Source organism: Rhinichthys klamathensis, unplaced genomic scaffold (genome assembly GCF_029890125.1).
Source record: "Rhinichthys klamathensis goyatoka isolate OS25496 unplaced genomic scaffold, OSU_Roscu_1.1 h1tg000323l_1, whole genome shotgun sequence".
NCBI lineage: Eukaryota > Metazoa > Chordata > Actinopteri > Cypriniformes > Leuciscidae > Rhinichthys > Rhinichthys klamathensis.
Genome location: NW_026606839.1, coordinates 791,556 through 935,734, shown reverse-complemented (window position 1 = coordinate 935,734; position 144,179 = coordinate 791,556). Strand labels below are relative to the sequence as shown.

At 38.6% G+C, this 144,179-nt stretch overlaps 2 protein-coding genes across 3 annotated transcripts; both read left to right on the top strand.

The window, feature by feature from the left end:
- The first annotated feature begins 42,688 nt into the window (after nt 1-42,688).
- gna11b (guanine nucleotide binding protein (G protein), alpha 11b (Gq class)) lies at nt 42,689-102,923 on the top strand. The gene is made up of 7 exons (XM_056271647.1): nt 42,689-43,642; nt 83,305-83,489; nt 90,105-90,259; nt 95,424-95,552; nt 99,573-99,702; nt 99,839-99,992; nt 102,259-102,923. Exons 1-7 carry the CDS (start codon nt 43,507-43,509, stop codon nt 102,447-102,449), a joined length of 1,080 nt encoding a protein of 359 aa, XP_056127622.1. The 5' UTR covers nt 42,689-43,506; the 3' UTR covers nt 102,450-102,923.
- A 6,707-nt stretch (nt 102,924-109,630) lies between these two features.
- On the top strand, nt 109,631-129,653 carry chico. Of its 2 annotated transcripts, none has more exons than XM_056271666.1 (7): nt 109,631-110,255; nt 121,141-121,238; nt 125,220-125,283; nt 125,992-126,036; nt 127,356-127,418; nt 127,602-127,676; nt 129,248-129,653. In XM_056271666.1, exons 1-7 carry the CDS (start codon nt 110,229-110,231, stop codon nt 129,473-129,475), a joined length of 600 nt encoding a protein of 199 aa, XP_056127641.1. In that variant the 5' UTR covers nt 109,631-110,228; the 3' UTR covers nt 129,476-129,653. The 2 variants fall into 2 exon arrangements, with proteins under 2 accessions (XP_056127641.1, XP_056127642.1); XM_056271667.1 differs by having other exon boundaries at nt 109,632-110,255; nt 129,251-129,653.
- The last annotated feature ends 14,526 nt before the right edge of the window (nt 129,654-144,179 follow it).

The following is a 144,179-nucleotide window of genomic DNA, read 5'->3' as shown; positions in this document are numbered from 1 at the left end:
AGTCAGGCTATTTAAAGATATGCAAGTAATTGAAATCTACAGACACAAATAATAAATGTGTATTTTGGATGTTTTCTTTCCAGTAGTCCAAAAAAGCCCCAAAAAACAATGGTTTGTCTGTAGAGACGTGCCTGAAGTGGCGGTTATTATTCGCCCTGGCTGTTGGTCTCTGGAGGGATATTAAGTGTGTTTTCCAGGTTCAATGGAGTGTTATAATTACACTTGGCATCAAGAGGCTTTTCGATCCGTTAGCTTCTTGCTAACGGCACTCAGCATCAAACAGAGGAATGTGACCCTTCACTCATGACCACTATAAATAATCATCCCCTTTTAACTAGGAGATATCTGCCTCAAAATTGCAACTTTTGTGAGGGTGTTTATTCTGAACAAAATATTGAAAATTACACAAACTGTCACAAGATTAAAGCTAATCTTGCCATTATTTTGATCATTGCAATGCTAAAAAGCAACAATGTTTTTAAAAAAAACGTTTACAACAAAAAACAAAATAAGATTTTTTTTCAGATTTGAAAATTATTTTAAATTAAAACAAAATACCAAATGTACTTTCTCATACTGTATACTATTGTTGGGAACAGGGCAATGGAAGCGGTAAATGGGAACTTTTGCCTGATACTACATGAATGAATCATGCAAATGGCCATTTCATGTTTTTGTGTATAATTTGCACTGGTGTAGATGCATTTATTCTCCTTGACTTGCACGTCATGTGTTGATTCACAAAGAATATTTGAAGAATGTTGAGGACCAAACAACATTGAACCCCATTGACTCATGTGTATGGGCAAATATATATATATATTGGCTATATACAGTATATATATTTTTTAATCTAAAATCTGTTAACATTGCTCACGTAACATCTTATAAAGTTTTATTCTTAGAGCAAGAAACAAATACCAGAATACACATGCCTAAAGCTCTGGTGTACATAGACAGATAGATAGATGGACAGATGGATGGATGGATGATAGACAGACAGGTGGATAGATAGATAGATAGATAGATAGATAGATAGATAGATAGATAGATAGATAGATGGATAGATGGATAGATGGATAGATAGATAGATAGATAGATAGATAGATAGATAGATAGATAGATAGATAGATAGATAGACGCTAGATAGACAGACAGGCAGATAGATAGATAGATAGATAGATAGATAGATAGATAGATAGATAGATAGATAGATAGATAGATAGATAGATAGATAGATAGATAGATAGATAGACGCTAGATAGACAGACAGGCAGATAGATAGATAGATAGATAGATAGATAGATAGATAGATAGATAGATAGATAGATAGATAGATAGATAGATAGATAGATAGATAGATAGACGCTAGATAGACAGATAGATAGATAGATAGATAGATAGATAGATAGATAGATAGATAGATAGATAGATAGATAGATAGATAGATAGACGCTAGACAGATAGATAGATAGATAGATAGATAGATAGATAGATAGATAGATAGATAGATAGATAGATAGATAGATAGATAGATAGATAGATGCTAGATAGACAGACAGACAGACAGACAGACAGACAGACAGGCAGATAGATAGACAGACATTCTACAGGTGAACAATTAGCATTTATTATAGAGAGAAAAAATGCATTTGTTGATTTTAGTTAAACTGACGTACTTTGAAACAATGTTCTTGTTGCTATGACGATAGGATGGGAGCCATATTATTTTCCATTTCAGCTAACTATCTAATTAGCTGTTGAGTGCTGTTGGTACAAGTTAACTGCATGAAAACAATAATAACCTTCACAATTAAAATACTTTATTTACTCTAAATCTGGATGGCTGATGACTTTGAAGACAACAACATTCACTGTTTGGACATGTTATAGCAGTTTGTAGAAGCTTAAAATCAACATTACATATGTATTTCCATTAACATTTATTCATTATCCATTGGACTTACAAACAAGTCAATATTCACAACTCATTTATTTCTGTAACCTATTCGGTATTTCTAACTAATTTCTAACATGACGTTCAGGTAGGGTTGCTTCTGATTTGCAAAAAAATCAGTTTTAGTATTGACTAAAAAAAGAGCAAAAAAAGAAGTAGCCTACAGGCTGGTTAAGCTGGTTATTGCTGCAGCCCAGTAGACTTACCAGCAAGAAAGTGCCTTATATTGAATCCAGCAATATAACTGGATACAATATATAACTGGTGACCAGCTCAAGCGGTTTAAATTTGGTCTTTTAGCAGAGCAGGGCAATATCGCAAGCCATAAGTAAGGCCAACATACAGTATACCCACTGACTTAAACTGACTAAAACATCATTTGCAGATTGACCAGAATTACCGCAGTATGAATCAAAAGTGAAGAAACAGTCCGGGGTGAAGTGGCTAATCAAACGCGTGGGGCTCTGAAACCACCAGCCCTCGGCAGAAGGCTAACGCTATTAAAAGATCTCAGTGAGTCAGAAGAGAGCCGCGCTGCTGAAGGGTGTTTATGATGGAGCTCCAGTATTTATAGTCATCCATCACGGAAAATCTGCTGGGGCCTCAGCGCTAGATGATCGGACACACGCCTGCCAGATCAGAGCACTTCTAAACCATTCTGCATAATGGTTTATTGCATTACGGGTGGAAACATGTGGCAATTTTTATACTTTGTTTTGTTATTTTCATTTGCATGCGGCGGGACAACCTGTCACTCACATGAGATTGAACAATAATGTAGTAAATTCCTCATGGAGATAATCAAACCCCACCTTTCTTTCTTGTTCTAGCTGTTTCACTCTGATATACGTCACAATAGAAAAGAAAAGACTATCGCAACTTCTGTTTCATGCCGGCTATAACAAAGGTCCACTGGAGGAGTATTACTGAACCCAAGTGCAGTTTCTTTATTACCATAAACGTGACCTAAACTTGATCAAAAACCATGCAATAAGAAACTCATCAACAGCAGGTTACATTGACAAAGATAGACAAGATACAATGGAAACATTAGGGCTTTTTAGACAACAAGACTATTGAGTAACAAGAAACACCTGCGAACAATAAAGACGAACAACCAATCATAACATGACACATAAGACAAGGGAAGCACAAGACATGATCACGTGAGGGCAAGGAAGTCACATGACTGAGAATTTACAAATAAAAGACATGAAACATAAATGTGAACCAAAACCCAAAACCAAACGTGACACCAGCTTTAATAATATACATTTCAAAATTTGATGCTTTAATTGTTTGAATTGTTTTATTATTTTATGGATTCTGTTTCTGTATTTTATTTTAGTTAAAGTTCTAGTAACTTAATTTAGTTGTGTTTGTCATTTTCATTACATTATTATAAGTTTACGTTTTTATATATATATTCCAATTAATGTTTATTTTTTCTCAATTGACCGTTCGCATGGAGCTTGATTGACAGGTGTTCTGACCAATCATACTTCGCCATCCGCCATTTTGTCCGACAAAGCAGTCAGGAGAGTTAGTAGATTAACATGTGAGGATTTGAACTCGAAAAACTGAATATACTGACGCCTTTCCGCGGTTAAAACAACATTCCTTCTTATGTTCATTCATGTTTATTTGATGCTATAAATGAACTAGAAGGAAAAGATGATCGGTTCACGAGCAGCTTTAACAGATGCTCTAGCGATCTGTCACGACACATTAAAGAGCCACAAAACGGTATTTATTGTTTAAATTTCTTTCAAAAAATGACCATATTTGAAAGGTGAGACTTTGTTTAATATGTTTAATATCAAAAGTAACCGAAAAGTAACCTGGTCTGTTCTGTCTGTCAGCGTGTTGTCAGTCTCCTCTCTGCTCCGCGATGTATTTTTCACTGCGTGAGAACATGGTGTGTGCGTGAGAGCGGCGTAGCTTGTCGGACATAGCGACAGTAACTAAGGGGGGCGGATCTTTGCGAAGGGTCAATTGATAAAATGTTTTATGGTTGTAGTTTTAGTTAACGATATTAACTCCTTATATTTACTTGTAATAACTAGTTAAAGCAGCTCATATCATTGAATTGGGTGCAGATGGCACAGTTTGTGTGTGTTTTTTACACGCAGAGATCTGTCTGGTAAGTTTCTGACCTGTAGACCTGCGGGTTAACGCCTCTCAGATGAAAGCTGTCTCGCTGTCTCACTCTGCAGAAGGTTCGGTCCGCAGGGAGACCTGTCCTCCACACTAACAGCTGTTCCTGAGGGGACGTCCACTGGGGAGGATACTTCTGTATTTGTAATAACCTACACTGGATGCCAGAGGTGCGGCACATATGCTGTAAGAACACGACACATGCCTACGGTGGGATGTGCAGCAAGGAAACAGGTAAACATTCAAAAATGTGAAAAATTCACAAACAGCTCAATATCACAAGTGGGAGTTTCTTCAACTATGTGCACTTTTGAATTTAACCTTGCCTAAAGCACACTTTCACATTCTTACTAGTTTCATTGGTAACACTTTATTTTAAAGTGACGTAGTTACACTTTACTACTTGTTCAAATGCAGGGTTGTTTTAACCCAAAGTTGGGTCAAATATGGACTAACCCAATTGTTGGGCTAAAAAAATTCATTTAAAAATGTTACCCAATGGCTGGACCCAAATTTTGGTTGAAACAACCCAGCATTTTTTTAGAGTAGTAATAACAGTAAATTATGCATAATAACTAGTAACTAACCCTAACCGTAACTCTATAGTAAGTACATGTAGTTAATTCATATTAGTCAGTATCTATTTGAGCAAGTACAATGTAACAACATCACTTTAAAAAAAGTGTAACTGTTTTATTTGTTTAATAATTAATAACTGTTATACGATACCAAAAGTTCAGTAGTTGGTATAATACCCCAAATTTACAGTTCTTTGTACCAATTTCGTTAATATAAAAAAACACTATTGTAACTTACAATAGTGTTTACTGTTTTATTTTAATAGTTTTTTTAACGATTGTTAAATTATTTGAAAATTCAAAATATGAAATAAATGTGGCCTTCAGATATCGTTCATTTAAGCAAATATTATATTAAAAGGATCAAATGAACAGTTAGTAATAAAAAAAGAAGAAACAAACGTACACTGCACAACTTAATCAAAGAGTATAGAAGAAGAGGCGAAACTCTGATGCTTTTTTGGTAGTCTCGCGTAGCCAGACCTTCAGACTGACGGCTGAAGGTCTGGAACTCATAGCAGCTTTCTTTGGCCAAAGCCCGCCCATAAGGCCGTTTGACCGACATGTCAAACAACCAATTACAGTTCGTTTTGTTCAGCGTCACGTTTTGGGGCGTGGAAATGTCCCCACAACAACAGACCGGCGTGCAACAAGTCAGTCAGCATAGAAAATCAAAGAAGGAGAAGAAAACCGAACACAATACTGAATCGGCCAGCTGCGATGTCAGCGTCTGTTGTTTCATGTTTGCCCGCAAACGCGGCTGATAGGCCTACCTTCACAGTTAGGTACTTCACTTGATCTTCCATAATAGATCCTAGCTGTCAACATTGAACATTGAATATAAGGGAGATTTCCCGGAATCCATCCCCAAAATATTGGGATTCTTACCCACCACAAACTTTAAAAATAAAGCACTAATCATTAAAAGTCTAAAGAGTTTATAACTACAAATGAGTGAGAGAGAAAGAGACAGTGTGTGTGTGTATGAGAGAAAGTGTGTCATTTTTTAAACATTTTTTATCAGAGAATGTTTAAATACTAATATCAGCTTACGAGGGAAACGGTACGTGGTGCTTCGGGGGCTGCTGGAGATGATTAGGGAGAGGTCTGTGCTCCTTTACCGATCAAAGCGCGCGCTGACACGGAGTATAATTGTTTATACTTGACGCGTCCGCACGAGTTGGATGCGCAAGACCGGCAAGACCCCATTTCGCTTGGCTGTGTGCACAGCTTTTTTTGTAACAGCGCGCGCGGCGCCGCATCCGACGATGAACGACTTCAAGCCGAATCTGCCCGAGCATGTACGTCTCACACAATCAGAGCGTAAAAATACGGTATATTTTACGGGAAAATAATAAAACGGGAAGACAGCGGGAAAAGAGCTTAAATACGTGAGAAACCCGGAAAAAACGGGAGGGTTGACAGCTATGTAATAGATAGGAGGGGACACACAACTAGTAAAGTTGGATCTGCTGGGAATCCTTATAAATGCTGACAAAGGGTCGGCCAGGCTTGGAAAATAATACTCTTCCCAAATCCCGTCGGCAAACAGGCTAAAATATCTCTTTTTGTCTCCACTAAGTGCCTCAAACAAAACTCCTGGACATCTCTTAAAGAGTCTACGCCGTGAACCTCGCATACTTTTGAGAATCCTACGTTTAGCTGATCTTGATAAATGCTCATTGTCACTCATGTAAACACAACAGTTTTTCTTCCGCAATCACACGTCTGCGCTTTGTTTCCCGGCAGACCGAAAATAAACGCGACACTCGCGCCCCCCGGAAATCCGATACAATTCAACCAATCAGATGACGACTTCGACATTCCTGAAGTGTTTCCAGTTAAGTGTACCATATGCATCAGACGTTTAGCCAACGTTCCGTGGGCGTGACGTCTGAGGCTGAGACTACTTTTTTGGTAACAGCCACTAGGTGGCGCTTCGGTAGCGCGGCCGCCATTTTGGGGTGAAAATTCCAACTGGAGTTACTGGACAACAGCACAGATAACAGTTTTTTGAGGTAGTTTTTTCTTGCATTAGTGAGTATTTCCATTTTATGCAACTTTACACATTTACTACTATTATTAGTTACCAACTCCACTAAGCCTGAAATATATTTTGTACGTTTTAATCCCCTGGATCATGTTACAAACATGATGATCTGAACATGATGCATTGCTCAGTGTCCATTATCATATAATTGCCACTTTGGACAGTGGCTGTGTTTTTTTGTTTACATAGGCTTGCTTTAACGGTCATTAATATAAGATATTACTGCAAAAAAAAACAGTTTACTGTAAAGCTATTCTATTGCTGTTATATATTTATTGTCCAACATTTACATTTTAGTACAATTACATTTATTTGATGAATTCATTTATTTCATTGATAACTTATTTTTGTATGTAAGGTTATGTGTACCTCCTGGGAAACGGTCTAACGTTATAACTTTATGAACTTACATCACTTTATTCTTACCTGTCACATTTAATGTAGAGAGTAATTAATTAAATCCTTGAACTTCCCTGTCTCAATTTATGTGGGGGAAAAGCCTAGTAGCAACTTCTTTTTAACTGCTGTGAGTTAAAATAATCACCTAATTATTTCAACCTAAAAACGACCTCTGCACTGGACTAAATATATGTATAATATTTGACTGCCGAGTCGCTTTCACCCCAAAATGGCGGACGCGTAGGGCTGCTGCTGGGCGCTGGTGTTGCAATGGAACGTTCTATTGGCTTTTACTTCTTGTCAATATACGTTCTTTGACTTAATGCACAAATCTATTTTAGCATATCAGAATGTTTTGTCCCGTCCGTTACCGTGGTTATAACAATGTCAAATTAAAATTGCAATTTTAGATCAGTCCCATTGTCACTTCTGGTACTTTGCAGTGTGTACTTAACACCATGAAAAATAAAACTTTATTCAAATTAGAAATGGTTTACATACAAAAAGCAAGTGAAATTATGTAAAGAAAGCAACAACTGAAGCTTCAGTGTTGTGTGTGGACAACTAAGCAGTCAACGCTTTGAAATACATAGTGATCTACTTTAGTCATATTATTATTTGGCAATAAATAGCTGCAGCTTTATTGATAATCACTTCATGAACAATTTCAGGCCGTTTTCCATAATCCCCTTTTGCAACTGTTTGAAATTAATTTTATCCATGAGCTGCCGGCTGACCCAGAGACTTGAAAAGGCAAAACAATCTACATCATACCACAGTATAAATAACAACAACATGAATATTGATAAATAATATTAACTGCTTGATACCAAGAGCTTGATACAGTATTAATCAATTGCACAAGGTCAGTCAGTTGTTATATCTGAACAGTGGAGTAAACTTTCCTTGTTCTATTGGCAGGAAACAATATTTGTATCCTGAGGCTGAAGGTCAGAGGTCACCTGAACCCTGCGGTGTGTGGGTGAGGTCAAACGCTTTCTATTCTTGCCGCTTTGGTATTTGTGCTGGATATTTTACAAGCATCTTTCATTTTAGAGTTTATCGTTCTGACAGAGAAGCTACAGTGGCTTCAGTGAGTTTCTAGTTGATGCAAAACCAACTCAAAAGTGCATCTTAAAAATAAAGGGGTAACACTTTATTTCGATAGTCCACTTTAGACATTCTACTAACTGTACGTAACTTTGCAACTACATATCAACTAACTCTCATTAGATTATTAGTCGACTGCATGCTTGATATCTGCTAACACTTTATTTTGATGCCCCCCAACAGATATTCTACTGACTATAAGTAACTTGGCAACTACAAGTCTCTAACCCGAACCATAACACCTAACCATAACCTAACAGTCTACTGACAGTCTACTAGTACTCTAATGAGAGTTAGTTGACATGTAGTTGCAAAGTTACTTATAGTTAGTAGAATGTCTAAAGTGGACTATCGAAATAAAGTGTAACCAATAAAGGTTCCAAAAATGTTCACAGCGAGAAGAACCATTATTGGTTCCCCAAAGTATCTTTCAGTCAATGGCTCTAAAAATAGAGAACATTTTAATAATCTAAAGAACTTTTTTTCAATACAAAGAGCCTTTTGTGCAATGGAAAGGTACCATGGATCTTAAGGGTTCTTTATGGAACCATTGATGCAAATAAAGAACCTTTATTTTTAAGAGTGATACTGGTTTGTTTAATGATTTGCTTCATATGTCAGTTTTTCTCAGTCAATTGCTATAGAACAATTAGCCTGGGAAAACCCAGACAACTTCCGGCAAATTTAGATTTGCTCTGAAAGTTAGTCTGGCAAAGAGCTCATTCAAGCCCATTTCCAATCCGTCGAAATCGCGGCACCAATTAGAAACGTTGGGGCGGGCTTTACACGATGACGACAGCGCTGGGATTTTGAAGCAGATTTTGTAGCCTACATTACAAAGATGGATGCCGCCGTCGAACATCACTCGTTCGAATCAGCTATCGCGTCTGTTTTAAGCGATTTGAACGTTTCCTTTTTAGTTAAAAACCGAGCAAAGAACAACACTCGGAGATGTGTCTCCGCCGCTCTGCATACGTCATCTCCTTCATCGCTCTGATTGGGTTTAGGTCTATCCGCGACGTCCGTTGGTGACGCCCCTCTGGAAATGATTTGTCTATGACGCTTTGCCAGACCATAACTCAGTTACAACTGAGAATGGTCTGGTTTTAACCAGGCTAATAGAACAATACAAAATCTACACAAAGTTTTCATCCTGATAGATAAAAAAAAAAATGTTTTGTTTAAAGTGCTTTCAGATGAGAGGATCAGTCTTTCTTGTATATTTCTACTTGTTGCCACTTTGTATTTAAAGGGACAGTGACTGGGAGAAAAATGAATGCTTTCAGTTTAGAAGCAAAGAAGCATAAATTCACCCAATAAAACTACAATTGTCATTTTACTTGCCCTCATGTTGTTCCAAACCCATATGACATTCTTTCTGCCAACACAAAGGGTATTATTAAGAATATTAACAATATTCTTTCCCATACAACAAATGCATATAGTGGCAATTAAACTGTGGAATAGTCGAAGATGAACTTAAAACATGTAAATCCATAGGTAGCTTTAAAAAATTATAAAAAAACCCTAACAATTCTGTCATACACTAAAAGGACCAAAATCCCCATAAAGTGATTTAGTCCAAATGATTTGTGTTCTAAGTCTTCTGAAGCTGTACGATGCTTTTGTGCGAGGAACAAACTGAAATTTATATAATTCACTGACAGTCTCATTTGCATGCATGTGCATTTTCAACGCTATCTCACGACCTCACTCGTACGAATTTGTACGATTTGTCTAAACCCACGTGATGGGAAGGTTTAGGGGCGGGGTCAGGGAGGTCATTCGTACGAATTCATACGAATTTGGTAACTCGTAAAATATGTATGAATTAGCAAAAATCGTACGAATTTGTACGAGTGAGGTCGTGTGAATTAGTACGAATTAGCCACCTCGTAAAATTCGTACGAATTGCCGTGAAATCGGGCTGGCATTTTTGAATTTGGCAAATGACATCATAGACAAATGCAATTATTTATAATACATGTGCTAACTGCTAAACTGTGGTTCTGGCAAAAGTGGAAGAACCAGGAGAAACCAAAACTTAAATGTCTTAATTGGTTCAATTGAACTGTTGCATGTTGGGTATCAATCCACTTTTCATCACGTTTGAAGGTCCAGAAGTTTTAGGAGATTTTGCTGAGAATCACTCAGTTTAATCATACAAATACACAGTTCTCATGAAGTCTAAAATGACCATTTCGAGTTAAGCGTGAGAGAACAGGATGTCTTATTAATGTGTCCTAATAATGAAGTGTTTACCTTACTTGCAAGCATCAGGATCTTCCGTTCTAGGCAATGAAAGCACACACACAGCATGTGAAAATAACCTAACACTAACAAATGTTTTGTACAGACAAATATGTCTCTCACGATGTTTTTTGGGTTCGTTGGATTTGTTAGTGAGCTAGAAAAGAGGCTAATGAGAATGCATTTACCTGTGGCTTCGAGCCTAATGAGTCAAGATGTGCTGCCAAGAGGGAAACTTGAACATTAGGATGCAGGCTGGTCAGGACGATGTTCCAGCTCTATAAACAGCTGAAGCATTAATATTACATTAGAATGCTAGTGGTGCGATCAATGGTGTCGAATCATTTTTGTTAACTACTTAATTCTTCCCCCCATTGCCAGAAATTTCCATCATTTATTTATGACACAACGCCATTACATAGATATTGCATAGATAGGGGGGCTATTACAGAAACGAGCGATAGAAGCATTGCTTATGCACATGTAAAATAATGCGATCATCAAACATTAAACAGCATTTCAAAACTGCCTAACGTTACCAATTGAAATGTCGACCCATGAAGAGGTACAGGACTGTGAAGCTTTGGGGAGCCTTTACTTTCATACAAGGTTAATTTTATATTAGATATTTAATATAATAGCCTATATGTCACGCTGGTTGATGAAGCAGACAGACGAATGTAGATTCCAACGATATACAAGTTTAATGCAACAAGCAGGTGAACAGAACGTAACAGCGTGTAAACAGACAAAATGATTCATTTTGTCATCATTTGCTATATCCAGCAAAGTAAACCATCAGATTAAAGAGGGATTCTCACAAAACTGTATTTTCTGCAAGATTTTGTCTAGGTAAATTTAGCTGTCTTTCCAAAATAAAGGACACTTGGAAACTCCAAATTAACCAAATAATATAAGGAGTCCATATAATTCCTAAATGTATGCACACCAAAGCACCCATGAAAACCATTGCAGAAAAAAAACATTTCAGAAAGAGCTTGTTTACATTTTAGACAAGTCGAGTTGTGATACCGAACAGGAACGCATATTTGCGCATCAATATAACGGGCTCACGCATGCTTACTGTACAACTCTTACCTTGATTGTAATCCTCATCCATTAAAACTTTACTAGCAAGACGCTGGTTTGATTTATCCAGCCAAGAAACGTAGTTTGCATATCATCTGGCCATACTTGGGATGTTTTGACATTCTGTTCAGTCTTTATTTCATAAAGAGTTTGAATAGATATTTCTGCCTACCAGTGTTACAAGGCCTTGCTCCATTGTAGATGCTGTCAACTTCTAAGATCACATGCATAACTGCGCGACTTAAATTACGTTAATGGCACAATTTTGCATATTTATTTCTATTAAATTATTTAAATGCGTTGAGGATCTTGAATTAGTCGTTAACATTGACAGCTCTAATAATAAGTATTATTATATTTTAATAATAATAATAATTTTCCACAAATTGTTGAGTTTATATTTATTGTTTTGATCGAAGTCTAATGGTAAATGGGTAATCTCCACATTTTTAAATTGAGAATGGATGGATATTTAAAAAAAAAAATTACATTAAATAAGTTAGTCTGTGAATGTTGTTGTTTGGGGGCTTATATTTAGAGACGTACCAAATGATGCCATTTTTTCATAGACCCGATATTAAAGGAACAACCACAACAATGACTTATTGTTTAGTAAGGTAAGAATATCGTAAAAAATTATTAGTCAAATCGATTATCATTCTTTAGTTGTCACAGCAAAAACTTGGCATTTTTGTTTCTGCTTTACCAAAAATCGTCTTTATTCGTGAAAACTGCCAGGTGTAGTGTGTGTGTGTGTGTGGCCTGTGATGGTGGGTTTGGTTCTCTGCTGCTAATTGCATTCGGAACAAGGAGAAGCCTGTCAATTATGCTCTGTTTCAGGCAGCTTGACCAGCCGTGCCACGTCTCAGAACAGAGGAACAGAACTGTGAAACATCTGCACATCTGACAAGCTGTGCAGAAAGGAAGAGGGCAGGCGGACGTGAAGATCAAAGAGAAAGATCGAGAGAAAGAAATGCAGATTGGAGGTAAAAGAGAAAGTAGAGAGTGAGGAGGGTAGACCTGGGAGTGCACAGACTGGGCCTGTCCAAAGCGAGCAGGCTTTAATGTTTGCTGGTCTGGGTCCAATTAAGAAGGCACAGCGATCGCTCACCATGCCCAATGGAGAGGAAGAAGTGACTTCTTTCTAACGCAGGGAAAGTGAACTCAATCGCAGGTCAAATCAGCCATTAAACAGAGTGTCACCATCAGCTGATATCAGACGCAGAGCTGGTGACTGTCCTCACACCCTTCCTCATATTCACTGCTCATTCACCTCCATAGAATAATTGGAGGAAATGTCTATCATCGGAAGCCCTTTTCTCATATTCCACAGCTTACTGAATGCAGCTTATGGAGAAAGATGCTCTTACGGAGTGCTGTGACCACCTGATGTGATCGCTTGAGCGTGTTATGAAATTATGGGATACTGACACTGATGCTTTGTTGATTTGGAGATGAGTTCCATAAAATAAATGAAAACAGCTGGGCAAAATGATATGCTTTAGCATAGATGCACTCTAAATGCAGGTGCATGACATTTTTAAAATTGTTTTCTTTTTTCTTTATAAAAATACATTGGTAATACTTTAACACAATGTTTTACATTTAATCAAAAACCATTTAGGCTGTTTTTAGTGTAACATATAGTATTTAACTCGTGTATTTTTTTTTTTTTTTTTTTTTTTTTTTTTGCCTGTGGTTAATCCCAACTGCATAGATTTTGAATTTTGAATTTTAATATTTCACCTCCATTTCCTTTCATGAATTTATTTTACACTGTCTTAGTCTGGTCTAAGCAACCGGCCACCCAATACCATACTAACCCCATAGATTTGCCCTTGCAACACAGAACACACATCTTGGTGGCGAGGTTTGCATGGGTAAGACCACCATTTTTTTTCATAAAATGTAAAAATATAGATAAGAAATGAACTGAATAATCAGGAAATCCCCTGGAGCTTGAAGGTGTGAGTGGGATTTCTGAGTTTTCAGTCTGCTGGCCACGCTCTGGCGCCACACGATTCTGATTCAAAAGTCTAGGGATTTGAGCGTTTTCGTAGAGAGGAGGGGGACATGATCGCGTGAAAAACAGCCCTATTATCAGCGTAATTAAGGAACGACACCCCCTTACACGCCACAAGTGACTGCTCACTGAGCTGGAGGATTTCAGAGAGAGATGATGATATCCTAATTCTCCATTCTGGGAATCGCTCCTCTTGTCATCGAGGTGACAGCGTGAGCACTCAAAAGACCACTTCAGCTTACCAGAGCATTTATGCTGGTTTTCCTGGTTTTCTGTTTTCTTATAAAGGAAGATGAGGCAGTGTCATTTGCAGTTCAACTAGATAAATTAGACTGACAAACTTTACCTGCAAAGGTTAATTTAGCACTTTCCATTACTTTGGAGAGATTTCTGTCAGGACCACTTTCGTCAAATACGATTGACAATTAGCATACAGTTTGGATTGGTGGTATGGTTCACTCTCAGAAAAAAAAGGTACGAAAGCTGTCACTGGGGCTGTACTTTTTCAAAAGGTACACTTTTGTACCTAAAGGGTCCATATTGGTACCTTAATGGTACATATTAGCACCTAAAATGTACATATTAGTACCTAAAAGGGACAAAAGTGTACCGGTATGGTTCCGTTCTGGGCCAGAACTCCCTGTGCATCCATGCAGCCTAGCATGGATAAGAGCAGGGAGAGCATTAAATACCCCCCTTTAGGGTAAACAGAAGAGGACCAACATGAATGTATGCAGATATCATTGATTCAAGATTTTAAAGTACAACATAATTCGAGAATTTATTCTGATTCAAGGGGAATCAGAATGCCAAACCCTGACTGGCGAGAGGAGGAGCTGGGGGTGGAGGAGGGTAATTAGCTCCTGAGAGACGCGATAGCTGTTGATAATACTGAAGGAGGTTATACTGTATGTATACAGTGATAGGCGTCGCAATGTTGCTGAATGACAGCATATTGCTGATACCTGATAAGCTTAGCACAGCATGTGATAATGACACCACTAATTATTCAGAGGCCCAAACTGAGAATTGAAAAATATGGCCAAACAGTAAGATGAAATTCTGATGCTTGTAATCCAAGTCAGGCCATCCTTAAAAATATTTTGGTTTGCAGTAACAGCAAAAAAAAAAAAAAAAAAAGGGTCGGTAGGTAGGTCTATATTTTTTTTTTTCAAGATTCAATGTAAAAAAAAAAGGATAATTTTGGTCATGGTGATTAGGTCGGTATGAATTTAAACAAATTTGCATATCGTGACGTCACTGACTGGGTCTTCAACCCCCATGCCTTCGGGCGCACCATTGCGAACCTCATTCTGATACAGGTTATAGACCACAAACAATTTGAAATCTTTGTAAAAAAAAAAACATATTTATTGCATTAATTCCAGCTGCATTCATTTGGAAAAAAATAGGCAGAATCAAAAGAAAAAAAGGAGCCACTAGATTTCAATGAAAGGGGATTTTCAGAGGGAAACAAATAAATTAAAATGACTAATCTCACCAGCGCCGCGCCGACCAATAAAACAGCGCGTTTGGCACCATTCGTTTACATTTGACCCTTACTGTTACAAGCCCCCTTTCTGGTCTAGGGGCAGGAAAGGAGGGTAACAAAAAGTTGCAGGGAGAGAGTGAGAGATTTGACCCATAAACATCTGCTATTATTAACGGAAATCAGTGTGGTCAAATAGCTAGGCGCATTGTAGGAAACTATAGGCTGATTAAGTAGTCCTGACATATTATGGAATGGTCGATTTTCTTTTGTGCAATTTAGTACATTTCGGTATGGGATGTGCTGTTTTATTGGTCAGCGCGGCGCTGGTGAGATTAATTCGCGCCGCTCTGACCATTGGCTGGCGCAAGCAAACACTTCTCCTGCGCTGTCGAGTCTGTCGCGCTCGCGCGTCTCGGTCCATTGAGCCACGCAGATTACAAGTCAGCGCAGCGCGAACTCTGTAACACACCGCGCCGTTTCGTCCCCCTTTCGGTGTGTTTGGCTTCCCACACTTATGTGTGTTTGTTTGTCAGAGCCTGCAGTTGCTGTGTGACGCGCGTTCGCGGTGGGCATGTCATGACGAGCTGGACAGGCTCCGAGAAAAGGCCGTTAACATCGATTCCCTATTTGACCATTAAGAATTTCGAATAATGAGCGACTAAATGTAGGCTCATACAGACGTATTTCACAAGCAGCCGCGCCGCAGCCATCATCACCGAGCGCGAACCATTGACAGTGAATGAAACGAAGCGAACGCACAGGCCATAGTGTGACATGCGTAAACCAATGGTGTAAACATAATCATAATAGATGACGCCACGGGTTTTTATTTAAAAGAAAGAACGTAGCCTACGCAATTTATATTCACAATACTTACTATAATAAATGTATATTATTTTATTGCATTTGTATTAGTTGTTTGAAGAGTAAAAAAAAAATCGGTCGGTCTTAATGCAAGATTTTAGAACCGGCAAGTCGGTCGGACTAAAAGGGGAAAAAAATAAATAATTGGGTCGGTCCTAATTTGACAGGGTCGGTCGGGTTACGGCAAACAAGAATATTTTTAAGCATGGCCTCAATCAGATCTTCTCACAGTATAGCAGACTGCTGACATAAAATGCATTTAAATATCAGTTGTCACTCTATATTTCAGAATAATATGTCTTAGTAAGATTATATTTTATAATCCTTCGGATGAGACGTTAAACCGAGGCCCTGACTCTCTGTGGTCATTAAAAATCCCATGGCACTTCTCGTAAAGAGTAGGGGTGTAACCCCGGTGTCCTGGCCACATTCCACCCATTGGCCCCTGCCAATCATGGCCTCCTAATAATCCCCATCCAATGAATTGGCTCTATCACTCTCTCTCCTCTCCAACTATAGCTGGTGTGTGGTGAGCGCACTGGCGCCATTGTTCTGTGGCTGCCGTCGCATCATCCAAGTGGATGCTGCACACTGGTGCTGGTTGAGGAGAGACCCCCTGATATGATTGTAAAGCGCTTTGGGTGTACAGTAGTACATATGAAAGCGCTATATAAATGTCTCATTCATTCATTCATTCATTCATATTTAACTGTTCAGTTTTATCTACAAAGCTCTGTAGTTTTTGGCTTGTCTGAAGTATAAAATCATTGGTTACCCGTAAGCCAATCACATAACGCAATCACCTCTCTCTCCAACTTAAACATCACCTCCATTAAAAATGTTTAACAAACACTCTTCTTGTTCGGGCTTCAGTTTGCAAATGCCTGGAATATTCTCCACAACAGAGCAAATTGCATCCCGTGACTCCATATCCGCGGTCGTTTTCGATTTCCCTGACCTAAAATACAATCTTAAACTCGGCGCTTAGCGTCTACGTCACGGCTCTCAGCCCGCCCTCTGTTCGTTGATTGGCCGGCTGTTTTCAGGCCGGAGGAAAACTGAGAGCTAGGTCGCAATCTCAGACTGAGTACAGAAGCGAACTGAAATTGAGCGGAAGTACGAAGTCTGACGTAGTCAGGCTAACACAGAAGGCTTTAAAGGCCCACTAGGGACTAACATTGAGAATTAGCCTCGGCTAAAATGTTGTAGTATGGAACATGAGCTTATGTAACATACTTGTCCCTATTCAAATAAATAAAACAAATAAAAAAGTCTTTTTTTTTTTTTTTCAAGGGTTAAACTTTGGTGCATAACTCATTCATCATGTTCTTCTCAAGTCATGCGGCTTGTAGATTGATGTGATTTCAATGGTTTTAATTGGATATTTATTTGCAACCAAACCAAGTTTGTGTACCTTTTTCTCTCGCCCTTGATGGTCAGTGGTTTTATTTATTGTGGTGTTGTTATGATAAAGACAGATGGGGTTTTATAGACACTCCTCCCAAACACATTTGCTGTCATCAGTGTGGAAAAAATAGATCTTGTAGGCATTAAAGATGATGAATCGCGTTCGCCCACACGCATCGCATGTTTCACATGTTCTTGTTCTCTATCCCTTTTCTGTTTCTCTCACTTTCTCTCTTTCTCCATTCTGTTTATTTTCTTACTGTACAGTTCTTTTGTCTTGTATGGCACATAGTTTTTGCCTAAATGTGATAGTTATGAAAATTTCTGGTGCTCAGTGTGAGCAATAAAAGTGATGATTGCTTCATCAAGCACTACAATTTGACTAGACACCCAAAGAAAACCATCCGTTTGGATTCGTTTTGAAATGCAACCTCTCGGAAAAGGTGAAATAGTCTGATACTTTCTTCTAAGAAATTATCATCCCAACCAGACAGCAAAACCCCAGGAACTCAAGAGATATTGTTGGAGAGGTGGTATTTTTTTATAATGGCAGATTAATGGAAACATGCGTGCCTGTGAAAACGTGAGCAATGACTTGAAACGACCTGCTCAATATCACCAGACCTTCTCGTACTGCCATTATAACTCTCTCTCTCTCTCTCTCTCTCTCTCTCTCTCTCTCTCTCTCTCTCTCTCTCTCTCTCTCTCTCTCTCTCTCTCTCTCTCTCTCTCTCTCTCTCTCTCTCTCTCTCTCTCTCTCTCTCTCTCTCTCTCTCTCTCTCTCTCTTGAAGTCACAGGTATTAAAAAGAGCAAAAAGGCCTTTCAGCTTTAATGAGATATCACAGCCACTTATGGGAGTTGAGCAACTTTTTCTAGGGATAAAAATTCTTTTTAAATGAACATGACTTTATGATCTCCGTCTGCTGTCAGACATCTGAGCTGGGACATAAATGAATGTGTGAGAAATCAAAATCCTAATGCAACTTGTGAACTCGGCAATTACTGTGAGAATGCATTACTGCACCAATGAGCATTACAAAACTAGAACTCAGGATGTGATTTGTCAAATATATTCAAAATAAAAAAGGGCATGGGAGTCAATGCCAAATGACTCCATACTGAATTAGTTGTTTGCTTGTGTGTGGGATTACTTTAGCTTACCATTGAAAATGATTAAACACATTGCAAATTCATTCGTGTGATTGCAATTGTTACTTTAGCATTATTTGGTCATGATATCTCACAATTACAGTGTTGTAGTTGTAGCAAATCAGCTCTAAATAAATATTAATAATCAATCATAACTTGTTATACTTGATTATGAATATTTGTATTGGTTAATATAATTAACTTAAAGTCCCTGTAAAGTCAAAATTAAGTATGTGTTCTGAGTTTGTCACACCACAGAAAAATGTGTTATTAGCCACCCAGCCAAATTTGAATGATAAAAAAAGCCGGCAAGTACATAAGATAAGCTTTCAAAATCTTGAAAAAATGAGCATTATTCTCTGCTCTCAAACGCTGGGGGCGTGTCCGCTGGCTGCGCTGAAACCACGCCCACTCGCAGGAAAGCAGCCGACGGTGATATTAGGTGATCCTGCTTTCGCGAGGCCGAGGCGGGAGATAGTCGGTTCGGCTCCATTCACCAGTAACAGCGGATTATCAGTGAATCCCAGTTGCCTCAGACGAAAGTTTATAAAACCACCCCGTGTAAAATGATCACTACAGAGGCGGGTGTTGGTGGTGAGCCAACCGTGATTCCATCAAGGTTGGCTCTTCACAAAATGAATCCACCTTGATGTGTGGATGTGATGTGATCTTTTTTAGGAAATTTAAATAAAGACACCGGTCTGTTTTGTACATGATCGCATCCAGGTAGTAGCCTACGCATTTCCGTGTCGAAGGCATAGCTAGCTAGCAAACTGTAGGCCGTAGTCACTAATAGTACTGACAGTAACTCGAGATTGAGCAGCGAACTGATGCGAATGTGCTCTATTGTTAGGGGAGGAGCCAGCCTCAGTGCGTCATCAAGTAGGGGCGTGTCCAGGAGCTCAGGGGCTCCAGTGCACCATCGAGCCCCGTTTTAGCCCCGCCCAAAAAATCCGTAAAATAGCAATGGTGAATACCTGTTTAACGGTCTAACTCCACAATTCAGTACTTCACAGTTGACAGTCTTTGTAATATGTTTTAGCAATACATTTCTAACATTTATAATGTGTTTAGAATTTTTTTTTTTGAATTGCCTTTACAGGGACTTTAATGTAGTAAAATTAATATTACAATCAATCCACCTGTTCGTCCCGTGAACACTAAGAGCTACTGTACTAAGAGTACTAAGAGCCTGTAGTCAAAATCTAAATTGGATGAAGAAGATATGATGAACTTGCATGGTTAGTTCGACTCTGTTCCCATGGCTGGAGTGCGGATTGTGGCCTGCCAGCCCTGGGCCAGAGAGGACACGCAGAGCAAACAGGAGAAGGGAGGAAGTCGGAAGAGTTGATGATGGGAGTTGCGATGGACTTCTTCTGCATTGAATGAAGCCAAGATTGTGCCAAACTCCTGAGTTTGTCCTTGATTCTGTTGTGGTTGAGAGAGTCCTCTCTCTCCTGAATGAGCACATGACTGGTTGTGAGTCAAGGCCTGCTGCCCTGGAGCCTGGGTCCTGGTGCGGCCCCGCAGGACAGCAACCCGAACGTACAAGAGAAGGCCAAGAGAGGGAAGGGCTTGTGTAGAGACCATTTAAAGCCCGAGAAAGGTCCCACCTCTCGGGGTTTGCTTGACCAATGAGAAGGGTGGAATTTCCAAGCGGACAAATTCCTTTGTTGTTGATTTATGGGTCTTTGTTTTAAGCGTGTTCATTTGCATGTGCAGCTGGATTGATTGCTGATGAAGAGACTCTGAAAGATTCTTGTAAGACTAATTTGTTGCGCGGCTATCGACATATCATGTACACAATGATTTCGATCTTCAAAGTACTAATTAATAGAGACCAAACATGGTATAGGTGAGGTTACATTGCCCGTTGGTTCTATCATAAAATACACAGTATCAAAAATAAAAATAATAGAATTAAAAGACACTACACAAGACAGTAAATCATTCACACAATGTTCTGGGATGCCTGTTCATTTATAGATCAGTTCGTCTATGATCAATGCAGAAAAGTCTTTTAAAGGGCTGTTTCTGTTTTTTCTATGGCCTCTTCCTTGACCACATGGCCACATTTTTTACAGCAATAAAACCAACTTATCTGATCGTAGTCATGGTAACCAAGACCCTTCTTGTCCTTGTTGGGGGGATGGGACAGATCCCAGAGTGAATTTTAAAGATTATTTGTTATTATAACAAATAATTGTGTCTGATTTGTCTCAGTCGTTACATAGTTTTGACTAAACATTTCTACTTCATATTAAGGGGTGTCAAACAGGCTTCTATACTTCATGTTGTCCAGTAGATGGGCAGTAAATACGAACATTTCAAACAATTACAATAAATACAGTATATAGTAATGTGTATAGTACCTATAGTACCTTATCCAAAATCCAGTTTCAACAGAGGGTGACCTCACCAAGCGTCGAGAAATGCCACCACCCCCAATTCACAAGACAATCCATCCATCAGGGGGCAAGGTTAGTGTCTAGTAATTATAATTTGCCTTATTAAATCAATACGTCTTCTTTTAGATCGAGAGGCAGATGTGTGCGTGCTTCAATTGCTCAGACAGGTGTGAAACAGACACCAGCTGTGATGTGGAAGTGAAACAGAAAGAGGTGTCGGGGTGCAGAAACAGCAGTCAGACCCACTGAGACAATAACTCTGCATCCACACGCTTCCCTTCAATCAAATTAATGTTTTCTTAAAGTTAATTGTAGTTTTAAGTCATTGATTTTAGTGTTACATTTGAAATCGTGCCCCTGTCGCCCAATGTATGGTGCACAATGTTGTTTGAAGCAGAAATCACACGATAACAAGACACATACTGATAGTAAGAAGCGGTTTTACAATATCGGTGATGCAAGTAATTAAGAAAGATAAAATTACAGCTATCTCACAATTACATTTTCTTTCTGTGTATTCTTTGTCAGTCTCTTTGCTACCAAAACATTCGCCATGGTTACACAGAAATCCCTATGGTAACCATAGTTTCTGCCAAAGTGCCATAGTTACTATCCGTCTTATTTTCAATATGGAAGAAAGGTGTTTTCTGTGAAAGTGTGAGACTTCCGATTTATTAGCCGCTACAGGGAAAAAACGAGAAGAATATATCAAAGTGCAGTAAACTGTAAAATGCTACAAACAAGCGTGTTTGTTTATAATTAAGACACTACATTAAAATAATATGGTAAGAAATACTAGTTTGCAATATCAAGCAGCATAACGAGCTGTTTTGTACAGCTAAAAATAACTGGAAGGGAATGACACCGGAAGCCAGACACATTAAAATTACAAATGGCCGCACCCGCGCTTACGTGAAAAATAAAGTGGATGGTTTTATATACTGAAAAGACCAGTCTTATGTGGTTTAAGATGGTTTAGTTGGTCTTAAAACCTCTCTAAATCATCAAACTAGACCAATCTGAGATGGTCAGGGAAAACCAGCAAACAACTAAGGCTGGTTAAATGTTTTACTATTGAAAAAATCTGCACATCATAACTTTTTTTAACATCTTTTCCTTAAAGATATACGCAACTTTTGACCCTCTAGACTAGAGGTTAAAGAACAAAACTGCATGCATTTTGCGGAAGAACGTTGTTTTGGTTGTGCTTTGGCTCTGCGTGACTGTGCGGATGAGTTTCCCACTGCTCATAAAACATTCACTGACAGGCTTAAGAGATATGACCAGTTTCGACGGAAAGGATCTCAAGCTGACTAGCTAAAGACGTTACTGTAGCTTTACCCATTAATAGACACAGTACTTCCTTGAAGATAAATTCCAGCACAGCGCTACTACAACCATAATGAGACAATGCTTTACAATGAACTCTTTTAGAGAGAGCGACATATGGCAATTTATCTGTTGAATAACATACCTTACTCACCTGTTGAGTAATAAAACACCCTCTCCATCACTTTTACAACATTTCAAATCCCTCAGTTCTCACCATCTTCGAAAAGCCAAGCCAATGTTGATTCTTGTTTTATTACGAGATCTGTATTGTTCTCTTTTCGCCAGCAGACTCTCTTCTGTTTAGCGTTTCTTTAAACGGGTGATTCTCCGGAAGTTGGCGATTTAGCGGCTCCATTTCAACCTTTCTTACTAGTTGTGACAACCAACCTCTGACCTCCCACACCAGACACACACACACACACAGGGCCGGCCCGTGGCATAGGCGGTATAGGCAAATGCTAAGGGCGCCACCACTCAATAGGGGCGCCAAAATGAGTGAACGAGTGAATTTTTTTTTTTTTACTAATACTATTTTAAAACCATTAATTCGAAATACTACAAAATAAAGCAAAACAACTCCACAAAAACTTAACTAAGTCCCCGGTCCAGCGCATCAATCTTCCCCCGCCCAGCGAGTGCTTGAAGTGCATCAGAAACAGAGCGTGCGCGATCAGTTTACTGTTGGTCATTTGTTGTGTAGCGTCGCCCCTCGCCGCATCCAATGTAGACAGCATTGCTTTCATTTGAGGGCGCTAAACACACTCAAGCACTGCCCGGGCCTGGCAGCTCGCGCCAGGTCTAGACACGGTGAAAGTTTCCTCATTGTGACGGATGGCCGAATTTTCATGACACATTTAAATTAGCATTATAGCCTGCGATAGATACAGTGCCAAAGAGAAGAGGCTACAAGAGTATAAAGACAGAGGTAAAGTGATGTAATGAATGAACAGTTTATTACCTTAGTGCATAGTAGTAAGATACTATAATTTAATGGCAGTTATTTTTACCTTATAACTTTATGCTAACAGTAGTCCTGAGTTCTTCAGAGCCCCCAGACAATGCGATTTGTAACAATCATGTCAGTCTTTTTTAGACGCATTTACTATCACTTTTATTAATTAATGTTTTACTATACAGTTGTGCAGTTTTAAGGGGTATATATGGCATTTTTTCAAATTTATTTGCCAAAATTATTAACGATATTTATAGGCTACAGGTTTATTATGTTTTATGTAAAATTCACATTAAAGAAGACATTTTGCAGTTTCATTCATGTTGAAAACATGAACCGTGCCATAATTTAGTGGAAGATTGCTGCCATCAACTCCCAAACAAACACTTTTGCTAGTGCTCAATGAATAGTTTGTGCATAAATGACATTTGGACGATGACATCACTGTTTTATCCAGAGCAAGCTATATATAAATTAGATAAATTAATATTTTTTTACAACAAAATAAACCATCACTGAACATACTTAAGCTTGATTATGACACTATTTTCTTCTAGATCTGCTGTACAGGAGAAGCAAACTTTGTTGCATTATTTTCCTGTTATCACTGTAAAGCTGCCTTGAAATAATCTGTATTGTAGGCTAAAAAGCGCCATATAAAAATAAAGGGGACTTGACTTGAATGCTAGATGTAATGCTCTTGCTATATATATATAGGCCTATATATATGACTAAATAATCACCAACACAATCATGGGGTGAAATGGGCTGTAATGCATGGGGCACCAGGTAAAATCTTGCCTAGGGCGGCAAATTGGTCAGGGCCGGCCCTGCACACACACTCAACTAACCTCTGCCACTCCCACACCAGACACGCGTCAAAGTAGCCGGAGCAAGTTTTCTCTATTTATGGATATTACAAGACACACACGGGCGAGTTACGTATGTACTTAATTTCCTGCGAAAAACATCTCTCTAGGTCTAAAATATAGACATTTATAACGAGCTTATAGTGAATCAGGGTTAAAAAAACATATTTTGGAGGAAGGATTGATGATGTATTGACTAACTTATTTTTTGTTAATATTGAACAAAACAAGTTACGGTCACACTTTAGATTAGGGTCCAATTCTCAGTATTAACTAATTATTAACTCCATCTTTTTCCTCAATAAACTCCTAATCACTGCTTATTAATAGTTAGTAAGGTAGTTGTTAAGTTTAGGTATTGGATAAGAATAAGGGATGTAGAATATGATCATGCAGAATAAGGCATTAATATGTGCTTTATAAGTATTAATAAACAGCCAATATCCCATGCAAGCTAATAAGCAACTAGTGAGAATTGGACCTTAAATTAAAGTGTTACAAATCCACCTTTAAGGATGGTGTAGGCTAACATCAAGTTTAGGCTAACGTCAACTTTTCTAAAAAGTAACTATTTTAAGTAAATATTTCATTTGTTATGTAAAAAGTAACAGAAATGCATGTCATTGTCTTGAAATGTAAGGATGTACGTCATCTATACTGAACATGCATTGATCATTGAAGCCTTTTCAATTCTGGCCCCCATCTAAACGGCTTAAATTCTCAATGCATTGCGTTATTTTAAAGAGAGTGAGTCACAGTCCTGGTTTAAATGGTCTTCGTTAGCCTTCTACATTCAGATGCATCATTAAACTTGTATATGTACATATGATGAAAGCATATCGGTGCAGAAAGCTAATCCCTTGCTTTCAAGACCCCTCTCTGGAGTTCAGATGTGTCGTTGCAATGTGTTCTTTTGGTTTTACGGCTGTTGCACCAGTGCATGCGAGCGCTACACACACGCCAAGAGGCTGTTCTCGGCGGGGGGCTCGTCTCTCCAGTCCATACCCGCTCTAATTGGCTACTGTTTGCATGTAGCCATATTTCTCAGCGCTGATAATGAAAATAGCTCAGATGCATCAATTAGTCAGGGTCTGATTAGTAGCAAAAAAAACAATAACCCATGCTATCATTAAGGGGAGATTACAATGTCCAGTCTTTACATTGTTAAAGTGTTACAGTGTTAAATAGTAGAGGGAATATTTCTGCTTATTATTTTACCTAATATCTTTCTTCTAAAATGCCTTTGAAGAAATAGAAACAAATGAGGCAATTGTTGACAATTGTTGCGGATAGCATTATATTATTTGGTGTGAAATATTTGAGTTCATATTGAGATCTCTGACCCTTATTTGCAAACTTGATATGTGTGAGCGCAGTTTGAGACAATGTTGAAACATCATCAGGAGGAATATCATTCAAACCTCAAACAAGTGAGATATTAAAGAGATCTCAATTCTTTCACTTGTTTTGCTGCCCATCTTTATTAGCTTGGCTTTTAAACATTTTTCTGATGTAATCATTTCCCGTGCCTTTTTCCTATTAATCTCAGATCATTTGGATGATCTGTTAATTAAAACATTTCCTAGATTACACTCTGACATGTACTGTACATATTACTAATGTTAACTTGTATCATTCTGATTTCCTTGTATCTGACATTGAGCCATTTTTATGATGACATGTAGCCCTTTTTGCAAATGTTGAAGTGGCACTTTACGCTGGTTTCATCATCACATAATGTCAGGAAGAACAGCGTGTTCCAAAGGTCAATAGATTATTATAAGAATTAGTATTACTCTATTATTTTATTTCCTCTTAAGATTTCCCTTTGGAAATCCAATTTTCCTCCTTGGTGGTGGCGAATTAAATGTGAAGTGTGTAATTTCTCGGCCATAAACTCACCAAATGGAATTGCAAAAGTAATTGCTGTGTTCCAATTCACAGGGTCCCTACACAGTGTTGACTGCCACGTCATCAAATGCACACAACACTTGAGGTGAGCAAATTAGGAGTTTTGAGTATGATGATATCTCTCATATTTAACAGACGTATGTTGGGTAACTGGGTTATGACCCACTGACTAATATACTGGCCATCTGACCTTCCACAGTTAAGGACCGTTCACACCAATGACGATATGGGTAACGATATAGTTCTAAAAGAGATAGTTGAAGCCCATTTTTAGCGTTTTTTGAGCACTTCCGTTCCTGACGCGCAGACTCAAACCGACTCAAACTAAGCTTGATGACGTGAGCAACCTGTCTGACAGACGTAAATCTTCTAGTAGCTGTGCGTGAAAATTGCCAACGTTAATCTTGCAGAGACGGGGAACTTGAGCAAAGAGTTCTTTGGCGTGAGTGAGCAGGAGTAAGTATTCCTTTGCTTTTATGGACTCATTATCTATGGGCTTCTCCCTTGACGGGACGTCCCCCCGATTGCCTGCGAGCTTCTCCTCCTGTCTGTACGGTCATTTCTGTACAGCGCGACAGAGAGTCGAGTGGTTATGATGCAATCGTTAGCCTGTTTTTACAAAAACTGTTTCTACGGGGCCATAATGTAACATAGAAGATAATGGAGCCCTTTATACATTGTCGTGTTTCTTTAGAAATATATAATGGACAAATGGAGTCTTTAAACGCCTCAGATGTAAAGTTATTCGCTGTCAAAGTGACGCCAAAATGAATGGGAGTCAATGGAAATGCTAACGCAAGTGAAGTTCTGCAACAAGATGGCGGCACCCGGCCGGCTTCAACTTCCGGTCGATGGATTACCCCCTTGGTGTGGATGGACCTTTATTTCTGTCAATTAATTGTAACATAATTTTTAAAGATGTGTTCATTTAGGTTTGTGTATATTTGTTTATATAATATTCTGTATGTGTGTCACACATATATATGTATGCATATATATATATATATATATATATATATATATATATATATTGCATTTAATTTAGGTGTGTTTGTATAGATATATATATATATACAAACACACCTAAATTAAATGCAAAAAAAGCATGCTTGCTACTGAAAATTTTATGATGTCGACTTCGCTTGGCTGATAGGAACATGTCTTTTTATAAAAAATTTTAACTCCCCTCATCTTCCATTATTCAATTAAACTGGGATATATGAAAGCATTTTAACATCTAAAACAAATCATATTCATAAAGTTTTATTGCACCTTCTGGCTGCATTTCATATTGGAGCAAACAAATGATTCTTCCTACTGTTTCGGTGTGACTTTCATGCCATCTGGAAATGGCTGTCAGCGCCCTTGATAAAGCCAAGAAATCTTAGCTTTTTGGCTCTAACAATATTTTTTAATGAGAATATTTGGCAGAAGTGTGAAAGGTCTTTAGAGCGAGTTGATTCAAAGTCCCGTTGATTCAGGCGCGCTCTCATTACCTTTCCTCCCACTTCTCTCTTTCAGCAATGAGCATTTCATGATCAAAGGATGCCTCCGCAGTTAACACACTCTTTCCACAAAGCTCGGATTAATGAACAGATTTACCCAACATCATCCCGGCCTGGTTCACCTAAACATCATCAGGAAACCCAACCAGCGGCGGTGCTGGAACATGTGGCGCGTGTGTACCGGCTCTCTACACGGGTGTCAGTGCACATGTTGCACATGATTAAAACCTCTGTGATGGATTTCTTCAGCTTATGGGACTCTCTTATATAATACCATCTCAATAATGTGGCTCTTTCTTTCACGCCCGACTTACAGAGGGATCAATCCATCTAAATGCCACCTCACAAAGGAATAGCACTAGTTAAAACCAATGAACTTGGGTCTGCGCGTAATCGATATTTCCTCTCCTTTGATAAGTTCTGGTTGGTCAATGGCGCATTGACTATCGAATACTGACCCCGGTACCGGAGACGGCAGGTGACGCTGCTCTCCAGCATTGAAGTCAATTACGGGAACAAAAGCCACTCTGAAATGCCATGACTGATTCACTCAGAGCGTACAGAGCACAGCTGTTGCGTTCCCATTTACAGGCGTACGCTCGAGGAGAGTCAACACCAGCGGTTTGAGCTGCAGAATCAGCCGCTGGGGAAACTTTCAATTTTACTGCTCAGTGTGTGAATGAATGGAAAATAACAAAATATATCACATTTCTCAAACTCGCACAGTACAATTTGCTCACGGAGTCATTTGCAGTAATGATTATTTACGACGGGAGGTGGCTGTAAAGTTTCTTTTCAGTCTCTCGATTCAGCCGGTGAAAAAAGCTGAACGTTTACCGGTTATTACCAGCCATAATGGTTGAATGCTGTTTCCTGCAAAAACATAAAAAATAGCTTCAGTTCCAGGCAGGCGCTGAGGCTTTTTTCCCCTAGATTTGGGATGGCAATGTGGAGGTGGAGAGCGTACGATAATGTGTTTTGGAGGTGCAGTCCTGAACGCCAAGGGCTTGATATGGCTCTCATCGCATCACCTTCAACATCTCACATGGTAGGTGAACTCCCACACTCCAGTCAACAACACCTACAGGAGCCAAAAAACACTTTCACTTTAATATCTCAACTGTAGAGCGAATGGAGACTTTTACCTAAAGCACCATGAAATTAAAATGGACAATTCTTGTTTTTGTTTGCTTATGGAATATTGGTAGCCTGGGTTTCCCCATACTGCCTTGCCGCAGCACGATTTTATTCACGCTGCTAGGCATTCTGGATACCATGGTCCAGATTTTCGCCTCATCTAGGGAACCAATCACAGGACGGGGAGGGAGCAGCAAGACGATGACGACGTCTATGCGACACATCGAAGCAGTTTGTTTATACCTATGGATCCAACATGGCAGCAGACGCAAAGTTACCTTTCGATGCAGCCTTACGGCCGTTTCACACATGGGTTTCACAACGCAAGCGTGAGTGGCACTTGAGCAGCGCGTCAGCGTAACTAACTTACATCGTCACTGCAGCTGCGAGAGTATTCACACCGGAAGCGTTTGTACAGTGTCACAGCAGAGGCTCCAAAGCCTCTGATTTAGGATTTAGGTAGCCTAAATCTTCTATAAATATTTTTGAGTCTTTATTTTCTTTTATTTGCCTACTCAAGTTCTTGTTAAAACTCACTAGACATGCTTATTCTGTGCATTTTGGGCACTTTTTGTGTGAATTCATACTTATTTTTGTCCATCAAAAGTGTGCTTTCACTTTAATTTAGCGTGAGCAGAGCAGCAAAAACAGATTCAACGCCGAAATCCCCGCTTCACTGCTGCTCACGCGCCGCTCCTGCTCGACGCTCACGCGCTGCTCCTGCTCCCGGTGTGAATGCACTCATTGATTAACATGCACGCCGAAAAAAATATGCGCCGCTCACACAAGCGGTGGCCGTTAGATACACGCCATCGTGTACACATAAATCTCTGACCCATCGTCTTCTTCCTCGTCTAATTTCTGTCGCTCTACATACGTCATCTGGTATAATTGAAACGATTGGCTATGAGTTACGTACAGGTGCATTTGATAGACATTCGTAGCACCCAATAAACGGCTCTGGGCATTCGTAAACCACGCCTCAAATATGAGAAAATTAACATGTGGTTCCCAGACCCAAGTCTCATTGACGTTAGCCAGGCTAGAATATATAAAAAATTGATCTGTGCACATCATTATTGTTTTAAATTCATGTGCCTCATAATTTTTAATCAAAATAACTTCCCCTCTTGCAGCTCTTCTCTTCTCTTCTCTGATCACGAGGGGGGGACAACCTGTCACTCACATGAGATCCACCAATAGCAAACCACAATCATCCAATCAATTCCTCATGGACAAAATCAAGCCCCGCCCCACATTCACTCGCATATACAGGGGAAAAGACTTCCGTTTCATGCTGACTTTAAATCTCCTTTAGATTGTTGTTGAAAAATACCCCAGTAATGCCACTAAAACTGTCTAGTTTCAGAAGAGATCTCAAATTGTGCTCAGATTTGTTCTCAGAGAAGTACTCATTTTAAAAATCAATAAACTATTGGCAGCTGTATTTCACCACAGTAACTTACATGTTTTGTAGCCTAATGTTTGTTTTTGTTGTTTTGAGATACAAATCTCTATGTACTTTATAAATTCATACAAATACCAAGTCTGCAATAAAACGTCTTGAGATCTCAGTATGAATTCAAATATTCTTATAAAATTTTCCCCAAACCAAATAATCTGAGCTGCTGTCTACATTAGTTTTATATGGATGTGTTGCCAATGGATTTTTTTATATGGACGTGTTGCCAGTGGTAATACCATGGTACATAAAATTAAACACAACTGAGGCATATTTGGACATTGTTTGTGAAAACAACCCGTACAGTTTCAGCAATTGTATTTGTTTTGCTTATTTATTCACAGAGAAACCATTGAGCATGGAAGAATCTCCAGGGAAAAAAAACATGGTGAAACTTATAGCATTTTAAAGGGAAGCATGATGGGTATTTGTTCTCTTTCTTTTGAGCAAGACATGTTTTTTAGTTCACTGTTTCTTTTATTCGCATTCTTTCTCCTGCTTTGCCCCGATATGTAATTATGGTGTTTCTATTTGCAGGTATGACTTATCTGTCTGGATAATCAACTCCATGGTGATGGTGACACACAACTTTGACATTACATCTCACATCCTGATTTCTAACATAACCGATTACGCTTGTTTGTTTGCTATGGCTAGCATCATTATTACTATTGCTTATACTTGGAGTCAGTGATTTGCCCCCTAAATATTTATTATGAACAAAAACACTGGAAGATCTGTCTTTCATTCAGACAGCGAGAATGACAAACCTCTTCCAGTTTAATGGTACATCGAGTCACAGGGAGACCAACGTATTCTCATTATCAGAATAAATGAACACAAGCTGAAGATGAGGTGAAGCGCAACTTTACTTTAACGTGTTGTGTTCGGGTCATTTTGACCCAGGGAGGATTTTCTTTTTCCCAAAAATGTTAATGTTATCGCATTGGACAAAAACTTACTGACTTCACTCACACAGTGTTTAAATACTTCCCAAAATGTTTTGGATCATTTTTGTACTTTTGGGGGATTTTTTTCCACGTTGTTACACATGTAAAAAAAAACAAAAAAAAATTTAAAATCTCTCTGTATGCTATATTATTATCAAATATTGGATTCAATCTTTTGTCAACTTGTTTTTTTTCTTCAATTAGAACAGGTTTTGTATTTATTTTTCAAACTGTCTGATAGTAGGCCTCATTGATCTGAGCTTATATTGGTTAAAAATGGTAAAAAAAAAAATCAACCAGCTATTGAAAAAATTGAAAGTAAGAGAAACATTTAGTGAACAGGAGCATGTTTATCATGTTCACATATTTACATGTGTGCTTGCAAAGATAAAGGCCTCAGACCTGTGCATGCACACACACACACACAGCTGTGTTTTTGTGATATATGAGGACATTCCATAGGCGTAATGACTTTTATACTGGACAAACTGTATATTCTATCCCCCTACACTGCCCCATCCCTAAACCTGCCCATCACAGGAGACATGCTGCATTTTTACATAAAAAAAATAATTGTTTTTTATGTTTTTTAAGCTATTTGAAATATAAGGAGGCATGCAATGTCCTCATATATCACGTGTAAGTTGTAATACCAGTGTAGTATGCATGTCATTATACACATTTGTGTCCTCATATATCACAAAAACAAAAGCACACACACACACGTTCATCTACACAAACAAACTATTTTGATTGCAGGCTTTCTTTGTCACAGAGATCAGTGAGGTCAAGATCAGTGAGGCCTATGATCAATCGGTTTAAAAAATAAATACAAAACCTGTCCTAATTGAAAGAAAAATGTTGACAAAAAGATTCAATCCAATATTTGGTGATAATATAACATAACGAGCGATTTACAAGCAAATTTTTTTTTTAAAAGACCAGTAATTTTTTTCACACAGCGTATAAGGTTTAAAGTCGGCATGAAACAGTATTTGCAATAGTATTTTATTCTCTTTTGTGACATATATCCGAGTGAAACAGCTTCTAGAAATAGAGAAAAAATGTTGGATGAGACTTGATTTTGTCCATGATGAATAAATTGAATGGTTGTGTTTTGCGATTGGTGGATCTGGTGTGAGTGACAGGTTGCCCCGCCCTCATCATCATTTCTCCATTTACTGTAACTTTTTCCACAATATTATGAATATAAAACGCTCAAAAAGAATAAAAATAGAATATTTCAGTGCAAGTATGAATATTGATGTGTCCAGTTTTATATAATAAATGCTTAGAGCACGTCATTATTTTCATGCAAATAATGAGGTATCAGTCAGTATTTACAAAAACAGAAGTGTTTTGTGATTCTAAAATAGCCTCCTTCCTTCAATAAGTATATTTATATTTTTGGAAGCTCCGGAGACTCATTTGCAGTATCAGCTTTGTGTTGGATGCTTCTCCTAATATTCATGGGCAGAATTAAAAATAGACACAAATGAGACAATAGTTGACACACATTAAAGAGTATAGAGATAAAGTTAATGTGGCATAGCTCAGAACATTTGTTCTTGGAAGAATTTGATGAGAAATGCTTGTGGTAAGGCTACAAGATTTTAGTCAAAAAGGAAGATTAAATAATTTTAGCCGACTGAATGGTTTTACGTGGTCGTCCTTTAAAGCTCTGATTCAAACTGTAACCTTTCAGCCTCCTGTTGCTGGACAATTATTTCCTTGATTTTTCATCCTCGCCGACGGCGAACCTGTTTCAGGACCGACCGCTGTGCCTTAGTTTGCAGCCGTTCCTATTTAAATTCCCTCCCTGGCAATTAATCACTCTCTTAATTGGATCTGTGCATCTTAATTGCAAAAGGCCTCTTGGTTAGTTTCAATTTGTGACTCTGATGTCGAAGGAAGGATGTTTTAATTAATGACTTGGGTTTGCAAAAGGCAAGATACCAGAGACAACACACTGTTTTCCTTCACCGCAGGACCCCGGCTACCCTGCGCTCTCTGTGATAGATAACTGGGAACTTGTCAAAAAGACGCAGTCAGGGATTTTTTGGAACCGTGTTTTGTAAGCGTGCGCTACCGACTGTTTTTCTGCAGAACTACAGGGATGAAAAGTTGTTTGGCAAGTGATTTATGCTATGAAAGTAGAGTAGAAGGGTTTGGATCTTTGTGCAGAGACTGTCCCTGATGTGGGAACCGTCTTAGTAATCCTGATTCGCATCGGAGTGTTTTAAAGGTTTAAGATGACCAAGCCATAACAATAAAGGCCTTTTAATCTTTCTAAAGAGAGTGCCTTGGAGTTTCCTGAATTTTTAGTAATCCTGATATCAGGAACAGAAGACGTTGAGCACTCTGGGTATTTGTGTGGCCATTTCATGCAGCGGCATTTGGGAATATTCCTATAATCCTGGTGAATGCTATGGTCTGGCAAAACACGGAGCTGCTATGCGTGCACTGCAATAGAAATACTCTTTATTATGCAACTAGTGCTCTTTTAATCTCCTATGCTCAGCAATAAAACAGCAATATTGAGAAATGTTATTGCAATAAATGTTTTCTATATGAAAATGTATTAAAATGTCATTTATTCCTGTGATCAAAGCTGAATTTTCAGCATCATAACTCCAGTCTTCAGTGTCACATGATCCTTCAGAAATAATTCTAATATGCTGATTTCATTCTCAAGAAACATTTCTGATTATTGACAATGTTGAAAACTGTTGTGCTGCTTCAATTTTTGGTGAAAACCATGATAAATTTTTTTTAGGATTTTTTTGTGAATAAAAAGGTTCAAAAGAACAGCATTTTTATTTTTTAAATAGAAATGAATAACTTTTGTAACATTATGAATGGTCACTTTTGATAATTTTTGATGATTTTAAAATTTGCAACAACATCACATAGATCCAGCCCAGGCTCATTAGAAAAACGTAAGATCATACACACAACAAAGTTTGCGAGACATATATATTCACTGGTAATGATGGTCTAAAACTCTCTTACACAGCAAGCCATCCTTATCGTTGAACCCTGCTGAAGTGTTTATGCTCATATATTCCAACAATCTCACATTTGTTGATCATGTACATGTGTTTTTATGCTGTGCAGCTTGAGCATTGTTGTTTTGCCAATTCTGTAGCCAAGGTAAATCTATCAAGCTGGCCGACATAGACGAGGTTTTGTTGTTTTTGTTGAAGTCTGACAGTCTTGGAGTCACGATTGATAAATGACTATGTTTTGCACCATAGGCTATGCTGTCAAAGAGTTACATTATAACTTTACATTTCCTGCTATTATTGGAAATAGAACATCAATTATTTTATGTTAAAGGAGAACTCCGGCGCAAAATGAACCTTTGGTCTAATAAAACATTGGTACCTAGTCAACCGTTCTCTGAGATTTGTTTTCATGATAATCGAATGTAAAGAGTTTTATCTCTAAAAACTGTTTAGCATGTAACGCTGGTAATGGGGGCATTTAATAAATAAAAAGAAATTGCTAGTTAATACCACTAACAAGGCTCAAAATAGCCCCACACTTATGTGTTCACACCGAACGCGAATAGAGCGTCAAATACGCGTCTATCGCGTCTACTTAGACGCTTGAACATTCGCTCGAGTTCAAATTTTTCAACTTGCGCGTCATTCGCGGCAAACGCGTCGCCCAATTCGCGTCATTCGCAACGCCCGGCGCGAATGATGCGTCTATTCGCGTCTTTGCGTTGAATTTGAATGTAATCCACTCGCGCGAATAATTAAATTCACGTTCGGTGTGAACACACCATAACACAGTAACATAATGAGGAACCATACCTTCACGAAGTGGACTGTCTTTAGAAAATATCTTCTTATTAAACTGTCTGTACACTTACAAAGTTCTCAATGCTTCGTTTTGCATGTAGGGACCCTCATTATGTTACTGTGTTCGTGTGGGGCTATTTTGAGCCTTGTTAGTGGTATTAACTAGCGATTTCTTTTTACTTATTAAATGCCCCCATTACTAGCGTTATACGCTAAACAGTTTTAAGAGATAAAACTCTTTACATTCGATTATCATGAAAACAAATCTCAGAGAACGGTTGACTAGGTACCAATGTTTTATTAGACCAAAGGTTCATTTTGCGCCGGAGTTCTCCTTTAAGTGCCTTTTCAGTGTTGATTAAAATATAGTTGCCGAAATATAGTTTTCTGACACTGTTGCTATTTATTTATGTTGGAGAGCCCAGTGGAAATGCAAAGAAATAACTTCTGGGCAAACAGAAAAAAAACAATCCTTATTGTTACTATAGCCCTGATTCCAATGGTGTACTCGATTAGCCGATATTAGACTAATTGCATTAATTGCAGGGAAAGTCCCTGGGGAAGAGCTGGGGTTAAGTGCCCTAATCAAGTGTACAATGGCTAGAAGGCAGGATTGACGTCCTAATAATACTTCAGTTTCATGGGTCACCCCTTTTCACAAATGATCCCGTGAGCTTTATAGCAGAAGCACTAATCCTAAACCATTATCGTATGCATCCACAGACGTACAGAGAGTGGAGCTTTCCAAATCATTGTCTTTGAGAGCTGGACGGTAGGGATCGTGGGGTTGACAATAGAGAGGACCAAGTGGTAAGGGGGAGAGACCAGATGGCAATAAATCACTGTGAGGTGAAGACAAGCCAAGGTTGTGGTGTTTGGCACAAATTACAAGATAAATCAACAAATTTGATCACCCTCTTGTTATTCCAAATGTTACTGTTGTTTTCTCTATGCAACACAACAGAAACCATTCAGAGTTTGTCGAGCTCCCAAAAGTACAGATAAACACCTGGAAATGAGGAATGCAGAATGAGATTTGAGAGCAGCAGCAGAGAGGAAGATTTTCAGCGAATCACAGCATAAATTTCACCCAGCAAATGCATTTTGCACGACTTGAGTGTGAGTAATGACAGAGATCTCCTGTCTGTGTACAGCAGGGTGTTGCCAGGTCTGTGTTATAAAACCAGCCCAAATGCCAGGGGTGTCCAATCCTGCTCCTGCAGGGCCACTAGCCGGCGTTTCCATTACAGATCTTCGCAAAACTTTTGCGATATTTCTAAATGTTGATAAAAAACTATTGCGAAATGACGGCGTTTCCATTAACCGATGTTATAGGCTATGACTAAAATGTAATTTATTCCTCTCGCGATAAGTCATTTAAAAAATCATGGCAACTTGTTGGTGGGTTTACGTATTTCGCAGCCACCGCATTATTTTTAATGGGAGGAAACGTAGGCGTGTATCCAAGCATTAATGGCAAGGAAAACCATAGATATCCATAATAAAGGCTAGATGCCTCGTCCGCGCTGCTGGCCAATGGAGGTCGACGTCCGCACCTGGCGGCCATCTTGTAACAGGCAGCTCGCTCACTCGTAACATTGTGTTTTAATGGTGCATGTACTTTTTAAATAACCATAACTTGCTAAATTTTCTACCGATTTTCAAACGGTTTGGTTTGTTATAAACGTCAGAGATGTAGTTATGACACTGCATACTTGTGAATAATAAGTGTATAAATAAATAATCATCCAGAATTATAGCCACGTTAATAACGTTTGTAAGAAACCAAACCGTTTGTAAATCCGTCAAGATTTCAATGAGATAAGAGTATTTGTGTTCGTGCTGATCACTCATCTTACATCAGGTACCACAGAGCCCGCCAGAAAGCTTGCCTGTGACAAGATGGCCGCCGGTGATGACGATAGAGACTCCGCCGTAAGACATCTAGCCTTTATTATGGATATCTATGAGGAAAACCCCTTATACTGGGAGCGGCTCGTTTGAGGTGTTTCTCCCTCATATCTGCTTCAAGCTCTTGATAAATTGTGGCATTTCTTTGTTGTTTAGAATCCAGTATTCCCAAATACTGATACCATATAAGGCATAGGCTACTAGAAACAAAGCCACTTGAAAGCAAGCCTGCAATGTTAGCAAAAAATAAAAAATGTAACGCTGTGGTAGGCTATACGCATTGAGGAGACCAGAGGCCGTTTTTTTTAATGGATGTCAGTGGAGGAGAGGCTTCATTACACTGAATAAACTGCTTTGGTGGGAAAACGGCTTAGGCCTATCATTTAATGAATTGACAGCCCATTGGCTAATCTTCAAGATGTTTGCTCTTAAATATTAGTTTTGGATTATTCTATTTTTAGAATTTACACTGAAAAAATGCTGCTTTCTTCAGTGGTAGAGCTAAAGATCCTCGTAAATTTGTATGCCCTTCACTCGCTAACTTCCCTTCGTCTCGTGGACTTGGATGTGCATAAGGTTTAAATGGACCACACTAAGCCCTTGATAACTTGGAATTCAATATGCTGAATTATTATTTAAACCCGCTTTTTTACACCATTATATATGCATATAAGTTGTTGGAGAAAATATATAAAATCCTATAGGTTTGAGCTGTTGGAGAAAATTAAAATTACACAAGCGAAAAAAAAAAACTATAAACTTTGACTGTGAACATAAGCAACAAGTATTATGCGATTCAATCTCAACATAATTAATATATTATACAATTATGCAATTCATTCTCAATATATCATAGTTCAGAGAGATCTGCTGTGATGTCACAATCAAGTTGAATTGTGGGATTTTGCTGCTTGAGATGTAGGCCTACATCAGAGACTCGCTCCATCGGTCAAAATCGAGGGGGTGATCTCTGTGAACCATTGAACAAGTATAGGTTTTACCTGACCTATGATCAGTTTTATACATTTGTAGATGTTTTAATTTGACATTAGTAATTAAAAGGATCTCTTATTGGCCTGTTTAGTTGAGGCAATCCATCGAACAAACAAAACAAGCCCTGAAAAAGTTTAAAAGAACAAATAGCCTATACAGACACTTGATATTTAATCTTATCAGATGATTAGTTAATTGCATTTGATAGATTTTACTTTCAATAAAACATTTGCAATGGGTTTGTAAAAGGTGTTTTTATTTGGCCTGAGTTTTTGTTGCATTTACACTGTTCTGACCAGCTCCCAGCTTTCGAACGCGTATTTAATCATTTTTGTTTAATCATTGCAATCATTCTGCAAAGCAATTGGTTCAATTGATTCAAAGCTTTGTTTCTCCCATTCAATGCTACTTCCAGGCAGGTGTGTTGAGGCAAACTGGAGCTAAACTGTGCTGGACAGTGTTTGGACACCCCTGCCAAAGGCCAATCAAAAATAGCCCCAATTAACCCAGTAGCCGTTTCCAAATATCAAAACTCAAATATGCCATACCTAAAATAGATATTTTACAGTCTGGCATTATACGCAATTTCAACTTAAAAATCACTATCTAGTTAGTCATTGTCACTTTTCATCAAGGAGCTCAAAGGCCCCGATCCCTCACAAAACTCATAGCACAGTTTTATCATTGGTATAATGGTAGCCTAGCCTATTTCAGACAAAAACTACTAATGCGATGTGCCCTTTTACACGCGGGAAAAAATTAACTACGTAGCCCAATTCAGCGGGAAAACCACAGATTTGGCAACCCTGGAGGTGTACAGAGAGTTCTGGCATTCGGAACGGTCCATGACTGGCCGGGTGGAGAGATCGCAAACACCCCGCGGTGATCAGATGACGAGATGACGAGAGAACGTTCTGCGTTCCACATGGAACTCTCTCGAGTGAGTCGCTGCGCTGAGCTGCACATATATGGTTGCCATTGGAAACAGACTTGGAGCTCTGGCGGGAATAAAGTGATCTCGGCCGCTCCCAGATCAGATCCAGTTTAAAGCACGTAAATCCAAGGCGAAACCTTCACTATCAAACATCAAAACAAAAATCAATAGGCCTACTGCATTTATTCTAAACGACTATATGAAAGGCCATTTTTCTGTGTTTATACGTTGCAGAGTTTGTGCTTATTGCAAATTGTGAAATTAAAAGAATTTCAAAGCCATCGAGAACTTTCATAGCCTACCATAAGTGTATCGTGCTGATGTTACTGACAGCTTGTCTGCGTGTTGGCAGCTATAGGCTTATGTCCATTTTGCAGCTTGATTGAAACGAGACAATATAAAGTTAGACTGGAAGAAACATTGACTTTGAAATTAGCAATGTGATCTAAGAAAACATGCAGATCATGACGTGTCACGAGTGTTTTTTAGTTCTTCATGAAAATAAACATGCACTATGAAGAAGGATAGCAGCTTAAGGCTAGGCTTAGCGCACGAGATTGTTCTCGAGGTTTATTAGGCTAATTATGATAACTTTTCCCCTTGAACTGGATCTGTGCACGGTTGAAATGAATAATGCACGGCTGAGAGCATTTGTAGTCGAACAGTGCTATCTTTCGTTTGAAGAAACAACAGGATCAGCGGATTGTTGATCACGGATATCTGCTGCCCTCTGCTGACATGATCTAATGCAGCTACTTTATTCTGCAAGCGACTGCAGTTGCTCAAAATAAGAACAGATTAGCATGAATATGTATTGTTTTTATGAATTGGTGAAATGGCAGACATTGCTACCACATCAAACTAAATCACAGTGAGGACACAGTTAGCATTACTGCCAAGTCAAGCATCACTATGCTCATAGAGTTATAGGGATTTAAAGGTTTAGTTCACCCAAAATTGAACATTTTGTCATTCATTTAGCCTTATCATCACCCTCATGTCGTTCCAAACCTGTAAGACTTTCGTTTATCTTCAGAACACAAATGAAGATCGTTTTGATGAAATCTGAGATACTTCTGTCCCTTCTGCAACTACCACATTGACGCTTCAAAAAATTCATAAAGAGATTCTAAAATGAATCCATAACCTCATTGGTTCTTGCAGAAGCTCAAACGTGCTCAGTGCCACGAGAATGAACCTCATTGGTTCTTGCAGAAGCTCAAACGTGCTGCGTAACACGAGAATTAACCTCATTGGTTCTTGCTGAGGCTCAAACGTGCTGCGTAACACGAGAATGAACCTCATTGGTTCATTCTCACTGCCCCTCCCAGACCAGAGCCAATGATTTTGTCTGAGCTATGAATTTAAAAATAATGATAATAAAATTCATATTTTCTTATTTTATTTGCCTTATCTTATGCTTTTAGTGTAGAATGAGTAAAGCTGTTTGTTGTTAGGATGACAAAAAGTTTTAAAAGTTACATTTTTAGGCTGCTCCGCCTCAGTGGTCTAAATGTGCTCGTCAATGTCCAAATGATCGAGATGACCAATCAAATCAGAGAAGGCGGGACTTGCTGTCTTTCTGTCACAACTCAACTAGAGTTCGTTTTTATCGTTTATAATACATTTTAATCTTTTATTTATTTAATAATGAATAATACATCTAGAATTTTCACTTCTGGGTGAACAATCCCTTAAAGAGAGAAAAGCATGTGACGTTCCCCATGTTTGTCATGTAGGCTACTCACTCATATTACATGAGCATTGACCAACAATTATCAATAACATAACAATATTTCCAGTCATGTTTGGAGATATCCTAAATCATATTACTATTTTCTACATTTTAAAATAATAGTAGCCTAGTCATTAAAACAATAAAATAACACAAATGGAGGTATGGGAATTTTGCAGTGATCTATAAAAATACTTTTGTTATAATTTGTTGATCGATTTACATTTATTTTATGCTGTTTTACACTTCGCTATGAATCTTAAAGCAAATGTTTAACATAAACGTTATCAAGACGTTATGACGTCAATTATTCAACATGTACTACCAGAAATGTCCACTAGATGTAGGCAGAGATCCACAATTGTGATGTTTAATTACAGCACCGTTAAATTAGTAACAGCCTACAGTAACAGCAACACATACTATATAATATAGCCTACATATATATTTATGTTGTTGATAACAGAGAATGAAATATATTATTTATATATATATATATATATTGATTTTTTGTATTTATATGGTACAAGATTATCCTATTCAAATCAATGATAAAAGTTATATTAGCCTATACATTTCATTTTCTGTTATCAACAACATGTAGTGCATTAAATATAACATTACGTCAGGATTTCCCAGACTGGGGTTCGTGAGTTTAATGAAAAGCTATAAATCATCAACATTTTTAAATTAAAATACATAATTTTAAAATAAAAACAATTCGAATGAAACATTCACTTAAAATATTTTTTTAATATTTGTTTACCTGCATGTCATGTGACCATTAGCCGACATCAGAAAACCATGAACTCAATTTTATTATTATTATTGACTTAATTTTATTATTGACCTAACTTATTGACTTCATAAGGGGGTACTTCAAGTAAATATATTAGGTCAAAGAGGTTCAGCTGACAAAAAACTTGGGGAATCCCTGCATTGCATATAAATATGAAACAATGTGAATTTGTACATTCTGTGTTTGAAAGACAAAACGCCCAAAGACAGTAATGCAAACTTAAATGACTCACTGAGTGATAATTCAAATAATAATGAATGTGTTCGGCAGGAGCTGACTATATGCAACGTTTAGAAAACTACATAAAACTGAAATGATTTCTGTTAATCCAGTGATCAAATGCTGTGTGGGTCTCAGTTTTCAGTGATAGTGCAACTCCACAAACCTGGAAGATCTTCTGAACATGTATATAAGCAGTAAGCAAAAAGAAATAGCTATAATCAATGAATTATTATTTACCGCTTGTGAGAATAACATGTAATCTATAGAAGATTAACTGTAGTCTCATTATAAGTATTTTAAAATGTAATATAATCTAATTACAAGTAGGCTACTTATTTTTTTAAATCTGTTTACGTAATCCAGATTACATGCTATTACATGTGTATATATATATATATATATATATATATATATATATATATATATATATATATATATATATGTATATATATATGTGTGTGTGTGTGTGTGTGTGTGTGTGTGTGTGTGTGTGTGTGTGTGTGTGTGTGTGTGTGTGTGTGTGTGTTCTCATAGAACAGAATGACCATAGGCAAGATTTTCATTTTTCATAACTTCCTTCTTCAATTTATGTCTTTATAATTAAAGAAGGTTAAATTATGTAACAATGTATCAAGAGATTTCCCATGCTATTTCAATCCACTTGGATGTTTGTCCAAGTCATTTCAGCTCAAATAACAATAAACTGATTTTAAAAATGTATTTGAATCTTATAGCCTAATACAAAATTTGAAAAATGTTTCATTTTCTATTTTGACTATAACTTCTATTTTGATGTGATTAAAAATACTCATCCCATAAGGGGAATAAGCAGATAGCGTAGTCTATTTACAATTTCCCTCATGGGATCATTAAAGTAGACTATATCTATTATAAGTGCAAAACTGTGAATGCCACTAATATCCTTTTTGTGTGTGTGTGTGTGTGTGTGTGTGTGTGTGTGTGTGTGCAGAAATCTGTTCTATAATGCGAGACTCCTGTGAAAGTAATAGCGCTCAGCCAAGTGCACACACTATTTCCTCAGAATAAGGGACACACCCCGCAGTGAGCGCTTTCAGATCAGAATGCCTGACTGACTTTGTGCCGTCGACCAAACTTGACAGTTCCTGTTATCCGCACGCGCACAGTTCCCGCCTCTCCTCTCCCTGTCAATCATCCGTGGAATCACACTAGTGTGCGCGCGCACGCAGCTCCGCTGATGTAGGAGGAGACGCTGCTGTCATCTGCAAAAAAAAAAGGTGGCATAATCCATTTTTAAAGGCACCGGGCTTTTTCCTTCCTTCTTCCAGGATTTTTTTTTTTTTTAAATTTTCTACAAGTGTTGTGACTGACTGAGAGCTTTCATTATATAAAAACGACACAAAACGGAATGTTTTTGACATTATTCATTGTAAAGCTCTGACGCTTCATTCACCCGAACTGACAGCAATTCCTCCTTTCCAGAGGAGGTTTTTTTTCCCTCCGTTTGAAGGGGTGGATACGGCTGGAGAGGTGGGGGGTGGATGGGGGGGGGGGGATAGCCAGGAAAAGTGGATGTCGCGACTGTGCGATCTGTCCCGTTTTCACCGGGACCCGTGTTGGTGGTGAGCCGCCGCGGAGCCGTTTGTGGGAGTGTCGCACGTACGCGAGGATAGTTTGTCCTGGATTTTTTCAATCATTTGCAAGATAAGGCTCCCGGACCTCCTTCTCCGCGTCGACTCTATCCTCCCTTCCTCATCCTCCCGGTTTGTCTTCCTCACGTACCTCCGTGATTTCACCGCGGTCCGTACGCGGGGTTGAGGCTCGCGTTCGCCGCGAGAGGACTGAACGCAGCGCGCGAGGCCCCCCGGCCCCCTCCCCCACTCTCAAACCCCCTTCAGATCATCTCCTCACCTCCCTCTCATTTCCCCCTTCTTCTTCTTAATATTTTACCTCAGAGAAGAAGAATAAAGGGGTTTTTCGCGCCTTTTTTCCAACGGCCACTCGAGCGAGGTGGTATTTTTGTATTTTTTTCTGGTTTCTGAAGCCCCAACGAGGCCAGTAAAGCTGTGGGGATGACTTTAGAGTCGATGATGGCCTGCTGCCTGAGCGAAGAGGCCAAGGAGTCGAAACGGATCAACGCCGAAATCGACAAGCAACTGCGTCGAGACAAAAAAGACTCGAGACGGGAGTTGAAGCTGCTTCTGCTCGGTACGGAGACCGCAGTTGCCGCCGCCGCCGTCTTTAAACTCACTCACACACATACACACACACATTCACAGTCAGTCGACAGGTTTCGCTGTGGTTTTCAGCTGTGACTTGTGGTGCTAAACACACCACCCCCCTTTTAGTGTGGTGGCGGGTTGAGGTGTTTGTGGTTAATGTTTTTTTTATTATTATTATTATTATTCAAGTGAACAGTACCAACGGTACGAAAAGTGCTAAGGCGTTAGCGCTTTAGCATATGTGGGCCGAATGCTGGACAGGGCCTGGCATGCAATGCAACAGCACACAAATCTCAGCATGCTCTCTGTTGTGTGCATGTACATGATAGTGCTTGTCATCATAGGTCCTCCTATATAATCGTACATTAGCTAGTTCATTTTTCTAGCTGTCACTTGTGTGTTATGAGTCAACCCAAGTGGTCTGCTGTGTAATATTGCATGCTGCTTGATAGACCTATAAGAATATGTGCAAATGTGCAATCAAAAATGAGTTTGTATGGCTGGTTTGCTCTAAAGGATGCTAGGTGTCAATAGGTGCAAATTATATGAGACTGTTTTGTGGTTTGTGTTACTGCATTACTAGTCCTGTCAGATTACACTATTCAAATTTTAGGGAAATTATGCTGAGGTTTGGGAGATTGTCAGCTGAACGTTTACAGCTTTAGTCTTTTGACGTATAGAAATGTGCGTAATTTTGGTTTGTTGATGGGGGGGGGGGGGGTTAAGGTGTGAACCATTTAGCGTGCGATTTAGTTGTTTATTTATTTTTGCTAAATAGTCTTTTGTGGTATCACCCACATGCAAAGTTGGTTGATAACATAACTGCAATAAAGTAATAGCCTACAGTTAACAATTACTTGTTTACATATGATAGGATATATAATGTATTTTATATTATTTAAGGACCGAAAACGTTTTCAGTTTGACTGAATTTTACTTAAAGAACTTATAATTTTCTTGGAATATCTGAAAACCATGTTTTTTTTTAATACCTGTCATTTAGCAGAAGACATTTTACACACTTGTTTAGACAATAATTCAAGAAGGTCCAGACTTTAAAGCTCTTGCACTTGGACATTATGACAAAGTAACATAGTTATTGTAATTGTTTAACTATGCCATTTGTTAAAATAAGAATATAATTAGGTAAGACCATTGGTGACGCTTCATTACCATGCTAAGGCCAATGTAAACGTATTTCTTATGCATTTGTTATGAAAAATAGCAGCCTACACATAGGAACTATATCTACAACATGCCACAGTTGTAATATAAATCTTTAGTGAAAAATCTATTTCCTTACCAGGTAATCTATTATAAATTCTACAATTTAGTCAAAATTTACCTCAATAGAACGTGATAAATTCTAGTAAAGGTGGTCATGAGAAGTTTAAAAAGCTTTCTAATTTATGTTGGTGCAGGATGATATTCTCGTCTTTTCATCAGTCTTTTTTTGTTTATGTGGCTGTTTTAGATCACTTTTTACTTTCTCCAGAGGGTTTTAGAGTAAATAGAATTTAAATGGGTCGCACATTTTATCATCAGTGTCGCGAAAGGAACGTCATGCTGGTGAACGTGCGCAGGCATGCACAATTAAATAAACCAAGCTTCAGACATATTTCTCAAATAATTGGTTCGTATGGGAACTTAGTGCTTAAAAAGCTCTGAATGCACGATGTATATAATTAATTAATAGCCTGATTCTTCTATGTTTCCATTAACTATGGTGTATATTGGGTGGTTATAACCCCCGCAAATTACGCCCCTGAGTAAAGACACTTTTCTGTAGCTTGCAAAGGATGTTTTTCCCTCGATAATCTTCAAATTAATGAGAAAAAACAATTAGTTTGTAGGTATCAGCCCTGAGCGCTAAATGTCAATCAATTTACCATGTCAGTCTGTGCCACCTGTCAAGTTTGGGTCGCTGTTGCACTTTTAACATTAATTCTAAGTGTCAAATTATCTCAAAATGGTGGACAGTTATTTCCTTATGAGGGCGTGCGTGAGTGCTCTGCACACTGGACTCTGGTTACTCCCAAGGAAGGAGAATTGGATGCTTTATCAAGCTGTGAAGTTTGGTTTCTGTTCTGTCATATATGACTCAGTGAATTGGTAAGCGGTGATATCTGACACGGACAACCGTCATTCATTTCCTATTAGTCAGGACTGTTTTTCCGCTTGAAACCACACAATGAGCTGCTAGTATGGATCATAAAATTGAAACTGAGCTGATGATAAAGACAGATAGGGATGGACAGAAGAGTTTTGGTGACATCATGTGTTGAAATGATGTCCAATTGACCCTTCGCGTAACTCCGCCCACTTTGGTTACGGTTGACAAGCTTTACACAACATTGGAATCGATGAACTTGAAATTTGCTTTTTCAGCAAAATATGCCACAATTTACTTTTCGTTATTATTCTTCCCCAAAAATCATCTGCCATATTATCAACCCATTGCTCTTTTTTGATGTTACAGGTCTACAGGCGTCCCAACGAGGATGAACACGTTTGATACCTGTAGAAACATTTAAGCGTTATGTTCAATTAAACTTAATATATCTGTTGATATCGTTTTCAAATGAGACTTAATGCATTTTTAGATTTTACTGTGTCGTTCATCAACGTGTTTGACTGAAAATGTTAACAGAAATTTCCAAGAGATTTCTGGGATGTTCTGTGAAGCTTGTAAGCTACAGTATCCAAGGGGGCGGAGCTTAGAAAAGGGCCAGTTGACTTGAAATTTGCATCTTTATTATATGGAGTCTACTTGATACATTGGCGAACCAGTATTCAAGATTGTAGTACCCTTTATTTGAAGTTGCCACCACTCAAGCTCATCTAGTCTAGCGAACTCTAGTTAGGCGAGAACAGGAGCAGTTCTGTAACAGTGAATGATTCTGAGGACACGGTGGCTCCTATGTGGCTCCGTGACCTCTGTGAAAATACAAGAGTTCGACCTTTACCGCTATGAGAGAATTAATAAGTAAAAGTTCTCTCCCTGTCTCACTCCCTATCCCTATCCCCATGCCACCAAAGGAAGTATATAAAAAAGCAGCTTGTTGGTGCTCAGTCATCCTATTAATGGCCCATCCTAAATAAGTTAAAACTGTCAGCCTAACTCTGGATAAGTCTTGGCTAGTCTGGATTAGCCAAGACCTTAATAGGCTTTGCGAACACATATTTGCTTCCATTGCTGATACCATAGCTGCTTTGTGTTAACCAGCTTCTCACTCTGTTAAAACAGCTTAGTCTAGTTAAGCTTTGACAAATTGTGGTTATTAGTAGGGCTGGTTGCTATTTCAGATATTCACAATGTATTTGTGATGATTTTGCTGCACTTTATTTGGTCACACATTTTGGCATCCTTGTCTTGCATCTTACATGTATTCGAGTATTATAAGTCTCTGTGTGACTGTGGCATTATTCATGTTTTGCCTAACACAGCCAAACCTTGGCACAAGATTTGTACTGTATTTTAGACATTTTTGCATTAAATATTGTACATTATACATCCAATTGGCTACAATGGCTCTTTGGGCAAAATGAGGTTGTCTCTGAAAAATAAATCTTTAAAGCCATTTTAAACCAAATACATGAATATAATAGTCTGGAATATATATCAAATGTTATATGTTTTTCTTTTTCTAATTAATTCCCTGGGAATCAAACCCATGACCTTGTAATTGCTAATGCTGTGATTTACTTTTTGAACTAAAGTAGAACATCTTCTTATATTCTCTCAGAAACCTTTACAATTATTTTATCATCATTTTATTCCAGAAAATAATCTTTCTCGTGCTTTTGGGCTGGGCTGTTTTGGCAACTTAATATGAAGATCTCATATAGTCACAAATTGAATGAATATGTAATCCTAATGCCTGTATTATTAAGATTATCTCTGTGTGGCTTTACAGTTTGTTTGGGCTCCAGGTAATGCAGAGTAGCTGTTCAATTTTGTGAAATGTAGAATTTGTCCTATTTTTGATTGACATTAATTGCACTTTCACGCTGAAACATACTGGGATGGTGTCCCGTTTTTACTGTGCCGCAAAATGGACAAGCAAGTGTATGTTTTTGTTCAAATGAACAGGATTTAACATTTATATTGATTTTTTTTTCTTATGAGGTGACTTTTAATATAATTCATTATATTAATGGCGTTGCACTACAACATTATTAGAAAATAATGCATTATTATTTTAAAATAATGTTTATGAATTTCCTGCTGAATATCTGCTGTATGTGCATAGCGCTGAAGTAATGTGCCATCCATGTATTGTTGTACAGATTTTTTGTCCTTTGAATGAGAGCTCAGAGAGTTATTGTGCAGCTGTCACATCTTGAACTGAAATCTGGATATGTTATGTCATTCATGAATTCGTTTTGAATTTGAACTGTAAACCTTATATTTTCTGTTTGACTTCTGAAACAAAGTATTGTTGTGTTTTAACCTAAAGTACAGGAGCTCAGTCCTGCTTCTACAGATGTAACTGTAAAATAGAATATGCAAAAGAAACAGGTTATTATTCCATGCTCTAGGGTTTCTGTTTTTTAAAAGTAAAAATAAATTGGAGGTGTTAAAAAAAAAAGCTTGTTTACTAGCGACACTCAATGCGATGACACTCGATGAGACACTAGCGACCCTCATTCATGCATCTTTTAAAAGTTGTATTTGTTGTGTTAGTCTGTTGTTAGGGTCCTCTGATCTGCTCAAAAGTAGAAGAAATACACAAAATTCATGTTTTCTTTTAGAAGAAAACATCTATGCATATATGTGCATTCACTCTCCCTCATTTGCGTGTGAGTGGGACATTAAGTGTGAAGTTAAATTTCCAAAAGCAGTGACTATTCCACGATGATTGCTCATTTAAGAAATTCCTTGAGATTCCTAATTATGCAATCAAGAAGCATTCACAAAATATGCTGTACCTTGCTGTCATCTTATGGGATCCAAGTATGAGATCTTCACCAAGTTGTAATCTCATGCATGCTCCCAATTAAGACGTTCTCCCTGATGATATAATTATACTCTTAATGTTAACAGCGTGTTTTATGGACCACAGAAATGCTTTCAGCCTTGCAACTTTTACATAAATTTAAAGGGTTAGTTCTACCAAAAATGAAAATTCTGTCATCATTTACTCACCCTTTGCAAACCCGTAAGACTTTCGTTCATCTTCGGAACACAAATGAAGATCTTTTTGATGAAATCTGAGAGATTTCTGTCCCGCCATTGAAAGCTACGCAACTACCATTTTGACTCTTTAAAAAGTTCATACAGAGATCGTAAAACTAATCCAAATGAATTGAGAGGTTTAGTCCAAATTTTCTGAAGAGAAAATTCTCGATCGCTTTATATGATGAACAGATTTAATTTAGTCTTTTATTCACATAAAAGCATTGACACGCGAGAACAACTGTCATTGGCTCTTGCAGAAGCTCAAACGTGCTGCGTAAAACGAGAATGAACCTCATTGGCTCTTGCAGGAGCTCAAACGTGCTACGTAAAACGAGAATGAACCTCATTGGCTCTTGCAGAAGCTCAAACGTGCTGCGTAACACGAGAATGAACCTCATTGGTTCTTGCAGAAGCTCAAACGTGCTGCGTAAAATGAGAATGAACCTCATTGGCTCTTGCAGAAGCTCAAACGTGCTGCGTAACACGAGAATGAACCTCATTGGTTCTTGCAGAAGCTCAAACGTGCTGCGTAACACGAGAATGAACCTCATTGGGTCTTGCAGAAGCTCAAATGTGCCGCATAACACGAGAATGAACCTCATTGGTTCTTGCTGAAGCTCAAATGTGACGCATAACACGAGAATGAACCTCATTGGTTCTTGCTGAAGCTCAAATGTGACGCATAACACGAGAATGAACCTCATTGGCTCTTGCTGAAGCTCAAATGTGCCGCATAACACGAGAATGAACCTCATTGGTTCTTGCAGAAGCTCAAACTTGCTGCGTAACACAAGAATGAACCTCATTGTTTCTTGCAGAAGCTCAAACGTGCTGCATAACACGAGAATGAACCTCATTGGTTCTCGCACTTCAAGCGAACATGCTTAAGTTTCCGTTTACCACAACTGATGTGCGAGTTGATGAATAGATTCAATTCAAGCTTTTATTCACATAAGCATTCATCATATAAAACGCTCAATTCATATGGATTAGTTTTTTTACGATCTCTTGAACTTTTTGAAGCGTCAAAATAGAGGTGGGCGATATATCGTTTAGACGATAATATCCAAATTGTTGTCTGGACGATATGCAAAATTGAGATATCGAATATTTCATAATTTTTACAATCCGACTAACCCCCCCCCCCCCCCCCCCCCCCCCCCCCCAAACATGAAAAGAGCTGAAGGAAGTTAAAGACAAAACAAATAACACACACTATAACCTTCTAAACTATTATATGTTGCGATTTTAATACTGTATGGGTTTGTTTGACTCTATTTTATGTGTTTTTACAAAATTACGATCGTTCCTCAATTGCACGAGAGTAAGCTGCTACTAATTTGCAATACAACTAAGTTCTTACCTGTGTGTTATGACGTTTCTATGGTTGAAGCAACAATCCAAAAACGTAAAGAATAAAGCCGATGTACGATTAATAAAATAGCTGATAGAAAAGGCAAAATATGCGGTGTTTGCAGAAAACTGAAGTCTGAAGTAAAAAAGTTTTTAAAAATTGCGTTGTATAATGATGAGTCCAAAAGATGGAATACATTTTCCCAAGAGATCCACCGTAATAGCCTCCGAACAGGGCTTCTTTTAACTTCTAGTAAATAGGTAGTCACATTGTTGTTAGTCTAATAGAAGTACTGTTTGCAAATAGGGGTGTTACGGTACACGTATTCGTATTGAACCGTTCGGTACGAGGCTTTCGGTTCGGTACGCATACAAACCGAACGATTCGTTGGACCATTTTTTCCTGCCGACCAAAATCCGCGTTGGCGCGACCACCATGACGTTGCACAACATCAAATGGCAAACGTAATAAAAGCGGAACGAAACTGTGCTATTATTTTGTGCTTCACGGACCGTTTCAGTTCGGACCATCAATGTCAGTGCAGCGCGCGCCGAACAGGGGCGCCGAATCGTGATGAAGCGACACTGTTATACACAGCGCTAAGAGATCCAGAGAAAACATTAGAATTCGCCACTGAAGTAACGTTACTAATAACATCACTGCGAGATCTAGTGAGAAGCATGCACATTTCTCTGTTATTAACGGATCAAACGTGGAAACCAGGAGAAACATTTTGCCATGAATGAACTAGTTATAGGCAAATTTACGTTCACAGATCAGCAACATTCACCATGGATTTAATATAGTAACACTAACTGTAACCATGGAAGTTTGGCAGAAATAGTCAAATGCTTTCAGGTAGGCCTACATCACACATCTTTTTCCAGCACTTCAAAACTCAAATATTATCATATTTAAAAGTTATTTTTAATGTGATGATGACCAAAACATTATTTGTTCATCCTTCAAATATGACCCCCATTTATAAAACTAAAGGTTTCAAGATGTAAAAAAAACCTCACACATATTTAAAAATATTTTTTCTTTTAATAAATAGGAAATTTATCTGTTATTTCTTTCTTTTTGCTGTATCGAAAACGTACATCACTGTATCGTATCGAACCAAACCGTGAATTTTCTGAACTGCCTATTTGCAAAGCACAAAGTAAATTTAATTCGTACATATATTGTACTGAAAAAGCACTGTTCTTGTATTACAATAAATATTTAGTACAGTAACTTGGTTCATGTTTAAATCAATTGTCTCATATCTTTATGTACTAGTAATTCTATACAATGATAGGTAAAATGGAGCAAGTCAAAAGACCAACTGGACCTTCTTTGCCAGTTTGCACACATTTCTTTGAAGGATTGCAAAAATATCGTCTGAATATCGATATCGAGATATTGGAAAAAAATATCGAGATATTCATTTTTGTCAATATCTCCCACCCCTACGTCAAAATGTTAGTTGCGTAGCTGTCAATGGAGGGACAGAAATCTCTCAGATATCATCAAAAAGATCTTCAGATTTGAGTTCCGAAAGTCTTACGGGTTTGCAACGAGATGAGGGTGAGTAATTAATGACAGAATTTCCATCTTTGGGTGAACTATCCCTTAACTTGCGTGTTGTAATGGGTTTAATGGACTGTTCATTTGTTTTGTATATTGCTATCCCATTAGAACATATGATGTTTTGCCCAGTTCAAATTCCATTCAGAAGTCTTAATGGTCATAGTCATTATATTTTAACTCATCGTACTTCTTCTTTAGCTGTTTGAACCCAACTCGGGTGTTTGAAATGGTAAAGAGTTAATTTTATCCAGCTTCTCGCTGGCTTAGTTTGACAGGGCCATGACTTCCTGCCAGTGCCATTCATTTTGCTGCTCGCTTCACTGATCTTCTCCACCCTTTCCCCCATCCATGCGGTTTGTGCTGCCCCTGGTCTGCCCTGAAGCCCTTATCAGGCTATGGAAGGGCCAGGCACACTGGGCCTGGTTGCTGTCTGTACTTGGTCAAAACAGATTAAAGCTAGAAATTGTCCCCCAAAATTAAGTGTCCTCTGTTGGAATGGACAGAATTGTGGAACTGATGCTGGGATGTTTTTTCTTGCACTGGGCTAAATTCTTGCTAGTCAATAGTTTCAGGTGAGTCGTTGTATAATCGTCCCTGTTGACGTAATAGCACTATTCTGGCTTCAACCTTGACAATTTTATATAAGGATGAGTTGAATGACCATTGCAGCAGTTTTTAAACATGATCCCCAACTCTAGACTTTAAGCATGCAACACAGCAACAGTGTTATTTTAGTATTATTCATGTATTTATTAAGATTTTAAATTAGCTTTAATTTGTATATGTTCAGCTGTGATTTTTATTTTTAATTCAGTTGTAGTTTTAGAAATTTTAGTACTTCAACTTATTTTATTTCAGTTAGTTGCCATGGTGCCAAGGCAACGTTTCTAATTTTCATTTACGTTTTGTATGTTTTTATAATACATATTTTATTTGAGCTTTTAGTTAACAATAATAGCACTACACAGCAAAAAATAGTATGTCACACTCTAGTAAATACATCACAAATAAATAATACATTTAAAATAAGAAAATATATAATCTCCACTTTTTTTGTAACAATGATTTGTATTTTTTACATTTTAGCTTTGTACTACAAGTTTGAGACTGAGCTTGAGGCTATTTAACTGTAATGAATAGGGGTGCTCCGATCAGGATTTTTGGGGCCGATCACCGATCGCCGATTACTGGAAGCTGTATCACCCGATACCGATACCGATCACCGATTACAGGGACTATTTGAAGACTTCTTTTTATCATGTAGCATTACTTATTAAACTATATTTAACAACAATGTACATTAAGTATTACATTTAAGAGAAGACAATACATAATGAATTGACACCTGTGTATTTATTTGCAAGCAACATGTATTAACATAGCAGCTTGGTTATTGGGAGCAGCTTAGGGCTTGACATACAACTTTCCTGTAGAATATAAAATAAAATAAATAAAAGACAGAACATCTGAGTCTTTAAATTTAGCTTTAGACTACTTTAAACTAAAAACAGCAACAAAAAAGGCTGTAGCCAAAATAATGTTTTGAGTCAGTCAGCCATCAGTTTTTCTAATACACTTAAAGGAACACAGGTAGTAAAGTGCACAGCAACAAAAAACAAAACAAAAACTAACAACTTCCATATCTGTATCTATAACTTTGCTTTTTTCTGGGATGCTTAGTCAGATTTTGTGGGCATTTTGAGAGGAAGAGAGAGGTAGAGAAACCTTTTTGTGTGTGTGTGTGAAGAACCCTTGCAAAATTATTTTATTTTAAACAGATTAAGAAAGCCACCACTACTGGTCACATCTATGGTTAGATTGATTTTTTTTAGATCAAGTGAAGTCTGTCCTACCATGTACCTAATATAAATAAATAAAACATCTTCAGTTAACTAGCAGATCATTCATTTAGTTCGCTATTAAATACATTTATGTGTTGGATACATTTTTGTCATTGGTTGTTCCGTTAAATCTTACCCAGATACAATAGTGCTATTTTCTGATTGGCTATTGGGTAGCTCGACGAACAACACCAGAGGAAACGTTCCACAGTGAGAGCGGCGCGGCCAGAGTTTTGGCCGCTGCGGCATATTAAATATATTACAAATAGTTTTTCAGCGTGAGAAATACAATGTGTGGCGGGAGAGCGTGAAAAAAGACCGAAATGAGTGACTGTCACGCTCAATGCTTGACACTTGAGAGCCATGTTGTAGAATTGCCAGACCGGTGAAGCCATTTTTGCCAGGGCATAAAAAAATTGTCTCGCGAGTTTTGCGTCATCTGATAGGCTTTTCTGGATCGGCCTTTATAGACACCGCCGATCACACATCCCAAAGCAATTATCGGCAGATTATGATCGGCGACCGATCAATCAGAGCACCCTTAGTAATGAATAAAATAATATTTACTTAATATAGTGTTTATTAGCTTTTTTCTGTTAATTTACTGTAATTTAGATATTTTCTCTTTTCTTTTTCAGTACCTTTTAACATTGTTTTTTTTTTCGGTGTTTTTCTTCTGTGTACCTGTGCAGTCTTTCTTGTAATTGCCCTGTTTAATGAAGTTGTAAACGAAAGTAGCCAAGTGGTCAATCTGTGACTTTTAGATTCTCTGTCAGTCACGCGTCTTCTCGTCATTCAAATTCACAGGTCAGCATTTAAAATTACACTTTCATACTCTGTGGAACTCAGTTTCTTTGCATAAGTTGCCATTTCCGGTCTCTTGCGTTAACATGCAATGGAGCACAATGTCTGGTTTGACTGCGTCTTTACACTGAAGCTTTACACTGCTTTTATGTTAATGGTGGGTGAGCCAGTGTCATTGTGAACAACAAAACCAGACAATTTTCTTTAAGATTTGTATGCACCAAAACGGCCTGGTGATGTGGTGTGTGAGTTTGTCTTGTCGACAATCTGTTAGCATTGGCAGCAGTTTTGGAGTGCTCTGTGCCTGGCTGCCCTTCTGAAGATTAAACTTTGGTTTTGACCGCCACATCATGTTTCAGTAAGGGCCTTGGCTTCTGCACACACTTTCACTTTCAATTGTAGTGCTCCCAGGACACATCCGTCTTGTTTTTTTCATAAGCAGTCCTTTACTTTGTTTTCAGAGCAACACTTCAACTGTTCTCCAATCAGTCGCTGTCTCTTTCTCTGCTCCCTCCCAAGCAAGGCTTCACGGTGGTTTCCACGTACAGTGCAAACAAGAGGATTTGCACTTTGGACTTCCACCTTGCAGGCGTCAAAACTCTTGGCCGGCGTGTGCATCAGGTGTCTGCGCGGGGCTTTTGTTTGATCGCGACCCACCGTCGCAGAGCATAATGGATGTATGAACATGCTGAGACATCCGTCTTGATCAAATAAGGCAGTGAAGTCATGACTGTGCCTCTGTGACAAGACGCTATGACAGCCCAGTCTAGAGCTGGCGGGATGTTTCCTGTCGCTCCTGTCCATGTTAGGAGAGCTAATAGACTGAGTTTATCACAGAACCACCCGCTTTCTCTGCTTAGAGAACAGTGGAACCCTGTGGATGTTCCTGCCAGTCATTGAGATGATTTTCCACCAAATTACTTCCAGAACTAGGGCTCCGTTTAGACTGCAGGTTAATGTGGCCCCAATCAGATTCATTTTGCTTATATGTGACTCAGATTTTCTCATGACAGTGTGAACAGCACAAACCACATGGGATCTGATCTTTTCAATTCTGATTTGGGCCACTTCCATATGTGCTCCTAAATCTGAACAGGGGTGCGTTTCCCTTACAAACGACGCAACTCACTGCTTAACTACCATAGTACGATGCATCGTTGAAGAAATCAACTAGCTAGTCACGACTGTTTCCCAAAACCGTACTGTCGCTAATTGATCGTTCAACCACGCTGGTTAATGATGTCACGCACGTGTGGAGTAATAACTTCTTGAATCAGTTTGAGATCGAATTAATGCTAGATGTTTTGCTATAAATTATGGACATGGCATCTGAGAACTATTTCTAATTTTTCTCAGTTATTTTGCTTTATTTCCAGATTCAATCATAGGCTCGTTCTTACGTACTAGCACGTACGCACATGCGCACTCTTCAAAAACGACGCTTTAAATCTCTTGACAAACAAAAAGACATGAATGACAGTTGTATGAATTCTAAATAAAAGATACAGATTTTAGCGGCAATAGTGTCGTTGCAATCACACAACTTTGCGATGCTGTTTGCGAATGTTCGTTAGAAATGAAAGCGTAGCGTAAGTTCCGCCAGGAAGACTCAATTGTTACGTCATGTATTACCTTCTCATCTATCCAATCGCGTTCTAATACGTGAAGTATAAAAGATCCTTACTTACACTCGTCTGAGTTCGCAGATGCTGACGCTTTCACTTTCCACCATCCTCCCCACCTCCACCAAGACGGTCTTCGCTCCATCCTTTCCACCACCACCAGGTCGGTCCCTTCCAAAACCCCAAGGGGGGGTCGGCTGCGCCCCTGCCTTCATCTTCAGGCAGGATATGCAGAATCCGTACCCTCGGATCGCGAGTTATGGACGGGGCCTACGCCAAAGAACTTTATTGCATATATGGCTTGCTGGGCTGTTAATAAAATGCATTATTGTACAGTATCTTATCTCCCGAGTCTTTCTGGTAGAACTATGGTTTCGGGAAACACCGACTCGCTGAACTTTTCGCATCCTCGTCTTAGTTTCTTTAATGTCTGCGCATAAATTTACTGGCTTCCGCGGCAGATCACACTATAAATAAACGCATAATTGCTTACTTTAATGTCTTCCGTGTTTTCTTCCGTATGACAGCGTGCTGCGCGACGTCTGGTCCAATTCAGGACCATGATCATTTTGCACTGGAATCTGATATTGGCCACATTTAAAACAACAATGTAAAACAGCTATACCAAAAAAATCTGAGCAATAAATCGGAATTGAACGCTAAGTCTCGCAGTGTGAACGTAGTCTAGGATACCAAAATGCATTACAGCATTATGATGTTTTTATCAGCTGGTGTTTTACATTCTCAGGCCCCATCCACACAAATCTGATATTTCTTAAACAAAGAGTTTTCTCTGCAGTTTGGCCTCCCATCCACCAAAGATCCACCAAATATAAAGTGTGACTAAATCGAATTGAGCACAACACATAGGTGAGATTTGAATTGGAAGTGGAATTTACTGAATTACAGGTCAAAGAGTCTCAACATGTAATGGCATTCTGGGAAATGAACGGGATAGTTCACTTGAAAATGAAAATCCTGTCATCATTTACTCTCAAGCTATGTTTCCATCCAATGTTGCGAATTTGACTTATGCGCAAAAGTGGAATATCGCATAAAACATTTGCGAATAAAGCACCATTTCCGTCCATTGAGCCAAAGAGAACAAAATCGTCACTTCCTGATAAACTAGCGCTAAATATCTCTAAGGAAAATGAAAGTTGCCGCAGTTGGAGAAGCCATTCCATAAAAATAATTTTGTGTATAATAAATTATGCCTCAGAGCGCGCAGACGAATGCTGTTGTTTGGGAACACAGTCGTGTAATACAGTTCTGGAAGGTAATTGTACTCAACCACTTTGACGACAGACTTTGTTCAGACATTTCAGCATTTCAGATGCTGTGCAACGAGATTGGTCCGTTTTTTTTATAATGATGGTGGACTCTGGATTTTTGGTTGTGGTCTGGTGTTGTAGATTTGATTGCATGCTTGCAAGTGTTTTTTTTTTTTTTTATCACCAATTTTCCGGGAACGTCTTAAATCATTTTTGTATTGCCATATGGAAAAAGAGATTTGCTATAACATTGTTGGTCCACATGTACATAAATACTTCCCCCCCCTAAAGGTCCTTGCACACTGAGTACGAAATTCTCGTCCGTCATAAATATTCGGATCGGGTTCGATTTTCTGCATTTTTTCGCATCCGTAGAAAGCATTTTGAGAGGTGTTTTGTCAATTCAGAGCCACCGAATGACGAATACAAAACGCATATGAAAATTTCGGACTCAGTGTGCAAGATCTTAAGAATGATTTCAGAAGTATGCATGTACCTGTGATGGTGCATTTGAGGTCTTGTTCACAAGATATTGTTAATATTCATCATGCCTTCAGTCACCTACCTATCGTTCCTTCAAGGCCAGTATGAGAATTTTGCATAACAGCAGGCAAGTGAAATTCTGAAGTGTCCCTAACGGTAGGTGATGTACTCTTTAATGAGGCTGGATTTTAATTGGCCGTGAGTCCCTGCTGTTACTCTTACATAAGCAGCCCCTCTTCTTAACCGGCCTGTAGAGAGCGCTGTTGTCTGAACTGCACATGCTGCCACACACGGCGCCAAACGGGGCCAGGTGGTCTCGGAGGAGAGCTAAGTGTGAAAGAAGCGACACAGGCGTGTTGTGCCTTGCCCTCACGATGCTCAGAGAAAATTGTGAGTATTTTCATCCCAAACTTGCTGTTTGGGTTCTTACTATGAGATTACTAAGTGAAGGGTCTCTATTTCTCTGATGTGTGTATTTATAGATGTACTCTCTGTTATCCTTGATGAAATTCTTCAAGGTGGTTGACTGACCTGACTTCTGAGTCCGTCCCCTGCTCCCCCTGTGCCGGTATTTATAGAACAGGTGCCATTCTCCGGCAACGCCACGGAGACCTGCAAGGATTGATGGCACACACATATCATTCTTTATTGCTCTCTTTCTTTCTTTCTTTTCATTATTTTTCATCTGGTTAGGCTCAGTCATAGCATACGACGAACAGAAATGGAGTGGCCAAAAAATATGACTTTGTATGGTAACCATGTATCTAATTATACACCGCAAACCTCGAATGGCCTTTCCTGTTGCACACATGCACGTTTTTCCTTTTCTTATCCTTGACACATTTAACAGATCAATTTCCTCACAAAGTAGGCCATGGAAACGCAAGCCCACTGATGGAAAGGAACAGAATGGGAGCTTTTAGTGAGTAGATGTGGAACACAGGCAGTCTCCTTGCCATCTCATTGGTAGCAAACATTCGATTCCTTGACAGTTACTCGAAGATGCTCGACCGTACACGTGCTCACATCCCAATAGGGTTGGGTATAATTTGAATTTTAACGATATCATTCACATTTATTCTAAGTCTTATTTCAAAACATTTAATTGTAGCCGAATACCATGAACAACAGTCTAAAGGCCTGTTCACACCGGGACAATTCGCCGACGTTTAACGCCTCGTGACTAAACAAAGGCCGCCAATGTGAGTGTGCACACCGACACGAAAAACGCCATGCGTAAAAGCGTCATTTTTTAAAAAACGCCTCGGGTTCGTTTTTTTAGTTTGACGCACTGCGTCAAAAACTATCCGACCAATGAGATTGGCGCTTTTGCTCACGTGTCTGGAGCTTCTGAAGTTACAGTAAAACACAACTTGGGGCCGCTCAAACACAAAACGGTCTTGCCGAGCACACATACGTAACGGCGAAGAAGATATACGCCAAGTAGCGTCTACACTGCCGGGAAGAAATAAGACGAGGAAGATGCAAGGCAAGATGAATGTAGAGCTGCTGGTCTCGTTGGTGTCGGAACATGAAGAACTATATGACAAACGCGACAGCGACTACAAAAATCTTGATAAAAGAGAAATGTTATTGAGTGGTATTGCAGAGCAAATGGGCGCCATCTAATGTCAGGGAATGAATTTGCATGTTCACTCGGCTCATCGTCAGCGAAAATCGCTTGGGTGTGAACACAAAAAACGCGTTGAAAAACGCTGCCGAATAACGCGCGCCGATATTCGTCCCGGTGTGTACGAGCTTTTAAGAACACTTGCACAAGGAACTTTTGCCTATGGTTTAAAAAACAACTAGCATAACTAATATAAATTTCAAGCATTATTAAAGACAAGTAAACAAATTAGCAATTGCAACTGAAAAAAGATACGATTAAAATGTTAAGATTTTCAGGTATTAAGGTACAGAAACTAATCAAATGTAAGATAACACAGCACTTTATAAATAAAATATACATTACAAATATAGTTACAAAAGTTATTCAGTCAAGAACAGCGACTGAATTTTCTCTGTCTTTTGCTGTTCGATTAATGTTATTATAGAGATCAGCAGGAATTTTAGTCTGCTGTCACTTTAAGAGCTGCACGGATCCAATATACTGTTACACATGCATTTACTTTGTCAACTGTTTACGTTCACTTAAGACATAACCGACTGTGTTTACAAGGATAATTTTGTGTATAAGAGAACTCTTCAACTCTCAGTATCGCACACTATACAGTATGAGAGGCGGCTTTCTGTACGCACGCATTGGATGTGTCCGTAAAACAGAAAACAGCGCGTGGGTCTTCTTGCGCTTGAATGGTTTAAAGTCATATTAAAATGAACACAAATGAATCAAAATTTTCGATTCCAGAACTCAAGTATCCGATTCCAGAATTGGAATCGATTTTCGATTCCCCAACTCTACATCTCAACCATTCTGGTATAATGCAGAGATTAAACGTAGCATGATTTGCCTCTTTGTTAATCATTGGCTCATTGCAGGTGTAATTTGAAGGACAATTGGTGTTCATCTAAAGGTTTGATGACTATCAACCATCTGGTGGTTGTGCTTCATTCAGAATTGAATTGAATGGACTGTCTTTTAAATTCCAATTTAGTTTAAGAAGCCTTGAAGTTTGAAAATATATAGGCTTAATGGGCTTAGGGTGATAAATGGATGGATGTTTGAAATCCTATCTATAGAAAATTGAATGTAGTTTGATCATATTTAAAGCTGCAGTCCGTAGCTTTTTTGGGTTAAAAATTATCCAAAATACATATTTGAGAAAATACATAACCAGCCAGTGTTCAACGCTATCTGCTTGCCGTAGCTCGATTCAAAGCGGTAAGCTTGTAATAATGTTTTTAATTCCAGTGGTACTGGTGGATTTCCGCGGGAGATTCGAGCATGTCTTTGCATCATTACGTCACATCTGTACACATAAAGAAGAGTCTCGGCTAGTATAAGCTATATTGAGTCATTACGTCACATCTGTACACATAAAGAAGAGTCTCGGCTAGTATAAGCTATATTGAGTCATTACGTCACATCTGTACACATAAAGAAGAGTCTCGGCTAGTAGACTATATTGAGTCATTACGTCACATCTGTCCACATAAAGAAGAGTCTCGGCTAGTCGGCTATAATGAGTCATTACGTCACATCTGTACACATAAAGAAGAGTCTCGGCTAGTCGGCTATAATGAGTCATTACGTCACATCTGTACACATAAAGAAGAGTCTCGGCTAGTAGACTATATTGAGTCATTACGTCACATCTGTACACATAAAGAAGAGTCTCGGCTAGTCGGCTATAATGAGTCATTACGTCACATCTGTACACATAAAGAAGAGTCTCGGCTAGTCGGCTATAATGAGTCATTACGTCACATCTGTACACATAAAGAAGAGTCTCGGCTAGTCGGCTATAATGAGTCATTACGTCACATCTGTACACATAAAGAAGAGTCTCGGCTAGTAGGCTATATTGAGTCATTACGTCACATCTGTACACATAAAGAAGAGTCTCGGCTAGTAGGCTATATTGAGTCATTACGTCACATCTGTACACATAAAGAAGAGTCTCGGCTAGTCGGCTATAATGAGTCATTACGTCACATCTGTACACATAAAGAAGAGTCTCGGCTAGTAGGCTATATTGAGTCATTACGTCACATCTGTACACATAAAGAAGAGTCTCGGCTAGTAGGCTATATTGAGTCATTACGTCACATCTGTACACATAAAGAAGAGTCTCGGCTAGTCGGCTATAATGAGTCATTACGTCACATCTGTACACATAAAGAAGAGTCTCGGCTAGTATAAGCTATATTGAGTCATTACGTCACATCTGTACACATAAAGAAGAGTCTCGGCTAGTCGGCTATATTGAGTCATTACGTCACATCTGTCCACATAAAGAAGAGTCTCGGCTAGTGTAAGCTATATTGAGTCATTACGTCACATCTGTCCACATAAAGAAGAGTCTCGGCTAGTGTAAGCTATATTGAGTCATTACGTCACATCTGTACACATAAAGAAGAGTCTCGGCTAGTGTAAGCTATATTGAGTCATTACGTCACATCTGTCCACATAAAGAAGAGTCTCGGCTAGTAGGCTATATTGAGTCATTACGTCACATCTGTACACATAAAGAAGAGTCTCGGCTAGTAGGCTATATTGAGTCATTACGTCACATCTGTCCACATAAAGAAGAGTCTCGGCTAGTGTAAGCTATATTGAGTCATTACGCCACATCTGTACACATAAAGAAGAGTCTCGGCTAGTAGGCTATATTGAGTCATTACGTCACATCTGTACACATAAAGAAGAGTCTCGGCTAGTGTAAGCTATATTGAGTCATTACGTCACATCTGTACACATAAAGAAGAGTCTCGGCTAGTGTAAGCTATATTGAGTCATTACGTCACATCTGTACACATAAAGAAGAGTCTCGGCTAGTGTAAGCTATATTGAGTCATTACGTCACATCTGTCCACATAAAGAAGAGTCTCGGCCAGTGTAAGCTATATTGAGTCATTACGTCACATCTGTACACATAAAGAAGAGTCTCGGCTAGTAGGCTATATTGAGTCATTACGCCACATCTGTACACATAAAGAAGAGTCTCGGCTAGTGTAAGCTATATTGAGTCATTACGTCACATCTGTACACATAAAGAAGAGTCTCGGCTAGTGTAAGCTATATTGAGTCATTACGTCACATCTGTACACATAAAGAAGAGTCTCGGCTAGTGTAAGCTATATTGAGTCATTACGTCACATCTGTACACATAAAGAAGAGTCTCGGCTAGTGTAAGCTATATTGAGTCATTACGTCACATCTGTACACATAAAGAAGAGTCTCGGCTAGTGTAAGCTATATTGAGTCATTACGTCACATCTGTCCACATAAAGAAGAGTCTCGGCTAGTGTAAGCTATATTGAGTCATTACGCCACATCTGTACACATAAAGAAGAGTCTCGGCTAGTAGGCTATATTGAGTCATTACGTCACATCTGTCCACATAAAGAAGAGTCTCGGCTAGTAGGCTATATTGAGTCATTACGTCACATCTGTACACATAAAGAAGAGTCTCGGCTAGTAGGCTATATTGAGTCATTACGCCACATCTGTACACATAAAGAAGAGTCTCGGCTAGGCTATATTGAGTCATTACGTCACATCTGTACACATAAAGAAGAGTCTCGGCTAGTAGGCTATATTGAGTCATTACGTCACATCTGTACACATAAAGAAGAGTCTCGGCTAGTGTAAGCTATATTGAGTCATTACGTCACATCTGTACACATAAAGAAGAGTCTCGGCTAGTCGGCTATATTGAGTCATTACGTCACATCTGTCCACATAAAGAAGAGTCTCGGCTAGTGTAAGCTATATTGAGTCATTACGTCACATCTGTACACATAAAGAAGAGTCTCGGCTAGTAGGCTATATTGAGTCATTACGTCACATCTGTCCACATAAAGAAGAGTCTCGGCTAGTAGGCTATATTGAGTCATTACGTCACATCTGTGTACACATAAAGAAGAGTCTCGGCTAGTAGGCTATATTGAGTCATTACGTCACATCTGTCCACATAAAGAAGAGTCTCGGCTAGTAGGCTATATTGAGTCATTACGTCACATCTGTCCACATAAAGAAGAGTCTCGGCTAGTAGGCTATATTGAGTCATTACGTCACATCTGTACACATAAAGAAGAGTCTCGGCTAGTGTAAGCTATATTGAGTCATTACGCCACATCTGTACACATAAAGAAGAGTCTCGGCTAGTCGGCTATATTGAGTCATTACGTCACATCTGTACACATAAAGAAGAGTCTCGGCTAGTGTAAGCTATATTGAGTCATTACGTCACATCTGTCCACATAAAGAAGAGTCTCGGCTAGTGTAAGCTATATTGAGTCATTACGTCACATCTGTACACATAAAGAAGAGTCTCGGCTAGTAGGCTATATTGAGTCATTACGTCACATCTGTACACATAAAGAAGAGTCTCGGCTAGTGTAAGCTATATTGAGTCATTACGTCACATCTGTACACATAAAGAAGAGTCTCGGCTAGTGTAAGCTATATTGAGTCATTACGTCACATCTGTCCACATAAAGAAGAGTCTCGGCTAGTGTAAGCTATATTGAGTCATTACGCCACATCTGTACACATAAAGAAGAGTCTCGGCTAGGCTATATTGAGTCATTACGTCACATCTGTACACATAAAGAAGAGTCTCGGCTAGTGTAAGCTATATTGAGTCATTACGTCACATCTGTACACATAAAGAAGAGTCTCGGCCAGTGTAAGCTATATTGAGTCATTACGTCACATCTGTACACATAAAGAAGAGTCTCGGCTAGTAGGCTATATTGAGTCATTACGCCACATCTGTACACATAAAGAAGAGTCTCGGCTAGTGTAAGCTATATTGAGTCATTACGTCACATCTGTACACATAAAGAAGAGTCTCGGTTAGTAGGCTATATTGAGTCATTACGTCACATCTGTACACATAAAGAAGAGTCTCGGCTAGTAGGCTATATTGAGTCATTACGTCACATCTGTACACATAAAGAAGAGTCTCGGCTAGTGTAAGCTATATTGAGTCATTACGTCACATCTGTACACATAAAGAAGAGTCTCGGCTAGTGTAAGCTATATTGAGTCATTACGTCACATCTGTACACATAAAGAAGAGTCTCGGCTAGTAGGCTATATTGAGTCATTACGCCACATCTGTACACATAAAGAAGAGTCTCGGCTAGTGTAAGCTATATTGAGTCATTACGTCACATCTGTACACATAAAGAAGAGTCTCGGCTAGTAGGCTATATTGAGTCATTACGTCACATCTGTACACATAAAGAAGAGTCTCGGCTAGTAGGCTATATTGAGTCATTACGTCACATCTGTACACATAAAGAAGAGTCTCGGCTAGTCGGCTATATTGAGTCATTACGTCACATCTGTACACATAAAGAAGAGTCTCGGCTAGTAGGCTATATTGAGTCATTACGTCACATCTGTACACATAAAGAAGGAGTCTCGGCTAGTGTAAGCTATATTGCGTGTGAGGATGTTGGAGGTAGAGATTTATAGCCTTTTCTCACAGCTCTTGCTATAATTAAACTTATTAATTTGATGGCGGATCCAGAAAGGTTCAAACGACAATCATTAGTGACAACTAGAGATTCACCCGCTGTAAAATGCAAAAGACTTCGTTCGGACTTCGGAGTGGCTACAGAAAAAAAGAGACTGCAACCGGACACATGCGAAAGCAAGGATAATATCGGAAGGACATTACATGTAGTCACGCAATGCTGATGTTGTTAACAATAACAATTTGAGAACAAAGTATAATTTGCACGGTTTTGCGTGATGATAAGCGATTTTTAGATTTAATCAGCGCGATTTACTGCAATGTCAGAACCAGAACAAAAGTGGATGTTGCTTACTTGTTCAGATGACATTTTCCGGTGAAAATTATTATGTTGGTCATACTTCCAAAAAGAATAATCTCTGATTCTGAATGCCAGTATCGACACCGGCGCGGTGATTGACAGCTGCACACTCTCCTCAATGTGTCCATCCACGCTGTGCGGTGTCGAACTACAACTCACATAAAGTTGATAATTCCGCGAATGACTGCAATTGCAGATTTCGAACAGAGATGGCGACAAAGAGGAAAAAATGCGGACTGCAGCTTTAATAAAATACCTTTTGGAACACAACCTTTTCCCACCTGTATTGAATTTCTTTAAAATACAATTCAATCCTCTTCCTGTCCCTTCTTGTGTGCTATGGGTAGTTCAGTTTAAATCCAAAAAATCATATTCTTGATCTTGTTTTGCAGTAAAATTAAGATATTTTAAACAAGATCATTTATTTGAGAAGCAAAACAACCAAAAAGCAGAAACTATTTGCCAGTGGGGTTAGAAAAATAAACTTGTTTTCTCTTTGAATTAAGTTTATTTTTCTTACCCTTTTCTAGTTTTATACATACAGCTTACTAAATTTTGTCATAATAGTTTGTCATTTTGCTTCTTGGGTAACTTAATCTTGTTTTAAGGATGTTCAAGGACAGAAAACCAAACAAAAAAACACCAGCTAAACCAGCACCAAAACAGTTTTAACCAGCCGAGACTGATCATGCTATCACATTGTTGTCTTAAAGAATTAAGCATTGGTTCAGGCTTGTTTATTTGTTGGTTACTGTTCTCCTTTATGGAAGGGAAAGACTTTTTTTTTAATTGTTATTGGCTCTGTCCCTGCAGCATTTCCTGTTTTCCTGTAGTAGCGTTGAGACATGGAGCGTCCCTGGTTTTCAGCATTTCCCTCCGTCACTCATAAAGAGCACAGTAGAAACGGGAGGCGACACTATCAGTCTACAAGTAGCCATTCATTAACATTACATTCCATCCAGACGGCAGCTTTAACTAGGAATCATAAGGCAACTAGTGTGAGGAACCACATACTTCTGAGAGATGACAGACGGCTCCAAAACGAGAACTTTTTTAAGGCCAGTAAAATGGAGTCTTTGGATCCGTTAATAACCTTTTAAAAAGCATCCCAGACGCTGTTGTGACATAAGTGCAGCTGTGCTTGTATACATTAAAGGGTGATTACACCGATTTTTCAAAGTTTCTCCAACACATTTTGGCCTCCTGAGAGCTTTATGTTTTTAGAAAATTGTATTGATTTATGGGATCATAAAAGGCCATGCATTGCAGAAATATGGCTATGCATTATGTTGTTAGGCTGTGAAATTATGCTCTAATTATGACAGCATCACATTTAGGAATAATTATTAATGTGGAAATTATTAAATAATTCAACTTTTTTTTTTTTTTTTGCTGAAATGGAGACAGTTTCGTTTTCGCCATATAGCAACATGTTCAGAACACATTGTGTTAGCAACTTTTGTGTATACTGTCTTTTGTTTTGCTGTTCTTAATTAAGTGAATAGTTTAGACTGAGTTTTACAGTGGTCATGTGGCTCGAGAGATCATTGTTTGTGCTTATTAGTTTGTCTTATCTCTGTTCTTCAGTTTGAAGTGCATAAGTGTCATAGAGGTCAGAAGTGTGTTGATTAAAGTTACTTTTTGAAAATTGTCTTGTTTCTATTCCCAGTAATATAAAGTGCCATGACATGAAGGCCAAGTACGGTAACCCATACTCTGAATTTGTCCTTTGGACACACATTAGCAGGGCCCGGGGAGCAATTGGGAGTTAGGTGTCTTGCTCAAGCACACCTCAGTCGTTTCTTGCTGGTATTGAGAATCAAACCCACAACCTTGGTGTTACCAGTTTGACTAACCATTAGGCCCAATATAGCAGGAGTCTTATGGTCTCTTTGAGTGGAGAGACTATCTTCATTTAACTTTAGTTAGTGATATACCGCACCTTTAAAGTGTTGTTATAATTGTGGCAACCAGCTGTAAGTTAATGGTACTCAGGCCAGCTGACAGTCTTGCCTGGGCCCGGGACAAGATAATCTTAGATGGGAACCGCCCCCCCCCCCCCCCCCCCCCCACGATTTTTTTTATTTTTTATAAAACACCATATACTTTTACCCTAAATGAATAATAAAAACATGTTTAAATGGGTACATTTTCTATAAATGTCTTCATTTTCTTTTCTGACATAGCCTACTACAGTTCTTGTTAAAACACACTAGACATGCATAATCTGTGCATTTTGGGCACTTTTTGTGTGAAATCATATTTATTTTTTGTCCATCAAAAGTGTGCTTTTACTTTTAAGCATGAGCAGCGCAGCAAAAATAGACTCGGATCTGACCCATTATCTGTTCACCGATGATGACAGTGATGCATTTCAGCCGGCTTTTTATTTCTCATCTCCATAAATAGTAGTAAAGCTAATCCAAGGGCTAGAAATCAATGAATTCTTTGCTAATACTTCCTCGTCATCATGGAGAGCGCAGTTCGCACCGCTTTCTCCTTCCCACAAGCGTTTGCTCTCCCGTGGCGTCTGTCGTTGCTATGCAACAATGAACTTAGGCGCGCCTGTAAAAACGAGCGCGCCGCGTCGCTATTATCCAAAATATTTCCATATGTGGCTCTTTCCTCCTTTCTTATCAACAAGTGGATTTACAGCCACCACAGCAGCAGCACCCCCGGTCGCCATGTCTCAGCGCTTTTATGAAGAGGACGCAACTGCACGCGCTTTGGGCATGCACGCGCATCCCGGGTTTGAGAAAAGCTGGTACTGTGGCGTGACGTTTAAAAAGAAATTTGTACCGACTTGGTACCGAAGTGCCGGGTCTTTGACAACACTCATAAACGTTGGCTGCGCTGTTTCTTACCTTGCTCAACGTTGACTTTACTAACGTTAGTTCCAGCTTCACCGTCACCACCTTTTTAAAAATATTTGTTTAGGGCATCTCGAAGGCCTCTATTTTCTGAGCACCGGACTTGTGCTGACCGGACATTTTGAGCGTAACGTTAGCCTACTGAACTTCAAATCAAATGACAACATCATATTTCGATCAGTGGCCAAACCATTTTTGTTTAGAGGGGGGGTGGGTGGGGGGGGGGGGGTTCTTGACCACTATTTCAAGGACAATTAGGAAGAAAACGAATAAAAAGCTTTTATGTAACTCAAATATTGGATATTTTTTCAACAAATATGCCTATTTTATTTATTTTTTTAACAATTATTCCATAATTTAATGAGGGCCCAGTTCTGGGCCCCCCTCCCTACCCTGGGCCCGGGACAACAGACCCGTTTGTCCCCCCCTGTCGGCGGGCCTGATGGTACTATTAGATTTAACTAAAACAGCTTTGATAAATATAATGTTTCTTTAAAAAAAATCGTACTAACCCCAAACCTTTAAACGATAATGTTGTTATGCCCGTTTCTCACTTGACTGCTTTTGACCCTTATTTTAGTAGCCCACCCTTTAAAATGTATTTTCTGGATTTGTTGAATTTTTTATACATTTGTCATGCCTTGCATATATTCTTTTGAGTTCAACAAATATAGTTTCTTTTTGGTGTCCAGTCTGTGGCCAGTAGTTTTTTATACAAAAAAGTATAATTTTTTTATTTTTGCAGTCTATTTTTAAACATGCTTTTGTGGGGTTTTTTATTCTACGAGCTGGAAAATATACAGCTATAATGTAACTAACTCCATAAATGCATACACTCACCTTTGCAAAAAAAACACCAAAAAAACTATGATGCAAAATATTACTGATTTGTTTGTAGTTTACCACATTCTTACTGATGCTCTCAAGAGTCTCTTTTTTAAAGATAACATTATCTTATTGACAAATCTGCATCCCATATTTCTGAAGGTTTGGACCATGGGAATGTTTTTGCTAAAAAAGAAGACATTTGTTTGGTTTATTGGCTGAACGATTTTATCCGTGTGACATTCGATATTGCAGCGACCCTGACTAAGATCCATTGCAGCCGCCGTATCACTTCTATGGTTTGATGCATGTTTTTGCATGAACTTGTGAGACTTATTAGCCTTTGGGAGAAAGTTCAGTGCAACCGGTTCTAGTGGAGTTTACATAGTCAAATAAAATAACCAAGCACTTCCTTTTTGAGTCATGCAAACCTCAGTAGGTTTATCCCTACCATTCGATGGAAATTGTGTGGTTGTCGTTTATCTGATGCGCTCACCTCAACAGTTCACTGCGGTTAAAGCGCGCTGCAAATGGCCTGGTTATATTTGCATGCTTTCCAGGAGCATCCGTGCCACTTCCCCCTCACAGTCTGGGCGTCTGCAGTGATTCAAACCTGCGCTGACCGAAGGGTCAGGAGAACATATGGAGGAGGCAGCGCTGTAGAAGTAGGTGCAGCTCAGATAGATTCATTTTGCTGGAAGCAGGACATGCTTTTTTAAAACAGAGCCGTATTTGCATTTTAGACTAAATCTCTTCATTTCTGTCTCTCTTCCCAGCATCATCTCCTTTCCTTGCTTGACTGCAGTGAGGTGATCAGATACAAGTGCTCTTGTTTTATACGTACGCTCAGGAATTGACGTGGTGGTTTGTAGCGGGGGGAGGGGGTTCGGCCTGTCTCTATGGCAACAACACAGTTTCTCAGCTCTGTCCGCCCACGTGGTCCCCCCCTACACACACACACATGGTTTCAGGCAGGGCTCTGAATGAGACTCCTGCAGGACTTGAGGGACAGTTGTAGCCTAGATTGGAGTGAGTTTTCTGGCCCGCGCTCTCAACTGCTGCCAGCATCTCTGGTGTTATACAGGCCACTCGTGCTGGGCTGTAGCCCGAGGTGCCGCCGTATCCTACATCCCAAACTGCTCTCCTATTTCCACTGTGCTTGGAATAATTATTCAGCCTGAGAATTGCCAAGTGGTTTTGGGACGCTGTTCAGCCCAGATCCAGATTCGGTTCGTTTTCACTGGTTAATTTGAATCTAAAATCAGGATTGCTGAAGAGGACAATCATTAGATGTGCAATGACATAACTTGACTATGTTACTGAATTACCTGCTAAAAAGAAATCGTAGGAATAAATTCACAAATATTATATTTTTATATAGAATATATAAATTTGTACTATGCACTACCTTTCAAATCGTTTTGGGTCAGTAATGTTTTAATTTTTTTTTTTTTTTTTTTTTTTTATGCTCACAAAGGCTGCCTTTATTTGATCAAAAATACAGTAAAAGCTCATTTTAATATTGTAAATATTATTACAATAATTGTAATTTATTCCTGTGAAGCAAATCTGCAAATAAATAAATAAATCATTTATTTTGGTCATACAGGAAAAATAAAGTAGCTTGAGAAAACCGAATATGCGTTGTAATGCACTACATGGGATGATTTTTTGATTATAATGGAAGTGATAGTTTTCTTCTTATTTTCTAACCTAAAAAAAAAGTACAATATTTTGTATTCCCAAAATCTTTTCTTATATGTTCTTTGGTGTTCTTTGATTGAAAGGCGGGTATTGCCGAAGACTCGCTGAATTAGAAACACCTCAAAGCCCGTCGTTCTGTGCTGTCTGTAGATTACTGTAGTTATCATCATAATACGCACGCTGAACATGTTCGTTGCGACTGGCTTGACGGGAGTTAATCTTTGTTTTTAATGCGCCGTGTCAAGTTAAAATAGTTAGTTTAAAAGAGCATGTCTCAAGAAGATGCAGTTGTCTTTCTTTCCCATCCAATATGAGCCGTTTGTTGTAGTTCTTGAAAAGTGTTTCCCGTTAAAGAGAATATCTCCCTTTGGAGTGGACTTTGAGCTTTGTAACCTTGCTGATCCTTTTTATGCTCAAACAGCAGCTTGCTGTGAAAAAGTTGAAAAAGTGAAAAAGCATAATTTTACCCCTTTAAAAATTGCACTATGGAACATTTTTAACTTCTTTCTTAAGAAGATTTTCGTGACTCCGTTGCCAGGTTTTAGAAATTGCTTAGGAATTGTTCAACTTGAATGGCTTCGGAAGACTTGAAATATAGTTATATGAACTTGTTTTATGAGACTTGTGTGGTGCAGTGAGTGTATTCACTGTCATTGCTGGTATAAGTAAATTTACAAAGCTCATATAGTAGTCAACATTTAAAGTGGATCAAATTTCATGTATAACTTTGATAAAAGGTTTTGATCCACTTCAAATGTTGACTACTTTATTTTAGATGAATTATTCCTGTAAAGAAATGCACAATATTTTGTGTTGGCCAACTGATAAGACACATCAGTTCTCCTCTGACAGATCCGGTTGTCCGGTCGGCAGGTCCTGACTGTGTTTGATTTTGTAAGAGCTGAAGCCGAAGCGTGACCGCAGGCCTGCACCGTACCGGCTGGAGACCATAATAGCTGCCCTCCTATTTCTAGGTCATTTCAAAAAATAGAATAAAGTAGCATTTGAGTTATGAATATGCCTAATGCTGGACGAGGAGGAGGGCTGGCTGTTGCGGAGGAGCTGAATGACTGATTTAAGAGGAGAGGCTGTCTGTCCTCGAACACAAAGCAGAACGAGAGCGAGAGAGGACAGAGAACTGGAAGGGTGGAGTGTATGTTGGGGGCTGTTGTAATCTTGTGACAGGGTCACGAGAAATAAATCAGACGTTTTAAATTATTCTATTTCTTTTGCTCGGCTCGTCTGGGAAGGTTTTGGAGGCGGATGCGTTCGCTGAATGAATTAATGAATGTGTTTATAGTTCGGTCGGAGGAAGCGCCATGTTTAATCTGATGTGAATGAAAACAGCGCTGTGATGGACAGAAGTACAGGCGTTCAGTGTGTTGTAGTGGCCTGAGGTCATGTCTGAACTCGGCACGCGACTAGTGTCCGACAGAAAGCCTGCAATCCTAACCCTGTCTGTCTATCTGTCTGTCTGTCTATCTGTCTGTCTGTCGTCTATCTGTCTGTCTGTCTGCCTGTCTGTCTATCTATATCTATCTGTCTGTCTATCTATCTATCTATCTATCTATCTATCTATCTATCTATCTATCTATCTATCTATCTATCTATCTATCTATCTATCTATCTCTCTGTCTGTCTGTCTGTCTGTCTGTCTGTCTATCTATCTCTGTCTGTCTATCTATCTATCTGTCTGTCTGTCTGTGTCTGTCTGTCTGTCTATCTATCTGTCTGTCTGTCTATCTGTCTGTCTGTCTGCCTGTCTGTCTGTCTATCTATATCTATCTGTCTGTCTGTCTATCTATCTATCTATCTATCTATCTATCTATCTATCTATCTATCTATCTATCTATCTATCTATCTATCTATCTATCTATCTATCTATCTATCTATCTATCTATCTCTCTGTCTGTCTGTCTGTCTGTCTGTCTGTCTATCTATCTCTGTCTGTCTATCTATCTATCTGTCTGTCTGTCTGTGTCTGTCTGTCTGTCTATCTATCTGTCTGTCTGTCTATCTGTCTGTCTGTCTGCCTGTCTGTCTGTCTATCTATATCTATCTGTCTGTCTGTCTATCTATCTATCTATCTATCTATCTATCTATCTATCTATCTATCTATCTATCTATCTATCTATCTATCTCTCTGTCTGTCTGTCTGTCTGTCTATCTGTCTGTCTGTCTATCTATCTCTGTCTGTCTATCTATCTATCTGTCTGTCTGTCTGTCTGTCTATCTATCTATCTGTCTCTCTGTCTGTCTGTCTATCTGTCTGTCTATCTATCAGTCTATTGTTGTATCATTCTGTCAATCGTTGTATCGTTCCGTCTATCGTTGTATCGTTTTGTCAATCGTTGTATCGTTCTGTCAATCATTGTATCGTTCCGTCTATCGTTGTATCGTTCCGTCAATCGTTGTATCGTTCCGTCAATCGTTGTATCGTTCCGTCTATCATTGTATCGTTCCGTCTATCGTTGTATCGTTCTGTCAATCGTTGTATCGTTCTGTCAATCATTCTATCGTTCTGTCTATCGTTGTATCGGTCTGTCAATCATTGTATCGTTCTGTCTATCGTTGTATCGTTCCGTCTATCGTTGTATTGTTCCGTCTATCGTTGTATCGTTCTGTCAATCGTTGTATCGTTCTGTCAATCGTTGTATCGGTCTGTCAATCATTGTATCGTTCTGTCTATCGTTGTATCGTTCCGTCTATCGTTGTATTGTTCCGTCTATCGTTGTATTGTTCCGTCTATCGTTGTATCGTTCTGTCAATCGTTGTATCGGTCTGTCAATCGTTGTATCGTTCTGTCAATCGTTGTATCGTTCTGTCAATCGGTGTATCGTTCCGTCTATCGCTGTATCGTTGTATCGTTCCGTCTCTCGCTGTATCGTTGTATCGTTCCGTCTATCGTTGTATCGTTCCGTCTATCGTTGTATCGTTCAGTCTATCACTGTATCGTTTTGCCTATCGTTGTATCGTTCCATCTATCGTTGTATCGTTCTGTCAATCGTTGTATCGTTCTGTCAATCGTTGTATCGCTCTGTCAATCGTTGTATCGTTCCGTCAATCGTATTGTTCTGTCAATCGTTGTATCGTTCCGTCAATCGTTGTATCGTTCTGTCAATCGTTGGATCGTTCTGTCTATCGTTGTATCGTTCCGTCAATCGTTGTATCGATCGAAGTGAATCCAATCATTCAGAACCATCATGGCGAACAGCGTGCATCTCTCAACTGAAGTAAATAATCTATCTATCGGCTTTGATATATCGGCCCAATTTTCTTATCGGACCGATAACGATAACATCAAAAAAGATCATTTATCGGCCGATATCGATATGTGGTCGATATATCGTGCATCCCTACTATCGTTGTATCGTTCTGTCAATCGTTGTATCGTTCTGCCTATCGTTGTATCGTTCCGTCAATCGTTGGATCGTTCCGTCAATCGTTGTATCGTTCTGTCAATCGTTGTATCGTTCTGTCAATCGTTGTATCGTTCTGTCTATCGTTGTATCGTTCCGTCAATCGTTGGATCGTTCCGTCAATCGTTGTATCGTTCTGTCAATCGTTGGATCGTTCTGTCTATCGTTGTATCGTTCCATCAATCGTTGTATCGATCGAAGTGAATCCAATCATTCAGAACCATCATGGCGAACAGCGTGCATCTCTCAACTGAAGTAAATAATCTATCTATCGGCTTTGATATATCGGCCCAATTTTCTTATCGGACCGATAACGATAACATCAAAAAAGATCATTTATCGGCCGATATCGATATGTGGTCGATATATCGTGCATCCCTACTATCGTTGTATCGTTCTGTCAATCGTTGTATCGTTCTGCCTATCGTTGTATCGTTCCGTCAATCGTTGGATCGTTCCGTCAATCGTTGTATCGTTCTGTCAATCGTTGTATCGTTCTGTCAATCGTTGTATCGTTCTGTCTATCGTTGTATCGTTCCGTCAATCGTTGGATCGTTCCGTCAATCGTTGTATCGTTCTGTCAATCGTTGGATCGTTCTGTCTATCGTTGGATCGTTCTGTCAATCGTTGTATCGTTCCGTCAATCGTATTGTTCTGTCAATCGTTGGATCGTTCTGTCTATCGTTGTATCGTTCTGTCAATCGTTGGATCGTTCTGTCTATCGTTGGATCGTTCTGTCTATCGTTGGATCGTTCTGTCTATCGTTGGATCGTTCTGTCAATCGTTGTATCGTTCTGTCAATCCTTGGATCGTTCTGTCTATCGTTGGATCGTTCTGTCAATCCTTGGATCGTTCCGTCAATCGTATTGTTCTGTCAATCGTTGTATCGTTCTGTCTATCGTTGTATTGTTCTATCAATCGTTGTATCGTTCCGTCAATCGTTGTATCGTTCCGACTATCGTTGTATTGTTCTATCAATCGTTGTATCGTTCCGTCAATCGTTGTATCGTTCTGTCTATCGTTTTATCGTTCTGCCTATCGTTGTATCGTTCTGCCTATCGTTGTATCGACGTTCTGCCTATCGTTGTATCGTTCTGCCTATCGTTGTATCGTTCTGCCTATCGTTGTATCGTTTCGTCAATCGTTGTATCGTTCCGTCAATCGTATTGTTCTGTCAATCGTTGTATCGTTCTGTCTATCGTTGTATCGTTCTGCCTATCGTTTTATCGTTCTGTCAATCGTTGTATCGTTCTGTCTATTGTTTTATCGTTCTGTCAATCGTTGTATCGTTCCGTCAATCGTATTGTTCTGTCAATCGTTGTATCGTTCTGCCTATCGTTGTATCGTTCTGTCAATCGTTGTATCGTTCCGACTATCATTGTATCGTTCTGTCAATTGTTGTATCATTCCTTCAAACTTCAAGGCATTTTAAACCTTTTAAAACAAGGCTTAGTCATCATTGAAATTTTATCTCTACGAACTATGCTTTTCTAATAAATAAAAAAACAGTTCTTTGAAATTCAGATAATTTACATTCACCTTTTATACAATTTTTTTTAAAACAAAATAGCGATTCTGAATCCTTAACAGCCACTTCAGTCTAAATTTAGTTTAAATTCCAAAATTGAATTGAAATTTCAGACATTTTATATTTATTTCTGAATGGAGGTCAACCCTGATCCTCAAAGGGCAACAAGTCCTGGCTTGTTTCGTCTTTTTTTTGTCTGGTGGAGATTTGGAAATATATATTTGAAGAGTCCGTACTTCTAATTCCTCACACAAGTTTGTTTTTTCTAGCTTCTTCATTAATGCAATATAATAATAAAACAATGATTGTGCACATTCAGGAATTACCAACAACAAGAGTGAATGCAATGCTGCAAAATGTACCAGGGTAGAACGGCACATGGTAGAACGGCTTGTAATATTTTACACAGACATTAAAAGTTGTAAGCTTTTGAAAGCTTACAATCTGTAGTTTTCATATTTGGTGATTGATTATATATTACAGAAGAGCCGTGATCTATCAATTTGCAACAGGAATATTTTCATACTCCTAAGGCGTGTTAAGACCTTTATTTTGAAATAGTGATGAACATGAAAATCATGAAAGAATGGTAGAAACTTCATTTTTTTTCATGCCAATAGTTCAAAAGATAACATCCATTAATTTTTTTTTTTAGAAAAAAGGTCTTAAAATGTTTTAAATATAAAGAAAAAAATTCACAATTTGTGATGTGGCAGCGAGCTATAACGCACATGCGTGTTATTTCTATGTGATTATTGAGGTTGAATTAATTTCAAAATATGCCAAACTTCCCTTACTACTTCTGAATAGGATGCCTACTTCATAAATTGTATGAAAATTGTGGAAATTATGGTTCAGATCACTCAAAACACACATGGAAATGGAGGCGCCCTTATATCGGCAGTAATGGAGTCTGGTTGTGCCCTAGTGAAAAAGTTCGGTACTGCGCCCAAACACACTCTCACTGAAAGCTCATTTTTTGAGATATCAACCTTAAATTTGAATCACAACTTGTTCAGAGTTTTCGATTTGATTTTCTTGCAGTTTTAGAATCCACCAGGTTTTGAAAAAATATATTTTATATAAAAAATGAATAATCAAATTTTTACATTTTCATAAACTCAAACTTCTATAACTTTATTTCTGTTTCACTTTCTTAATTTATTTAACTTCTACAAAAATCTGCCAAATGTCTTATTAAAAACAAGACCAATCTTACATCTATATCCCAAACCATTCTTGAATTACAACCATTTAAGTTCGGATTGTGCATTTTTCATGTTTATTCAAAAAAGGGGGCGCGACACTTAAGAGGTTTTAACATTGTCTGCATTTAGTGGCTTGGTGAGATCAGGGTCCAAATGTAAAGACACACAGAATTTCAACCAGCACTAGTACGCATTTCTACTGTGTCCAAAAATCGAGATTCTGACGGACCTTTTTTTTCAGGCAGGTAGTCAACTGATTGACTAAAAAAGTGCCAAAGTTCACATTATACTGCATTATATGACTGTAAGAGCTCATTCACGAGAGATGCCGCACTGAGAGATGCTGATGCGTGTAGTATTTCTCTGACGGAAACTGAATGCACTAAAACAAACAAAGGGAAAGCATTGTTACTATAGCAGCCAAATGACTGGCACTTTGAACCTTGAATGCAGATTATTTTTCCTTTAAAGCACTGCAAATATTTGTTATCAGACTTTCATTCACTTTGTAATAATAGTTCATAGACGTATAGAAGAGTTTGTGTAATAATGCCGGATGTGCGTCTTTTAAAAAGATTTTCTACCTCATTGAAAGCATTGTGAACCTGGGTCCGTTTGGGTTAAAAGGTGTGTACAGAGTTATGGAATGGCCTTCAGTCTTTACCCAATGTGTTGCTTCAGTCTTCATTTAATATCATCGTTGTCTCAGAGAAACAAGTTTGAATTTGAATTTTTCTGTCCTTTAGGTTTGCTGTACAAGACTGGCAGATTTAGAGATAAGAATGAGTCATATACTCATTAGAGATCTATTTAACATCAGACATTTCTAGAAGATTCCCTGCTACCTGAAATGAATCATGGGTCATTAGAGCCAAATCTCATCTATCTTTTGCCCAAATAAGCTTAGGTATTGGTTTTGATGACCATCCTAAAAGCCAGGTATCTCTTTGCATCCCCATATTTGGAAAAGTTTTTTTTTTTTTTTTTTTTTTTTTTTTTTTATCGGGAAAATCCCCTTTTCACATGCGTTCAGCGTCCAGGACATTTCCTGGGTCTGTGAGCAACAAAACCATTGTTTCTGCTTTTGTTCTAAGATGCGATTACATTGTGGCGTGTTGCTCGGCTGAAAGATAAAACAATTAGACCTGACGCATGTTTTGCGGGTTGCACGTGAGTTTTAAATGATGTACAGATACTGTAATTTGATGCAGTTAGATTTGCATCTGTTTAGCATGGGAAGCAAACGCTGTTTGACCTGTTTGATATGAAGCACATTGACTCTCCAGGGATCCAGCCCTGTCATAACATAATCAGCACTGACCCATTAAAAAACAACTCTTCTTTTTGCTTTGGAAAAGACTTCTATGGTCTCTCTCTCTCTCTCTCTCTCTCTCTCTCTCTCTCTCTCTCTCTCTCTCTCTCTCTCTTGGTTAAACCTCGGGTGTTGCTATACTTCAGTTGTCTAATGCATCAAGTCTTAATGTGTTTCCATTTTGGACCTGCTACACAATCAGCGTGTTTAATGGTGATCTCCATTAGCATGAATCCACAGAGAGAAAAGAGAAAAATAGCTTGTGCTTCTTCGAAAAGATCAGTAAGCTTTAATTCTATAGTTGTTTTATTTGGTACTTGTAATATCTGCAGAGAGAAGGTTCAATTTGACCTGTATGTGTGTGAAGTGCAGATTAACTGCACTATTATGTTTGCTTTTATCAAACAACATTTTTGTATTTGTAGGTTTTTTTTAAATACGCCGTCGCCATCGTAGAATTGTCATTTGACTGCGTTTACATTTTTTTTGACACATGCGGCAATCTATGATTTTTAGTTGCCAAATATTACACAAATAGTCTGTGTAATTGTTAATGGCATTGTGCTATTTAATCTAATGGCACCATTTAATTATAATTATATAATTGATTATTTATTTAAATAAATTATATTATATAATTTAATTAAAATACTTGAATACTATTATTAAATTTGAATGTATATTGGGTAGTGGTGCAACGGATCACAAAACTCACGAATCATATTACGGTTTGAATCATATTACATTTTTTTAATTATTTTTGGATCGTCATTTTTCAGACAAGCCAAAAAAAAATTAAAATGGGACAGGGGCAAATGGTACTTTGCTTTCCATTAATTACTTAACACTTTAAGTACTTTGATACCACAGCAAAAACTACTAGCCTAACTAATAAAGTCCAAACATTATTAAAGACAAGTGAACAGTCACAAATACAAGCATAGATAAATACAATATTACGATGTTACTGTATAAATTAAATATATTTTACAGTAATCTTTGTTTTGTTGTTTGATTAACATCAGCAGCAAGTATTTATAGGCTGCTGTCACTTTAAGACCGAGTGCACGGATCCAATATAATGACACACATCTGATTTCTTTCTGAACTGTTTATATACACTTAAGACATAATCGTCTGTGTTTACGAGAATACTTGCCAAGATGGGTATTTTGACATAATTTTGTGTGTATGTGTCCGTTCAAGCGCAAGGAGACACGAAAGAGGAATCGATTCTCTTTGAATGGTTTAAAATTGCTTGAATGTGTAAATTGCCCAGACAAAACACGTGCAAATGATAAACATTTACTCTATAATGGTTAAACTGTGCAATTAATCCGCAAATCACATGCGTGCCGAACCGTGGAGACTGGTCCGTATGGATCAGGAAACAACTACGATCCGTTGCTTCCCTAATATTGGGCTTGACTCTTTTATTGTATAATTTATCAATACAAGCCCCTTCCTCAATGCTATATAAATTCAAGGGGCTTATTAGAAAAAATTCTAAATAATATATTTCAAATATTTTTGCTGTAGTATCCTCTGGTTCATATAAGTTTTTTTCGGCTTTTTTTTTTACTAAAAGTAACAAATATTAGACCAAGAAAATATCAGCTTGTAATATGTTGACCCCGCACAGTAAATGCAGTTATAGTATAAAGTATATTGGCAATGGCTGGAAAAATTGGAGGCGGGGGAAATGTTTGTGAAAACTGCTTGGAAACTGTCATTAGTATTACCTGATGGGTGTAACGATACCCTCATGTCACGATTCGATACATATCACAATACTGAACTCGCGATACTCCAACACATATGTTAAAAGGTTAACAACAAAAAAATTGATTAAAATGCTTTTACATGATATTACATTGTGTAAATGAATAGGCTTGGACGTGGAGCTGGAAACCCAAAGCACAGGACAATAGAGACACCAGAATAACAAAATTCATGATTCTGAAGCCGAAAATACAGAATTATTTAAGACAAATATGCTTGCACTTTTTCACTGGCTAGATATATTTAAAATCATGTAGGACACTTTTTACTGGTAACGTAAGACATTTGGCATTATCAGGACCCACAAATATTCCCCCATTGCATTATTATACATTATATATAGCCGTTTAATGTAGTACTGACACTAAACTCTGAAAACTTGAATTTTTTCAAACAGTAATTTTTGGGTGAACTATCCACGATACATATTGTTGCATTTTTTGTATTACGATATATTGTAACACCCCTACCTGATGGACAATAAAAGTGCGGTAGATTTTGTGTAGTTGAACGCTTCCACCGCAGCTTTAACTGCAGCACCATATTTACATTCCTCAGAGCCTCCACAATTTTTCAAGAACTGAGTATGATTTGGCTTTATTTGTGCAGATATGCTCGTGCCCCTTCGCTGATCGGTTCACTTCCTGCAGCCACAGAGGGGATGAAGGACTTTTCTCATTCTGAAAAGCGGCCATCATCTGAAATCCTCACTCAGCTGAACCGAGAAGCAAAGCAGGAGTGTTATGTAACGAGAGACAGGGAAGGAGAAAGAGCTTTTAATTGTGTGTTAAAGAGAGGAAGTCAGGTCCAGGGGTGACGTTTTGTTTGAGAGGTTTGTTGTTCGAGGTGAGTGGAGACAACAAAGAAACTGCATCTTCTGGTATTGTCAATGTCTCTCAATAGGTTTGTGTTTCTGGCGTTGGAGGTATGTCTGTGGTTTTCCAACCAAAACCTACACAACGTTTTCACCTCTTACTGTGGCTACAGTTTGAACAATGGTGCTTTACACTCTTAAAGGGACAGTTCACCCAAAAATGAAAGTTCTGTCATCATTTACTCGCCCTCAAGCGTTCCAAACCTGTATGAGTTTCTTTCTTCTGCTGAACACAAAGGAAGATATTTTGAGGAATGTTTGTAACCAAACAGTTGTGGGGACACCATTGACTCCCATAGTATAAAAATAAATAAAAAATCAATGGTGCCCCATAACTGTTTGGTTACAAACATTCTTTCTTTGTATTCCAGGACTTATTGTGCACGTTTATTGTGCTCCCTTTTTTTTTTTTTGATGACCACTTGACCACTCTATGATGGTTAAACTTTGCAATTAATCCGCAAATCACATGCGTGCCGAACTGTGGGGACTGGTCCATGTGGATCAGGGATCAACTACGATCCGTTGCTCCCCTAATATTGGACTTGACTGTTATATAATTTGTCAATACAAGCCTCTTCCTCAATGCAGGGGCTCATTAGAAAAAAATCTAAATAATATATTCCAGGACTTATTGTGCTCCCTTTTTTCTCTTTGAATACCCTGTTTCATTTGGAAATGTTGCAGAATTAAAGTGTGTGTCATTCCATGTTGACTTTAATCCCTGTCTGAGTATGTGTGTGTGGGCGAGTTCACATGTGTGACGGAACATACCAACCCTTTTGAAGTTTAGACTGTACACTGGGCTTCACACACATTCAACACTGTTTCGATTTTTATTTATTTTTTAGATTAAAACACATTGCATTAATGAAACCTAGAGGTTCCCAAACTTACAGTAGATGTAAAATACCCCTTGAGATTTTAAGTTAGCATTTCAATAGTTTAACAACATCTACATATATTCTAATGTTGGTTAATGGTGAAATGCAGGTCAGCAAATCAAATATTGTTATGGCTGTATATATATATATATATATATATATATATACACTACCGTTCAAAAGTTTGGGGTCAGTGAGAATTTTTATTTTTATTTTTTTGAGGAAAGAAATCAATACTTTTATTTATCAAGGACAGTAAAGACATTTATAATGTTACAAAAGATTCTATTTCAAACAAATGCTGTTCTTTTGAACTTCCTATTCATCAAAGAATCCTAAAAAAAAACTAAAAAAAACTGTACAACTGACAGACCAACAACTGTTTCAACATTGATAATAATAATAAATGTTTCTTGAGCATCAAATCCTCATATTATACTGATTTGTGAAGGATCAATTGACACTGAAGACACTGACACTGGTGATGCTGAAAATTCAACTTTGATCACAGGAATAAATTACACTTTACTATATATTCACACAGAAAACAGCTGATTTACACTGGAATAATATTTAATACTATAACTGATTTTTGTTGTTTTGTTTTTTTAATCAAATAAGCGCAGCCATGGTTAGCAGAAGAGAATTCTTTTAAAAGTATTTAAAATCGTACCGACCCCAAACTTTTGAACGGTAGTGTATATTAAATACAAATATATACATTAAAGGGGTGGTTAATTATGATTTCACTTTTCTAACTTTAGTTAGTGTGTAATGTTGATGTTTGAGCATAAACAACATCTGCAAAGTTACGACGCTCAAAGTTCAAAGCAAAGGGAGATATTTGCTTTTAAAGAAATTGCTTTTTAAGAACTACAACAAACGGCTGGTAGGAACTACACGAGCTTCCTCCTGGGTTAGTGACATCACCAACCCTAGAATTTACATAAACCCCGCCCCCGAGAACACGATTTATAGATTATCATGACAGAATATGCTATTCAATGACTAAAAGATAACTACATACGCTACATAAATTCATCAACTAACCATTCAGAAATGTTGTTTTTTCTGACTACGGTTTGAACATAAAAGGCTAAAAGTTTTTGAAATTTTCAGTGCATGTCTGTGAGGTAAAAGGACACGAGCTGTTGAAGCTCCGCCCCCTGTGCTGGGAGCAGCAGCTCATTTGCATTTAAAGGGACAGACACTAAAACGGTGCGTTTTTGCTTACCCTCAAAAAGTGACAATTTTAACATGCTATATAAAATATCTGTGGGGTATTTTGAGCTAAAACTTCACATACACACTCTGGGGACATCAAAAACGTATTTTACATCTTGTGAAAACGGCATTACACCACCCCTTTAAAGAACAATTAAATGTGAGTCATGCAGTTATTTTTTTTAAATAGATTCGGATGTTGTTGTAAGGAGCAGCAGCCAACATGGCAAAGGCACATATTTGCTCTCATTGACTCTCTCTTTTTTTTCTCAATTGAACAATGAAGTGTCCTGATGTGCTGCCACGTTGTGACCAAACCATCTGAACGGATGATCATGAATGAAGGATGCTGTACCTGTGGTCTTGATCGAAATAAACCTGACCTCTGACCCTTCTCTCTGCTCTAGGCACGGGTGAGAGCGGCAAGAGTACGTTCATCAAACAGATGCGTATCATCCATGGCACCGGATACACAGACGAGGACAAACGTGGCTTCACCAAGCTGGTGTACCAGAACATCTTCACCTCCATGCAGGCCATGATCCGCGCCACCGAGAACCTGAAAATCGGTTACAAGTACGAGCAGAACAAGGTTAGAATGGTTCATGTTGAGTATTTCAGTTGTCATAAGCAGACCGTTTTAAAGCATTTAAGGCTGAATCTGATGAAAGCATCAAGGTCATGTTTCACACCTAAATCAATTTTTTTGCATTATTCATTTCCTGCCAAATTCTTTATGCAGAATAACATTTCTTGTTTCTTTCATTTGATTTTGGATAAGTTTGTGACCGGTGTCATGGTGTTTTTCTATTTTGGCCCTAAACAGTTTTATTTTCATATCCAGCCATTGGGAAAAAAAAACTTCAGGGTTCATGTGGTAGTATAAGGGTACCTTTACATGACAAGGATGTACTAAAGACGGAAAAGTTTTTCCTTCGCATTTTTCGCATACAGACGACGTTGTTAAACCGATCCCCGTTCAAACAGATCCATGAAAATTATTAAAAACGCTTTACACAGATGGTGTTGTGTAAACGGCCCCTTAGACACAATGTAATGAACATATTGCAATTCTTTTCATTTGACATGATACACCATTTATTACAATTTGATTCAGAATTGTATTATTATTATTTTTTTTACTTTTATTTCAATGGGGCAACTTTTAATTTCCAGAATTGCTGTAGTTTCCAGAGTGTTGCAATTTTCATATAATCAGCAGGTCAAATGTGAAATAATATTCATCTACTGAATTGTTTTAATGAGTCTAAAATGCTCAGAAATAGGCAAATAACAAGGACTTTAAAGGTGAAGTGTGTATTTTATGCTCCACTAGTATCACCAAATGCAATTGCAAAAAGTTTTGTTAAAAATTAAAAACAGCACCATTAACCTTTTTCTTTAAAAAAGATTTTAGGTTCAAATTTATATGTATGTATATGAGGAAGTTTATTTTTTAGCTGCTGTGACTGGTCGCCTTTTGCTTTTAACCACTTATTTCAACCATGAATTGTTGTCATTCTCTTAAAATGTGCTTTAGTGTGGCAAATAATAAAACCGACAAATATTCCATGTGGTCTTACTATTAATAAGACGCATAATAGAAGCTCTATCTATAATAATTACAGAAACAGAGCATGTTTAAAATGGGTTAGATGGAGTATTGCACACCTCAGACTTCTGTGACATGTCAGCCCTTGAGTAAAAGTAGTACATACTTTTAAAAAGAGTACTTATTATGAAAATAATATACTTTAAAAGAATATACAGTCCTGGTCAGAATTATTGGCACCCTTTGTAAATATGGCACCCTGTGAAAATAAATCTGCTTCCCAGATCCATGTTGATACACTCTCCCCTTCAGATTCCCAGATCCATGTTGATACACTCTCCCCTTCAGATTCCCAGATCCATGTTGATACACTCTCCTCTTCAGATTCCCAGATCCATGTTGATACACTCTCCTCTTCAGATTCCCAGATCCATGTTGATACGCTCTCCTCTTCAGATTCCCAGATCCATGTTGATACACTCTCCCCTTCAGATTCCCAGATCCATGTTGATACACTCTCCTCTTCAGATTCCCAGATCCATGTTGATACACTCTCCTCTTCAGATTCCCAGATCCATGTTGATACACTCTCCTCTTCAGATTCCCAGATCCACGTTGATACACTCTCCTCTTCAGATTCCCAGATCCATATTGATACGCTCTCCTCTTCAGATTCCCAGATCCATGTTGATACGCTCTCCTCTTCAGATTCCCAGATCCATGTTGATACACTCTCCCCTTCAGATTCCCAGATCCATGTTGATACGCTCTCCTCTTCAGATTCCCAGATCCATGTTATTAACACTCTCCTCTTCAGATTCCCAGATCCATGTTGATACGCTCTCCTCTTCAGATTCCCAGATCCATGTTGATACACTCTCCCCTTCAGATTCCCAGATCCATGTTGAAACACTCTCCTCTTCAGATTCCCAGATCCATGTTGATACGGTCTCCCCTTCAGATTCCCAGATCCATGTTGATACACTCTCCTCTTCAGATTCCCAGATCCATGTTGACACGCTCTCCTCTTCAGATTCCCAGATCCATGTTGATTCGCTCTCCTCTTTAGATTCCCAGATCCATGTTGATACGCTCTCCCCTTCAGATTCCCAGATCCATGTTGATACACTCTCCTCTTCAGATTCCCAGATCCATGTTGATACGCTCTCCTCTTCAGATTCCCAGATCCATGTTGATACGCTCTCCTCTTCAGATTCCCAGATCCATGTTGATACACTCCCCTCTTCAGATTCCCAGATCCATGTTGATACGCTCTCCTCTTCAGATTCCCAGATCCATGTTGATACACTCTCCTCTTCAGATTCCCAGATCCATGTTGATACACTCTCCTCTTCAGATTCCCAGATCCATGTTGATACACTCCCCTCTTCAGATTCCCAGATCCATATTGATACGCTCTCCTCTTCAGATTCCCAGATCCATGTTGATACACTCCCCTCTTCAGATTCCCAGATCCATGTTGATACGCTCTCCTCTTCAGATTCCCAGATCCATGTTGATACACTCTCCCCTCTTCAGATTCCCAGATCCATATTGATACGCTCTCCTCTTCAGATTCCCAGATCCATGTTGATACACTCTCCTCTTCAGATTCCCAGATCCATGTTGATACGCTCTCCTCTTCAGATTCCCAGATCCATGTTGATACACTCTCCTCTTCAGATTCCCAGATCCATGTTGATACGCTCTCCTCTTCAGATTCCCAGATCCATGTTGATACGCTCTCCTCTTCAGATTCCCAGATCCATGTTGATACACTCTCCTCTTCAGATTCCCAGATCCATGTTGATACACTCTCCCCTCTTCAGATTCCCAGATCCATGTTGATACACTCTCCCCTTCAGATTCCCAGATCCATGTTGATACACTCTCCTCTTCAGATTCCCAGATCCATGTTGATACACTCTCCCCTCTTCAGATTCCCAGATCCATGTTGATACACTCTCCTCTTCAGATTCCCAGATCCATGTTGATACGCTCTCCCCTTCAGATTCCCAGATCCATGTTGATACACTCTCCTCTTCAGATTCCCAGATCCATGTTGATACACTCTCCCCTCTTCAGATTCCCAGATCCATGTTGATACACTCTCCCCTTCAGATTCCCAGATCCATGTTGATACACTCTCCTCTTCAGATTCCCAGATCCATGTTGATACACTCTCCCCTCTTCAGATTCCCAGATCCATGTTGATACGCTCTCCTCTTCAGATTCCCAGATCCATGTTGATACGCTCTCCTCTTCAGATTCCCAGATCCATGTTGATACGCTCTCCTCTTCAGATTCCCAGATCCATGTTGATACACTCTCCTCTTCAGATTCCCAGATCCATGTTGATACACTCTCCCCTTCAGATTCCCAGATCCATGTTGATACACTCTCCCCTTCAGATTCCCAGATCCATGTTGATACACTCTCCTCTTCAGATTCCCAGATCCATGTTGATACACTCTCCCCTCTTCAGATTCCCAGATCCATATTGATACACTCTCCCCTTCAGATTCCCAGATCCATATTGATACACTCTCCCCTTCAGATTCCCAGATCCATGTTGATACACTCTCCTCTTCAGATTCCCAGATCCATGTTGATACACTCTCCCCTCTTCAGATTCCCAGATCCATGTTGATACACTCTCCCCTTCAGATTCCCAGATCCATGTTGATACACTCTCCTCTTCAGATTCCCAGATCCATGTTGATACACTCTCCCCTCTTCAGATTCCCAGATCCATGTTGATACACTCTCCCCTTCAGATTCCCAGATCCATGTTGATACACTCTCCTCTTCAGATTCCCAGATCCATGTTGATACACTCTCCTCTTCAGATTCCCAGATCCATGTTGATACACTCTCCTCTTCAGATTCCCAGATCCATGTTGATACACTCTCCTCTTCAGATTCCCAGATCCATGTTGATACGCTCTCCTCTTCAGATTCCCAGATCCATGTTGATACGCTCTCCTCTTCAGATTCCCAGATCCATGTTGATTCGCTCTCCTCTTCAGATTCCCAGATCCATGTTGATTCGCTCTCCCCTTCAGATTCCCAGATCCATGTTGATTCGCTCTCCTCTTCAGATTCCCAGATCCATGTTGATTCGCTCTCCTCTTCAGATTCCCAGATCCATATTGACACGCTCTCCTCTTCAGATTCCCAGATCCATGTTGATACGCTCTCCTCTTCAGATTCCCAGATCCATGTTGATACGCTCTCCTCTTCAGATTCCCAGATCCATGTTGATACGCTCTCCTCTTCAGATTCCCAGATCCATGTTGATACACTCTCCTCTTCAGATTCCCAGATCCATGTTGATACACTCTCCCCTCTTCAGATTCCCAGATCCATGTTGATACACTCTCCCCTCTTCAGATTCCCAGATCCATATTGACACGCTCTCCTCTTCAGAGTTCTGAATGGTTTAGGTCAGGGGACTGGGATGGCCATGGCAGAAGTTTCATTTTGTGCTTCATTTTGCTTCATGGCATTTGATAGAAACCATGATGCCATGTAGGGATGTAACGGTATGAAAATTTCATATCACGATTATAGTAACCAAAATTATCGCGATTATTAATGTTATCATGGTTTTGGTAAAATGAGATGAAAATGTTCAAAAAGAACTGATAGGCACACTGAAAACATTTCAACAAGTTTTATATTTGGAAATTAACAAACAACAAATGAGTTTTTTTGGATGATGAATCTCCCGAGCGCTGTCACTGCCTTTCGCCATGTCTTCTCGTACAAAGAAACAAACAAACAACGTTGCACTGCGACTGCGCCAGACTGATGCTGCCTGGACAGGATTTACCACGAGAGCTTTCAAAATCGTGATAATCGAACCCGGTTTTCGTGATAATTACATTTTAAACGATAATACTTACCGTGAGGACATTTTATCGTGGTTTATCGTTAAACCGGAAATCGTTACATCCCTAATGCCATGTATGTGAAAAGATGTCCAGGACCTCCAGCAGAAAAACAGCCCCACAACATTAAAGATCCAGCAGTATATTTTACCGTACTCATGGGGTACTTTTTTATCCCTGTGTTATCCCAAAAAGCTCTTTTTTGTTGTTTTTTGTTTAATCTGACCACAGAACTCAGTCCCATTTGAAGTTCCAGTCGTGTCTGACAACTGAAACCGCTGGAGTTTGTTTTTGGATGAGCGAGGAGGATTTTTCTTAAAACCCTCCCAGACAACATGTGGTGATGTTGGTGCTGTTTGTACTATTTTCTGCAATTCTCCAGCTATGATCCTTGGAGAGTCTTTGGCCACTCGAACTCTCCTCCTCACCGTGCATTAAGACAATCAAGACACGCATCCTCTTCCAGGCAGATTCGTAACATCTTCTCAATCGTTTCCCTGATGGTGGAAATGGACATTTTCAATGCTTTAGCTATTTTCTTACAACCACTTTCTATTTTGTGAAGCTCAACAATCTTTTGCTGCACATCAGAACTATATTATTAGTTTTTTCTCATTATGATGGATGATTAAGGGAATTCGGCCTTTGTGTTTCCTCATATTTATACTCTTGTGAAACAAGAACTCATGGCTGGTACTTCATGATTACTAGTCACCCTGGTGTGCTGAAAATTGTAAATATAAAGGAAGATATATTTTACTCATAAAAATTTCTAGGGGCACCAATAATTGTGGCCAACGTGTAAAACATTTATTTCATAATGTGATTTTTTTTTTTTTTGTGAATTCAAACGCTTTCTCACTTGATCTCCTGGCGCTGTGTAGTATCGGTGTCACATGATCGAACTCGTGCCGCGCTGTCTAATATTGGTCCGAGCTAATAATCTCTCAGCGCAGCTCAAACGAGAAGGTTTTGTTCTGCTTTCGTTTAGTTTGTCGGTTTTTCATATGCAACGAAAGCTCTTATCAGTTGGGCAACATGGTGATGGCACCAGTGCGACCTCCAACAAAATTAACTCGCACCGAGAAGAAAAAAGGTCGCAAAATGCAACCATTTGCTCGCAGTCTGGAGCCTTGCATTTCATAATTACTTCTGTTGTCTTTGAAATATGGTTAAACTGTACTGCTGAATGTACTGACAAGCATTTATGGTAGACATCAACATACTTTAACGTCATTTCTATTAAAACTTGTATGTCATCTATTAAAACATATGAAGTTGCGGTTTAGTACTTTGAAAATATATTACATTTAAATGCTATTTGAAGTAACACTACAGTTAAAATTCTGTTAAATCTACTTTACATGTGACTTAATATGTTAGTCAACACATCAAAATAAGTCTGCATGACAAAGTATTATTGATCTAAACGATGATTTAAAATAAATCTTTTAATTTGACCTTACAAAGTGCACTTTTTAAAAGTGTGCTTAACTGTGTTGAGAAACAGGCATGAACGTGTACACTTTAAAGTACACTTAATTGGCCTTCTATTTTATTAATATTGTATTATCTTCAAGTAAGTTTAAAAAAAAATATGCAGTATACTTCTAATATTTGAAGTACACAAGTGCACATTCAGTACAATTAAGTGCACTTCTTTTTCACATTGAATGTCAACCGCCCTATTGCGTCGGTGTTTATTATCTATATTTTCTTCCGTTGTTTTTGTCTTAAACTGTTGATCTGCTCTGGACTGCAGGCAAACGCTAATCTGGTGAAGGAGGTGGACATTGAGAAGGTGATGTCATTCGATCACCCCTACATTAATGCCATAAAGATGCTCTGGACAGATCCAGGCATTCAAGAGGCCTACGACAGACGCCGGGAGTACCAGCTGTCAGACTCCACGAAATAGTGAGTATATCTGTCATCATCTATGTATTGAATACAATATGATTATTCATAATCATGTTTGTGTTTAAACCGTGTCAAATCCCCTAACAATTAAAGGGGTGGTTCAGAATTTTGGACATCGGGCCTCATTTCCAAGTGAGCCTTAGTGTTATTTATCAGTGGAGACAGTTTTCAAAATTTTCATCCAGTCGTTCCAGTTGCATAGTTCGCCGGTGCTAGGCTAGCACGAGTCAATGGTAACTGCTAGCCTGCCATTAAAAACAGTTTTACCCACTCCACAGTACACCAAAAGCAGATCAATTATAACGCCAGACTATCGATGTAAATGTCTGTTGAGAGAATAATGTTAGAAATCAAACTACCCTTTCATCGCATTGCAATAGTTATCCATTGTTCCCTGTATTTATTAGCGCAGTCTACAGCAGCGGCGGAGTGATATGTAGTTACCTAGGCAACCGAGAGAGGTAGTGAGAGAGAGAGGTAGAGAGAGGTAGTGAGAGAGAGAGAGAGAGAGAGAGAGGTAGTGAGAGGTAGAGAGAGGTAGAGAGAGGTAGTGAGAGAGAGAGAGGTAGAGAGAGAGAGAGAGAGAGGTAGTGAGAGAGAGAGAGGTAGAGAGAGGTAGTGAGAGAGAGAGGTAGAGAGAGGTAGTGAGAGAGAGAGGTAGAGAGAGAGAGAGAGGTAGAGAGAGAGAGAGAGAGAGGTAGAGAGAGGTAGTGAGAGAGAGAGGTAGAGAGAGGTAGTGAGAGAGAGAGGTAGAGAGAGAGAGAGAGGTAGAGAGAGAGAGAGAGAGAGGTAGTGAGAGAGAGAGAGGTAGAGAGAGGTAGTGAGAGAGAGAGGTAGAGAGAGGTAGTGAGAGAGAGAGGTAGAGAGAGGTAGTGAGAGAGAGAGGTAGAGAGAGGTAGTGAGAGAGGTAGAGAGAGGTAGAGAGAGAGAGAGAGAGAGAGAGAGAGAGAGAGAGAGAGAGAGAGAGAGAGAGAGAGAGAGAGAGAGAGGTAGAGAGAGGTAGTGAGAGAGAGAGAGAGAGAGAGAGAGAGAGAGAGAGAGGTAGTGAGAGGTAGTGAGAGAGAGAGGTAGAGAGAGGTAGTGAGAGAGAGAGGTAGAGAGAGGTAGTGAGAGAGAGAGGTAGAGAGAGGTAGTGAGAGAGAGAGGTAGAGAGAGGTAGTGAGAGAGAGAGGTAGAGAGAGGTAGTGAGAGGTAGTGAGAGAGGTAGAGAGAGGTAGAGAGAGGTAGAGAGAGAGAGAGAGAGAGAGAGAGAGAGAGAGAGAGAGAGAGAGAGAGAGAGGTAGAGAGAGGTAGAGAGAGGTAGTGAGAGAGAGAGAGAGAGAGAGAGAGAGAGAGAGAGAGAGGTAGTGAGAGGTAGTGAGAGAGAGAGGTAGAGAGAGGTAGTGAGAGAGAGAGAGGTAGAGAGAGGTAGTGAGAGGTAGTGAGAGAGAGAGAGAGAGAGAGAGAGAGAGAGAGAGAGAGAGAGAGAGAGAGAGAGAGAGAGAGAGGTAGTGAGAGGTAGTGAGAGAGAGAGGTAGAGAGAGGTAGTGAGAGAGAGAGGTAGAGAGAGAGAGAGAGAGAGAGAGAGAGAGAGAGAGAGAGAGAGAGAGAGGTAGAGAGAGGTAGAGAGAGGTAGTGAGAGAGAGAGAGAGAGAGAGAGAGAGAGAGAGAGAGAGAGAGAGGTAGTGAGAGGTAGTGAGAGAGAGAGGTAGAGAGAGGTAGTGAGAGAGAGAGAGGTAGAGAGAGGTAGTGAGAGGTAGTGAGAGAGAGAGAGAGAGAGAGAGAGAGAGAGAGAGAGAGAGAGAGAGAGAGAGAGGTAGTGAGAGGTAGTGAGAGAGAGAGGTAGAGAGAGGTAGTGAGAGAGAGAGGTAGAGAGAGGTAGTGAGAGAGAGAGAGGTAGTGAGAGAGAGAGAGGTAGTACAGGTAGTCCCGACTGTAGTGCGCTTCGGTTCTGTGTTTACTTTTCGGCGCAGGACTACTAACCGGAGCAAAGTAAAATCCCGCCGCTGCTGAGAAACTAGTTCCTGTAAATGTATTGCAATCATTGAGATGCAAGAGTAGTTTGATTTTTAACATTATTCTCTTAACAGACATTTACATCGATAGTCTGGCGTTATAATTGATCTGCTTTTGGTGTACTGTGGAGTGGGTAAAACTGTTTTTAATGGCAGGCTAGCAGTTACCATTGACTCGTGCTAGCCTAGCTCCGGCGAACTATGCAACTGGAACGACTGGATGAAAATTTTTGAAAACTGTCTCCACTGATAAATAACACACAGGCTCACTTGGAAATGAGGCCCGATGTCCAAAATTCTGAACCACCCCTTTAAATGTATATTGTATCTGTAAAAAAAAAGTCAACATACTTTCTTAATTCCTGGTCATATTGTAAATGATCATTGGTGCATGTTTGTTCATCTGGAAATCTGTCATCATTCAGCTCATGCACTAAATCTTAAATAACTGATAATCTTGAAATGATCACTGAGTCTATGAGAATCTTGTCTGATTCATCAACCGGTCATTCAGACTGATTTTGTGAGCTAAATCAACTGATTCTTTGAAAAGATTTGATTTAAAAGGTCAGTTTGAATTATGCTATTGCTCATAATAATAATATAATAATAATAAACTTTATTTTATATAGCGCCTTTAAAAGTTGTATCTCAAAGCGCTTTATAGAGACGTACAGAAAATATACATTACTAAGTAAATTAAAATGAAAACTAAATAAATAGAGTCATACAATCCAAAATCATTTGAAAGACATGGAGAAGAAAAAAACTCAGAACTCTGATGAATGAGAATGATTTTTAGTAAATAACTCACACAAAGCAATCATGTGACTTCAGAAGATTTACAATACAGCACCTGCGAGTCACATGGATAACTTTATTGGTGCATTTGTGTCCTGTTTAGAGCTTGAAAGCATTCCTATGCATTCCTATTCAATGTAATTGTATGGAAAAATGACCAATACAATTTTGGAAAAAAATTCTCCTCAGTTGTTCCGTGAAAGAATAAAACAACCGAGGAGTAAAAAAATGGATTGCCATTTTTGGGTGAACTATTTCTTTAATGGTAGACAATGTCCAAGATGTTATTAAATCTGGAAAAAGAAGGGGAACAAATCAATTTGTACTTAGAAATAACATGTCTTCCAGCTTGTGCAACCCACACAAATCAATTAATCTCTCATGAACGTGCTTCAGTGTTTCGTGGTCCTTTTTCTGAATGGGTTTGTGTCCGTGTCTCTCTGATGATCTAATTGAACAGTTTGGCGGCAGCCAGTCTTGTCCTATTTCTTTTACTGGCCCAATAAAACATGGAGAAACATGGAGGCAGTGCATATTTCACCACATTAATACACACAAATGTATGAAGCTTGGAGTCGTTGGCATCATGTGAATCACACCCCCTGCTGGTTTGTTGGGGTAATACAGGTCACATCAGTACAGTAGAAATATCGGAGATTTACACTAAATCAAATAACAAAACTAGAAACACACTCGTTTATATAATATTTCAATACATTTCTGATCTTGTTCTGAGTCGTCAACAGTGACAAACTACAGCATTTTACTAAATATTTTGCTACAAAATGCAAAGGAATCAAAATGAATCAGTGGATCTTTTTTTTATTTTTTATGAACCAGTTCACACAAATGAATCAGACCTGTTTTACGAAAGCATTGTTTGATTATTGATTTGATAGTTTCACTAGTTTATTTCTTCAGTTCTGTAGATATAATCTATGATATTTTACAATATACAAAACGGGATGCAGATGGCTACATCTCATTTAAAGTATTTATTTCAGAGATGGTACCATTTGGCCATTTTTTTTCGGAATTAAGCATGCCACATAATGTTTGTTTATTGTTGCATACTGCTTTACATGCTATGCAATATATTCATGCTACATACATCACAGTATACTATTTTGAGAAAAGTAGTGTCAGACAAAAAATAATTATGCAATAATACAAATTTCAAAACCTTGTATGCTATATTGTGACCCTCACTAAATTTGTCACATGAAACTATTAGCAAATGCAAATCAGAAATTATTTATAAAAAATTATGCAATTTTGTGTAAAAATTACTACAATTTATTTCTTTATTATTGTATCATTTTCTTTATTCTAATTCATTCTTTAATCTTATTTTTGCATTACATTAATGGGAAGAATTTTATATGCTGACGTTTTGATAGTGATTGATATTTTTGGTTTTACGGTTTGTTTCTGGAGTCCTAGTTTCAGTTTTCCTTTTTGAATGACGAAAATAGACTATTAATACCTGCCGATATAGACAGATATTCACTGTGCTAGTGAATATCTAGAACACACGTGCTAGTTGACAGTCGCCTTTAGTCCTAACGGTGTGTTCAAGTGCAGCTTTTTGGCCGAGACGGAGCCAACGAGAGGCGACAACACAGTCAACTTTTATCGTCTCTAGTTCTTTGACGTGGGCTTGGTGTGTCCCGGCTTTTGTGCGATTAAAAGAGTAAAAAGAAGGGCTGATAGATTAAATCTCCTACGACAACTTGCAGTGCTACATATAATCAAGCAGACAATGGCGACAAGTAAATGCCTTTAACATTAGCTTTCTGTACGTTTATGTCTTATCACTGCCTGTTTTCCATGTTCGTATATGTAAACTGTGTGTTTACACGGCTTTTTAAAAATGTCGGGTGCCGTTGTTTCGTATGGCATGCGTTCGGCCATTCAATGTACACTTACGTCACTGGTAGTTCCTATAGTGCTGGTTTAGAAGTAGGAGCTAATTTAGTTCCCCATAAACTAAAATCATTCCCAATTCCCGTGAAGCAAACACACCAAAAAAGCAAGTACATCCGCCAATAGTTATAGAACTATGAAAATGTTACTCTGGAGCGAAAGCCCCTATGGTGTTTTTATTCTCTTCATTCTTCATTCAAATCAAATAAGTCAATAAAGAGATTTTCTCTAAAAGAACCTTAGTTTGACCACACACCAAAAAAAAACATTTGTCTTCCCTATTTAGCCGTTGTGTTCTTTAGGTTGTCTCACAAGACAGCATAATAAGCATCCTCTGAGATCTGCTGACTGGGACGTCTGGAAACATCCTTTACCAAACCAGCCGCTTGTGATATAAAGGGGTTAATGATGTTTTTATCTCTCTCCTTCTCTTTCTGCAGCTATCTAACTGATCTGGATCGTATCTCCGAGTCCTCCTACCTTCCCACCCAGCAGGATGTTCTGAGGGTTCGAATCCCGACCACAGGGATTATTGAATACCCGTTCGACCTTCAAAGCATCATTTTCAGGTAGAGGACACAGGGCAATTATTAGTCAGCTTTCGTTTGAAATTTAGGAAATGATTTTTTCTGTCCCACTGAATGTAGGTTAGCATCGAGAATACATCCACCGCTGGAGAGTTATTAATATTTTCCTGAGATGACTTTCTAGTGTGACCTACAAAGATCCAGTCACACCCCACATGAGTCAAAGTCGTCTTGGTTGTATTTTTCAAATGATTTGTTTGTCTTTATTGAGCCATCAAAACCCACAAAACAATTTCCAGTTTAAAGGAAGTCTTTTATGCTCACCAAGCATGCATTTAGTTGGTCAAAAATACAGTAATATTGTGAAATAATATATTAAATTAATTTATATTTGAATATATTGTAAAATGTAGGGCTGTAACGATATGCGATATGAAACCGAAATCACACACTCGGATCCACGAACCGAGTTATCCTTCCCGCCCAGATCCAATGCTACCACATCTATAAATTACTATTAGTATTATTAGAAGTTAACATTATGAAATACGTAGACCTACACCACAAAACTAATTGAGGATAAATTCTTTAAAATTGGGCCGTTCCAGCGTTATGTATGTGAATTTGCACTAAAACATTCTCAGAAAATGCATTTAATACCAATATATTGAAATAAAGGAGTCCAGACATTAGAAAAATATCAGTCTACACATGCGTTTTATATTTAAAATGAGGGAAATACACGTATTTCCCTCATATTAAATATAAAACGCATGTGTAGACTGATATTTTTCTATATATCACGTGACGTGAAATCTTTAACTTTTAGGTGGCAAAATATTTTTTAGTAACTCTGTGAATTACACTGCGCAAACCAAAAGTAATACTACCCACCAGATGAAGAAGGGTTGACTCTCCACAGAACATAAAATATTCCTTTTATTAAATTTTTCGTGTTCGCATTTATGAGGAAAAAACAGTGTTACGGACGTGACAGTTCCCCGTTACGGACGTGAGCGCTCTGAAAGCGGCTCTAAAAGATGCTTTAAAACTTTCACAGAGACATCAAACAGAAAGCACAAAGCCTTTCTTTAAAGTGAATTTCGTTTTGTATTACTTGTATCTTAATTTTAATCAATGTTTCATCAACCAATTGCCTGGATTTAATAAATAAGAAGTAAATATAGCAGACAATAGATAATCACGACACGGAGGACACGCGTGAACTGGAGCTCGTCTCATAAATGAACCGAAACTCAGCGTATAAGCTAGCCTACTTGCCTCACAGACCTGAGAAAGCTTGAAATGTCTACTTTTAAACAGAACAATTCAAAACGAAAGAAAACAGACTGCTCTCTGCTTATGTAATCCGTATTACTGTAATGTAATCCTGCGAAGATCGCGAGTCAGCATCGTCAACTTCATCTTTGCAGCCGACACTGACACAGAAAACACTTGTTTATTAATAAACAATTCAAATGTCTCCTTGCTATATTTGACATATTCATAATCATTACTTTTGCCGGGTCTTTGTGACAGCTTTTATGTGCTTTATTGGCAGCGCCACCCTTACATGTTACATGAAGGCGTCACCACCGCATCAGCACCAAAAACATGGAGATTTTTTTCTAAAAAGGTATCGATTGTATCGAATCGTGGGTCAAAAATCGTGATTCGAACCGAATCGTGGGTTTGGTGAATCGTCACAGCCCTAGTTAAAATGTAATTTATTCCTGTGATCAAAGCAGAATTTTCAGCATCATTACTCCAGTCTTCAGTGTCACATGATCCTTCAGAAATCATTCTAATATGATGATTTGATGCTCAAGAAACATTTATGATTATTATAAATGTTGAAAACAGTTGTACTGATTCATATTTTTGTAGAAACCGTTTTCTACAAAACATTTTTTTTCAGGTTTATTCAAGGAATAGAAAGTTTAAAAGAACAGCATTTAAATCTTTTGAAACATTATAAATGTCTTCACTGTCACTTTTGATTAATTAAATGCTGAATTAAAGTATTAATTTATTTCATAAAAAACATTTGATCTGTAGTGCATGCAGGGGCGTAGCAACGTTTCGCTTTTGAAAGATGAACATTATATTTTAAAGAGGTTTATTTTTCCTGGCCATAGTATGTTGCCAGTTTAAAGGACTCTGCCACCCAGTCGCTGTGGTTAAACGAATGCACAAATGGTAAATTGTAATCCAACCATGGTTAGCACTTAACAACTTCCGCAAATCAAATTTCTAGACAACATCTGAAACTTTGTATCGTAGACTTCTCATGTTATTTCCTCCTTAGGAAGAATCACTTAGTTGTTGTCCTCATTTGTATGTCTCTTTGGATAAAAGCGTCTGCTAAATGAATAAATGCGAATGTAAATTAGTGAGGGCAAACATCATAAATGTAATTAATATTCATGACCCAAGGGTGTGGCCTATTTAGACAAAAAAAACTAGCTCAATAAAACTACAGTTTAAACCAAATTGAGTGTTTTCAAAAGAATGTGAACTAAAATTTAAACGAGAACTCATAAAATTACAATAATTTTTTTTAAGTGTGCATTTTTCAGAACTACAGTAACCTAGATTCATAGTTTTTGCAACAGCATTTTAAACCTAATTATTGAACTTTCATGACAAAATTGCTGTAAGTTTATGGAAAGTGTTCGTATCTGGTGCACCCACACATTTAAAATCTGTCATGTTTATGAAAGACGCTGATGAGATTCACAGCGTGTTTTTGAATCGTTCCTATGTACGTGATATGAAAATTTATCAAAACACACACCAGATTATTTCTGCCCTCTTTGCCATATTGACTCCATAAATGATTACCATCAGCTCTGTGGTTGTTAATCTCTGTAAAACTGTCTTAAACCCACACGCACCTCGTGTTGAGCTTCCCGGAAGAGAAAAAAAAACGAGTGCGCACGGCCATCTCTCTATCTTTCTCTCTCTCTCTGACTGTCCTCATGCCAAAGTTCGCTAAGTGCGGAGTGAATGTGGAGACTCGTCCTACATTAAAGAGCGTGTGTATGTTCAGAAGTAGGTCACCGAGCCCCTGGCTGAAGGAAATGAGGACGCTTCTATCTGAAGGAGCTTTATTTTGGGCAGCCAATCCTAGAGGGCTTCATTTATCAAAGGCCCCTCTGTGAACTGCTGGCTCAGGACTGGAGCTCTGACTCCACTAGGGGGCGCCGCGTAAACCCCGAAATCAGTGCTGGGCTGCACACATTTACCATGTTACTGAAATCTAGGGCTATGGGTATGTTCAGAATAGCATGCTAGCATACTACTTTTATATTTTGTGCATTATGCACAGGCACAATGTTTATCTTTATTGACTAATTAGGTGATTGGACTGATAAATGTTCACATAAAAAGATTTTTATTTGCAAGATGATTCTTGGACTTGCTGGATTTAACATTCACCAAAATAATGGTCAAGTGACAACAATGTAGCATACTACAGTTTGACTTCCTTTTTTTTTTTAAATAGTGCGTTAAAACAGTATATATTGCATGGTATGCATAAGGTAATTTGTTGTTGCATGCATACTGCATACTACAATGTATGCAGTATATGCGTGAATATACTATATAATGTCTACTATTTTTTTTAAAGAGTATGTAAAACTGAAAAATGTGCATTATGCAAGGATAAACAAACAGTACTATGCTATGTTGTAGATGTAGTACATCCAGCTGTCATTTCAGCAACAAAATATACTTATCTTGCTTTTTTAATCCGAAACGTGTTCATTTGCAAATAATAATAAAAAGTCAAGGAGGAGATAAAGGAGTTAGGATGTCACTCTCAGTGAATTCGGCACACTTGAAAGTTGAAACTGTAAATTCAGGTTGAGCGCATTGCATTATGGGATACATATGCAGCGTGTTCTGGTTGTGTGCTGTGCATTTTAGCATGCTGACAAGGTCCTTCCATGCATACAGAAGATTTGCATGCTGTGCACAGTATAATCATGAATTATTAATGCATATAATGTCTGTAACCGATCAATAATGCAAACGCTCGCTCTCTTTGTTTCTCAGGATGGTTGATGTGGGGGGTCAGAGGTCAGAGCGCAGGAAGTGGATCCACTGTTTTGAGAATGTGACATCCATCATGTTTCTGGTGGCTCTGAGCGAGTACGATCAGGTTCTGGTAGAATCGGACAATGAGGTGAGCAGCTCTCAAACCGCCACAGAGCTTTATTTTACTATAGACGTGTTTACCTTTACTTGAGTGTTTTTTTGTTGTTGTTTTTTACTGTGCATTTTTACATATATTATGATCCATTCTTTGTGTCTGTATTCAGAATCGTATGGAGGAGAGCAAGGCTCTGTTCAGGACGATAATCACATATCCATGGTTCCAAAACTCCTCTGTCATCCTCTTCCTCAACAAGAAGGACCTGCTGGAGGAGAAGATCTCTTACTCTCACCTGGTCGACTATTTCCCAGAGTTTGATGGTAGGTCTTCTTCCTGTCATACAGTATTTTTCATGTGGACTGGTTTAATGCAGACAGTACCAATGTATGCATGTGTTTTAGTAGCTTATGATATTATTAGCTTTTCATTGACATGTTTGAAGAGTGTAACAGCAGTAAAAATGCTGTTCAAAATCTCCAAATGAATGTATTAAAGGACAATTCCAGCGAAAAATGAACCTAGGGGTGAATAACACATGGGTACCGAGTCGATCCTTCTCTGGGATGTGTTTTCATGATAATCGAATATACCCAGTTTTAGCTCGAAGAACCACAGATTAGTTTATAACGCTAGTATATAGGGCATAGAGTAAGTACAAATAAAAATCGCTAGTTAATACCACAAACAAGGCTCAAAATAGCCCCACACTAACATACTAGCATAATGAGGAACCCTACATGAACGCCTGAACGCGTTTTTGAACGATAGTTCATGAACTCGTTCATATTTTGGGCGAACGTGAACTGAACGTACTGTATTACTGCCTGATGAACGTTACTATGAACTCGTTCATTCTGGTGTCTGTGAACGCACGCTCTCTCAGTTTAACTTCGTTCAACTGGGTGCCAGATTTCTATAGAGCCTTCCAGACGAAAACCCGGCTAAAACACACGTAAACAGGCCTTAATATGTAGAGGAAAAAACACCCAATCTGGCAACACCAGCCACCAGTGTCACACTCGCACCGCCGCATGCGTCATCAAAACAAAAAGCATTATGTAGTCGACAAAGCAGCGAGGAGGCGTCGTATGATCATTTAAACGAGTTTTATGACAAGGTCGGTGAGGATGAGAAAAATCGTACATTTCTGTGCAAACTTCGCCCGCCGATAAAATAATTGCTGTCTGTGGTTGTACGTATATGGGCTGTGGCAATAAAAAATAAATAAAAATAGCTCGCAGCAACATATGGAAAAAAAAGAACAATGAATTAGTTCATTTTTGGAACTGTGACCTTAGTTCAAAATTTTGAAGTATGAACTATGAACTGAACTAGTTCATTTTAAAATTTGTGAACTGAACTTTGAACTAGTTCATGTAGAAAGTGAACTTTCCCAACACTGCATATATTTTAATAAACCGATATAATTCATGCATTTCCATGTAATTAGATTTCACAAACGTAATTCCGATCGACCAGCTCACTTAGCACGGCGTTCGTGGTTTGACTGGTCGAGTCTGTTTTCCAAGATGGCTCCTGCCTGTATACGCGTAGTGTACTGTCTTTATAAAGTATCTTCTTATTAAACTGTCTGTACACTTACAAAGTTCTCAATGCTTCGGTTTGCATGTAGGGTTCCTCATTATGCTACCGTGTTAGTGTGGGGCTATTTTGAGCCTTGTTAGTGGTATTAACAAGCGATTTCTTTTTACTTATTCTATGCCCTATATACTAGCGTTATAAGCTAAACAGTTTTTAGAGATTAAACCCTTTACATTCGATTATCATTAAAACACATCCCAGAGAACGGTCGACTCGGTACCAATGTGTTATTACTCCATAAGTTCATTTTGCGCCAGAGTTGTCCTTTAACCTTTCAAAACAAATCTGTCATGAGTTCTAAGAGTTAAATGACAGAATGAAGCAGTGTAATCATCAGGACATTTCTTATTTCCAGGCCTATAAAAAGTAATTTAAAGTAATACAATCTTTAAAGGTCATGGAAATATCTATTGTCACCACATTATATAAACTATACAGTAAGATATATTTTTTTATTGATCAAAAGTGACATTAAAACATTTATAATGTTTTAAAACAAAATATTTAAATCAAATGCTGTTTTTTTAAAAACTTTTTATTCATCAAAGAATCCTGAAAAAAAATGTATCACGCTTTCCATGATTGAGTACCGTAATGTAAAAAATCAATGAAATATGTGAATCTATACTACTTACCCCAAAACAGAATGCATACCCCTTGTTATATTGTTTTTTTTAGTTTTTTTTTTACTGTTTTCCCTAATGCTGTAAGACATTTTCTTAAAAAAATTCATCTATAAAAATAATGTCAAAAAAAGAAGTAGCAACTGTTTCAACATTGTCATTAATATTACTAAATGTTTCTTGAGCTGCAAATCATATTAGAATGATTTCTAAAGGAGTAATTCAGCTTTGATCACAGGAATAAATTACATTTCAGAGTAAATTCATATAGAAAACTCTTAATTGTGGAGTAAATAACCAGGAAGGATGAACTCTTCCAGGTCTCCTGAAGTCTTTAACTCCATGTACACATTATTTGTAGGGCCCCAGAGGGACGCCCAGGCCGCACGGGAGTTCATCCTGAAGATGTTTGTGGATCTGAACCCTGACAGCGACAAGATCATCTACTCGCATTTCACCTGCGCCACCGACACGGAGAACATCCGCTTTGTGTTCGCGGCGGTGAAAGACACCATCCTGCAGCTAAACCTGAAGGAGTACAACCTGGTGTGAGACGTGACGAGTCCGACACCGCTCTCACGACTCGGCATAGAACAGGCACCCACAGAGCGTGCGCACACCTACGTCCACAACACACACTCACACACACACACACACACAGGCATCATGTACACCTTCAAAACACGACGTTCTTTTAATTTCTCTTTCCCAGCTTCCAGAGTTTTTCTCTTTCTGTCCAGCGGAATCGTAACAGACGTGTCCTGCTCATCGTTTATTTTTTTATTTGTTTGCCAAAGTCTGTCCGCTCAGCCCCGGCAGCTCTCGTCAAAGGCCTCTTTCCCTTTTATCAAATTTGACCACCGAAACGTGGCTTGGATTTGACAAAGGGCGTTAGACTCCGACTCGCCACTCCCAGCGTTTGCGTATTTCAAGGAAATGTTGGATTGGCGGAGCTACGATGAGAACGATCTGTTATGCGCTGGCCTGAAAACCTGGATGTGATGTTCCTTCCTCTTCCTGTACTATCACTCGCTCCAATCACATCATCTGCTCCGAGTGTTTCTCGGGAATTCTGCCTGGATGAATGGAAAAATGTGGTGTTCACAGCCCTGCAAAAAGACAAATGACAAAAAAAAAAAAATCATAACATATTTACATACTTTGTACATGGACACAAGGACTAGTGCTGTGGTGCCAGAAGTTCCGAAATGGATCCATTGGATCCTTCTAGAATTCCGAGGATTCCGGCGGATTCTAGAAATCCAGTGGGTTCCAGCGGGTTCCACTGATGGTGTGGAGAACCTTTCACTCGCAGAGATGATTCTCTCGACGAGGCTAGTCTTCAACTCGCATCGATGAATGTAAACTTCATGTGAGAGCATCGCAAATGCAAAAAAAAATAAAAAATCAACAAAAAATCCGAAAAAAAAAGAAAAAGATAATGAACGAAAATAGTGTAAGAATGCCTATATAAGCAAAAAGCGCGTGAGGGAGAGATGAAAATAAATAAATCTGTGTATATTGCTGAGATGATCATTTTAAAAACTTTTTAATGATAAGTAACTATAGCTTCTTCTACTGCAACAGAATATAAAGTAAATTATAAGAGCAGTCGAATTAATGATGGGTAAGAGACAGCGTTAAGGATTTTTAAATGTGCGCGAAACAGGATTATACACATACGATAGGTATTGTTCTGCAGATTTCCACATTTAGAGTTGAAAATTATTGCATCGCTTCCTTCCCCCATGGTTGTTATCTTTTATCTTGCTTCCCGGTTTCGTTTTAACTTCGCGATCTAATAAATTAGTGCGCGGTTATCTTTTTTTTATTTTTTCGCTCACGAACAGATACTTTATCAATACAGAATCCGGGCCGTAGACTCGCGAGTATCGTCGTCACCCAGCGGCCCAGATGCACACAATCATTATTTGTTTATGCAGTTTTTTTTTTTATTGTCGTAACATACATTTTTCGCTCAAGAATTTCTAACGAAATTCCGGTGGGAACGTGGGAGGACGAGGGTGGGGGGGGACAGGAAAGCATTTATGCGCTGAACTTAATTGATTGTGTATATTTATATTTGTAAATACGTATACACATTATTGCTTATGTACAAAACGTCTGTGGTACACTATCTTTGGCAAAAAAAAAGGAAAAAAATCACTTTTTCGTGATTGTGTACGGCTCTGTTGGTTCTCTTATGAATTACAATATTATTGATACTGTGATTCTTCGTTTTAATTTTAGATTTTTCTTTTTTTGGTCACTATGAATACGCTAATGATATACACATAGCTGGTAACGTGTGGAGGACGAATGTGGTTTTAAAAATCAACGCGCACGGTTATGATGAGCAATAGTCTGAGAAAACCTCGAGCGTTTGGAAACATCAGAGAGGGATAGCGAAACGGCCTTCTCTACGGTGTGAATGTTATATGAGATATATGAAAAATAAGCAAAAGAAAAGATTAATTAAATAAAGAACATTTTATTTATATAATTTATGGACCAGATCTGAAGTTGTTGATAATTTGAATGCTATTGTTTCCTCTTTCCTGTTTGAAGCACTCCCATGTTATGAGACAGAAATAGGAGACTAGTGTCTGAACTGCTGTATAAACCTCCGTTATGGATAAAAATGATCAGATTTTAATTTTATTTTCTATTTGAATTTTTTTCCCCGAGCACACAATATATTGTACTATAAATATATTTCCCTTACCACACTTTTCACTTTCCTACAGATCTTTTTTTTTTTTTTTTTTTTTTTTTTTAAATGATGTTTAGGTGAAGTGCTTAAAAACAAACATAGGAAATATACCATATGAAAATAGACAGCTTTTTATTTGTGATTGAAGATCTATTTGGTCGACGCTTGCAAGTAGTGACTTTTTCTTTCGATTCTGACTTTATTTGAATTTCTTTCTAAAATTCACAGCTTGTTTCCTTCATTGTGTATGTGATGCACAGATAGAAAAAAAAAAGGTGTTCTATGGTTCTCTTACAGTTGATATTTTATACTGGTGATGTTTCATTCATTTTCATCAAGGGCTACGAAAAACCATGCCAGAAGCACTTGGTCACAGCTCAAAGTGTGATTCGGTACCAAGAGAAACATCTCTTCTGTTGTATGTGATCAGTTTTACACCCATTCCGCCAAATGCTCATGCATTATTCATTATTTTATCACTTTTGAGTTCATCACTTACCACGGTCATACTAGAGAAGCATTCCCAAACGCTTTCTTGATGGATATAAAACCTGATGTGATACTTGTAAACTCAACCCATGTGATTCAGTGTTTAAGTGGGGTTTGGAAATGTCACACCATTTTGTAAATCCTGCATTTGTTGTTGTAGTAAGTTAGATTTGAAGACACTGAAGCATATCATGGCCATTGAGCACTCAATCATCTAAAATACCACGTCTTACTCTAAAGTGTTCAAATGGATCGCGACAGTCGTCACGCCGCAACAGCTTGAGGCTGTCTACACTAGACGCGACAAAGCGACCGTTGCAAACCCATTTGTTCTTCGTGTCAGAAGTTGCGCAAGCGCTTGAACTATGTCTGTAACAAAGTTTGTGATAAGGAAACTGTTTAATGACACAATAAACAAACAACAAAGAGAAAGTAAAGCGGCAGCCCCTCATGGACGACTGCCGCATATAAACATAATAAAACACAAGATAAATAGTCCAGGCCTGGTCCTCTGTCATCCTTCCGGAGCTTCTCCGTGAGACTCGAGACCGGTGTGGCGAACAGGTGACGTTCATTAGCCCTCGCTCCGTTCCCACAGCTCTCGGCCCCGCCCTGCTTGCCACAACGTCAGAAATAAAAGGGGGCATCAGTTTGCGGTCGCTCCGCATCCAGTGTAGACAGCATCACTTTTTATAATGGGCTCTTTTTGGTTTCGCATCTGGTGTTAGTTCACTGCGACTGTCGGAATGATGGCTCTGCTCACTATGAGAATGTGTTGCTTTGTTGTATCTGCGGTTCGAAGGCCTTCGATTGTAAGAAGGGCGCGTTATTCGGCATAGCTTTGATTAGTTCTTCATGCACTTTTTTTTTTTTTTTTTTTTTTTTGGTGCCTCAAGGCAAATGCCTAGAAACGCTTCGAGCCGCAGCGCGACCGTTTGAGCTACACATATCTATAAATCTGCCAGTTTTGACGTTCCCTCAAGAACCTCTACCTCTGTGAACCGTGTGATGTTTTTTGGGCATTTTAGGATTGCTAGTTACGTGACAAGCACACTTCTTTTGTCAGTAGGGCACAGTCGATGAGGTTTGGAGGCAAAACTTTGTTCGTTTATGACCTGCATGTATTTTGTATGCTTTGTACATTGAACACAGCAGTAAATCAAAACCTTCCTCAGGTCAAATATTCTTCGTTGGCCAACTTCCTGATTGTCCAGCGAGTGGTAAATTGACAATAGTATCCGTCCCGCTGTTGGCAAGAGAGTTGTTCGCCTGCGGCTTTCCATTTCGGTTCTGAAGTGGACAGGTGAATAAACATATCAGTAATGAAGGCTTTGGCTGTTTTCAAAGGCATCTGGGCAACAATACTGTACACAAATACAGAAACGCAGATGCTTGACCAATGCATTGCAAACATGCATTGCTCTGGAAGTAGCAACACTCAGTACTCAAGAGGGCACTAGAGTTTCCTTCAAATGTCTGTGCCATTAAACCAGATGTTATTATTCCTGTAAAGGAAATTTGGCTGTAGAAGTTTTGTAGATTGTTCGAACCAAATTCTCAGTATTCGCTTCATTTCAGAGACTCAAAAATGAATCTTCCGCATTCCTGTAAGAGCTTTCTCTAGTGTGTATGCACCTAAAGATGAATCCATGATGGTTGCAATTTGATTGAATGATTCATTGTGAGGGAATGAACATATGAATCTTTTCGGATGCTCCATTTGTTGACATTGAGACAGTACAGTTACGTTATTTCCATGTTTACTGGTACGGTTAGATGCATCTGTGTGATGGATGGTCAAATGGTTGAAGGTCTGACACATTCAAATTTGATTTCATCCCCTGTTCTTTTATTGTAATACATTACCTGAAGGCTGTTATGTCCAGGACCACTTTAATATTTTCTCTTTTTTTTATTATTATGACAGGACGATCATGTACATTTTATTTGGGTTTTCTCTCTCATTGGTTCTCTGCTTCTTTTTGCCCTTTTATTTTGTAATTATACCAAATGTAAATGTTGTATAATATTGTGCGTGCCAATCCCCTTCTCTGAGACTGACTCGTAACAAGTGCCAATTGTTGTCCAAATCACATGCGGACCGTGAAATTAGACGCGGTCTCCTTTTAAAATTGAGTAAAACACTAAATAAGAGAGTAAAAGGATTTACTTTGTATTTAAGTTAGAAGATAAACTGCTGTTTTTCTCTTTTCTTTTTTCTTTTTTTTTAAGGAATTGTAATTATTAAAGCATGTGCTCTTTGTCCAGGTGGGAGTTTTGGGCTCAGACAAACATCGAAATCCTCGAGACGAGGAAACATAGTGGAAATTTATTTTACCACATTCTCGCCATATTTTTATTTTTTTGTTGTTTTTATTTGTATTTGTTTCATTTCAACCACTGTTGCCTGAACCTCATTCAAACATGGAAATGATTTTCATAACCGCCTTCTAAAAAAAGAAAAATTATAAAGTATCTGTTTTAAATTTAAATAAATTTGTTCCTATACTTGCTGACTGTCTTGTAACTTGTTTTCTTTGCAGTGCCTGCAATGTTGAAGTGTTAAAAATCTGCACATTGGTTCAAAATGTTTGAAGTGGAAGTATTTTTGTTTTTGTTTTATCTACATTATAAATTCAGCACAGAAGTCTATTATGGCCTTTATTTTAAATTATTTGCCAAATATGGTTGTGTTTTTTGTCCAGAAGGGGCACACGGAAAAATTCCCTACCAGCTAAATACAACTTAAATCTATAAAACATATAAACTTAAACTTATAAACATATATAAACGTTCATCAACTCACTCATTAGTTGTGGTAAACTGTAACTCAAGCATGTTCACTTGACGTGTGAGAACCAATGAGGTTCATTCTCGTGTTACGCAGCACGTTTGAGCTTCAGCAAGAGCCAATGAGGTTCATTCTTGTGTTACGCAGCACGTTTGAGCTTCAGCAAGAGCCAATGAGGTTCATTCTTGTGTTACGCAGCATGATTGAGCTTCAGCAAGAGGTTTGTTCTCGTGCATCAAGCAGGTTCGGTTGAGCTTCTGTTTATATTCACTGTTTTATTTCAATTTATAAATAAAAGTCTAAATTCAATCTATTCATCATATAAAGCGATCGCGTCTCTTCAGAAAATTTGAACTGAACCGCTCAATTCATATGGATTAGTTTTACGATCTCTTTATGAACTTTTTGAAGCATCAAAGTGGTAGTTGCGTATATTAGGGACAGAAATCTCTCAGATTTCATTAAAAAGATCTTAATTTGTGTTCCAAAGATGTTCTGAAGATGAACGAAAGTCTTACGGTTTTAGAACGGCTTGAGGGTGAGTAAAATTGATGACAGAATTTTCATTTTTGGGTGAACTATCCCTTTAAGAACACCTTATAGGGGGAATTACATGCATTTACAAGTGTTTCAGTAGTGTAATTCGTTATTTATAATGTTGTTTTTAATTGCTTGTTTTTAAAAGTTGTTTAATATGCATTAGGTAGTGTTTGTAGAAATGCTGAAAATAAACCCAATGGCGAAAATGTGTAATGTCTATGTAACCCCATGATACCAAGCCAAAAATGCATTATATATATATATATATATATATATATATATATATATATATATATATATATATATATATATATATATATATACATATATATACTATAATCCTGTGATTTATAATATAATATGCAAATAACAAAATTATGATATATATATATATATATTTGAGTATTATATGATATAATATTAGCTATATTATATTATACATCACATGATGACGTCTTTAATACTCCAGGAATATGTCTGGCCCTAGTGCTATTAATAAATAACATGTTCACTACAGTGGAAATGGTCCCATGGGTGCAGTTGCCTGTATTACAGGTTGGAGTCGCTGTGCATTGACCGGGAACAAAAGCAGCGAAATTCCAAGACCTTCCACCCGACAGACACTTCCGGTGTTACTGTTATTTCATCCATTTGACATCTTAAAATGGGCCTACTGAGCGCCACCTTAAATCCCGCATGCGAACGCACCAAGGTACAAATCCTACTACGATAAAGGCTTATCTTATGAATATTAATGACGCAACATGACGTGCGCCTGGTAGGCCTGTCGGATTGGCTGGAAAGCGAACGCTTGAATTTATTATTTAAATTTGAATAGTGCCCAACAGTTCTCGTTATAAAATTTGCTCTAGATATAGAGAAAAGTCCTCATGACAACTAATGATTACAAACGGAATCTTCCGAAGCACATTTTATTACATATACAGTTACTGTAAAACCCCACGTCACTGCATACTTGCATTTTTGTGACAAAAATAAAACAAAGAAGTGCAAAAAAAGAAACTTTTCGCAACACTGGAAGGTTAAATATTAGATTTAGATTTTGTATCGGAGACCCAGCAGCAAGCCAGACCACTCATTGAATATTAATTAGGTGATGTAAACATACGCTCCCGGAAGGTTACCAGGCAACGTGAGCACGGAGCAATTAATATTCATGAGGAAAGCCTTCACCGTAGTAGAATCCGTTGTTTGGCGTCTTGCATCACGAGTCCGTACATACGAGTCCAGAAGCGGCGGAAGAGGCATGATTTTTCGAACACAGGCTATTATTTCACCGCATATAGACAGATATACGCAAGACTAGTTTACACACGACCAGGTTTAGACGCTTTTACCTCATTTTCAAACGCATTCTGCTCACTTTCTTCAATATAGACGCATCTGTTAGCTTTAGCCAGTTAGCTTGTAGCTGGAAATTGGGCAAGTATGATCAGCCTGGCAGTGGATTAATCGCTGAGATTGGCCTATTCCAAAAGAAGATTCATTTTTCGTATGTGAAACCGCAATGTCACAAACTTTAGTAAAGATAATCTTCTGTTTTTGTTATTCTAAAGGCAAAGTCGTCTGAAGTTGATGTAGGTTTTGCAGTGCTGAACAAAAATCCAGGAAAGCTGGAGATCATAGCCAGGAAATCTGTTCAGGAGACCAGACTAAAGACCTTTCTACCTTCAAACTGATCAGTTTAGACCTAATCGAGACCGAACAAAGAGAACATCAATCCAAAGCTTTTTCATATCATCTACAGAGGAAGAATAAAGCACAAAAACAGGCTGATATGATGTTTCCACAAGCCAGGCACTCGGTAAGTGTTTCATTCTCCTAGGCTTTATTCATGCTGATTGTCACAAAGCAGGTGTTATGGACATTGTATCACTTTTGATGTAACAGAAAATACCATGTTATTACCATTTTATTTGTTTGTATATAGTACTGTAATGTTTTTGTGGACATGAACCCTGATTATACCATGTTTTGGGGCATAGACCATGGTAATACCATGCTGCACATGCACAAAGGTGCGTTTTTTTTTACATGTACAATGGCAATACCATGTTTTTTCTTCTCGTATGTCCACTTACATTAATGTAAGTTTTGTATGGAGCTACGAAGTCCACATAGTTTGTGCACTATTGTCCACTATTGTGCCAATGTGTGTTTTAAAGATGGCCAGTTTCTCATTGTCTCGCCTCACTAGTGTTGTTCAGTCTGTATCCTCCTGCAAAAACTGGATCTGCTTGTTTTTAGTAGAAGTGTATTCATTGTTGACATTGATAGACGTACATAAAGCATATTGTTTTGAAAGCATTGTCAAAATGAGTCTCAGAAAGCAACGTTTAGGCCTAACTAATCTTTATCAATGCAGTGTTGTTCTTTCCAGTAATATGAATCTATACAAGATTTTTCACCTGGATTACCAGAGACATTTTAGAAGATGTCTTTGTGTATGTGCTAAATGGATGGATAGATCGCAGTGGCTGCTTAATGTGTTTGTTTCTTGATCTTTGGCAGGTTTCTTTCACAGTTTGGCCTATATCGCATGATTCAGATGTCAGGTTTCCAGGTCGCATGCCTAAATGAAAGCATTTCTGAATGTATTCTGGTTCAGGTAGGGTCGGAGATGCTTGTTTGCACACCAGTTGCCTGGTTCCCTCCCTGTAGAGGCTTAATTGTGTCGTTTCCATGAATTGTTCCTGTGCACACAGTGGGCAGCTTGTGTTAATGAGTCCCCAGTCATTATTTTGTTTGCACTCAAGCCTAATTGCCTTTTCCCCCGTGCACACAGGCATATGTGAACACACAAACACGAGGACGTTAAATGAAAACCCCACAAGTGGATGATTTGGAGGTTTCTTTAATTGAGGCCTTTTTGCTAATTCAGAGAGTAGAATTTAGGAGAACATTTCAGTCTTCAGCGAACTTGAGATGATGTCTGTGAGAAAGTGAACAGGACGTTCTGACACATGAACCGATTGCAGTTTGAGCCTGAGCAGTGTCCGTAAAATGATTCCTTAGTCCGGTATTTCATTTTATTTTAAAGCATGTTAATGGTGTTTTCAGTGGGGGTTGATATAATGTAGTTCTCTGCCTTAAGGCTGATTTATACTTCTGCGTCGGACCTACGCCGGAGCCTCTACGCTATAGACTACGCGTTGGTTTTCATTTATACTTCTGCGTCGTTGACGTGCGCAATTACACATGCAGAGGGAGCATGTGAAACCCGGGGAGAGGTTCTAGCAGACCAATCACAGCGCTTGCGTCCGCGTAGAATTGACGCGTTGTTACATTTTTGGAGAGGTGCACGTCAGGGTACGCCGAAGGGTACGCGCGCTACACACAGCCTACGACGTAGCTACAGTGTGAGTTCGACGTAGAAGTATAAATTGGGCTTTATAGTTCCATGAAGTGACACTTAAAGCCCTAAAGGAATGAGGCTGCATTTACACGACAACGATGTTCTTAATACGGAAACGGTTTTCCTTTTTCGCATACAGGTGACAACGTCGTCAAAACGATCCCCGTTCACACAGATCCGCGAAAACGACTAAAAACGTTGTATTATTCATGCCAGGCCAGTAGTTGGCGATGTCACTTTGTAAAGAGAAGCTACGTGCCTATAGACTGAACACATAATATGCATCCGCATGAAGTCATAATTTGCACAAATTAGCAGTTTTGTAGTTTACACAAAGACAATAACGCTATCGTTTACAAATGCTTGTACTTTGAAATCCGATTTCAAAAGCTTGCGTTTTCAGGCCCCCAAAACGCTGTTGTGTAAATGAACGGCCAAAACGTATAAAGTTTTCCGTTTTTAGTTGAAAACGGTGTCGTGTAAACGGCCCCTAAAGGCCAATGGAATTCTTTTATAATTTGAAACTAGTCCTAATAAGATCAAACAATAACCTTCTAAAACCTTACAGTATTATTTTTAAATTATATACATAATTAAATTCTAAAATGTAGTAGAAATCATATCTATATTTAAAAAATGTCCAAGTTTATTCAATAAATATTAATATAGGTGCATAAATACTTATTTATTATAATGTCAGTTCATAGAGAATTCCAGTTTAATCCCATTAGGAATTATTTCCAAAGAATGGCAACATTCCTTTAAAGTCCCCGTGAACCGGAAGTTGCAAACGACTTTTCTCCAGTGTTGTGACGTGTTTCCGAGAGAAACGGAATACTAAATGAGGCAAAATAGTGGGCGTGGCTTTTTTTCCAACTAGCACCTGATTGGATCTAGAAAAGTAGGTGTTTTCATTCAGCCTGTCTACTGTCAGTTGGAGGGGCGTGGTTACGGATGTTAAGCAGACACCCAAACCGTCAAACCTACATCAGGGAAGGTCCTCCAATGCAGAGGGGAGGGGAAATTTCAGATTTTGATTATTACGAAGCCAAAAAAATTTTTTGTGTGGATTGACTTACATGGATGAATTGTTCACCACAAAACGATCAATTTAGGCAAACATAAGCCGCTTTCCGACCAAGTAGTTACAGGAACTTAGTTATAGGAACTGTCCACTTCTAAACAGTTCTAAGAACTACTCTCCCCCAAACTCGGTTTTGTTGTTTGCGTTCGCACTGGCCAAGTGGCCATAGTAACTGGTAGGAGGGGTAAGGGAGTGATGCAAGCACGGCGGCGGCGGCGCCACATACAACAACAACAAACCAGCGTGGAGGAGGCTATCGGAATGTTCCTGTTCTGCCTTGCCGGGACCTTAATAACGAGTAAGAACGGCGGCGTTTAAAGATCTTGAGTTCTGTACAGAGAAACACAGAAGACGAAGGCTCCAGCGTAATATGATCTTAAGTAATATGATGGAAGAAGATAGAAGAGCAGAGCGCAGGAGGCAAACAAAATGACGGGTAAGTTTAGCAAGCATTAACAATTAGCTGGTTGAATGCGTTATGTATGTCTTAAGTTATGAGTTAGCATAGCATACATAGGCGAATTGCAACAGACAGTGAAGAAAATGTGTTGACAGTGGGCGTGACTTATAAGTTGAACCAATCAATGTAGACCTAGGGAAAGGGAACTAAAAAAGTCCTCGCTCTAGACTAGGTACTGAAAGAGTTATAGGAACTACGGTCTGAGGAACTAAAAAATCCCCAACTTAGTCCGGTCGGAACACGCGAAAAAAAGTGTTATAGGAACGTTAGGTTCTAGGAACTGCAAAAGTCCCTCCGGTCGGAAAGCGGCTAAAGTAAGTATGGTCAATTTTGAATTCATGGGGACTTTAAGGATTTTGTTGTTGTTGTTGTTGACAAGGCTCTCGTGTCTTAAAATAACAGATAAATCAACAGCGAAAACTGACCACTTTATAGACGTTATTTTGCCGTCTTACCGCTGCTGATGAATTCTTAAGTACACTGACCAAACTTTGGTCTTAAACCACTGAAATTTCAGCAGAAGTGGCAATCAGGCTGAGATTAACTGCAGGATCCCAAATCTTGGATTAGGAGTTACAGCTGACCGCTCCGTTTAATCTCAGCCTCAAAGATTTACTGTGTTCTTTGGAATTCAGGATCTTTGGGATCAGTTTGACTTATCAAACCTCTGAAGTTACTTATCGACTTATGGTCGACAGATTTGATTATTGTTTCGGGACAAATCCTGAGGTAGGAATTATTTGAAAGGGAATGATATTTTGCTGCTGACAGTGAAATTTGTGCTCACGGTCAGGATTGAGAAAGATAGGCCTACTTTTTTTTTCTTTTCCTTTTTTAAATAGAAAACACTTAATTCTAAATTAAGTATGTGTGACACTGTTTCTCTTAATCCAATTGTTGGTTCTTTTCAGCTTGTTTGTGGTAATAAGTCAGCCCCAGTGGATTATGGTTAAGGATTACAGCTTCAGCTTTGTTTGGTGACCATAAGCAGCTATTCGTCAGATTGCGATGACCATCCTCTTCCTCTCTCCATCTGAACTCTTGAACTCTGTCCTCAGTGAAGATAATGGACAATACCAAACTCCTTTTCTCTGAGCAGCCGTCTTGTGCTGAGATAACACACTGATCTTTTGAGGTCTTGTGTTTGTATCATTGTTTTGGTCGTAGGAAAATTAGGAAGGTATTTTTTTTCTCAAGTAAAAAAGTGAAGCTTTTCACATTTCTGGGGTTCTCGAACCAGAAGTCATCATCATAGTTGGGTACATTTCTATGGTGGTAAACAGGTGGTGCTCCAATAGCAAAAGGAAAAAGTCCATGGAAGCATTTCTATGACTTTTCAAAAGAGGAAAAAATAACCAGATTGATTATGAAATATGTCAGAAATAGAGAGGGAAAATGTCAAGTTTGCCATCAGACGTATTAGAAACACCCTTGCCGTTAGGGATGTCCCATTACCAAAGTTTCAGTAGTCTGAACTGTTTAATTAAATACTTTAATACCACACATCCAATAAACTGTTACACATACGACTCATCTCCCAACTATTCACTTAAAGGACAACTCCGGCGCAAAATTAACCTATGGTGTAATAACACATTGGTACCGAGTCGACCGTTCTCTGAGATTTGTTTTCATTATAATCGAATGTAAAGAGATTTTATCTCTAAAAGCTGTTTAGCTTATAACGCTAGTAGGGCATAACAAGGCTCAAAATAGCCCCACACTAACACGGTAGCATAATGAGGAACCCTACATGCAAACCGAAGCATTGAGAACTTTGTAAGTGTACAGACCGTTTAATAAGAAGATGCTTTATAAAGACAGTACACTTCGCGTATACAGGCAGGAGCCATCTTGGAAAACAGTCTCGACCAGTCGAACCACGAACGTTAGGGTTAGGTATTAACTAGTGATTTATTTTTACTTATTCTATGCCATATATACTAGCGTTTAGGGGTGGGAATCTCTAGGCACCTCACGATTCGATTCGATTACGATTCAGAGGGCTGCGATTCGATGCTAAATCCATTATCAGAATCTTTTTTTTGTGTGTGTGTGACTATAAATACTTTGCTTTAAAAGTAGAAAGTAATGACCCATAAAGAATTAACGTACAATATATTTTATTAACATTGCAAAGAACCAACAGGAAAATACATGTGTGTCTGAACTAGCAGCAGCATATTTGTAGTAAATTAATAATATAACAACGACCGGTAACGTTACAGCCGAGTGTTTTTCCTCCTCTGGCTGGAAACGTGTCATATGGCTTCTCATATGTGTCTTGTTTCCGAAATATTTTAGTTTTACTCTACAAAGCTTACAACTAGTGTGGCTCTTGTCCAGCTCCTTTCCCCCTTCAACTTCAGAAGCCAAAATATTTCCACACGTCAGCTTTTAACGAGGAGGGTGTTTGGATTTTGCGCTCAGCCATCGCGTCCGCGTCTGTTACGTGCACGCCACAGACGGTCCGGCCACTGCACTTCCGCGCTTCAGAGTTCCGTCTTTCGCGTTCCGTCAATATTACGTTATTATAAATATATATCTAAATTGTTTTTATTTTTTTTGAAAATCGATTTTTGACAATTGTGAATCGATTCAGAATCGTCCACGTCCGCATCGCGATGCATCTAAGAATCGATTTTTTCCCCCACCCCTACTAGCGTTATAAGCTAAACCGTTTTTAGAGATTAAACTCTTTACATTCGATTATCATGAAAACACATCCCAGAGAACGGTCGACTTGGTACCCATGTGTTATTACACCATAGGTTAATTTTGCGACGAAGTTGTCCTTGAAGACGTAACTAGCGGTGTTTAAGCGAATACTAACCATTTTGACAATTTTTGCTGTGTGTATTTGACCATTTAGGCACAAACTCAACGCCCAAAGTTCACTTTGCTTCTCCGTGTTCCACTCTGTCTTGGATCATGCGCAGTGCGCACAGAAAGCGCAGTTTCGCAGCTTAATAGTTTTTTGATAACTTTTTCTTATCAAGCACATTCTGCAGTTTAGCAGCTGTAGACTAGCCTGGTTAAAACCAGACCATTCTTCTCAGTTGCAACTGAGTTATGGTCTGGCAAAGCGTCATAGACAAATCATTTCCAGAGGGGCGTCACCAACGGATGTCGCGGATAGACCTAAACCCAATCAGAGCGATGAAGGAGATGACGTTTGCAGAGCGGCGGAGAAACATCTCCGAGTGTTGTTCTTTCCTCGGTTTTTAACAAAAAGGAAACGTTCAAATCGCTTAAAACAGACGCGATAGCTGATGCGAACGAGTGATGTTCGACGACAGCATCCATCTTTGTAATGTAGGCTACAAAATCTGCTTCAAAATCCCAGCGCTGCCGTCATCGTGTAAAGCCCGCCCCAACGTTTCTGATTGGTGCCGCGATTACGGCGGATTGGAAATGGGCTTGAATGAGCTCTTTGCCAGACTAACTTTCAGAGCAAATCTAAATTTTCCGGAAGTTGTCTGGGTTTTCCCAGGCTAGCTGTAGACTGTATTTTACGGCAATCGCTGATCTAGCTGGTTTGAATGTTAAGTTTGGGCTTTGAGAAAGCGCACCACTGTGAAATCGCACAGCTCTAGTTTCTTGCTGTCATTGCTATAGAGTTACTGTTGTTGCAATGTCTCCGCACAGAGGTTACAAATTTATTGTCCTTTTCAGACACCTGGTAGAACTGCCAGAACGCAATCAAGCTATTTAAAGCTATTTTTGGCCGATAAGGATCGGCGCCTGATCAATCAGAGCACCTTTAGTGTGGTTGCTGAGGTGTTCTGGGTGGTTGCTGTGTAAATTGTAAGTTCAGTCTCTTAGAAACATAATAACACATCTCTCTTCAACAAGCCGAGCAATTGTAGTACAAAAAAGTTGCGTGCCAAAGTTAATTAGCCTACTTAGTGTTCGGGTTTGTTCAAGTCTCTAACCCTCAGTATGAGCAGTAATAATAGTGATGCTTGACTTGGCAAACACTTAAAGGATTTTACAGTCTGATGCCATGGAGAACCTTCTTAACTTCCACAAAGAACCCTCTAGTGCTTTAGAAACCCATCCAAATACCAGTGCTTAAACAAAACCAGAAGCCAAAATGCTGATCTGAGGAACCTGCAATGAAACATCAAGATCTTTACAGATCTCCATATAACAACTCAACGATAAACGGCTATTTTTAGCACTCTGCACATTACAGTTCATGTGATGATTCATCAGGAAATTCGAAGAAACACTGTTGTAGGTCAGTTGGCATTTTCTGGGAAATTGTACTTGTGGTGCTTTTTTTTTATGCTCATTCTCAGCATGATTGTTATTCTACTTTTGAATTCTGTTAGAAACCCACTAATCAGCTGTGAACGTTTAGCAGGAATGAGTGTGTGAGACGTGTGTGTACAGGAGCAGGTGCACAAGAGATGCGTGTGTGGTTCTTATGCAGTCAGATATCAGTCACATGATCTCTTTCTCTCTCATCACTTATCTTTGTTTATGTACGTAGTGGTGTTTGCTAAGGCAAGCATAACTGCTATTATTGCTTATGCATGAGTTAATGATTGAAACTAGTGCTGCATGATTTGGGGGGGGGGGGGGTGAATTGTGTTATTAAAATGCAATTTAAAAAAATGCTTGTGATTTATATAGTAATAATTTTTCTATTGTACTATTTCACTGTAATATAACTAAATCAGTTAAAATATAATCGCTTTTTACTGTAAAATTGCAATACTAATTTGTAATATACTACTAATAGCCTATTTAAGGACTGCACTTCTCTCTGAAACATGCAGTGAATGATTTTATTGAATTAAATACCTAATTTTAATTTATTTAAATCGCAGCCTTCACGTTTTGGCAATCACACCAAGTTTGACAATCACCATATTCCAATTTCAGTTTTATTTAATTTGCCCTAATTTAAACAAACATTTGGCCTATAGCTCACCTAGCGCTGTTTATTATACAGACATAAATGTTTCTTCAACTCATGCTTTAGAGGTTGGGCGTTATGGTTAGGTTTACGTTTATGATTGCTCATGAGACTGTGTTTGAATATCATAGGAATTTTAGGGCCTTTTCTGACTTGGGCCAGTACGTACTACGTAGTAGCAGCATCATAACTGCATAACATCCGCCAATCATGCAGAAAACCTTAGCAACCACATAGAAGCACCCTGTCAACCACACTGTAACAATCACATGGCAATGTTCCATCAACCACTCAAAACACCTTAACACCTGCATAACACTTTCTTCAGAGAATCTAGTTTTAAATGTGTTTTCTTTCTGTGTTTCTGCTGAGTATGAGACTCTCTTTCTCTCTCTCTCTCTCTCTCACACACACACACACACACAGTAGTCTGGGTTCATTATGTGTGTATTGTGTTGTGAGGGTGGACAGGGGTCTGGAAGACATTATTAAGGACAACTGAATTAACAAGACCCCCCTCTCAGTACAACACCCCCAACAGAGAGAGAGGTTAATCCCCCCGGCGCACACACAGGCACACACACTTTCATATTCTCTGGAATAATCTCCCACACACACACACACACACTCTCTCTCGGCGGTTAACTGTGTGTGCGCACAACCACCGCCACCACACCCCGCTGCTGCTGCTGCTGCTAATGTGTTTGTGAACCACTGAAAGATCAGTCATACTGTGAAAACACACATACACATATAGCTTATATATATATATATACGCTTGCACGAGCTGGGTGTAATTGTGAGACTGTTTTTGTCTGTGGCATGCTCAACTCCCCCTCAAAACGTCTCACTTCCTGTGCTACTAACACACACCAGCCGCAATTTTGGAGACAAAAAAGCAGATAAGACCCTGAGGGCTCTAAGTGTGTGTGTGTGTGTGCGCGCGCAGCAGATGTCTGGGTCACTCAGGCCATAGTCCCTCATTAGCATCACAAAGGGGGCAACAGCAGAGCCTTTAGCCCCGACAGCCGCCAGAGGAGAGAGAGATTTTTTTTTTAATTATTATTCTAGATATTTTATTTTTTTAAAAATTAAAAAATGAATTTTTCAATCTAGAGGCTTTATTTTATTTTTATTTCTGTTTTATTATAAATGCTTTATTTTTTTCAGGTTTTTTTATTCTAGCTTACACACACACATACGTATGTGTGTGTGTGTGCGCCGTTTCATTCTAGAGGCTTTATATTTTTAGCTTGTTTGTGTGCTTTTTTGTTTTGTGTATTGGATGCTTTGGCAATAAAACACATTTTTTTTCATTCTAGATATTTTATTTTATGATTAATTTTATGATTTTAATTATTTTATTGTATCATAAATTTTTTATTTATTTAATTTTTTTCGGCTTTTAAAATTTATTTGTATTTCTGTTTTATTCTAGAAGCTTTAATATATATATATATATATTATGCACACACACACACACACGTCACAGTGCTAAGGTGCACACTCTATAAGACTTTAGGTCACCGCAGATCTTGTGGTGTGCACATTGAGACATGCTTCAACTAGTCGCCGGCGCTATGGCACATTTTCTTCAAGAGAGCAAAAGAATGCAAGAGGAGAGCGAAGCATTGTGAAGCATGAGCAAAACATCACATTTATCCTGATAGCACATTTTTCTTATTTACCCTGTTCTGTGTAATTTATTGCATAAACGTGTTGTGCGCACCAACACAACAGAAACCTGAGTCGTTAAGTATGTGCAGGGCGACGACCTTCTGTCCCGTAGCGTGTGTGTGAGGCTTAAGGTGTCCTGAATGGAGTTTAGTGTGTCAATAGTGTCATGCCAATAAAGCACATTTAAACTGAGAATGATGCTGGACCTCACAGTGAACGAGGAGGCGGCGGCGGAGGTTCAGGGGTCACAGGTGATGCTGCTGTTTCTCTTCCTCTAATTGATTTCTATTAGCAGCCATAGTCTAGTGACTAAAGGGATTTACTGAAACACACACATGTCTCTCCTCTCCCTGGAGACACTATCATCCACAGGAGGAGAGACATTGGACTGAATGTGAGTGAGGAGAATGGGAAAGGTGCTTCAGTTTACATTTTTAATGTGTTTTCATAAAACGGAGTGTGTGTGTGTGAGATGTTTTGTTCTGCCTGTATATTCCGCCTCTGGGGGCCAATTGTATAAACACACACACACACACACACACACACACACACACACACACACACTTGTCCATTAATTTCTCTGTGCATCTGTCTGCTTTCAAACGACTGTGTGACCATAAAGCACGCTGAGCACAGAAACATATCCAGTTTCTCTCTTTCTAAGGTGTGATGGTTTGTGTTGTTCTTGTCTGTCTGGTTTTAAAGGTCACAGGTCAGTGACCCCTAGTAAAGCAGGGCAGAGGTGAAAAGCCAATGGCCCTTCTATTCTGTTTGTGCGAAGCTTTAATTTCAGCCTGACCTGAGCAGCTCACCTCAGATACGAGATATAATCACTGCCTCAGTTGTGGCGTTTAGAAGAATTGTTTTAACCTGTTTGTAATGAAATGTTATTGAGAAGGGACACCACAAGCTAAATATAATCAGAAGAATTGTTATCATGGCTGGGGTTTGCTTTTTGTCTGTGGTGGTCATAACATTTTGTTATGCTTTTATGCACTTATGCACATGTTATTTATTTTAGCATCAGTTCAGTCTTAAAATTAGCTTGATAACTGGAAAAGAAGAGTTTTAACAATTGAATTATGGTACAATGTGTTAACCTACTTCTTCCTAGCTAATGCCTAGCTTGTTCATCATCAGTCACTGTCGAATCTAATCTCTCATCTATTGCCTTTTTGTTTTTCAGGCTTCGTCTCAATCAGCACAGCCGCTCAAATTCACCACATCAGACTCCTGTGATCGCATCAAAGACGAGTTTCAGTTCCTGCAGGCACAATATCACAGGTATACAAACACTCGTGCACCACCGTCACAAGGTTTGGGGTAGGGATGCACGATATTGGATTTTGGCCGATATTCGATATGCCTATATTTTCAAACTAATTTAGCCCGATACCGATATATATTTGTATTTTTATATACCGATAAATAAGTGCAAAAAAAGCTTATTAAAGCTTCTATTAAAGTTCTCAGTCAAGAGCAGTGAGTGATTTCCTATTTGTGTTTTGTTGTTTTATTAACATTAAAGGGATAGTTCTCCCAAAAATTTAAATTGTCATCATTTACTCTCTCAAGTTGTTTTAAACCCAAATAAATTTCTTTCTTCTGTTGAAAATAAAAGTTATTTGGAAGAATGTGGCTAACCAAACAGTTGCTGTACTCCAGTGACTTCCATAGTATATTTAAACACAAGAAAGAAATGAACACAGGTTTGGAACAACATTAGAGTGAGTAAATAATGATAGATTTTTTATTTCTAGGTGCAGTATCTCTTTAAGGACAAGCGGCAGCATATGATTACTGTCTCTTTAAGAACTGCACGCGACGCGTCTAATATACACGCATTTGACGAGTAGATTTTCTCTGTTTGCTTTCACTTTAGACATAACCAACTTTATGTAAACCTTGTGTGTATTTGACAGTATAAGCGCAATAAGACTCGAAAGATTAGTCCAGTATGCAGGCGCTGTGACAGGCTTGTAGTTCCTGTGAGCGTCGGGTGTAACGCGCTCAGAAAAGCGGATGTTAGAACAGCGCATCAGCACGTGAATGACATGTTTAACTAGCAAGACTTTGACGCACATGCAAATAATGAACTTTTGTGAATTGCTGTGTCCCATTAGTGTAACTCTTCCTCTGCGTTTACATGTGATGTGATGTGAATGTACGTCGCGTTGTACAGTATGTTGAGATGAAGGCGCCAGAATTGAACTGATAGAATGCACGATACTATGATTTTTCTTCAAAAGCAGATCGTGGAGACATTTTAATCGTCCACGATCAAAAACCGCGTGAGACGCACACCCCTAGTTGGAAGTTTAAGTTGCTGGCACTCATGCTTCGTTCACGGTCGTCACGTGCGCATAGGAAACACGCCACCCTATCGGCAAGGCTCATCGGCAGAAATATTCATATCGGCCGATGCCGATGATGGTCATTTTAAGCTTTTATAGGCCGATACCGATGTTGTCCCGATATCATCGTGCATCCCTAGTTTGGGGTCAGTAGGGTTTATTTTTCAATTAAATTAATACTTTTATTTAGCAAGGATGCATTCAATTGAACAATCACAAAAGTGGCAAAGACATTTATAATGCTGCTAAAGATTATATTTCAAATAAATGGTCTATTCCTCAAAGAATACTGAAACATATGTATCATATTTTCTACAAAAACATTATACATTAAGCAAACATTAAACTTTTTTCAGCATTGAAAATAATAAATGTTTCTTGAGCAGCAAATCAGCTTATTAGAATAATTTCTGAAGGATCATGTGACACTGAAGACTGGAGTAATGATGCTGAAAACTCACAGGAGTAAATCACATGTTAAGATATATTAAAAATATAAAACAAATTTTAAAATGCAATAATATTTCACAAAATTACTGTATTTTTAGATGCAATAAATGCAGCCTTGGTGATCTTTTGAATGGCGGTATAACCAGACACAGCTTTTTACAGGCACATACCAAAGATTTCAAATACACAAAACTAGTTTAACCGTTAGTTAAAGCACATTAAACACAACCCTGAGAAGCACGGGCAGGTTCTCTCCTCCTCACTTTCACTCTACACCCTAAAAACACCCTGCCCGAGTGAATTCCTCTCTGTGTCGGTCAAATGGTGTGACACGACCCCTCCTGGAAAAGCCTCCTGTCATCGTCTGTCAGCACCAGAGATACGAGCGATCACGGGGCGTCCGGCCATCACACATCAGACAAACCACGGACAGAGGAAGGAAGAGGGAAATGGAGAAGGATAAACAAACGAGTGTGCTGATGTCTTTCAGACAACACTGCGGCGCTTTAGATTTCCACACTGAATATTCTCTCTCGGTGTGAAAAAGCCATAACTCTGGTGTATGTTTTAAAAACAAATCACGGCCGCTTCACCTTACAGCGTCACGTCACTGAGTATTTACCCAAGTACACACTGAATGATGCTGGTTAATGTGAAATCATTCTGTGGAGCTGCTTGTGATTACATTCTTGTTGTTATTATTATTGCTTTTAGTGATTAAAGACCTCATAAAATGGTTTGACAAATGCAATTTTCTTTCCTGTGTTGATTTTAGGGCGTTGCGATGGGATATATATATAAAAAAAAAATGTAATTTGTTTCAACTAGTCAATAGTCTTTAGTTTACATCACAGTCATAAACCATGATTTACTACTTGCTTTTAGTCAGTGGCTAGTGATGTTGGGGGAAGGACATTCTCACTCTGGAGTGCATTTGTTAATTTTTATATCCAAAATTTGTACCACAAACAGTTTTCCCTGCAGAGAATGATTGTAAATTTTAAACGCATTTACATAAGGTTTATATTGTCAACGTTTAGGAGTGTATTAGCATATAGATGACGTCCAAAGCTAATAGATATCCACTTATGTCCGTCTTTAGGGTAGCTATACACTAGCATCAGTCAGTAAAATCAGAAATGTTTGTTTAGAAGCAAATTAGCATATTTGAATGATTTCTGAAGGATCATGTGACTCTAAAGACTGGAGTAATGATGCTGAAAATTCTCCTTTGATCACAGGAATAAATTACATGTTAAATATATTCCAAATTGTAATAATGTTTCACAATATTACCATTTTTGTTCAAATTAATGCAGCCTTGGTGAGCATAAGAAACTTCTTTCAAAAACTTTTAAAAAATCTTACTGACCCCAAACTTGTGAATGGTAGTGTATGTGTAGCACAGACAATTCAACGTAAAGCATTACCAAAGCCATTTTTAGAAAGGGTGAAGTATTATATGAAGGACAGAATCATACATTCTTTCATAATTGCGTTCTTCTAAATGCATGGCCAGCCAATCACAAGTCTCCATCAGACCATCCAGACAGGAAACTTGTTGTCATGGTGATAGAATGTTGCAGAATTCTCTCGGTTTTGAAAGAGAAAATGAGGTAAAGTGCTGCTGACAGCCTCAATGAGTGTGTGTGTGTGTGTGTGTGTGTGTGTGTGTGTTAGGGTGAAATGCAAATATTTAAGCTGTCATACACGCAGACTGTGTCATTCAGACCATGAGAACTTCATCTTTTCCATCACTTAAAGGGATAGTTCTCTTTTTAAAATGAATTTTTGGTATGTTTTAGCTTACCTCAAGGGCATCCAAGATGTAGGTGTCTTTGTTTCCGCAGAAGTTTCAATTTTGATATTTTTAGGTCAAACCGTTCTTGTATGTCAGTCATATACTGCAGGTCTATGGTCACCACCTCAAAGAGCATGCACAGAGAAGTCCAAATTAAACATGATTTAATGACTCGTAAATGTAAGTACACATTGATGGCCTAAGACACGAAACGAGCAGTTTGTGTGAGAAAATGACCAGTATTTATATCGTTTTTACCTCTTGTAAACACAGCCACGTCCAAGTGATCTGAGGGCGCGGGCGCTTCGGTCTTTTCCGGCAAGCGCCGGAAAGCGCCGCAAGTGATCTTGGACGTGGCTTCATGTTTAATTTGGACTTCTCTGTGCATGCTCTTTGAGGAAGTTACCATAGACCTGCATTATATGACTGACAGGTCAAGAACGGTTTGACCTAAAAATATCAAAATTGAAACTACTGCGGAAACAAAGACACCTACATCTTGGATGCCCTTGAGGTAAGCTAAAACATACCAAAAATTAATTCCAAAATGAACTATCCCTTTCAAGATGCATCATGTCAATTTCCCTCCTAAATCACATTTTACAAGAAATGAATAGTACATCTAATGCTGCCTTGTATTTTGCTCTCTTTCTGTCCTAGTCTGAAGATGGAATGTGATAAACTGGCGAGTGAGAAATCTGAAATGCAGCGTCATTACATAATGGTGAGTAAAGCATGAATGTTAAATGTTTTATCAGACCTACAGTTATACTCTGATTATGCTATTATCCAGCATACTGTTTCTTTCTATAGTCTCTTATTTAGTTCTTATATGCACATTTCTTACATTTCTTCCCTTTTTTTGGGCTTAATTGTTTGGCTTAGTTTTGCAATTTTTTCCATTCCCTTATTCATTTAATTTAGTGTTTTTCTTTTGTCTGTAACCCTGTGGGCGTCTGCAGTAATTCACACACAGTGGTCTCATTGATCAGTTGTATCATGGGTCGTAAGTGTGCACAAGCGTATTGACGTCTTCGTGACGGATCAATATGAATGTTTGTCAGTAACAGCTGTGTCTGAGAGCGGGACCACAGAGATCTGAGTGATCTGCTGCTTTAGCCCAGAGCTAAGCTTCTAGCACCGAGACTATCACAGTTTCAGGAGAAATACTAGATAAAGATCTTTAATGAATATAAAGATTTTGACTGTCAATGCTCCACTGTGTGTTTAGCTTTCTTCTCTCCACGCTCATTTGTAATGCCTCTTTGAGACACTGTAGAGGGTGAATTGTTTTTTTTTGTTTTTACATTTTAAGATGTCCCAATTTACCCTACAAAATGGGAATCACTAAATGTCCAGCTATTACATGTTAATATGTATCTGTAAATGTAAATACCTGCTCTGTTCCTCTTTCCCGTTTCTCTGACTGCAGTACTATGAGATGTCATATGGACTCAACATTGAAATGCACAAACAGGTGAGAATATGAATTTTATGTCCGAATCTGCACTTTTTGCTTTTTTTTTCTGCATTATCATAGTTGTCAAAATATTGAATAAATATTAGGGCTGGGTAAAAAATATCGATTTCTCGATATTAATCGATTCTCATTTTTACGAACCGATATCGATTCTTAAATCTCAAGAATCGATTAGTCATCCTGTTTTCATTTGATGAATGAATGGAACATTGTAGCGCGCATCCCATCCAATAAATCGCAATAATCTTCGTGCTTTGTTACTATTGATACTAAATAAAGTCTCAAATTACGTCCATTTTCTTACGAAATTCAAAAACATAAATACCGTTTTGGCGCTGTGGCGTTAGATCGCTCTGGCTGAACTCAAGAGAAGCAGCAGCGCGAGCGCACATGATCTCCTCTTCCGCCTTAATAATACCAGTTACAGCGCGAAATAAACATGAATGAACGTCTGAAAGTGTGTTAAAAGATAGAGTACAACTTATCGAAATCCGTATCATGTCACATGGAATCGCTCAATCAGTGTTTCAACCGTGGAAAGACGTCAGTAAAACAACTTGTAAACAATGTCATGTAACGTCACATTTACCTCAGAAAAACCATATGTGACCATAAACTCGTTAGTCAGCTAGAAAAATTAACTCTAAAGAGGAGCATTTTGCTAAATATATGCACCATATTACATATTCATTATAATTTGTAATGTTCTTTGATATTTAATGCATGTTTGAATAAATCTGGGGGGGGGGGATAAATCTTTTATTTATTTTTATAATAATAAAGTTATATTTAAGTGTTTGTATAGCTACAAATCAGTTAATTTTTACCTTCAATATTGTAGTAGGCTAATGAAGCCTAGTAGGTTACAACTGACTACCGTAGTTTACAGCATTAGTTAAGAGATTTGTTTTCCTTGAGAAAATTTGCCATGTATTGTACCTGATATCCAAAATAATCAATATTGAATCGAATCGAATTGCAAACTTGTGAATCGAAATCGAATCGAATTGTGAAATTTGTGTCAATACCCAGCCCTAATAAATATGACAGAAGAAATGTAGCTCTTTAGATTGAAGGTTGTGCAAAATCTGCATAGTTTCCTTTAAAGTGCAGAAGCCTACTTGCATGGGTTGTACATACGTATGCAGCGTCCTAGATTCAGTAGCGTTCTTCCATCAAACACGGTCAGCATACATTATCATGACTGACCGTGTTGTTCATGTGCTTTTGTGCAACATCAGCAAACTGTAAGCGCATCCCCAGCTACCTTATTAATGGATGTAAACCCATGAGATGTGCTTGTGTTCTGTCCGCAGGCGGAGATTGTGAAGAGATTGAACGGAATCTGTGCTCAGGTGTTGCCCTACCTGTCTCAAGAGGTCAGACTGTGTGATTTATTTATGACACTCTCTATAATGACTCTCAGCCTCATTAGTGACACAAATGTGCTGTTGGTTTGTGTCATGAGTTGCTTTTATACACTGAAGAGGGTTTGGTTGGTTTTTTTGTGCTGTATCTTACCTGAAGATATAAAATGTGTATATGTGTGTTTTTGTGTGTAGCACCAGCAGCAGGTCCTGGGGGCGATTGAGCGAGCCAAACAGGTCACTCCTCCTGAGATGAACTCAATTATTCGGGTACGTCATACTGTTCAACATGAGTGTTATTATGTAGGGCCGAGAGATTATTGCTAGAGAAAAAAAAAAGTATGTATGTGTGTATATATATATATATATATATATATATATATATATATATTAGGGCTGGCTGTCAGTTAAACGCGTTATTAACGGCGTTAACGCAAACCCATTTTAACGGTGTTAATTTTTTTATCGTGTGATTAACAGTCTCTTTGGCCTAGCAAACTTTGTAGTTTTTTTCACATGCTTTTGCAACAGGACGCGGCGCTGCACTATGAAACCCAATAATTTCAATGGCTTGCGCCACGCGAGGACGTTTTGAAAGCGCAAGCGGATCTAGCTAGACCGGAAACAAAACAACAGGCACGCCGCACACACTTGTTTGGGCTTGCGAGCCGGCCAAATAGTAGGTTAACGTTACGTTTTGAGTGGATGACGAGCGCGAGACGCCGAAATGGATGCCAATAAGATTCTGAATGGAAAGTTTACTTTTAAAAAGTTGCCAAATGGTTCCATTGACAAGACCAAAGTGATCTGTGTGTTTTGTCGTTGTGAACCGAGTTATCATCATCGCAGCGCGTCCAGTCTGAAATACCACTTGATGATGGCCAAGCACACACACACACACACACACACACACACAGCTGATGCGAATTCTCCGCCCCCTCGTCAATATCAGGACCTCGTCAGTTTTTCTTTCACCCTTTTATTGATGGACAGTGTTACATTGTGTGAGAGATTATTTGCTCCAAGTGAGAATGTTAGTGTGAAATTGAACACTGTATATGCCAATGTTGTTTTCAATAAAAAAACATTAGCACAAAGCAAGCCGATCCACTTTTCCATGTTGATAAGAGCATTAAAATGAGAAAAAAGAATGGGACAAAAAGAAATCAAGAGACATTTAGAATAGATAAAAATGTGTGATTAATCGCGAGTTAACCATGACATTAATGTGATTAATCGTGATTAAATATTTTAATCGTTTGACAGCACTAATATATATATATATACACACACACACACACACTTTAGAAAATCGGAGGATCAATCATTTTAGCCAATTAGATTCAAATTGTTTTATGCAAGAATTTTTTTTCGCACTGAATGAAGAATATTTAGTTTTTTGTTTTTATGCAAGTAATAGACCACAATATTATTATATTTATATTCCATGAACATTTTTTTTATTTTTATTTTCAAACTGTTGAATTTTCAACAAATTGTTGAATATTAGATTCTCGTTTGCACCGATTCATTGAAATGGACAGTTCGTATAAGCACCACATCATTAAAACAACTCTGTATTAGCGCTCTCATACTCAAAAAGGCAAAATAATAGCTAAAATTATGGCAAAATAGCAAAAGTGCATTACAATTATATTCTTATCAGTAAGTGTTGTACATGCAAAGTTATGTAAAGTAAAAGTGCAGTTATATGTAATGTGGCTTTGTCATTAAACTGTGTCTGTCATTGTTAAATGCACACGTCAACAGTAAGAAACTTATTGCTATCCATCTTTAACCTCCACGGATGTTTGTTTGTTTGTTGTTTGATGTGATCACAGCAGCAGCTTCAGGTTCACCAGCTCTCTCAGCTTCAGGGTTTGGCGTTACCCATGAACCATCTGCCCCTGGGCTTGACTCAGCCCTCCCTGCCCGCCGTCACCTCCAGCTCTGGCCTCCTGTCGCTGTCCAGCATCCTCGCGTCACACGCGCACATGGCCAAGGAGGACAAGAGCTCTCGCGACGGGGCCGACGGTCACCGCGAGGATGATGCAGACAAATCCGACTAGCCTTCGTAGAGATGGTTTGATTCTGTCTCATGAGTTCTGTAAAGAGGGGCGGAGCTCAGAAAGAGACGAGGAGAGATCGCCGAAACCTTCCTTTTCCTCTCTTCACACCTGTCTCATTGGATTGGGTCTGATTCAATCTCTATCTCTATCTCTCTCTCTCTCTCTCTCTCTCTCTCTCTCTCTCTCTCTCTCTCTCTTACTTCAGCGAATCTTTCCTCTGTAATATTGTTTGATTCTTTTGCTTTTCATTAGTGGTGCTTGCTAAGGTTCTATTACTATCATATTTGGGGTATCATATTAGTGATCTGAACAAACCCCTAACCCTAAGTATTAAACTTCAGCATGTAACATACCTCAAATCGTGTGTCTTGTTGAGGAGAGGTGTATTATTACTGTAAATTACTCTTAATTTTTCCTGGCAGATAGAGCTGCACGATTAATCGTTAATACATCGCAATCTCGATTCAAACACCCACACAATCTTATTCCTAAATGACAAAAATCACACCGGAACATTCAAATCTGCGTTGGTGTTGGGGCTGAGCCAGAGAGAGCAGTTGTCATGTATAGGAATTAAACCGCTTCACAAACAGTTTTTTCAGCCACACTGTATCACTATTTCTGTGTTACAAATATTCAAATTATCACAGAAGTACTGGGATAACAGTTTATAGTTCGGATATAAACACTGTTGTCTACGGTAGCAATCAAAATAGAGCAAATCCCATTTTGAAAGTAACGCTGCTTCAAATAACGATTGTAGCGATTATATTGTTAGGCCAGTAGGTGGCGACAAGTGACTGTAAAAAATGTATTTGTCATTGAATCATTAATACAAGAGATTCGTTTAAAAACGCTGATTCATCCAGTAATAAAACAAGTGAGTCATTGAATCATTTACTCAAACCTTTTTTTTTAAACGATTCATTCTAATTAATTAAACGTTTTTAAATAGACTGCAGAAATTAATATTTTGTGAGAACCTCTAGTAAATGCTGTTATTTTATTTAGTTGTCTGATCAGAATCGTGGGAGAATCATGATCTCTATTTGAAACAAAAAAATTGTGTTTCTTAATTTATCCAGAATCGTGCAGCTCTACTGGCAGATGATAAAATGGGTGAAAAATACTTCATAGATATTGACGGAAGAACCCAAACCATATCTAGAGACCTGAATATCATAGAGACTAGGTAGTGCACACTTATGAGTCACCCAAAACGCACAGGCAACGCTCTAGCAACCGCCAAGTAACACCCTAGCAACTGCATAACTGCCCTGGCAACCATCCCATACACATATTCCGCAAACAACCACGCAGGGCTGCGTTTACCAAAAGCATCGTGAGCCAACTATAGTCATAAGTTTTGTTGAACTCTTTTGGTAAGGACGGAACTTGCGACCATAGTTGCTTCTGGAAAACGCACCCCAGAACAACTTGGCAACCGCATAGCAACAGCTAAGCAACCAAATAAAACGTCATATCATTTACATAGCAATGCACTAACTACCATTCAGAAACCACACAGCAACCATCCATAACGCTCTGATAGTGGCACAGGAATAATTCAGAACACCCTAGTAACCAATCAGAATGCTCTAGAATTTGCATAGGAATGCACAAAAAAACATTCAAAACATTTTAGCAACACCCTGGTAACCACCCAGATCTCTAGTAGTGGAGAGCAACATGCGCAAAACATTCAGAACACCCTAGCAACCACCTGGTATCTGCATAACTGCCCTGGCAACCACCCTAAACAAATATTGCACAAACAACCACTTAACCACAAAGCAATGGCCTAGCAACCAATTAAATCTAGCATTTGCGAAGGCAATGTACAAGCAACCATTCAGAACCCTGTAGCAACCACATAACAACAACCTAGCAACCACTCAGAACACTCTGGCAGTGGCATAGCAACATGCTCAAAGCATTTAGAACACCCTAGCAACTGTACAACTGCCCCGGTAAACGCCCCAAACACATATGCTCAAACAGCTGCTCAGAACAACTTATCAATCACATAGCCTAGCAACTAATCAAAACGTGCCCTAGCAGTTGCATAGCAATTTATTAATTATTCAGAACAATGTACCAACCACAGAGCAGCACCCTGGCAACCACACAAAACACTCTAGTAGTGACATAGCAACATGCTAAAAATATTCAGAAAACCTTAGCAACCACCCAGAATGGCCTAGCAAGCACCTAGTAACACCCTAGCAACTGCACAACTGCCCTGGCAACCACCTCAAATACATTGCAATGTGCAAACAACAACTCAGAAAAACTTAGCAGTCGCATATCAACGGTCTAGCATTTGCGTAGCAATGCACTTACAAAAAAAACATTTAGAACACCCTAGAAACCATAGCAACGCCTTGGCAACCACCTGGAATGGCCTAGCATCTGATTCTGATGCTTTCACGTCACTGGTTAGTGAAGCACTTCAGCTGGCCAGTGGTCTGTTTATGACCTGACTAGTGGATCAGAAATGCTTGCAGTTAATTTCCTCTGTTATCTAATATTCAATGTATTTCATGATATTTTATTCTAGGCTTATCTCGTTAACGGTTTAAACCCTGTAGTGACCCTTTCACATTAATTGATTGAAGCATTTTATATAAAAAGACGGCACACTGTCGATGTTGCCTAGAAAACAAGGTAAAGCAAAGCCTTAAGAGCCCTCGAACTGATCAAGCCCACACTCTGTGTAAGAAAGTGACAGTCCTGAGAAAAGCAAAGAGAGATTCCCAATCTGGACCCACATCCTCATATTTTTTTCTGTGTAAAAGGAAAAGTTTGTTTTTCTGCCGCCTGGTTTGCAGTGAATGTGGTTCCATGTGTGACCAGAAGGTGGCAGCTAGTGAGTGCGTGTTAAATGATTTGTGAAAAGTGAAGCCAAAGCATTTCTATCGCCCCCTGGTGGCTGGCTGCAGTAAAGCTCATAAACCCCGCCCTCTCCATGTAATCGAATAGGACGCGAGGCAAACAAAAAATTCCAATTACACTTTAAATACTTTTATTGCAAAGATCGTTTCGGTCCTTTTAACTAGTTCTTATCACAGAGATGTATGTTCAAGGGTTAATTTTCCCAGTAAGTTTGTTTTTAGTTAGTTATTTGATGCTATAAAAACGGAGTGTGACGTCATGATTGACAGCTGTGCTTGAGATCGAGTGTGGGCGGGACCTTGATACTCCACTACTTCGCAGACTCGGGCTCTGAACGACGTAATCGGCAACTGGGATTTTTTGGCTTCATTTTTCTACTGTGGAAAGAAAGTGGAGACTCGCTGTCCATCTTTTTTACAGTCTTTGTTTGTGAAGCTGTAATAGGATGTTTGGAATGGCATACTACCTTTACTGTGTCTGCAGCTGTGCTTCTCAACTTCCAAGATAACCATAAAGTATTTAAATGGAGTCATTATTATTGATATTGATAAAAAAATACAGTAATGCAATACTTAATCCCCCCCCCCCCCCCCCCCCCCCCAGTAGTTGTTATTAATTGAATAACGTGTAGTTCCTTAAATTTCTGAAATCACAAAATGAATTGATTAACTTATCGATACTCCAAGTTTCTGTTGATAAAAAACCTAGCAGATTTGTCATAATTACAGCATAAATAGTTCAGCATGTGCCCTGCATAGTGTTCACGTTTTCTGTATACTTTAAATATCTAGATGACCAACTGCATTTTCCGAATTGTTCAGTATACAACAAACCACACAGACCTTTTCCAGTGTAAAAATATACCTGCGATTTGCAAATTTTTATTTTAAATGGACGCTGAATGAAGTCATCACACAGTATATACTGCACAGTATGCTAGTATTCCCTGCTATTTTGAAGACACATCTACCTAAGGTTGTACATATGCACAGGTGCATTGTGGGTATTTTCTAATTGTGTGTTCCTGGACATTTATTAGATTTTGTCCCATAATTCCTTTGTGTTTTTGAGTACACCAGCCCTTGATTCTACTTTTTTATTTTATTTTTTTATTTTATCTCTAAATTAAGTTTTCTGATTTTTATCCTTTCCGTTTGATCTAAAAAAAAACTGCTGGCCAATTTATGTACATGTATAAATATATCAATATACATATAATTTTGTACACATTTTTGTATGTATAAAGCTACATTTATGGTGTATGCGTCCCAGAGGACATTTAGCGCAGGTCTGAGATATACAGAAATCTATAATCATTTAATAGTCAAGTCAAACGATTACGCTCTGATTTGTTTAGATGCACGTAACACTGGCTGCTGGTCTTATAGTTGCTAAACGTTCTGCCTTGGTCTCAGTCTCATGAACATCAGCTGAAAGAGACTAGTTTGTGACTTAAAGCGGCATGTAAGCCCATCCCTGAAGCCCCGCCTCTCTCCAGACATAAGCCCCTCCCTCTTCTGACATAAGCCCCTCCCTCTTCTGACAGTACTCATCAAATATTTGCCACATTTTGGAGCTTTGTAGTAGTTTTTTAAAATGTGTGTGTGTGCGTGTTGTATATGACATGATGTACTTGATGGAAATGTATTTTGTTTGTGTTGATAATCTGCTATTATAACTTCATTTAAAGACAATTGGAAGAAAAAAAAAGGTTAAAACATTTACTATTCATGTATGAGAGATTGAGCAGTAAGGAAGTATTTATGGTGCCTTACAAATAAAAGATTCATTGGACCTTTATTTGTGCTTCTGTTTGTTTCATTTTGTTCGTTTTTAAAAAATCGTTGCGCTAGCTCTCAAATTTTATTTTGTTTTTAAAAATTAATATTTTTTTATCCAGCACGAATGCATTAAATTGGTCAAAAGTGACAGTAAAGGCATTAATGTTACAAAAAAAATCTGTTTCAAATAAATGCTTTTTTTTTTTAACTTTCTATTCATAAAATAATCCTTAAATGCAACATGGTTTCCACAAATATATGAAGCAGCTGAACTGTTTTAAACATTGATAATAATCATAAATCTTTCTTGAGCATCAAAACAGCATATTAGAGTGATTTCTGGAGGATCATGTGACACTGAAGACTGGAGTAATGATGGCGAAAATTCAGCTTTGATCACAGGAATAAATTACATTATAGAATATATTTATTCAGAAAACAGTTATTTTAAGTTGTTCTAATATTTCACAATATTACTGTTTTCATCATATTTTTGATTAAATAAATGCAGCTTTGGTGAGCAGAAGAGACTTCTTTTTAAAATGTTACTGGCCCCGATTTTTAACTGCAGTGTACTTGCATTTTCTTCGCAACTTTAATTTCTAGAAGCTATTTAAGGGCTTACAACCTCCTCTACACTATTATTGCTTATTTTAGTATGACTATAACGGTTCGTCCAGGGCCAGAACTGTCCGTTTATAATGTCCTTGAACGCTCTTGGTCGCTGTATATGCTTGAAAAGAGTCGTGTGGGGAAACGCCATGAGGAAGACCGTCCGTTTGGGGCAACACGAGGGTGAGTGAATAATGGCAGTGAGTTTCCATTCAGTGTAATGATGCGTACAGTAGGCAGTTTCTCTTCTGTACAGCAGATGCTGCTGTTGCTTTACAGTAATACAGGCTGTTCACAGAACGCTGATATTGCATAAATATGAAGTTGAGTATCAACATCAAGATTATTAAACTGCGTATTTGTTTACAGTCTAAATTGCTTATGAAGCAGAAACCGTTAGTGTTTGTGTATGTTATGATGAGCAGTCTGTGTCCAAAATTGAGCTGAAATTACAGTCATTTTCATCAGGGAACGCTTTAGAAACACACCATTAACCTGCGCGCTTCATCAGTTGTGTCTGTCAGCGTGTATCAGTCATTACACCACATCACATACATAACTTATTTACTATCTGTGCACTTTAAAAAAAAAAAAAATATATATATATATATATATATATATATATATATATATATATATATAGGTAGGCCTATATATATATATATATATATATATATATATATATATACTTAAATTTTAGCTTATCTGATTTGGTTTCCTTGTGACTTCAGAAGGTTTTTTATTATTAATTAAACAATTTAGCTCTAAATAGGATTTTTTTTCATTGAAATTGTGCTTGGATGTCTAGTGTTCTGGGCTGTTCTTTTTATGTTTGGGTTTTTTGTAATTGAGATGGTATTATAATGTTATTCATATTTTGAATTTGTCTTTATTTTGAATTTGTTTAAAATGTTTAGTAATTTTGTTGATTTGTTTTTGCCATTTTATGATTTTTTTAAATGTCTATATAGACTTCATTTTGTTTTAGTACAATAAGTAAATTAGTTTTTATTTTTCATTTTAATTTGTTACATTTGCAGTAATTTTGTTGTGCGTTTTTGCCATTTTGTTTTTTAAATGTAGACTATAGACTTAATTTTGTTTGAGTTTTAGTTGTTTTAGTACATCAAGTAAATTCGTTTTTATATTTCTATTTTTGATTTTAATATTTAGTAGCCTAATTTTGTTGGCCGTTATATTATATATGGTCATTTTATTTTTATTTTTTTTATTTTTTGTCTTTACAGACATTTTGTTTTAGTTTTAATTATTGTAGTTAGTACTAGGCTACATCAAGCTACCAAAAAAAACTGAGAAATCTGGCCTTGGCAACGGGCTTAAATTTAAACTTTTTTCATATTTAATGCCCAGCATATTATAGTCCCTGCAGAAAGACTGGGCTGCGAACCCTCTCCATCACCTTGCTTTGCCAGCCGTTTCTTCTGCACTTTTATACCAGCTCAATGTCCGTGGTTCTCCTCCTCAATACGGTCCTCCCAGGGAAATGTAAGTTCGAATAGGATAATCTTGAAGGATTCTGAGATCAGCACCATATCTGGCCTTAGTGATGTTAACAGTTTTCAGAAACTGAAGTTTCTTCCCCAGGTCGAGTCTCAGCTCCCAGTCCTGCTGTTGTTATCAGGCCAGATGAGCTGGTCCTACTGGTGATACCTTCTCCCCAGCCTTAATACAAGTGATGGTCTTCATCTTAATAACTTTTTTACAACAAAAATGAACCACTGAACATACTTAAGCTGGACTATGATGCTGTTTTCTTCTAGATCTGCTGTAAAGCAGAAACAAACATTATTTTCCTGTTATCACTGCAAAGCTGCTTTGAAACAATGTATTGTATAAAGCGCTTTATAAATAAAGATGACTGGACTTCTCCGCTGGGCGAAGCCAGGTGGTGTATGGTCCTGGGACAACCTGGATTAAGAATTGTATTCGTGGGACTTGGATTTCCAGAGCTCAGCTCGGGAGACTTAACGTTCTTCTACTTGTTCCCAGCTTGTCCACGCATCAACTATCCTGCTGTCTCACACTTCCTCAAGCAATGCTCGTCCCTCATCTTAGAGCTGAGATCTCCTGTCCTTCCTCCTTGCCATATAGCGAGATGATATATTGTTACCCATGGGTGTGTTTCCCTTTCAAACGACGCAACTCGCTGCTTAAAGGGTTAGTTCACCCAAAAATGAAAATGATGTCATTAATGACTCTCCCTCATGTCGTTCCAAGCCCGTAAGACCTCCGTTCATCTTCAGAACACAGTTTAAGATATTTTAGATTTAGTCCGAGAGCGTTCTGTCCCTCCATTGGAAATGTATGTACGGTATACTGTCCTTGTCCAGAAAGGAAATAAAGACATCATCAAAGTAGTCCATGTGACATCAGTGGGTTAGTTAGAATGTGTTGAAGCATCGAAAATACATTTTGGTCCAAAAATAACAAAAACTACGACTTTATTCAGCATTGTATTGTCTTCCGGTTCTGTTGTGGATCCGCGTTCAGTGCCGCCGCTGACGTGTGTCTGGTGTGTGTGTGTGTGTGTGTGTGTGTGTGTGTGTGTGTGTGTGTGTGTGTGTGTGTGTGTGTGTATGTGTGTGTGTGTGTGTGTATTCTGGTTCTGTTGTGGATCCGCGTTCAGTGCCGCTGCTGACGTGTGTCTGGTGTGTGTGTGTGTGTGTATTCTGGTTCTGTTGTGGATCCGCGTTCAGTGCCGCCGCTGACGTAAGACGCTGCTGACGTGTGTCTGGTGCGTCCGTGTGTTCGGGTTCAAATAAATATGGCTGGGCAAAAAATCTTCCTCTGTGTGGAAATCCTTAGACATGTTTGTGAAGATTGTTTTGTTTCCAGCATGCGTCTCCCTCAGACTGTAAACGAAGCTCGGGCGCACCAGACACACGTCAGCGGCGTCACTGAACGCGGATCCACAACAGAACCAGAATACACACACACACACACACCAGACACACGTCAGCAGCGTCTTACGTCAGCGGTGGCACTGAACGCGGATCCACAACAGAACCAGAATACACACACACACACACACACACACACACCAGACACACGTCAGCAGCGTCTTACGTCAGCAGCGGCACTGAACGCGGATCCACAACAGAACCAGAATACACACACACACACACACCAGACACACGTCAGCAGCGTCTTACGTCAGCAGCGGCACTGAACGCGGATCCACAACAGAACCAGAACACACACACACACACACACCAGACACACGTCAGCAGCGTCTTACGTCAGCAGCGGCACTGAACGCGGATCCACAACAGAACCAGAACACACACACACACACACACACCAGACACACGTCAGCAGCGTCTTACGTCAGCAGCGTCACCGAACGCGGATCCACAACAGAACCAGAACACACACACACACACACACACACACACCAGACACACCTCAGCAGCGGCACTGAACGCGGATCCACAACAGAACCAGAACACACACACACACACACACACACACCAGACACACGTCAGCAGCGTCTTACGTCAGCAGCGTCACTGAACGCGGATCCACAACAGAACCAGAATACACACACACACACACACACACACACACACCAGACACACGTCAGCAGCGGCACTGAACGCGGATCCACAACAGAACCAGAATACACACACACACACACACCAGACACACGTCAGCGGCGTCTTACGTCACTGAACGCGGATCCACAACAGAACCGGAAGACAATACAATGCTGAATAAAGTCGAAGTTTTTGTTATTTTTGGACCAAAATGTATTTTCGATGCTTCAACACACTCTAACTAACCCACTGATGTCACATGGACTACTTTGATGATGTCTTTATTTCCTTTCTGGACAAGGACAGTATACCGTACATACATTTTCAATGGAGGGACAGAAAGCTCTCGGACTAAATCTAAAATATCTTAAACTGTGTCCCGAAGATGAACGGAGGTCTTACGGGCTTGGAAGTTGGAACGACATGAGGGTGAGTCATTAATGACATCATTTCATTTTTGGGTGATCTGAGGACTGCTCAGGCTTCGAGGTAGTCCCATCCACTTCTGTAAGAACTTAAGCCTGGTTCACACGGGACGATTTAAGAATTGTCGGACGATTTTCCAAACCTGAGAGACCCCAAACACGGCGATTAAAAAATCACGGGTCTAACAGTTTTGGTCGTACAGTGTGTGGTGCGCAGCCACACGGCAAAATCAACACATCACACACGAACCGATTTGACTCCCGAGCATTCCCAGGTCAGACGGAAAATCTCGCAAAATCCTTCGAGATAAACAATCATGGCGGACGAAGAGGATGCAGTGGCTATAGTTTGTAGTTTGTTTTTAACCGGAAAAAAAAACGTTATCAAAAGAAAAGGCGATGGTCAAAGAATCTCCGACGTCCACCGGACTTTCTGATGCGCCATGCCGCCGGCTGTTTTGATTTTGTTTCCCGGTGCTTCCTCTGCGCCTCGTCACCTCGCTTTCTGATTGGCTACAGTCCACAGGCTGCGTGCTCGTTTGTCCCCGGGGGACACCACACACGAGGAGAAATCGGGCCAAAAAAATCCAACATGTTGGATATCCCCGATTTGAGATCTGAGCGGTCCCGGCGTCCTTCCGAGCAGACGAGAGCAGTCTTAACACACCACACACGGCAGGAATATCTGATCAGATTATTTTACGATAATCGGAGCATCCTTAAGATTGTCGGAAGGGGTAAATCGGGGCTAAAATCGGCCTAATTATCCTACCGTGTGAACCAGGCTTTACTGATCCTCCTCTCAAAGCCCTTCACTGTGGAGATCAGGACCTCTTAAACTAAGAGGGGCCCGAGAATCCAGGACACCGTGTTGGTATATCTTGAACTTGCCAGTTAAGCCAGGCTTCTAGCTCTTGTTTGGTGGTTGGATTGGCTGCTGTCTCTTATAGGCTACAGTTGAACATCTTCCCCAGGCTCCTAACTGGTTTTTCCATGATGGATCCCAGACAGCAACATAAGGGGCTTTCGCACAGGGTTATAGGAACTTGGTTCTAGGAACTAGCCACCAGGGTGGTTCCCCGAGAACTAATGGTTCCTTAAGAACATTTTCCTGGTTGCATTCGCACCGCCAGTAGGAACTCTGAAGTGACGTAAGCCGCGCTCGTTGTTGTGACTTTTATTTTGACGGCGCTGAGAACGCCAGAGCTAACAGTGTTCGCATTCTCCGTGTTCATTAGTTTACGATCTGTCTAACAGTCCTGTTTAATACGTCATTAGATAGAACTGCTATGCATAGAAAGTAGACAGTATATATGAAAAGGTATCAGCGTATGCCGTGTGGTTGATGTCCAGTGTTGCTGGCTGAGCAGAAATACATAATCATGTTTCTCTTGGTCCCCTCAAACTTGCGTTGGATTTTGTCCTCAGCGTAAAGATTGAGCTGTCCATCTATCACTATTTTCCATGTTCGTAGAGTTAGTTTCTGGAGTAAATATAGGCTATAATCTGTGTGTTAGTCGTCACTGATAGTTCCTATAGTGCAGGTTTAGACCCTACTCTCTAAATGAATTCCTCCAAAAGGAGTTCCTAGAACTAAAATCATTCATAGTTCCTGCGGTGCGAACATGCCAAAATATTCCGCCAATAGTTCTAGGAACTATGAAAAGGTTCGTCCGGTGCGAAAGCCCCTATAGTGTCGGCCCAGATCCGGGCCACATCCGGTGCATGTGGATTCCACTCGCACCAGATGTGGGCCGACACTATGTTTCTGCATCTGGGATGGTATCTGGGTGTTGCCAAGTGTAAAGCAGAATTTGTTGGTGACCTTTCCTTTCTTGGACACCAGGGATCTGGATTTTGCCGGCTTGAAGCTCATGCGCGTAAAGGTCATCATCCGCTCTTCAAGGCCCTTCGGGGCGCTTCAGACGCTGGCGTCACTGTCATCCATTCAAGCCCTGATCGCTGGTTGGCGGACTTTGAGATGGTACTTTGAGACTCTACACTTTTTTTTTTTTAAACTAATAAAATGACAAAAGCACTTAACGAAATTACTAAAAGAAATTAAACAAAAATAAAAAGCTAATTTAAAATATTTACAAAATTAAAATAACTGCATGGGGAAGTATTAAAGCGCAGTATGATTGATATGATCTGTGTAGATCTATACAAATGGTTATAATAATCATAATAATAAAATCATAATAATAATAATAGTTTTATATTTGCATTTAGGTGCAGTGTTCTGAGTTCATACACTCGAAGAAATGCTGGGTTGTTTTAACCCCAGTTTGGGTCAAATATGGACGAACGCAACATGGTTTAAATTTTTTAATTAAACTTTTAAACCCAATGGTGGGGTTTGTCCATATTTGACCCAAACATGGGTTGAAACAACCCAGCATTTTTTAGGTCTGCAGAATGAAGGTAACAATCCAGCAGTCGTTCTCTCTTTCAGTGCAGAATGTGTGCGCTTCTGTCTCTCTGTTCATTTCCTCTGGTTGAAGGAGATGCGGCCTGTGGCAGAGCGCTCTGACATGATATTTCATTAAACTCTGTCAGGCAGTGTGTGTGTGTGTGTGTGTGTGTGTGTGTGCTGTCACTGTCTCTCACTTTTCATTCCTCGGCCTGTCGCCACCCTCCTATCCCTCTTTTATTTCTGCCACACTGCATCACCACTCCTCCTCTTCCTCCTCCTCTTCCTCCTCCTCTTCCTCCTCCTCCTCCTCCTCCTCTTCCTCTGTGGGCTCCTGTTCTTTTCTTCCACCTTTCATCTTTTCCCTTCCGTCTTTATACATCATGATGGAGATACAGGGTTAGTGTATATGGTTATGAACATTATACATGTATTTTTAAGTATATAATGTCACTTCCTGCAGGATGATGTAATGAGCTGCAAAATACAAACAAACTGAGAATTATAGGCCTAATGAGGACAAAATAATTAAAACAATATTCCCAAGAAAATATTTTGTAATTGACGTAATTTTTACAATGAAAGACTATCCACTAAAAAATTTGTTTTTAAGGAAAATACTCATTCTAATTTAAAATGAATATATGTTTTATTGTTTTGTAATGATGTTAATTAATTTTAATGATTTTCCTTTAAGTGTGTTGTGATTTTGTGATAAAAGAAAACGAATTATGATTTGCATATTTAAATCTGAGTTTTATATTTTATCCACTATATTAATATATGTATGATGGGTAAATCATAATTGACAGCCTATATGATATGGCTATGACATTTTTTTTTTTTTTACAGTCTATGGATATATATATATATTTTTTTTTTTTTTTTTTTTTTTTTTTTATTAGTTTAAAAAATATATATATAACAACATTTCAGTCTTTCCAGTTCACATTCGTTATAATAGTAACAATAAATGCATTAAAGATTAAAAAAAACAAAAACAAAAAACAAACACAAACAATCAAGTTACCAATAAAGAAAAATAAACTTGTGACAGATTTGTATCCCATGACAAAAATAGTTCTAGTGACATATTATCCATTAAAAATTTCTAAATGAATGTTCATTACTGATATGCATTTTTTGTTTGTAATTAATTTAAGAGACTTAAAATAAAAATCCACCTCTATCAAAAACAACTTAAATGATGGTGAAGAATTCTGGAATTTACATTTATGGATATGAAACTTGCCTAACAAAATGTAAAGGTTTATTATAGTACATAGTTTATTTTCTTTGTGTTCAAAATAAGTGATAATGTTCTTCCCCTCAATGTTGATTTTGTGTTTTGTTTTACATAATATATAATTCTCAAGTTCTTTCCAAAATGCAATACTGTATGAACAACCATAAAACAAGTGGGTTACATTTTCAGGATCATTTTTACAAAAAGTACATTTGTTATCAATATCAAGAAATCTTGAAATGTACATCTTAGATGGGTATATGTTATGTAATATTTTTAGATGTAATTCTCTAATTTTATTTGTGACACAAAATTTAAAAGGAACAAGCCATGCCTTTTGCCAATTAATATTCATAAAAATAGCATTCCAGAAAAATTTCCCTCTAGGTATTATTTTTTTGGCATTGTAGAAACATTCTCTGATATGTTTATTAGTACATTTTTTGCTTAGAATGTCAATACCATTTATGTAAAGAATGTTAGGAGTAATGCGTTGTACATTTTGCTCTACATAGCTTTTCATTAATTCTAATATTCCACTGGGAATAGAGTTAATTACTGAGCTAAATTCTTTAAATTTTACAGGGAAAGTTTTCTGTGTAAGAAAGTCTTCATAGCTATGGATTTATGTCATGATGAGTTTGGTCAGTTCATGTCATCACTTCCGTTTTGCATTTCTAAATATTATGTGCGTGTGTCGGTTTGCGCATAATACCTCTTTTGTACAGATTGTCAGTGGGGATCATTGTCTCATAATCTCATAAATATTCACAAATGTCAACTCGCCTCTTTCACGCTGATTGGCTTTCCGTCTTCATTATGCGGCGATTGAGAACATAAATGACTTCATTACCCATAATGCAACACTGTCTGGCTACTCCAGACGCGCCGGCGCTGGAGTCCTGCTTCACGATTGGTTTAGATCAAAGTGTATGTCATGACACAACGTGGGCATTTGGGTAACTTATTGGCCTTGACTTTAATCTTGTTAGCCAATCAGGGTCCAGTCTTGAAAAGAGACGTTAAGGCTGCAATGTTTGTACATTATGTTCTGTGTTATGATAATAGCGGCTTGCGGCTTTGTTCTCATTCAAAACAGTATTTTATTTTAAGCAGATGAGTTTATAATAGTATAATATATGTCAATGCAATTTGGTTTCAACTGTTTTCTCACTTGCGATTGTTAGTACATTTTATCCTATTTTATGTAATCTTCATAAACAAATGTAAGCGGTCGACCTTAAAAGCAGCTTTTGCTCTCCGCACTTTAAGTCAATCTCTCACAGGCAGCACCGCTGAGAAGAGCTGCTGTGCGTTTTCTTTTCTCTTCTGATCTTTCACCCCTTTCTCTCTCCGACTCAGTCTCTCATATATTTATTTTAGATTTTCAGAAATCCAATACACCCCTCGCTGACTGCAGTTTGGCTCGTTGACAGCCGATTCGCGAACGAATCATTCTTTTGAACCGGTTCTTTTTAGTGATTCGTTCGAGCCGATTTGCAGAACTTTCGAAAATTGACTAACCTCTTCCAGAATTTCACCATGCTTACCACTTTCCTTAAAAAAAACTACACCAATTTTTTTTTTCCGAAAAATTCACATTACAAACAAAATGTGCTTAAATTTGCGTGTAAAATGGGGTTAGTTAACATTATTTAAAGATACGTTCACGGTTCGCTCTATAACAGCCTACCCAAAACAAGAATTAATTCGGTTAAGTTATTTCTATGAGGACAATGGTGACACATACTCCAAACCCTGTAGTAAAATAAGCA

Bases quoted from the DNA above. Each gene is read 5' to 3' on its own strand.
- gna11b (XM_056271647.1), top strand. From the start codon at position 43,507: ATGACTTTAGAGTCGATGATGGCCTGCTGCCTGAGCGAAGAGGCCAAG. The intron at 95,553-99,572 runs GTAGAGGACACA...TTTGTTTCTCAG, and splicing joins CTTCAAAGCATCATTTTCAG to GATGGTTGATGTGGGGGGTC. The intron at 99,993-102,258 runs GTAGGTCTTCTT...CATTATTTGTAG, and splicing joins CTATTTCCCAGAGTTTGATG to GGCCCCAGAGGGACGCCCAG.
- chico (XM_056271666.1), top strand. From the start codon at position 110,229: ATGATGTTTCCACAAGCCAGGCACTCG. The intron at 121,239-125,219 runs GTATACAAACAC...TTTCTGTCCTAG, and splicing joins CTGCAGGCACAATATCACAG to TCTGAAGATGGAATGTGATA. The intron at 125,284-125,991 runs GTGAGTAAAGCA...CTCTGACTGCAG, and splicing joins TGCAGCGTCATTACATAATG to TACTATGAGATGTCATATGG.